Raw genomic sequence first — 140411 nt, forward strand, 5'->3', positions numbered from 1 at the left:
GTGGGCTCTGGAGCCAGACAGCTTCCAATGCCGGATCTACCTGGGTGGTCTGGAGCAAGTGGCTGAGTTCTTCTGAGCCTCCGTCTCGTCATCCGTCAAGCGGGCAGAGTGAAACGGCGCCCACCTCATGGGGTTGTTGGGGAGGCTGGATGTGACGATGCGTGCACGGGGCCCAGCACGTGGTGAGCTCTCAATAAACCCATCAAGGCAGCGTCAGCACGAGGGGTAGATCCTGGGATCCCGGCCTCCCCTGGAGTGTCAGGGAGGCAGAGGGATCAGGGCCACCATTTCTCAGTGCCCACGGTCCTGCTGGGGACCCAGGGGGCCCTGGAGGAGGCTGAGTTCGAGACTGCTCCCAAGCCCAGCCACCAGCCCACGGGTCACAGGGGGGCCATCCTCGTCATTGCACCGTCTGTGTTGGCACTGCTTTGGCATCTGCCTTCTCTCAGGGGACGCTTGCTGGTCCACTTACCTCCTGTTTTTCTCTTTAAGTGCATAGTTTCTGCAAGTTATAAAAATGACCATCCCAGCAGAGTGAGGAGAGAGAAATCCAAACAGGGGGCTCAGGAAACCTGGTTCCTGCCCCACCTGGGTCGTGTGACCTTGGGCGGGTCACCTCTCCTCGTTGGTCTGAGAGACCCTTTCTGTAAAAAGTCGAGCCTGGCCCGGAGGATGAGGAGGTCCCTCTGGCTGGAAAAAAAATCTCTTCTGAGGATCTGGAAAAAAAATAATAAACCCAAGTTCTAGTGCCAACGTTAAAAGCCCCTCATCTGTGAAACGAGGGCTTAAATCACGCCATGTGTAAAAAAGAAGAGAGGGGAAAAATTAATGGGTTTAGAATGGAAAGTCCAGGGGAGACCCTGCTCTGCAGGTAGAGAGGACGAAGGAGGGTGGGACTGTCACCTCAGCATCTGGGCACCTTGAGTCTGCCATCTCTAAGGTAAAAGGTTTGCAGAGAGTTTCAGATGGGGTCTCAGGAAGGGGAGGGGGTGGGCCCCACCATGGGAAACTGGGGAAGACGGTGGGGGCGGGGAGGCCGCTGGGGGACTCTGGCAAGTCTGTCTGAGGGTGGGGTCAGCTTGGAGGCTGGGCTGGCAAGGAGACATCTCCTCAGTCTAGAGAGCGGTTCAGCTTTGCTGCGGAAAAGCCTGGAAGATGGTTTTTCCAGATGAGGTGGCCTCCCAGGCCCGATTGGGTCCTCAGAATTTGCATTAGCTTTTCCCCTCTGCGATGTGTTTGAGCATCAGGGCTGGGCACTGGGGCCGGGCTGGGGTGAGGGATGCTGTGCCCAGTGCAAACTGGGGCCAGACAGGACCAAATCAGAGTGTGGGGCGGGAGGGCCTGGACAAGGCGGGAGCGGATCCCTGGAGAGGCCACGGTGCAGGAGGTGGGGTAGGGGCCGTCTCCAGGTGTTGGGGGATGGGATGGTCGCCCAAGAGGAGGACTAGAGAAATCAAATAACTGGGGCTGGACCACAAAGAACAGAGATTTGTGGGCAGGGTGCTCCCGGTGGAGGGGACAGCGGGAGTAAAGGCTGGCAAGTGTTGATCTGTTTGAGGAACAGGAAGTGGCCCAAGGTCGACCATTGCTCTAGGCCCACTGCCCATTCACAGCGACTCAGGGCCCTTAGATGGGACAGTCCTATGTCCAAAGAACTCCATCCGTTGTGGGCACAGCCGACTGGACCAGGGGCGGACCCCTGAACTGTGCTGAGCCCATCAGAGCCCCGCTCCTGGGGATCTGGAATCTGAACCCAGAGAACTAGTCAGACGGAGGGTGGTGAGCTGACAGGAAGCGTGTCCTGGGCGTGGGAATTGGCTCCAGACAAGGCGAAGCCGCCCGCCAGCCTGGGCTATGGGGCTGTGGGTAAGCAGGGAAAGCTGGCATGCAGATGGGGGCAGAAGGGAGCAGGGAGCAGAGGGAAGCCAGACAAAGGCCCCGGGGACCCCATAGGTGTCTTGTGGTGCTTCCATTAAATTCCCTTGGGTATGAGTGGGTCTATGTTCCTGGCCACCAATGCCCTGTGCATTAAGACCTCTGGCTTGTTACAGGATGGAGCACGCGTGCTGGGGAGGTGCCAGGTGTTAGAAACGAGCCTGAGGAGTGCAGGGCCAGGCTGGGCCAGGCTGCGAGATCACAGGTAGAGCGTGTGTGTGTGTGAGTGTGTGTGTGTGTGTGTGTGTGTGTGTGTGTGTGTGTGTGTGTGTGTAGGGGGTCACTCATGTTTCTGGGCAGCCCTGGAAGCCCAAATGTAGTGGAAAAGAAGGGGACTGACCCTCAAGTTTAGGCCCGAGTGTCCTCAGAGAGACACCCTCAGGGCCGGGGGCGCGGCTCAGAGAGTTGCTGGGCGCCTCCTGCAAGGCCTGGGCCCAGAGCGCCGTGCACGACAGAGGCCCCTTCTGTCAGATTCCCTGGCACACCGCCTCCTCCCCTCCCCCCAACCAACACCCAGTGGTCATCAGTCATCCACGGGGTCATCCCTGCCCAGCCCAGCCCACGGAAACAAGACCCCCCAGTGTGGGGGCATCCAAAGAGCCCAGGATTTGGACTCTGACAAATCTGGGTTCAAATCCTGACTCACACTGACAGCTGAGTGACTTTGAGCAAACCCCTCTCTGAGCCCCAGCGTCCTCCAGTACAGATCACGCTGGATGACCCTTGGTCCTAGAGTTGTCAGGAGGATAAAGGACGTGGCGAATGAGAGAGGCTGGTACACGCCTGGCGCAGGGGACCAGCCCGGAGAGCTGCCTTCCCTTCCTCCCCTCCTCCCCCAAGGTGTGGGTCCAATCAAGTCTACGCGGCTCCGACCGCTGGGCTGGAGGGCCAGGAGCAGGATCTTGGTTGTCACGTCCACTCTCCCATCTTCAGTGACAAGAGGGCAGCTGGCACTGTGGGTGTTAAAACACGCCCACTGGATAAACGAATGCACATAGAAGTGATTCCTAGGGACCCAGTTCCTAGAAGCCAGAGGCTGCCATCTCTTCGCGGGACTTCCCTCCCCCACCCCGAGCGTCCAGTCTGCAGAGCTGGCCCTCTGCTCGCAGCCCGGGAGCCCAGCTCCTTGTCTGCCCTAACCTGGCAGGTCCCCTGGGGCTAGACAGGCTCCCAGTTCCTTCTCACCTCCCTGTCCAGTGGCCTCTCCCACTGGCGTCTGGATACCACTTCCCCTGTCCCCACCTCAGACCTCTGGCTGAAGGTTCCAGCTTCAAGCCTGACCCCTATAACTTGACATCAGTCTTGCTGTCTCTGATACCCCATCCTTTCCTCTTTCACCCCTCGACCCTCTCTCCTCAGTGTCAACCACCATTCAGAGCACAACAGATGTCCTTCCAGACTTTCTTCTATAAATAGCTTAAAATCCTTCCAGAGCATCCCGTTAACAGAAAATCCAAACTCCACACCACAGCCGACAGAGCCTTTTCTGACCTGGCCCTGGCTCTCCTCTCTGACCTCATCCTCTCCCCACCCCCCGCCCTCCCACCAGCATTCACACACCAGGCTTCTGTCTGGTCTTCAAGCACGGCAAGCTCATTCCCACCTCAGGGCCTTTGCACAGGCCGTTGCCTGGAACAGTCTCTCCCTGACTGTCAAATGACTAGCCCTCATCACTGAGGTTCCAACAAAACACCTCCTTCTTGGAGAGGTTTTCCCTGGCCACGACATTTGTTATTGCTCCCTACTTCTTCCCAGCACGTATGAGTACTGGAAATGACCGATTGCTGACTTACTCATTTGTGAGCCATCTCTCTCTCTGGAATGTGAGTGGCACGAGGGCACGGACTTATCTTTTCACTACTCTGTGTCCCCAGTAACCAGACGAGGGACAGGACACAAAGCCCCCTATAAATATCTGTTCAAAGAATGAATCTGTCTGTCTATGTGGATGGACAGTGTTTGTTTAACCCAAAAGGGAGCACACTGTAGGGTTTCAGTATTTTTTTAAAACAAGCTTTTTTCCCAAGCTGTGCGGCAGGGCCGCGGTCTACCCTGGGCGTCCACTCTTGGCTGACGGGTCTGTCCCCCTCTAATCTGAGATCCCAGGGGGCAGGGCTCAGTGGGGGAAACGGGGACGGCTCTGCCTTCTGCATCGGACACAGCTGGCTTCCCGTCCCGCACGTGCGGGCTCCGTGGCCCCTGGCGAGCCCCCCGGGAGCTTCTGCCACCTTGGCTGGGATCTTACAGGCTGGGAGTGAGCGACAGCGTGCGTCCAGGCCTGGTTCAGCTTCCTCCGATGCGGACCAGGGGTTGAACTGGATCCGCCCCACCAGACCCTGGGCGTGAACACCGAGGGTGGTCCTGCCCTTGGGCCCCAGAGCCCGGGCCTGCCGTGCAGAGCAGAGCGGGGGGCAGCCACGGCCTCCCTCCTCCGGCCCCTGTCAGGTGACAGGCAGGAAGGGCACCTGAGGCCCAGGTAGAGAGGAAAGGCGGCCCTAGGGGGAGAGCAGAAGCGCTGAGCCACCAGCCCAGCCCACTCTCCAGCTCCTGCCCCTCTTCTGGGAAAGAAAAGAACAAAAATAAGCCTTGCTGTCATCAAGCAATTAAGTGGAAATCAAATAATCCCAAGGACAGAAAAGCTAATTAATAAAGGAGCAGCGAAAACTAACAGAACCGTGGGGGCTGCAGGGAAATGCGACACAAACAGGGCTGCTGAGCCCGGGAGGTGCGGGGAGAGGCGGGCGCCGGGCTGTGCTGACTGAGCACGGAGGGGGCCCTGCAGGCCCCGCCCAGTCGGAAGATGTTCCGCCGTGGGGGGTCCCCTCATCTGATGGGGGAGACAGACCAGCCCGAGGAGCTCCCAGGCTCACTGAGGAGACCTGGGGTCTGCCTTGGAGGGTGGGGATTTCTGTTTATAAAGTCACTGTTATATGTCAGACTCTGCGCTGGGTGTGTTCACACAACATTAATTCCTCAAAAGTTATCACTCCCAATTTGACCATGGGTCTCACTGTCAGTTGTGTTGTAGGTGCACCCCTTCACCCTGTGTGCCTATCCCCCAACCCCCCTTTCCCCTGGTAGCCACTGATCTGTTCTCTTTGTCCACATGTTTAAATTCCACATATGAGTGGAGTCATACAGAGATTGTCCTTCTCTATCTGGCTTATTTCACTTAACATAATTCCCTCAAGGTCCATCCATGTTGTTGCAAATGAGACGATTTTGTTCTTTTTTATGGCTGAGTAGTATTCCATTGTATATATGTAACACATCTTCTTTATCCATTCATCTGTTGATGGGCACTTAGGTTGCTTCCACATCTTGGCTATTGTAAATGCTGCTGCAATGAACATTGGGGTACATGGGACTTTCGGAATTGCTGACTTCAAGCTCTTAGGATAGATACCCAGTAGTGGGATGGCTGGATCGTATGGTAGTTCTATTTTTAATTTTTTGAGAAATCTCCATACTGTTTTCCATAGTGGCTGCATCAGTTTGCATTCCCACCAGCAGTGTATGAGGGTTCCTTTTTCACCACAACCTCTCCAACCAGAGGGGCTTTTCTTGATCCCTTTTCCTAACACAGCACCCCACTCACCCTCAGTCCTCATACCCTTCCCCTGCTTCTTTTCCTCCATAACAATTACTCCACTGCCTGACATTTCGGACGTTGATTTGGCTCTTTTCCGTCTCCGTCCCACTAGGTCCTAACGTCTGTGAGAAGAAATCTTTGCTTTATCCTAGGGCATAGTAGGTATTCCCCGCATGGTTGTGGAATGAATGAGTCAAGTGAAGCACAGAGAGGTTAAGTCACTTGCCTAGGGGCACCCCAGCATTAAGTAGCAGAACAAGATGGGAGCTCAGACCTCCTTACCCAGCTCATACCCTTCCACCCTCATTACACTGCTTCCCTGGCTTCTGTGGCTCCTGGCATAATGTGGTAGACAGACCATGGCCTCCCAAAGATGCCCAAGTCCTAATGCCCAGGACCTGTGAATATGTTAGGTGACATGGCAAAGGGGAATTAAGGGAGCAGATGGAATGCAGTTCATTAATCAGCTTCCCTTAAGAAGGGCAGAATCTCCTGTAGGTTCCAGGGGGGCCCAAAGTAATCACAAGGGTCCTTAAACACGGAAGTGGGAGGCAGAAGAGGCAGATGTGAGGGCAAAAGCCAGGTTGGAACGATGTAACACGAGGAAGCCACCGCCCTTGCTGGCTTTGAAGATGGAGGGGCCACGAGCCAAGGCATGCAGGCAGCTTCTGGAAACTGGACAGGGCAAGGGAACAGAGTATCCCCTGGAGCCTCGGGAAGGAGCACAGCCCCGCTGACCCCTTGGTTTTCGCCCAGTGAGACCCATTTCAGACTGCCGACCTCCAGAACTGCAGGTGATACAGACGCACTGTTTAAGGCACCAGGTTCGCGGTGCTTTGTTACAGCCGCAATAGGAAGCGTGTGAGGTCGAGGGGCGGGCCGATCTCCGGGTGGGAGCCCTGCCAAGGGGCCAACACAGGGGGCGGGGCTGACCCAGGGGACAGCACAGCAGGAAAGGGGCTCAGGGAAGCAGCGGGTGGAAGGGCCGGCACTGTGGACCAGGCCGAGTGGAGCGGTGGGGGAGGGAGGGCAGGAGGGGGGTCTCAAGTCTGAACCCTCAGCAGTTTCCCCTCCCACGGCTGGGCGGGGCCTGGTGGCTGTGGGTCGAGGGCTGGGGTCGAGGGATTTCCACGTCCCCCCAAGCCTGGTGAAGCCACGCCCCCACCGCACACCCACTCTGTCCCCGCAGGGCATTCCGCCTCCCCCGTGTGTGCCTGCCGTTGGCTCACAGTGGAGCACACACAGACCCCCGTGGGTACCAAGCTGCGGGGCACCTTCGACCCTGGCCCGAGGGAGGCGTGAGGGGTGGGCACTGTCTGCGGCTCAGGCCTCGGCTGGAAAGAGAGGCCGGCGAGGAGGGGCGGCGGGAGGCAGCGAGGACAAACCCCTGTACCCCGGCTCAAGTATCTCGGCAGCTGGGACTCCGTGCCTTGGTCATAGAGATGAACCCCTCCCAGCTTGCCCGTCAGAGGTGACTGGCATGGAAAGAGAGAACTGAGAAGGAAGCACCGGTAGGAGGCGAGAGCGAAAATCCTGAGCGGATCCCTCCAAAGGTGAGTTGGCCGCCGAGGGGCTGCGGCCTTGAGCACAGAGGGACAGACAGACAGACAGACCTCGGCCCCGCCTCTGGCCCCGCTTCCGCTTGCTCGGCATCCTTGGGCATGGCGCTGGGGGCCCCCTGGGCTTCCGTTTCCCACCATAAAATGGGGACAGTGACTCAGGTCCACAGTCCTTACCTGCAGTTCACGAAGCCAACGATCCCCGAGACCCGAACTATTTTTCAGAACTCGTTTGGTGACGACCCTTGCCTTGAACTCATAGGAAGCTGTGGACGCACAGAGCGTACCTCCTTTGCCTTACGTGAATTGTCGCATGTGTTGCTGCCGAGGCATTAATGTGTTTGATTCCGGGGGGCAGCCCTCGAGGCTGTAGGAAATAAACTTTTTATGCACTGAATTACTTTTCAAAAATCTGGTTCCAAGACTGTTTGAAAATGGATTTGGACCTATAGCATCGACTCTATGGGGCTGAAATGAAGCAGTCCTCTGGTGGCTCCGTGGACATTGTGGGCACCCCATAAATGCCCAGATGACCCCTGTAAGGAGGTGGTAGTGTTCTCATTTTACATATTGGAAAACAGAAGCTCAGAGAGGTTGAGTGAGTTTCCCAGGGTCACCCAGCAGCTAAGTGGCAGAGCTGCATTCAAACACAAAATTCTCAATCTTAGTCACTATACAAGTCATGACATTAGAATGTCCAGTGTCAGCTGATTCGTTCTTCCCAGAGTCCATCCAGGATGAGTTCCAGCCAGTGACTTGTGCCTGCCTACCCCTGCCTTGGCCCTCACCCCTGCTGGACCCAGGACTCAGGGGAAAGCTGGCTGGAGACGTAGGCTGCTCCTCTCTCCAGTTTGATGCAGGTGGATTCTGGGGAACCACGACTACTCCATCCTTGGGTGACCTGTGGCCTGGGGCAGAGAGCTGTTAAATACCAGCACGGGGAAACTGAGCTGTTGTCCATTACCCGGCTCTCCCGCCACTGTTCTCACCAAGGCCTCTGGGCTTTGGAGGGGTGGGCTCTTGGTCGTCACAGCTGCAGCTGGCGGGTTCAGCCCCTCTTCACCATCTGGAGCCTGTGTGGGTTCTAAGTCCATAAAGTCAGGGAATTCGGGGGTCAGGAGGGCTGGCTGGAGGGGCTGGGCACCACCGGACCACCTTGGGCCATGAGGGGGCGTGTCCGCAAAGCCAGGGTCGTGGGCCCTCTGGCAGGCTAGGCAACTGCGTGCAGCATGGATCGGGGCTCATGGCAGAGGGAGGTTCCCAGAGCCGGAGCTGCCCACACGTGGATCAGCCCTGGGGAGCAAGGGGCAACACGGTGCCTTGTGCCCAGCACCCCCCAGTGCCCTGGAGCCTGGTCCCCAGAGGCTGAATAGAAGCCGGAAGGGACCGTGGATAAGCCGGATGATAGACTCAGGATCCAGGAGGATCCCAGTTGATCGCTGTGAAGACCAGAATCTGACAAGATGAAGCTTAACAAGCACGAAGGGGACATCCTGCTTCGTGGATCCCAAGAGCCAAGGCTGGGCCGTGTGATGGAGACCTGGGGGCTCTAGAAAATAGTCAGACAGCCGAGCGCAGGCAGCGGGGTCCTTTGTGGGGTGGGTGTGGATACCCAGGCAGCTGACGTTCTCCTGGGCTCCGTAAGAACGAGAACAGCAGCCAAAACAAGGGGAAAGATGATGTCTCTCTGGGCAAGTCCATTCCCAGTGTAAGATTTCGGAGGGATGTTGACAAAGTGGGCCATGTTCAAGGGTGGGCCAGGAGGGGCCTTGACACCTCCTTGGAACCAGGGCCTGGGGCCGAGGACACTAAGCATTGGGGTTCAGAGTCAGGGATCAGACACTCCTTATCTGAGAGGCCGCCCCGTCTGTTTTTAGACGCCTGTGACCAAGAAAACCTCAGGTTTAAAGGCTGGAGGGCCTGGAGAAGCATGAGGAACTTAGGCTAGAGATAAAGAACTTTCTCAATGCTTAGGAACACCATTGGCAGGTCTCGCCCTCCCTTAGGCTTCTGTAAAGAATAAGATGCCCTCGGGGGTGGGGGGGTGGGCTGACTCAACGCGGGGCATCAGACGAGGCGCCCACGGGGCGTCCCTCGCAGCCCCAGGGCATGGCTTTGAGGGGCCACTGAGCCAGGAAGAAAGGAGCACGGTGGGGAGTGGGGTGTAGAGCCAGGGGGCCTGCTCTGCCCAGACAGACGGGCAGCCTCAGCGGGCTCGGAGGCCCCGAGAGGGACGGCGGTGGGCAGGGGCCAGGCTGCACACACTCTTCCTTTCAATTACCCCGCGGGGCCTAATTGGGCCCCCAGACTCCCCACCTGCTGCCAGGGAGAGGCCTGTGATTGCTGCCTGCCCGTTTACCAAGCAATGGGTTTTTAAAGGCCTTCACAGACACAGATAACCCATTTAGGAGGCTGAGTGGATAAAATTATTTATCGAGATTAATGGTTATCATTTTCTGCCTTTAGGAAATCAGGAGCCATATGCCCAAGCGTTGGGGGCGGGGGGCGGCCTGGGCGGGGTGCCCCCTCTGTTCCCTTCTTCCTCTCTGCTGGCCATCCTCCTGCTTCTGTCCTCACTTCTCTCCCGCTGCTGCCTCTGTTTCCCTTCTGGAGTTTGCTTCCCTTTAGCTCTCTCCGTCTCTCCCCTCCCGCTTCCCTTCTTTCTCTCCTTCTGTACCCATGAGAGTCCCTGTTTTCTCCCTGCCTGTCGTCCCCAAGGTCTGTATTTGGATTTGTCCACGTCCCTGTGCCTCTCTGTGTGTTCTCTTTCCTGGTGACTCTCTCTGCATCGTCTTCTTTCTCTGCTTCTGTCTTTGTCAGTCTCCATCTCTCTCTTTCTCTATCTGTCCTCTCTCTCTGGCTCCGCCTTGCTGTTTCTCTGTCGCCTCTCTCCCCCATCTCCTGGTCTCTGATCTTCTCTACCTTTTCCCTCCTCCCCTGCTCCCTCCCACTGTATCCCGTGCACTTTGTCCAGACCATCGCGCTGGGCTCCCGGCAGCAGCGGGCGGCCCCTCTCCGCCGAGGCCTTTCACATGTGTCCCCTGCGCGGCCACACGAGTGGCGAGTGGCGAGTGGCTGGGCTCCTGAGTGTCCTGGGCCTGGCTGCCTCCGCGCACTCAGGTGCTCTCGTGGCTCCTTTCACGTGGACCATCTGCTTCCCCTGCAGAAACAAGGCCCACAGGGGGAGCCTGCCGCCCAAGGTCACCCAGAGGTGGAGGGGAGCGGAGAGGCGAGACTGGGAGCCAGTGCTCCCCTCAGACTCGCTTGTCCTCAGGCTGAGACCTGCCGGGACAGAAGGTGGGTCCTAAGGGGGGCGGGTGGGGCTCCCAAGGGTCAGGGATTCCCGAGGAAGCTCTTGAGAGCTGGGTGGAGCTTGAAGTTTCTCTGAGATCAGATCCACCCAGGCCCTCCCCAGATGGGCCCCACCCCCCAGTCAGCCTGCCACCTCCAAGCAGTGCCCTCTGGTCTCTGAGGCAGACTGTCGGGGTCAGAAACTCCTTACTGTGAGCCCACCACGGCTGTGCTCACACAGTGTGCCCGCGGCAGCATCGTCTCCACAATGAGCCAACTCCCAGCTAGGGACTCGGGGTAAAGGAGGTCTGGGAGCCCCTAATTCTGGGGGTTCCCGGCCTGATGGGGAAGATGACACAGCCTCCACACGTGCAGCTGTGTGTGGCATCCTGGAAAATGGTGGTCTCTGGAGCGTGTGGACAGACGGGTTGGGCTCCGGTCTTGATTAATGCACAGTCATGCCACAGAACGACGTTTTGGTCAACGACGGACCGCATACCCGACGGTGGTCCCATAAGATTCATACCGTGTAGCCTAGGTGTGTAGGCTGGACCCTCAGGTCTGTGAAAGTACGCTCTATGATGTGCGCACAACGACAAAATCGCCTAACGAAATCGCCTAATGACGTGTTTCTCAGAACGTATGCCCGTCGCTAAGTGATGCATGACTGTCTTAATAGCACGTGCCCTGGGCTGCCCACTTTGCCCCTGGGAGCCTGGTTTCTTCCTCTGGAAAATGGGGTTGGTGATAACGCACCTACCTCTCAGGGTTGGTGGCAATCTGACATGGTGATCGAGAGCCCATGCTTGGGATGAAGGTGGCTAAAAAACCCTTGTGTCCTAATTCATCTTCCCTTACTTCTTAGCTGTGTGTTCTTGCACAAGGTACTTAACCTCTCTGAGCCACAGTATCTTTCTCTATAAAATGGTGATAAAAGTAGTCCCTTACACCACAGAGGTTTGTGAGAATAACTCAGTGAGGTCTGGCATGCATGGTGCTTAGCTTAGACAAGTTACTTAACCTTCCTGTGCCTCAGTTTCCTCATCTGTAAAAGGGGGTAACAATAGGACTCACCTCCAAAGGCTGCCAGGACTAAATGAAACAGCGCAGGTAAAGAATGTACTGCCTGGTACAGAGGGTCACCTCTTGTTATTAGCACAATGCCTGGCCCACAGTAGGATGTGACCTCATCTAAGCCCCAACTCCCATGGACTCTCAGTCCCCTCCCCTTCTCCCCTCCTCTGGGAGTCCTTCACCTTGACCCCTGCCTCGTCCACCAAGCCTGAAAGGAAAGAGTGTCTTGGTTATAATCAGAGATGCCTTCCTGCTCCCCGTCTTCCAGAACAGCCCAGGGAAAGGTGAGTGTAGAGCCAGGATGTGGTAGGGGGTCTGCTGGGAAGATCTCTCTCCACTCTCCCATCCATTCATCCATCCATCCACCTGCAGGCTTGCAGTTGAGCCTCCAGAAGCTCTTTAAGGAGCCTCCATGGGGCTTTCAGATCACTTGCTGCCCAGGAGATCTGCTTGCTGCTCCCTGAGGGCTGGTGCGGCTCGGGAGGGCTGTGGTGGGATGAGGAGAGTGTCCAGAGGGGACCCCCAGGTGAGGGGCCTCTCCTCCCTGTGCTCCCTGGCAGGGCTGCCTGGAGCTCCAAGCCTCAGGGCCGGGAGTGGTGTGCTGCCCACGTGACCCCTTAATCACGATGAGGCAGATGCAGAGAACTGGGCACAGGAGTCCTGGGATCTTGGTGGCCAAGACTTCGCAGCAACCTCATCCTTCTGCCCCATCTGCTCTTTAAATGGTCCCATCCTCTTTCCTTCCTTGGGAATTGGTGAGGGTAATTCAAATTGGGGGTGGGGCCCCCGGTTCTTGTGTTCTGGCTTTGTACTTGAACTTACATTTAGAGACATTTTCAGTCTCCTTATCATCTGGACCTCAGGTTGCCAGCTTATAGGATGGAATTAAGAATGCTGACCCCACTTAGCCTTTTGGGGGGGGGATTAATAATTAATAACCAGGGTGATAGCAGCCAGCATTTACTCAGAGCCTCCTGGGTGCTGGGTGCTAAGACTCGTTAGCGTGGTCCTATTTAATGTGGGGAGAGGGACAGGGGAAGCCCCGGCACAAGGCCACACAGCGGGGAGTTAGCGGAGGAGCTGGGACCCCAACCTCACGGTCTGACACGCTGCCCAGTGCGTTTTCCACGGAGCCGCCTGGGGGTCTGAGGACCCAGGAGCTTTGTGGCGGAAAGGTGACGCTTTCCTCCCCAGGGAAGGAGGACCCTGGAGGACTGGGGACGGGAGGGGGTGGCCGGGGAGGCAGGGCAGCCGCCCAGCAGTCTGGAGAGGCTTGCTTCCCGCAGACAGATTTTTGGAAAGCTTGCTGGGAGAGGCAGGGTGGGAGCATAGGGCCTCTCTGATTCCTTAAGGCCCTACCTGAAGCCAGGGCCAGTTGAGACATGAGTGACAGCAGGGCCTCTGCCTAGGGAAGGTGAGAGAGACCAGAACGGGGAGTCCTCCTGGTTGGCTCTACAATCAGAGCACTTGACACATAGTAGGTACTCAGTTAATGCTGGTTGACTGACTGACTGAGGAACCCAGAAAAAGATCCTGAGCTCCCCGTTTTCCAGAGCCCTCCTCTGTGATGCTCACGGACAGGGCATGACTGGGAAGAAGACCTCTTTCTGCCCAGACTGTGGGACTGGGACCTCCTTTCAGGAGGGAACACGCTTCTGTCAACACAGCCTTCGTGGAGCAGCTGTTGGCAAGAAGCAATAGGAGCCCCTCCCATTGCTTGGCTGTGCTCTGAGTGGGGACAGCAGTACTGGGGCCAGTCAGACACTTGGGGTGCATGCTACCACCACCAGGAGCGCCCTGCCTCTCACCCCCCCATCCTAGTTTCCAGATGAGGAACTAGCCACCATCTTGGGAATGTTCAAGGATAATTTATTTTGAAAAACTACCATCGTGACTCTCACAGCGAAATCAAATGAACATGTGTCAAAGATTGTATTTAACTCATTAATTAGTGAGGGGCCCCATGAGATGTTACAACCTGTTCAAAGGAAAATTCAAAGTCACTCACATATGTCGTCAAATAAGGTAGCTGAAGTGAATTTACAAATAGATGCCAAAACTGGCAAGTCTGGTCAGTGTCCACGGAGCAACAGTCAATTGCATTCCTCTGAAAACCATTTGCATTTCTGTGCATTATTTGCGTGATTATCAGTTGGGATGTGAATGACAGCAGGACCAGGATCAGGGAAAGAGGACAGAAGGGCCCCCGCATTTTCATGTTTGCACTGGGCAGCTTCCATCGAGCCTTGGCCGCCTGCTCCCAGGGACAGAGTGTCGCCTACAGGTGCCCTGGCCTTCCCACCTGTGCACAACCTGCAGGCAGGCTGAGTGGAGCGGCTGGCCTGACACCTGCGTTTTTCCTGTTGATGAGCAGTGTGTGGCCTGAGCAGTCTTCGCTGAAAACAGAAATGATTGCCGAGACCTGGCCGGGAAAGGTGCCCTCTGCGTCACAGACAGAGCACAGTAGAGGTGAAAGGGCAGATCTGGGAGAAGGTGGAGAGAGAAGGAGTGGGAGCCCTGGGGATGGCAGAAGGTTGGGAGCTTCCTTAAGAGGTGAGTGGTGGCAGGGAAGTGGGGGGGAAGGTTTGCAGGAGTGAGGGAGAAGGGGAGAGAAAGGGAGGGAAGATGAGAGAAACAGGTAGCTGATAAGGGAGCAAAAGTCGCAGCCCGGAACCCTAAGGCTGGGGTCCCAGAGCCAGCTCTGGCTGCCTGGCCTTGGTGGGTGGAGCCCTTCTGCGCCTCAGCCTCTCACTGGCTGGGAGGGGATGACACAACAGGACCTGCAGGGCCCCATGAATTCTGACTTCCCTGTGGGTCTGGCCATACTTAAAGGCTTGATGTTCTCCGCCCCCCCGTCATTCCCTTGCATACTTCCATGCCTTCAGCCATGCTATTCTCTTTGCTTGAAATGCCTTGCCTTCCTTGTCTTCCTGGCAAAGCCCTATTCATCTACCGAGGCCCGTCCTTGTTGGAAAGTTGCCTCCCTTTAGCATTCGCAGGCCCTCCCCAGGCATAACTGACAGCTCCTCGTCACTCAGCTGGCGTTGTGTTATAATGGAGTCAGTGAAGAGCAAGCGACTTATAAGTCAGACAACGGGATCTAAACTCTGCCTCTGCCCCTCTTAGACAAGCCGCCTGGAGCAAGGATAGCCTCTCTGAGCCCCAGGGTTCATGTCTCCAAAAGGGCAATGGGACCTTTCCATTTAGTGATGGCACCCACCCGATAGTGCTGTGAGGTTTCCTGGGAGAATGCTTGTAAATCCTTCAGCCTCAGCCCTGGAACCTGGTGCACCCTCCGTCAACGTCAGCTGCTATCACATACCTGTAAGTTAGCACATCGCCCTCGGACCACTGGAATCAGTTCTGTCCATACACCCCACGGAGCCGGTCTGGGCCTCGCTTACGGGCACGCCTCAGGGATCTTGCAGGTTCCGTTCCAGAACACCACAGCGAAGGGAATATCGCAATAAGGCTAGTCAGTCACACAAAGCTTTTGGTTTCCCAGGGCATGTGAAAGTTATGTTTACACCATACTGTAGTCTGTTAAGTGTGCAATAGCATTATGTCTAAAAAATGTACATACTTTGATTAAAAAAATACTTTATTGGGGCCGGCCCCGTGGCCAAGTGGTTAAGTTCGCGCGCTCTGCTTCAGCGGCCCAGAGTTTCGCCGGTTTGGATCCTGGGCGCAGACATGGCACCGTTCATCAAGCCATGCTGAGGCGGCATCCCACATGCCACAACTAGAAGGACCCACAACTAAAAATACACAACTATGTACCGGGGGGCTTTGAGGAGAAAAAGGAAAAATAAAAAAAATCTTAAAAAAAATACTTTATTGCTAAAAAATGCCAACCATCATCTGAGCCTTCAGCGAGTTGTAATCTTTTTGCTGGTGGAGGGTCTTGCCTTGATGTTGATGGCTGCTGACGGATCAGGGTGGTGGCTGCTGAAGGCTGGGGTGGCTGTGGCAATTTCCTAAAATAAGACAACAATGAAGCTTGCTGCCTTGATTGACACTTCCTTTCACGAACACTTTCGCTACAGCACGCGATGCTGTTTGAGAGCATTTTACCCGCAGTAGAACTTCTTTCAGAATTGGAGTCAGCCCTCTCAAACCCTGCCGCTGCTTTATCAACTAAGTTTATGAAATATTCTAAATCCTTTATTGTCATTTCAACAGTCTTCACAGCCTCTTCACCAGGAGTAGGTTCCATCTCAAGAGACCACTTCCTTTGCTCGTCCATAAGAAGCAACTCCTCATCTGTTAAAGTCTTATCATGAGATCGCAGCCATTCAGCCACCTCTTCAGGCTCCACTTCCAATTCTGGTTCTCTCGCTGTTTCCACCACATTGCAGTTACCTCCTCCACTGAAGCCTTGAACCCCTCAAGGTCATCCACTAGGGTTGGAATCGACTTCTTCTAAACTCCTGTTCATGTTGATATTTTGACCTCTTCCCATGAATCGTGAATGTTCTTAATGGCATCTAGAAGGGTGAGTCCTTTCCAGAAGGTTTTCAGTTGACTTTGCCCAGATCTATCAAGGGAACCACTATCTATGGCAGCTATAGCCTCATGAAATGCATTTCTTAAATAATAAGACTTGAAAGTTCACGTCTCTCCTTGAGCCACGGGCTGCAGAATCGATGCTGTGTTAGCAGGCGTGAGAACAACGTTGATCTCATTGCACACCTCCATCAGGGCTCTTGGTTGACCAGGTGCATTGTTAACGAGCAGTCATATTTTGAAAGGATTTTTTTTTTTCTGAGCAGTAGGTCTCAACAGTTGGCTTAAAATATTCAGCAAACCATGCTGTAAACAGATGTGCTGTCATCCAGGCTTGGTTGTTGCATGGGTAGCGCACAGGCAGAGTGGATTTAGTATAATTCTTAAGGACCCTGGGATTTCTGGAATGGTAAACGACCATTGGCTTCAACTTAAAGTCACCAGCTGCATGAGCCCCTAGCAAGAGAGTCAGCCTGTCCTTTGAAGCCTTGAAGCCAGGCATTGACTCCTCCCCTCTAGCTGTGAAAGCCCTCGATGGCGTCTTCTTCCGATACAAGGCTGTTTCATTTACACTGAAAATCTGCTGTTTAGCGTAGCCCCTTCATCAATTATCTTTGCTAGATCTTCTGGATAACGTGCTGCAGCTTCCGAATCAGCACTTGCTGCTTCCCCTGGCACTTTCATGTGATGGAGGTGGCTTCTTTCCCTAAACCTCAGGAACCAACCTCTGCCAGCTTCAGACTTCTCTGCAGCTTCCTCCCCTCTCTCAGCCTTCACAGAATTGGAGAGAGTGAGGGGCTTGCTCTGGATTAGGCTTTGGCTTCAGGAAATGTTGAGTCTGGTTTGTTCTTCTATCCAGACCAATGAAACTTTCTCCGTAGCAGCAAGAAGGCTGTTTCACTTTCTTATCGTTTGTGTGTTCAATGGAGTAGCACTTTTAATTTCATTCAAGAACTTTTCCTTCGCATTCACAACTTGGCTGACTGGTACGAGAGGCCCAGCTTGACTTTCAACATGCCTCCCTCACTAAACTTAACCATTTCTGGCTTTTGATTTAAAGTGAGAGACGTGTGACCCTTCCTTTCATTTGAACACCTAGAGGCTGTTGTAGGGTTATTCATGGGCCTAATGTCAATACCGTGGTGTCTCAGGGAAGAGGGAGGGCCGAGGAGAGGGGGAGAGATGGAGGACCGGCCAGTTCGTGGAGCAGTCAGAACACACGTTTATCAGTTAAGTTTGTCGTCTTATATGGACACAGTTCACGGTGCCCCAAAACAAGCACGATGGTAACATCGAAGATGACTGAGCACAGATCACCGTAACAACTATAACAATGGTGAAAAAGTTTGGAATATTACGAGAATTACCAAAATGTGACACAGAGACACAAAGTGAGTAAATACTGTTGGAAAAACGGTGCCGATACGCAGGGTTGCCCCAAACCTTCAATTTGGAAAAAAACGCAATTTCTGCAAAGCACAACAAAGCGAAGTGCAATGACACGAGGTGTGCACGTGCGTGTGCGTCCCCGTGCCTGGTCCGGTGCCTGGACCTTAGCAGGCACACAGTGAATCCCTGTGGATGCAGTGATTTTGGAAAAAAGACGACCGAGTGGAAGGACAGGGAAAGAGCGATGGAGAAGGGGGACCCGGCTGGGAGAGGTGTGAGCTGCCCAGTGGAGCTGCCAGGGACGTGGTTATTAGCTTGGGACGGAGGAGGAAAGCCCAGCGAAGGCTGGCTGCTGCGAGGACAGCTGGAATCTGGTTGGGGACTTATCTCTCAGGACAGGAGCCCCCTGGACTTCCTCCAGGACACGAACTCCCCCTGGGCCTCTCTGAGGATGGATGGAGATGTGGGGAGGGTGTGAGAATCAAGCCTCAGCTTTCTTTAAGGGAGAAAAAAAACCTTGATGCTCATTCCACAGCTCCAGCTAGGAGACGTTCTGTCCTTTCTCCCTGAGAGCGGGGTGTGGGCGGGGAGAGGCGGCACTATACTAGCTTTTGCCCTAGGGCTGCCTCATCCTAAGTGAGGCACAGAGAAGGGCAGCAACTTGGTTAAGGTCACACAGCAAGTGGACCCATATGTAACATACATTCTCTTGCATGGTCTCCTTTCACAGTCACACGGTTGTGGGAGGCAGGAAGACAGAGCTTATTCTTTTCATGTTATAGATGAGAAAATGGACACTCAGAGAAAGGAAGCCCAAGCCCAGGTCAAAGAATGAGTCAGCCATGGAGCAGGGAGTTCAAGATCCAGACTCGGATCTGCCTGGGGTGGGGGTTGCCCCTGGGCCGGGGTGGGGCTTTGTTCTAGGATAGGTCATAATCAAGTTTCAGACCCGGAGCTTGGTGATGGGATGGATAGGGGCTGTCTCTCAGGGCTCAGGCAGGGGCATCTTGGCCTGACTGTGGCCAGCTTGGCAAGGCCCCAGCCTCCCAGGCTGCTCTGGAAACGGCGGCCCAGGGGCTGCCAGGCTCGTTGGCAGTGTGGCGGCCACACTCTGGGAATGGAGAGAAGAGGGGAGTCGGGAAGCGGGGTTGGGCAGTGCTCCAGCATCCTGGGCCTGCTCCTGGCAGCGCCCACCGGGATCCCAGCTGCTCTGGGCCTGTCCTACCACCACACAGGTCCACCCTGGCAGCTGACTCCGAGCCTGGATGCTGCCTAGAGAATCCACTTCTTCCGTCCCCTTAGCCATGTGGATGGGAACCAATCCGCCCAGCCTCTCTGTGGGCCTGAGCCCCCAGCCTGGCTCTGTCCCCTCACTCTGCCAGGCCTGCATGCAGACGCTGTGAGCCCAGGTGAGGTGGTCGACTCCTCCTTCAAGGGGGTCCTGGGCCTCCCAAACAAAGGCGGAAGGCATGGGAGGGATGCGGAGACCAACCTTTATCTAGTGTCTGTCTGTGCCGCAGGCATCATTAATCCTCGTAAAAACTATGTAAAGTAACTGTCATTATTCCCATCGTACAGTCCAGGAAAAAGAGACTCAGAGACAATAATTCACCTGGGCAACATCACAGAGCTTCCAGGTGGTGGAACGAGGACTCAGATGTGGCCCTCCAGCACGTCACCCTGCCCCTCCCGCCCCCCCCGCACACACCAGAGAACTCTCCGTGATGAGAGGTACAGATGCAGAGACAGACGACCCCCACCCGGCATGACGCATGTGATAACAGAAGTGAGAGGAAGGTGCCCTGGGAACCCAGGGGAAGCGGCCGGAAATTCCGATGGAAGACACCAGGGGCTTCTCCAAGGGTAGGCATGGGGAGCCAGGCCTTGCCAAACGAGCAGGGGCTTCTGTAGGTGGACGAAAGAGCGAGAAAGTCTTCTCTGGCAGAGGGGGCAGCAGGAACCAGGGCTGGAACATCTGTCTAGAAAGTCTGGGCTGGATCCTGTAGGTTTTATCCCGTGTGGATGTGACTATTTGAAATCTCCTACCGGTTTGTAAGCTCCATGAGGGCAGAGAGGACATCTTTTATTTCCATTTTCCCAATTATAACCCTAAAACTTAGCACACTGTGGGCACACAGTAGATGCCCAATAAATCTTTGTCGGTCGAACACGTGGTGTCTGTTTTAGCGGGCACCCAGGGCCCCTGCCTCTGCCGCTCCCTACGCTGGTCTCCGGCCCTTCCTGAGCTTTCCCGCCTGTGCCTCCTTTGAGAAGGACTTCTCCTCGGGCTCTCGGACAGCTGGAGGATCCTTCCCGAGGCAGCCCTGAGCTGAGTCCCACCCAGCCTGCTGAGCTGGACGGTGGGGGTTCTGCTGCAGCCCTGGCCTCGTTCTCTCTCCCTCTGTGGTCGGCAGACGCCTACCATCTGCAGGGCCCAGGGCAAGAGGGCAAAGGGGGCCCCCAGACCACATGTCTACACACTGAAATGTTTGTTCAGCTATCGGACTGGCAAATAAACCATGTTTTACCCTCCTCCCTCGGCAAATACAGCTTCATAATGACAAAACTGAAAAGAATGTATGAAGCTATGGTGGCAAATATCACAGAATTTGATGATTGCCGTGCACGTCCTGGTGTGCTGTTGGCCGGCTGCTGATGTCTAGATGAGTAATAAAATAAAGACCAGTAAAAGAAGCAGACACGAAAGAGACAACGCATGATTCTGTCTAGGCGAGATTCAAGAACAGGCAAAATGAAGCTACGGTGATAGAAATCGGAAAAACAGTTGTCTCTGGGGGTGGGTTTCACGGCCGAGGGGGACCAAAGACCTCGCTGGGGGTGATGGAGTTGTCTTATATCCAGATTGGGGTGTTGGGAGAACGGATGTGTACACTGATCCCGCTCATCCAACTGTATACTTCAAATGAGGGCATTTCCCTGGATGAAAATTGTACCTCAGCTACACCCACAAAAGACGTTCACATCAGAATCGTGAGAAAGTTAGAACAAATTCATGTGAACATCACGCAAAAATAAATGTGCCTACTGCTTAAATTATCACATATTTACCGCATAAAATGTATTTTTCTTGCCACCATGTCCGAAAACCCACCAATTTTGTTGTTACAATTAGGATTTGTGTATCATTTGTGTTCCATTGACAGGAATGATCTAAAGCAGCCCTGTTCGATAGAAACACGTGAGCCACAAACAGGAGGCACATCTATAATCTTCTAGGAGCCACATTTTACAAAGTAAAAAAGGTGAAATTAAGTTGAATGATATATTTGATTCAATCCAAGATGTCTGAACGGTTGTTTTAATAGGTAACCAATATAAAAAATTATTTTATTATGCTTTTTCTCCCCAAATCCCCCAAGTACATAGTTGTATGTTTTTAGTTGTGGGTCCTTCTAGTTGTGGCATGTGGGATGCCACCTCAGCGTGGCCTGCCAAGCGGTGCCATGTCCGCGCCCAGGATCCGAACCTGTGAAACCCTGGGCCACTGAAGTGGAGCGCTCGAACTTAACCACTTGGCTACAGGGCCGGCCCCAATATAAAAAATTATTAGTGACATATTTTTTGTTCCTTTTTTCATACTAGGTCTCCGGAATTCATGTGTATTTTACACTCATGGTACATCTCAATTCAAACTGGCCTCATTTCAAGTGCTCAATGGTCGTATAGAGAGAGTGGCTACTCTATTGAGAGCTCAGCTAAAGGATTAAAAAATAAAGTGCAGCTTTATTCAAAGTGTGAAATCTGAATATATTTTCATTAAACGTTTAGTTCAAGAGTTAGCAAACAAATTTTGAAAATTAACTGTTTTTCATAGATGTTTTCAAAAAAGTATTCAAAATGATCTATTAAAACTAAAAGCTGTTGGGGGCTGGTCTGGTGGGGTAATGGTTAAGTTTGTGCACTTCTCTTCAGTGGCCCCGGGGTTCGCCGGTTCGGATCCCGGGTGCGGACCTACGCACCACTTCTGAAGCCGTGCTGTGGCAGGCGTCCCACATATAAAGTAAAGGAAGATGGGCATGGGTGTTAGCTCAGGGCCAATCTCCCTCAGCAAAAAGAGGAGGATTGGCAGCAAATGTTGACTCAGGGCTAATCTTCCTCAAAAAAAAAAAAAAAATTAAAAGGTGTAATTCACATAATAATGCATGAATATCAAAAATTTAAATCAAAAAATTGCTTAAAGCTGAAATTTTATTTTAATTTTTGAAAAGATATTTAAGTATTATTAAATATTTTTATGAAAAATAAAACTGTTCACAACTCTAGCATTAAATGTCCCATTTTTTGTTAATGTAATGAATCAGCGTCATGCTTTTACATCTGGATCTACATACACACCGTATGATTAATATGAATTGTTTATTGTGGCAAGATGTTCCTTAGCTGCGTGTCAACTGGAGCAAATACCACAGATAATAACTTGATAATTGCGGGTGCTTCCCAACCGTGAATTGGAACAGACAGCTAGAGAGCGACGACGCTTGCCATTACTTAGAAACGAGGCTTTGTGTTTCAAGAATCTATTGCATTCATGCTCTCTAAGAGCAAGGATTTGAAAAGTCAATTAATTCACCTTCTTTCTGACTGAAGGCCTTCTGCTGCTCGTACGCTTTCCACGTTCTCCGTTCCGTCGAGCGGAACCTGATGTCAGCGGAAGCAGATCCCAGAAACCTACTCGGCATTCTGCCTCTGTCGGCTTGTTTTGCAAACCTAGAGCAAACGACGTGGAGATGCATTTCCCTGGGGCCTGAACAGTGTTCATCATGAGAGTACAGGTTAAGGATTAGGGGCTGTATTGTGCCGGTGCTGGGCACAATGACCCTGAGTGACGAGAGGTGCCCGCGTGATCTTTAAGGGGGGGGTGTGTGTGTTCGCATGATATTTGAGTTCCGGCAGACAGCTACCTGCTTTTGTAAATAAAGTTTTACTGCAAGACAGCCACCCTCAGTTGCTTAGGTATGGTCTAAGGCTGCTTTTGAGCTGCAAAAACAGAGTAGTCTTAAGAGAGACCGGATCGTATTGGCACATATAAGTCTGAAATATCTGCTATCTGGGGATTTAGGAATATTACTGACGGAGGGCAGGGTCTTGCCTGGGTCCGAGTGGCTCTCCTCCTTGGGGCCCCTTGAAGAGACGCCTCATTTGCAGTGGGGATTTGGTTCAGACTTCTGCTGTAGTTGCAAGCCCCTCAAAGGAAGAGTTCTAGGAGGCTAGGACAGTCCCTGAAAGCAGGTCCTCCACGTTCAATCCTGGGGGCTTCGCTTGCTTTCTGCAGTGAGTTTGCTGTCCCCATGGGCTTTGGGATAATATTCTCTCATCAGGGACGCAAAGTAAGCAAGTGGTTGGGGCAGACCCAGAGAGAAGTCCTCTTCCCTTCCTCCCTCCCATCAGCCCCTCCCCATCCTTCATAAGAACAGCCATGAAGGAATTTCCCACAACCCTCCACTCTCCTCTCCAGAAGCAGAGCTGGGACTAAGCTCTCTGGACAATGGTGGTAAAGCCCAAGGGATTTGGCCAGCTAGGCACCTTATCTGCCTGGCGAAGCCCGATTGAGCCCCAGAGGGTGTGCCAGTGTGGCCAAAGATGTGGGGTATGTGGATAAAGGGCACAGTGTTGGGGCGGGGGCTGCTCGCCCCTATTGCGGCACTGGGCACAGCAGCATTTTGTGTGATTTGCACCTGTCTCCTCTGCTGGATGCAGCATTCTCAGTCAGCCTCTTTGGGCTGACATAGTGCTTGGAACACGGTGGATCCACAATCGGTAGATGTGGACAGCCGTGCTGGCACGTGTGCTATGCCAGGCACAATAGGCGTTACAAAGATGATTCCAAAAGGTCCGTGCCCTCAAGCGGCTCACTGCCCAGTGGGAGAGGCAGAGAGGCTGGCAGCTGGAGCCTTCACTCTGAGGACAGAAGCCTCAAGAGAGTGCTGCCTCTGAGCGTTCCAAGCAGGGCACCATAATTCAGCTTGGAGGGATCAGAGGGCCTCTGCAGAGAGGCGACAAATTGAACTACTTGTTGAACGAAAGCGGGAACAAATGAGAGACGAGGGCCTGCTGCTGGGCTGTGAACTTTACAAATGTGGAAGGGATGGCTGCTGGAGGTTTAAATGGAATCCATTAAAAAAAGTTCCTTGGCTGAAAGGGAGTCAGGAGGAGGAGAGGCTGAGCAGGGAGGGGGCTGCTGAGAGTGGAGGATGGAGGATGAAGGCCAGGGACAAGGTCTCTCAGGCCTCCTCCCAGGCTGTCACCTGCCAGTCCCCTCCGGAGCGCAGCCTCCAGCCCAGGAAAGTTGTCGCTGCTGGAGAGAGAGATGAGCTGTCGTGGCAGCTCGAGGATAAATCTCTTTTAATTTTGTTCTTCAGAGGAAGGGGTGGGGTCGGGCCGGCACTGGAGTGAGAGATTGGCTCCGTGAGTAATGGCCATGCCGGCTCCACTAACACCCCAGGTGAGGGATGAGGGGAGAGAGGCCCCCGCCCCTTGCCTTTCCTGGGACCAGCCGCCAGGGGACAGAGAGGGACTGCTCTCTCCACCTGGTCTCTGCCTGGGTGAGCAGAAGCAGAGCGTCTCAGAGAGCGGAAGCTGGGAAGGGCCTTTGGAACCATCTTACAAGGGCTTCTGAAGTGGCCTCCATGGGGCTTTAAGGGGAAGTCCATGGGGTCCTCAGGGGTCCACCACCCCCACGGAGTAGCAGGTGAAATATTGTATAAGTAGGAATTTTCTAGCAAGGTGATGGGGAGAGCCTTCATGGTTTCCATCAGCTTCTCTAAAGAGAAGCTCACCCCAAGTGAGGATCTCCTGGATTCTGCCCTCTTGCTTAACAAATGGAGAAGGGAAGGGGTTTGCCCAGCGTCACATGGTGGGTGTGCCATCCTGGGGGCTGGGCAGGGTTGTGACGCCTTCACCTCCCCATGATCTCTGCAATCAAAAGCCCGGCTAAAGAGAGGCACTGGATGGGGGAAACTTGACCCCAGACTCCCCAGCCTCCCCTGCGTGCTCCTTCTCCTGAGCCGGGGCAGAGGGCTGGGGATGAGAGGTGGGGCGAGGCCGGGGGTTCAAGCACAGTCTGGGGTGTGCTGCCCTGTGGGTCACAGCCTTCCCACCTCCCAGAGGCTCCTAGGAGTGGGAAGGAGGCGCTGGAGCTCAAGCATCCCTCACCTGGGGCAGCATCAACCTTATCTTTGCTCTCCCCAAAAGGGCATCTGCATGGGGGACAGGGCACCTCACTGAGGGGTGACACGACTAGATATAGATTAGAAAGGGGATTCCAAGGCCAAGGCTGCAGGGGGGAGAGCTGGGCAGGGGGGCCTGGCAGGAGGGGTTGTCGTGTTCCTGGTGAGAACCAGGGGGTGGGAGGACAGAGCGAAAGGACATTGGAGTGGGCCCTGTCCCGGCTGGTGACAAAGGAGCCAGCAGGGGCCTCGTGCTGGTGCTGGGCACGTAAAGAATGTGGAAAGGGATTGCTTCTGAAGGCTCAGAGTGAGTCTAGCCCTAGGCCCTGCTTTGACTTTGTGTCTCTTTGGGCAAGACTTGTCCCTGTGTTGGCCTCATTTTCCCGTCTGTTAAATGGGGAATAATCATAGAAGGCACTGTTTTTTGCAATGAGACCCGGAGACAGGAGGGTGGGCATGGAAGCACTTCGATGCTTGTAGAGAACAGAGGTAGGGAGTGTCGTTGATGAGGACGCGGGAAAGGCTGAACGGGAAGAAATGATGGGGGAGGGGGGCAGGGATGAGGAGGGCCAGGAGAAGGAAGAGCCAGCCCCCACTGGAGGTGTCCAGTGGCCTTCTGGAAGCACGAGGTACTTGACAAGAGCATTGACAGCATGCCGGGAGGCGGCCTCTGAGCTGGGAGGGAGATGTGAATTTGAGTTTTACGCATGTTCTAGCCTGGTCCTTGATTGCCCTGGAAGGTAGGTAACTCGCTACGGGGGAAGCTGAGAGGAATGCGCTTCAGAAATGACACGGCTTTGGGGGCAGAGGTGCGATAGAAGTTATTCAGCTACCTAAAGCTGAATTTGATGGTAAGATACCTACTAAGAGTGCTGGAGATAAGGCCAGGAGGATCTGGGAAGGCTCCTTGGAGGAGGTGACTCATGTGCTGGCCCTGGATAGGATCCTGAGAGTGACATGGAGAGAGGAAGAGCCCTGGTGGACAGGACAGCACCGTGGGCAAAGACAGGCCTTCAGGAACATGGGGGAGCCCACCCATTTTTCTCTCGGATCCATCTCAGGAGTGAGAAAGATTATGAAATGGAATCGTGGTCCATCTGACTTCCTGTCTTTTGGTTCTTGAACGTGTGTGTGACTCCACCGAGGGGCCCACCCAGTGGGTCCACACCCAGGAGTCCTCCCAGCCGTGGGCACCCAAGGAAATGAATCCCAGTGCTTTCTTCCAGCCCCCGCGGGAAGCTGGCTGAGCCGGGCTCTGCTCCAGGCGGTCCTCCATGAAGCTCGCTTTACCACTTTGCTGCAGAGCAGATGGATGGCATGGAGGCCACATTTTTCTCCCCTAGCAGTGGGAAAATGAATCTCACCAAGTGCTGCCGACACCATTTTACCAGGTTCCACATCCATCGTGAACCGGGGCGGCTGACAGAGCCAGGCCCATCCCTCAGCCCCGCTCTAGGGCCCAGGGGAGAGAGTGCAGACAAGACGAACGGTGAGCATCCTTCCTTCCTCCCTCCATGCAGCTCCTTCTCTCCCCCTAGATCCACCCACTGCACTGGGCCCCTCTGTGTTGCATCTCCAGGCCTGGGCCTTGATGGCATTTGGAAGCAGATGCTCCAAGACAGAGAGAAGATGAGGCTGTGACCAGGGGACAGGCAAAGAGAAGGCACTGGATATGGACCTGACAACCTTGCACAATCTTAAAGCATGATGAAGGGCATCATTTTAGTGAAACGCCCCAAAGCCAAGTCTGAATGGGAGTGAGGTAGCTGGGAAGATGGCATCACGGTCGGGAGACCCAGATTTGAATCCCAGCTCCTTTATCAACGAAACGCTAGGACTTTGGGCAAATCTTTCCACTGTTCTGGGCCTTTTTTCTTCCAAAATTGGAATGGACTCCTTCCAGTGCTGGGGATTTAGAGACACGATGCCGTCATGGACTCCCTGAAACCCTTCTGCAAACCCCAGAGCAGAAGCCTTGCTCTTGGGCCTGAATTCAGACCCCACACCTGGCCCACCTCCCCTGAGCCATGTCCTCCCTTCCCAGCACTTCTTCCCTGTGAGTCCCCCACCCTGCACGCCCCAGCCCTGCCATGGCTGAGCCAGTTAGGACCCTGGGCCCTTGCTGGTGGTGATGGGTCCTCTTCACCTGGAAGCGCCCTCAGCGGCCTCTGACACCCAGGGCCACCCTAGAGTAAAGCTGCCCTGGATGAAGCCAGGATGCTGGATTGGAGGCTGTGTGCATCCCTGGAGATTGCTACGTTTCCACTCTGCAAGGGAGATGCTCCCTGGTGGTGGACACCAGCCTGTGACAGGGCCTCCTCGGACTGTCTCCCTCCCTCTGCGTCAGTGGGAGAAGATGGGCCCTGTGCCTGCTCACACCACAGCATATGCAGCGTGGGTCTCACTCACTTAAAATCCCCATGAAGTCCCTCCTGCGGGCCAGGCCCTGCTCCAGGGGTGGGGGATGCAGTGTGGAATACAACGAGGTCCCTGTCATCGTGCAGCCTTCACTCAGTGGGGGGACAGACAGAACTGTGACAATATAAGGTCAGCTGTGGTGGTGGCGTGAAGGACACTCAAGCCAGCTAGAGGGACAGAGAGTGATCGAAGGTCGTTATTTTGGGTAGAGGGGTCAGAGAAGGCCTCTCCGAGGAGGGAACAGCTGGGCAGAGGTCAGATTAGTGGCCTTTTCCCCTGGGCAGGAGGTCTTGGAGCAACTTTTCAGGAGGTGAGTTTTCAGAAGCTGACCTCAGGGCCAACAGAGTTGTCTGGGTCTGGGAGGGCACGAGCAGAAGACAGCTTCCTGGACCTGCCTGGCAGAATCTGGGGGTCTGGGCTAATATCTGAGAATCTCCCTGGACATGTGGATGGACATCTCCAAGACCAGAGGCCACAGCCCAGCCAGGAGGCTCATCCCCAGGAAAGAGTGTTTGTGGATGTGGCATGTCACTGCTGGGCCACGTCCTGCCCGGAAAGAAAGGCAGATGCTGCCGTCAGAGGTACTGGAGGACCCTGGGGTTTCCTAGCTCCCACCTTCAGCTCCTTTCTCCTCCCTCCTCCCCGACCCTGGCCGCCCCAACTGCAGACACTCCTCCCTCCAGAAAGGGCCCAGGCTGGTGTACCTGGGACGCCCCTATTCAGGTGCACAGCCCCATCAGGGGACTGAGATTCAGGCCTTGGAAGAGGAGAGGAATGAGAGGATGGAGTGAGGAGCAGCGGCAGCCGGTCAGCCAGCTCTGTCCTCGCCAGCCTGTGAACACAGCCCAGAGAACGGCCAGCGTGGGACAAGCTCTGCGCTGTCAGGCTGGGCCTTATCTCCCCGCTGCAGATACATATCTCCGCCTAGCTGGATGCTCACGGCCCACAGTGGTCCTTTGGGCTCTGGGCCAGCTTGAGGAGTGGGAGCGGGGCTCTCTGTGGCCTGGCAAATGCTCCCTGGCCTGCCTGAGCTGAGGGCCTGCTTCTGTGGCTCAGTGTCCCTGGCCTCAGCTCCAGGGGCCTACCCTCTCAAAGCATTCTTCTCCCCTACGACGTCTCCTGAACCAAGAAGATCAGTGTACTGTCCCCTCCCCACCTAACGCGCACACACACACGCGATTCGGTCCAGTCCTCGTGATTTTAGAATAATTCCAAGGAGCATCAGGGGAGTCTGTCATGCAGCTTGTTTTCAATGTTGGTATCTTGACAGCAGCTCGGAGCTGGGTCTCTTTTGGGTTGTCAAACTAATTACTCCAACATCTCCTACCCTCAATTAGCAAAACAACAAAATGTTTCTTCTGGGGACTCCCAGCCTCTCCCCAAACTCCTGAAGTAGCCCAGAGAGACGACTCAGTCCCAGTGGGAAGTCTTGCATCTAAACACCAAGCTGACACCCCCCCGACGTGTCCGATGGAGAATCAGATCAGCTCCACGTCACATCGCCTTGGGAAATTCATCTTTCCCTGGAAAACGAGAAAATAACAGGTAGCATTTACTGCGGCGAGCTGTGGGCCCAGTGTTTTCTGTTATTCACTTGCAGTAACTCATTTAACCCTCGCAAGAACCCCATGCACGAGGCAGGTGCCATTTCTCCCCATTCCACAGACAGGAACTGAGCTCAGGGAGAAGCAGTTTGGCTGCCTTCCACGGCTGGGCCAGGTTGGCTAGGGGGACCCCCGAGTCCCCCGGGGGTGCCCTTTCCTTCCAGCGAGCCTCAGCGGGGCTCTCTCCATCCGTAGGAGAGGTTCCAGTCTCTCCAGGATCCCTGTCTTTCCTCCCAGGAGTCATCTTGGCTTCCACACAAAGATCCTCAGCCCAGAGAACCAGGACGCACTCCCAGAGGAACGCAGGCTCCCACTCCAGGTCCCACCTCACCAGGCACCGTCCCCAAATAAATCATTTCATTAGAGCTAATAACATAGTCCCTTTAGCTCAAAGTGTTTCCGAACAGAGGACCCTCCAGTGGGCTTTAATGAACAGATAAGAATCTTTGTAATTAACTCAGTGAGGCTTGCATGCAAAGTGTTCTTCTGAGTGCTGGGAGACTGGGTATTTATTATTGTAAGTATAGGGTGAATTTGCTCCCCACCCCCTCCTCTAACAAGCTCCTATACAAACAACCACCCCTGCAGGTTACTTATGCCCCCTGCAGAGACCCCCTGGGTCCACCAGAGCCACAGGGCCCGTCTTTACTCCCTCCCTGTCTCCATTAGACCCAACCCTCCCTTACTTGCAACTCTGGACCTGGCCACCACTCCCCACCCATGACCTCTGCCTTCCCTCCTGGTGGGCGGGGGGGCTGTGAGGGCTCTGTCCCCTTGTGTGGTCAAGCATTAGCTGCCTCTAGTTGTGACTGCACTGGAACTGCAGGCCTCCAGCTGCCGTGCGCACGCGTGGTGTGTGTGCGTGCATGTGTGTACACGTAGGGAGTGTGTGTGTGCTCGCAGCTTGTGTGTGCATGCATATATGTGTGTGTAAGAGGACCGTGTGCCCGTTCGTGCCTGCCTGTGAGTTCGGCAGGTGTGTGGTGAGTTGGGGAGCTCAGAGAGTGTGCATTTATGATGTGTGTCCTGTGCGTGTGTGGGGAGTGTGTACACACCAGAGCCCAGTTCCTCATCTTCTGACAAAGGCAGCACTTTAATCACTGGCTGCCGTGTGTGGCATTGCCGTGTCTGTTCCTGGAGCTGGGTTTGCTGGGGTGGAGGGTCAGCCCGGGGCGCTGGCATCTTTGCAGAGCTCCTCGAGTTGTTGCAGCTGCTAGAGGGTCCTATCCTCCTCCTCCTCCTCCCCTCTCCCCGCCCTGGGAGATGTGGCCCCTGCCTGGAGGGCTAACCACAGTCCAGCACCCCTCCCTTGGACCCGCCCCTTCCCTTGACAGAGAGCCCCCCACAGGCGGTCTGGAATCAGGAAGGGAGCCCAGAGGGGGAGGGGAAGAGGGGCAAGTGTCCGTCAGAGGGGAACTGTGGTGTCCCAGCTCCATCAGTGCTGATAAATTTCCTCCCACGGGGGAGGGTGTGCTCCCCGCTCCCTGCCTCTTGTGGGGGTGGAGTGTGTGTGTCCAGGTGGGGGCAGAGAGTAAATAAGGAGGGGCAGAGAGGGAGGAAGCAAGAGGGACCCTTCTTTGCCCCCTCTCACCATCTGCAACCCTCTACCCCCCTCCTGTCTGACGGGTCTGGATGGGGGCTGCGGGTGGAGCCCACATTCAGGGCAAGAGCTGGGCTGCGCAGCTACGCTGCAGATGGGCACAGAGACGCCCTCCCAGGACCCTGCTCACTTTCCCTTTGCTCCCTGTCGACTCTCCTACCTGGCAGGACCCCTCCTGGTGGCAGAAGCTACAGGGAGCAGCCCCAGCATCCCTGCCCTGGGAGGAGTCACAGGAGGCTGAGTGGGAACTGCTGTCATGGAGGAGAAAGTCATTTAGGATTGCAGAAGGTCAGGAGAGAAAGGGCACTTCCAGCCCCACAGTGGGGCCCAAAGAGGGCGGGGGGGGGGGCGGGCAGTGCCTGAGGTTGCACAGGAGGGCAGTGGCAACATGGGGCTCAAGCCCTACTGGTCTTGCTTCCCAGGGGGTCCTGCTTCCCAGGGGGTCCTGCAGCTGCCTGCCCAGGGGGCTGGGAGCTCCCCCAGGGGCTGAGCCCCACTCTGCACTCCAGCCCCATCTGCACCCGGGGAAGGTTGTCAGGCCCCACGGCTCCTACACTTGAGTCCATGTTGCAGATGCGTCGCGGCTGGGCTCCCAACCGGGGCACAGAGGGTCAATCTGGAAGCATCCTGAGACAACATCTAGCCTGGAGCCCTTGTCTCACAGAGGAGGTCCAGAGACTCAAGCCGGTCCCACTGCGAGGCAGGTGCCCAGGGGACTGGGAGCCAAGCCTCTTGGGCCTGATCCATGCTTCCTCCCTGTGCACCCGGCTCCCCTCCTCCCTGAGAGCTGAGAAGGGTTGGGTCCCTCTGAGCCTCCTGGTTTGTTTCTGACTTCCCAGCCATCTGGTAGACCCTTCCTCAAGCGTCTCCTCAGTGCTACCTGCTCCAGGCTGCCCTTCTGGATTAACTGCCCGGCGTCCACATTGGCTTGATTTCCTCTGCTCTGTGGGCTAAGGGCATGCCTAGATTATTTGTACTTATTTGCGCATGTTTGTATCTTTCTCTGAATGGATGATGTCCTTTCTTCATGGTGTGGTCAGCCTCCCCCATCAGACTGGGTATTAGTCCCAGGCAGGTGGCTTGTTTCCCGCCTCAGACTGGGAGCTGCTGTAGGACAGGGCCTGTTCCTCCTCCATCAGACTGGGGGCCCCCTGTGCACAGGGGGATCGACAACTTGAACTTGAAGTTCTCTCATAGCCCCAGTCCCCCCTGCCTCTCTGGCACACGTGCGGTAGTTACCAGCTCCATCCCTCCCTTCCTCCTTCGCTGTGCTCTCCCCACCCCACAACACAACAAATCCCGAAATCGTGGGAGCAGCTGCCAGTGGGGACATCAGGTAAAGGATGGCAGAGCTGGCAAAGCTTGGAGGACAGCCGAGGACCATGCAGCCCGTTGCCCTCCTCCCACCCCGTAGCAGTCACCTCTCTCAGAGGGGGGAGTGTAGGAGGTGTGGACTGGCCAGGCTGGGTGGTGCCCGGGACTTCACACCTTGAGACCTGAATACCATCAAGACTGAGGCACCAGAGGGACCATCTGGCCTCTGGATTCTAGTTAAAGGCCCTGGCTTGTTCCAGGCACAGGCCGTGGCAGGGTCATGGCCATGTGACTGATCAATGGTAGAGTGAGGCCTCTTACCAAGCCCCTGGACTCCCAGTCCAGTGCTCTTGCCACTGCATCAGAATAATTCTCCAAACTCCAGGTCCTCACTGAGGAGGGCAGTGTTGGGCAGTGGGAAGACGTGCCACCTGGGGTTGAATCCTGGCTTGGTTACTTATTGGCTGTGTGGCAAGAGGCAAGCCATATAACTTCCCTGAGCCTCAGCTTTGTCATCTGTAAAATGGATATGATAATAGTACCTACCTCACCTGGCGATGGTGAAGAGTCAATGACACGAGGGATAGGAAGTAGTTAGCAGGCTGTGAGCTCTCAGGAAATGTCAGTGAGATATATGTCACACGCCTGCCCCCTCTGTGCTCGGCACTGTCAGATCTATGACCAGGATGCTACCGTGGCAGGGGTGGGGGCACGGGGCATGGCCCCAGCTTCCCAGTTTCTCTTCCTTAGGCCCCAGAGGCTGAAGGGACAGCCAGGATCCCCAGGGAAAGGGCAGTTGCAGGTTCCCCCCGCCCCGCCCTGTGCTGGGCATCTCTGCCGGTGCTGCCAGCTCCCCAAACAAGGCCTGCTCAGCACCTGGCCCAGGAAAGCCCTGCTGAGTCGCTGCTTGAAGGGGTGACCAAGAGACGGCTCGATGGCTGTCTGTGGTGACATCAGCCAGGGATGGGGTTCCCAGGGGGGAAGGAGCCTGGTTCTTGAGCAGCTGTGGAGAGGCCAAGCATCGATGGCACACTCGTGGTCTTCCACCTGCCCCAGACACTGTCTGTGATCCACGCCTTCAGTGGGGCCCCACGGCCTGCCCCCATCGCTGGGCACACCGAATCCTCAGAGACCCCTCCCCGTCCCTCCCTGCTCCAGTCTCTCCAACCTCATTCCCCTTCACTTGCCAATGTCATCAGTTGCTTCAGGAAGCAACAGAAAGTGGGTACAGAGGTTTGTAGCTGCCCGCCAGGTCACTACTAAGCTGGAGGCCATAGGCAATTCCTTACCCTCTCTGTGTGCCTGTCTCCTGATCCGTGAAACAGGAGAAGTAATTCCTGTCTCCTTAGACTCTTGTGAGCAATACAGGTGTTGAAACAGCAGGGCCTCTTCAGGGAGGTCGGTGGACACTGCCTAGTGGGGACGACTTCCATGTTTGTACGAACAGGAAAACAAGGGCCAGAACTGGTGATGGACTCGCTGAAGGTCACACAGCAAATGCACTGTCAGACCCCAGGAGTCCCGACCAACATGTCTTAGGAAGTTTGATCCCTTCAAGTGACAATTTCCCTCTCTGGCCCATTTATTATATTTTCAGTTTTCACAATTTGACTCCAAGGCCTCTCCCCCTCCCCCTAAGCCTTCTCTTAAAGTGCAGGGGCCGGGGGCCACAGTGCCTGGCACGTAGTAGGTGCTTGTCAGTACTCGGTGAAGCTGGGCTTGGAGGCGCGTGCAGGGCTGGTGTGGCAGTGTTGGGTCGGGGCGGGAGCTGAGCGCTGGGGTCGGGACAGGCTCGAGGGGGCTTCTGCGCATCTCCGGCTCCGCCTTCGGCAGCCGTGGCTGTCTGAGGAGCCTCATTTTGCTCACAAGCTGATTCATGGGCCTGGTTCCCCGGTGCTCCCTGAGCAGCTCTGTGTCAATAACCATTCTTTACAAGGTCCCTTGATTTGTTTTGGGCTCGAAGACAAATCTTTAAAGAGGAGCTCCGTGCCAGGGCCATTCCAGAGGGCTCTTAACTTAATGTTCCAGCTCGCTCCCTCCCAGCCTGCTCCCTCTTGAACTGCACGAGGGTCGGGAGGACGTGCCATTTCCAGCAATTGCTTCTGAGTTCTCGCATTTGGACAGAGGGTGAGGAATGAAGAGAGAGGGACACAAATTAAAGGGCAGGGTGGCAGGCAGGGCTCCAGCTCTGTCACTAGGTTTGCTGTGTGACATTCTGCCAAATGCTCCCCGTCTCTGGGTCCTCGTTGGTGAAAGCATGGATGCTGACGAATATCACTATGATAGCAGCCACTGTCTTCTCTGGAGTGGCCTGGTCTCCGAGTTCATCTGGGAAGGAGATCTTGGCCTCGAGCAGCAGCTCATGTCCCCTCCGGTCATCCCCACATGGGATGACACAGCTGGCAAATTCTGCAGCTGAATACCACTGCATCCACCCAGCTCTCTGTCCCCACTGCCCTGGCCCTCCTCCTTTCAGCCTCAGCATCCTCCTAATGGAAGGAACCAGTCCTTCCTTCCTTCACCCGGGGAGAGGCTCATGATCCGACCCTCCAGTCTGAGCCTGGCTCCCGAGTCCATGCCGGACCCATCACACTCCCGCCGGCCTCCACCCTTTGCATCTGTGTGTTTGTTTCCTCTATCACTGGGACGCCTATTCCAGGCACAGGGAGACCACGTGCAGAGACACATGGCAGCAAAAGCAAGCACAGGGGGTGGAGCATGCGCCTCTGGGCCTTCACCCCACTGTCCTCCATTCCCAGAACATCCCAGGCCCTTTCTGCAGCAAACTCAGTGTGGGTATCTCTCCACCTTCCTCCTTTGTGCCCCACCAACTAGGGCAAAGCTACCACGACAGCATCCATCACCCCAGATGACCATGGTCAGCTGACCTGTCCATCTTCCCTGGGGGTTGGGGACTCCTTGAGGACAGGCCCATGGTTTTGCCTCGACACTCCCCGGCAGGGCCCGATGCATAGTAGGAGCTTAATGTGTTGAATAAACAAATGGATCTATGTTCTAACGTTATCACCAGCACCGCCTCCTGTGCACACACCCCTAAGCTGGGACAGGCTTCCTTGACTCACACCTGTGTCCTCCTCATCTCTCTGGAACTTGAGATTTTCTGCATGGATAAGGTGGGAAGGCGACAGAGTACAGAAAATCCCCAATGTGGGATAATACGAAAGCCATTCAGAGTTTGCATCTGGATTTCATCAGCAAACATTTCTTGAGCACTGGCCAATTCCAGGCACTGCGGGGTAAGGGAAATGACTGAGACCCCCTGCCCCCCGCCATCCACGAGGCCAATGGGAGGGCTTATTTGAAGAGCAGGTAGCTGGTGTTCTGGGAACTCAAGGGGAGCCCTGACGTAGGGCCAGCCTGCGGTTCTGCCCTGGGCACGGCTCTCCAGCAGCTTCCCCTTGCCCTGAGCTGCGCCCGTTCAGTGTTGCCAAACACGTCATGGGCAGAGCTGGCTGATCTCTAGTCTTCCTTTCAGGCCCACATCTTACCTGAAAATTAAGACCTGGGTGTAGCAAGCTCTGCTGGTTCAGAATCTCTACGTGCCATGGTCTGTGCTAGGAGCCTAGTCTACTGTCGGGCACCGTGCAGAGCGCTTTACACACACCATCTCATTCAATCCTCTCAACCAGGGGCTGCCATCGTCAGTTGAGCAGATGATTGTGGCTTCCTTCCATGGTGGGAATCCACCACCATGTTGGGGCTGGTGCCAAGGAAGCCCCAGTCCTGCCCTTGGTCCCTTCTGGGACAGATGCTGGTTGCTGTAGCCACCTGTCCAGGGCACTGGAGGTTGTCCAGGCAGTCTTGGCTAAGCTCCTGGTCCCCTCAGGCCTCCTGTGCCCACTGGGGCTGCTGCCTGTGGTGGGGAGTGGTCCTGCAGGGCCATGGGAGGCCGCGTGTGCACACACACAGGCCAGGGCGCCCGCTACGGAGGAGGGGCAACCCCAACAGCCTTTGCGCTCTCCTGCCTGCTTCTCTGACGTGGTGACCCCCAGGTTCCACATCAACCCATGGAGAAGAGAAGGGAGGTTCTCCTGAGAGGTGGTGACGGTGATGAGGAGGGACCTCCTCTGAGAGGTGGGCTGAAGGCCGTGGAGGAACCTGGACTCAGCTCAGGCGTGCCCACCGACCATCTCTCACCTGTCTCCTTACTTTCTGTGCAATTCTCTGGAGGCCTGAGGCTTGGTCCTGCCTCTGGGGAGCCCATGAAGGCCGACTCCTACAGGAGGCTCCTCTGCGTAAGGGCACATCTCTGGGTCAGCGAACCCTTTGTCCCCTGACATGGGCGTCCCCTCAGCACCAGAGGGTCTAAAGGGACTCGAATATTGCAGGAGGAAGAGCAGGACCACAGCTGGTTCAGCCATGTCTCCATCCATGTCATTTAGTGTGCTCACAGCGTGCACGTATGCACACGTTCTTGTGCGTGTAGGTGCATGCGCACAGGAAGAGACTCAGAGCCAGCCACCACGTCCTGTCTGTTCTCTGGGAGCTGCTGCCCCCACCCCCAGTCTGGTCGCCTCCATTTATTTAAGAAAAATCTGACACAGTGGTGGGTACAACCCGAGAGAAAAGTGGCTGTGGGATGGGGGAGGGGAGACCCCCACTCCCTCGGCCTCTGCCCATCCCGAGGTCCCTCACAGCATCCTCTGGTGCCCTCTCTCCCCCTCCCACCGGATTCTGTTTTGTCGGGGGATGGGCGGCTGCCCCTGCAGAGAGGAAGGAGCGACAGTCAGCAGAGCGGGAGGGGCAGCTAAGGCGTAGCTTGGACCTTGCTATGGGGTGGGCCGGAGACACCCAGACCTCCCCGTGCCGGCCCAGACCACGGCGCTCTGGGGTGTGGCTTGGCTGGGGGCGGACTGAGGACTTCTCCCCCTTTAGGCCCCTGCCCACAGCCCTTGGGACAGAAGGAGTCCTGAGATCTCAGGAAAGTGCCTGGCTTGGCCCCAGATCCCTTCGTAAAGTCAGCTCCTAGGTCCTGGGAAGGGACTGGGGGGCACCCAGAAGCCAGCAGATGCTACAAGTGTCCCCCCCAACGCCCCCAGTGTTTTGTCCACAGCAAGATCCTTGGCAGGGTAGGCAGCCGCCGCCTCCCCACCCTGCAGGACAGAAATCCCTGAATAGTGGTTTGAGAGAAGTCTCTGTGCAACTTGAGACACAAGACCCCCCCAGAGACCCCCACACGCGGGGAAGACGGGGGACATGGGAGGTGGGGGCGGGGCACAGTGTGGGCCCACCTCGCCCCAGCTTGGCCTCCTGGGGCAGGAGGGTTGTCTGAGATGGGAGGAGGTTCGGAAAGGGAAGAGTGAGGAGCAAGGCGCCCTCCACCTGCGGGGGCAGAGGAGGGTGACAAAAGGCAGCAGGAAGGACCAGACAGGGGAGGCGGCCCGCCCGGCACAGAGCAAAGCCGCAGGGGCAAGGACTGTAAAATCCGCTCAGCCGACCCGCGTCAAGTGCGAGCAGGGTCCCAGCTGCGTCCACGCAGAGCCCACCCCACGGAGGGACGGGGCCTCTATGCAATCTCTTTGATTCTCCGCATGTAATTGTGCAGGTCTGGGGGTGGCGTGGGCCGCGTGGTGCCCGCCACATCCGGGCAGCCCCAACCCAGGTCCTCTTCGTCCTCCTCGTCCTCTTCGCCAGCCGGCACTGAGTCATAGGCCAGCTCCTCCGTGGGCAGCGTGGTGAAGGTGGTGAACTTGACCCGCTTGCGCTTGGAGGTGGGCGAGCTGGCAGGGTCCTCGGCCTGGTCCCGGGCCGAGCCACCCGAGGAGCCGTCGCCGCGCCCGTGCACCTGGCTCTGGACGCTGGTCTGAGAGCTGCCGCTGCTGTGGTGGTCGCCGCCGTGGCAGCAGGGGGGCACGGTCTCCAGCGGGTTGCCGGTGGGCGGCGACAGCTCCCCCTGCACCCGCAGCGGCTGCCCGTTGCCCAGGAACACCCAGTGGTGAGAGTGGTCCATGCTGGTCTGGCCCTCGGGTGGGATGCGCTTGTGCCGGTAACGCAGCACGAAGACGATGCAGTTGATGAGGAAGACGAGGATGGCGAGGCAGAAGACGCCCAGCAACGCGTACATGCCGATCTCCAGGTCCGTGAGCCCACGGGGCATCTGCAGGAAGCCGGTGGGCAGCGGCAGGAAATCCTCGGTGGGCGGGATGGCGGGGCTGGTGGTGCTGGGGGCCTCGGCCGGGGGCACCGCTGTGCCCGGCGGGCCAGCTCCCCGGGCCTCGTCCTCACCCCCGCCGGGTCCTGGCTGGCTGGGGCCCGGGTAGTCGTAAGTGGGGTCCTCCTCGTCCCCACCAAAGTGCACCCGCAGGCCCACAGGGGTCGTGGCCAGCACGCTCTTGCGCTTGGTTTTCTGGCAGCTCTCGGCGATGCTTAGCTCTGCCCGGAGCAGCTCCCCTGCCCCCTCGGCCTCGGCCACCACCAGCGGGAAGGCCCGGTCTTGGGTCACCGTGGCCACCCGCTCATCCAGGCTGCTTACCAGCAGCCCGTAGTCCCGGGGGCTGTAGAGGGAGAGGGGGGCCGTGGTGCCATCACTGTAGGAGAGCCAGAGGCTCAGGAGGGCTTCCTGGAGGAGGAGGAGAAGGGTACAGAAGTCAGAGAGCTAGTCCTGGCTGGCGCCCATCTAGATGATGAGCACTGTGAGGGCAGGGCCCCGGGGGCACTGTATTCCCAGTGCTGGAACTGTGCCGGCTAAGTGGCAGCTGCTCAGGAACGACTGTTTGAGCCAAAGTCCTCCTCCGGAGGCTGTGGGGAGGGTATGGGGCACGGTATGGCCTCATACTGCCTGGAGGATTTCCTTGCCCACGTCACCCCTCTCCCCTTGATGAAGTGAAGGTTAGTTCTGCCTATGGTCTGCCTCAAGTCCCTTTTGCTGCATGAGTCACCCCATGTCCCCATGTCTGACCGTGGGGTCACCCCATCAGACATGTGGACAGATCGAGAACACACACCCAACCTCAGCCTTCTCCTCTGTCTGTTAAAACCCTGTGAGAATTGCCTGCCCCGCAGATAAGGAAGCAGGGCCTGCAGAGGAGGAACCAGCCTGAGGTCACTGGTTAGGGGCGGAGGACTCCTGGCTCAGTGCTCAGTGCCCACCTTCTCACTCCCTGTGCTCCCACCTGTCACCTTTCCACCTCTGTCCTGTAGCAGTGCCCTGGTGTGTCTGTGGGGGACTGTAGTTGGGGCTCCAGAGGTGGGGAAGGGTGATTCCTGGGGGGGGGGGAGGCAGAGGTGAGGGGCCCCCTGAGAATCTGGGAGGGGGACCCCTCAGCAGGAACGTCTCAGGTGGCTGGTGCAGGGGGCGAGACCTTGGCCAGACTCCTGTGCAGAAGGCAGCGGACGGGGTGGGGTAGGGTGCAGGCACAAAGGGCAGATAGATCTCTCATTACCTACAGCCCTGATTTGGGGACTCATGGCACGAGGGCAGGCCAGTCCCCCTTCCACACCCCAAGCCCTGGGCTGGAGGCTGGGCTGCTGGTTACCTGCTTGAGGAAGCTCAGGGTCTGCTGGGCAGCCGTGGTGGCCAGGATGGTGTGGCTGCTCCCGGGGCTGGGCCGCAGGGAGAGGGCGAGGCTGGCCACCACCTGGGCCTGCAGCTGCGTGATGCTGACCTTCTCCTCTGTCACCGTCAGCAGTGTCTCCCCGAGCACGGACTCCGTCAGCGGGGACACCACCTGAGGCACAGGGGGGCAGGGGTGGGGGAGGGCCAGCAAAGCTGCACCCCGAGGATCCCCAACCCAGGATGACTCCCAGCACTGCTGGAAGAGAGGCTCTGGGGGCGGGGTGGGCTACAAGGCAGGACTCAGGGCTCTGCCTTATGTCTGCAACCCGGAACCAGGGTCTGGAGATCACACGAGGATCAGAGGCTAACGGGAGCCAGGCAGGAACACAGAAGAGAGGGGTGGGCAGATGTTAAGAAAAACAACAGCCCACCACAGTGACAATTAGCAATCGATGTTCAGCCTCAAAGTCAGGGAGACAAAAGGGAGTAGTGGGGACTGCGGCACACGGGAAAACTCATGCTCATGTAAAGGGGGCGTCAGTATTGGCTCCAGACAATTATTGCCAGGTAGGAATGCAGACCCAGTGTTGCCAGATTCACATTTTGTAAAACCAGAAATCTAGATTTAAAAAACCACGGCTCCCCATTTTTAAATGTTGGGTGAATTGTTTGAAAAACAAACATATCTGCAGGCAGAATCCAGCCCATAGATGACTATCTGCAATCTCTTAGGTGGATGATCTCTCCCCAGGCACCCCTTGTCAGGGAGGACGGTGGAAGTTGAGTTTCTAGACCCGGGAACTCCCTTCCTGGCCTCTAGGCTGGCTGACCTCTCACCCACTCCCCTCCTCCTCCACACCTGCTCTCAGAGACCATGCTGAGCCATGCGAGGCCGGGAAAGAGGACAAGGCTGGGAGGGAGAACCTCCAGCCACGTAGCTGAAGAAGCCTGACTGCTTATGGTGGACTTTCAGGCAGAGAGGCAGGTGGGGAAGACAGCGTGTTTGGGGGGCCTGCTGGGGCTGCTCCCAGAAGCCGGGGCCCTGGAAATCCTGTCCGCGGAACGACTGCATCCTCCACCCACAGGTGAACAAGGCTCTGCCCCGACCCCGTGCCCACCTTGAAGGGGGTGGTGCCCGGCTCCAGGCCGGCCAGCGTGCTGCTGTCCACCATGCGTGCCACTCGGGGATCGCCCACCCGCATGAAGTCGCTGACCAGGTCGGTGACCTCCACCAGCCAGTCCGGGCCCAGCATGGTGACCACCTGGTCGGTGCCCTCGGACGAGGTCGTGTGGAACTGGGTGAAGACCTGCAGCGTGGCGTGCTGGTACTGCAGGGTGCAGCCCCGGCTGGTGCTCTGCCGCCGCTCCTCCTCGTCCTCGTCCTCGTCCTCGCTCTCCCGGGCCGACCTGTGCGGGAGGCTGGGGGTCAGGGCCGCTAGCCCTGGCTCTGGCCTACACACGTGCCTCCCGCGCGTGCCTGCCTGCCTCCTGCAGGTGGAGGCCGTGTGCACGGCAAGGCTTTCTTTCCCTGGCTCGCTCCTTCTCCCCGACAGGCTGGGAGCCGGGAGCCCCAGGCCTCCTCTCCTGGAAAGGACCCTCCTGACCCTCCCTGCCCCTGCCCCCTCCGCCTGGCCTCACCCGCGCCTGCCAACAGCTGGCGCCAGCTCCTAACCAGGGCTGCCTCCTTCTCTGCACTGAGCATGCACCAGGCCTGTTCTCAGCTCCAGGCTGGAGCAAAGGCGGCCCCCATCCCACAGGCTAGAGAGCGCAGCTGAACTGCGTCCCACGGCTGTGTGGCCATGAGCTTGAGAGTCAGCAGAAGAGATGGCCAAGCCCAGCGTGCAGGGCACAGCCGGCTTCCTCTTGCTACTTATAGCACCATGGGGGAGGAGAGAGAAACTGAGGGAGGAGCCAGGACTTGACTCGGGAACCCTCAGCCTATGCAGACTGCCCCCTAAGATCGGGAGACTCGCTGCCAGAAGAGCCTGCCCTGGAGAGAGAGTGAAGAATGTGGCTAGCGCTTCAAAGGATCAAACAACCCGGAACAGTCCTCATCCAGAGGGCCCTTTTACCCATGTTAACAAATTTAAGCCTCACAGCAATCCTATGAGGGAAGTGTTAACGTGCCCATTTTACAGATGAGGAAACTGAGGCACAGAGAGGTTGTGTAGGTAGCCCAAGGTAACCCAGCTAGTGCACAGCAGAGTCAAGATTTAAACCCAGCTGCCTGGCTCCAGAGTTCACCATATCCTCACTACTCCAAGGAGCATCCGTATCACCCGGGAGCTGGTCCAAAATGCAGCGTCTCAGGCCGCACTCCAGATTCACCGAATCAGAATCTGCCTTTCAACCGGATCCTCAGGAGATTCCTGCGCACGTGAAGGCCGGTGAGGCTCCGGTCTACACTGCCTTGCTTTTCTGAATCTCTGCAGAGCTGAACTGAGTCCCACTTGGCCGCCTGCTTCTCTCCCGGTCCCGCCCCTCCCGCTGTGGCGCCCGCCACTCCTCCTCTCTTCTCCCGCTGGCTTTCTTTCCAGCAGCCATGAGGGCTGAGTAGAGTGTGCTGAGGACACGCGTACATGCCCCACAGATGGGCATTCGAGTGTGTGAGTCACTGTGTGCCTGGGCTCACGCACTCACAAGTGAGCCCCTGGTGTGCCCAGGCTGGGGCACTCGTGTGCAGGTGGGCGTGCACCTGGGTTGGTGTGTCCGCTCCATTTTGTCTGCTGCTTCACTGCTCTCTTACCCTGTCTCCCTGGCCAACTCCTTTCCACTCATTCTTTAAGACTTAGCTCAAGAGTCACCTCTTCCAGGAAGCCCGCCTTGACTCCTCCTGGAGGAAGGGGTGGTTCTCTCCTTTGTGCCACTCCATTCCCTGCACACAGGGCTTCCCTCGTCCACCAGGCTCTGTGGCATATACGTGACAGCTTCCCTGATGGACCCAGAGCTTGGCTGGGGCAGGCACTGGCCACACTTGCCCCATGTCTTAAGCACCCGTCAGTACCTGACACACAGTAGCTACTCAATAAAAGTTTGTTGACTGTATAACCGACCTGCAGACTGTCCCTAGGACCTTATACCCACACGCGGAGCAGACTGCGTGCGGGGCTGTCGCCTGTGCGCGCCCCAAGGATCCGCCACGTGGAGGGGCTGTACCTCCTGTCGGGGAGGATGGGTACCCTCCAGCCCTTCACTTGGCTCAGGCGGGTGTCAGAGAGCTCGATGTGCAGGGGCAGCTTGGGGACCCAGACTGTCATTTCCAGGGGGGCACTGAGGACATCGTAGTGGAAGGTGACCCTGGCGTTCATGGACCCGCGAGACTCCTTTCCGCTGACGAACACGTAGTCGCAGCTGCTGGACACCTGGGGAGGGGAGGGAGGCTGGTTGGCCGTCTCGCCCTGCAGGTCATCCTGGGGGGTGGTGCAGGGGCTTCAGTCTGACAAGCAGGGCCAGAAGGCTGCTGGAGAGAGAGAGTGCCCGTCACGGGAGGCCCGAGGGGACAGCCAGGCGCCTCATCTGATTCCTCGGGGCAGCGTCAGCCTGGGGCGGCCCTGCTTCCACCCCGTTTTTAAGGGATCATCTTGTAGTGGCCACTGTGGGAGGTTTTGGCTCCTAGGCAAGGAGGCGACATGCAGGTGTTTTTGCGAGGAGCTGCTTCTGAGGGGCCAGGCGACACCTCGGAGGAGCCTTGAGGCTGAGGGCCCCCAGGGCTAGCTGCCTGGGCTCTGGAGCAGGTGTCTCACGGGTGGAGCCCTCCAAAGGACAGAGGAGCAGCCCGTCCCGGGCAGGTCACTGGTGCTCAGCTGGCCACCAGGAAGGTTACGCGGAGGGGGTGCAGGGTGAGAGGCAGGCCCACAGCCCTCCAGGCCCCTGTGGCCCAGCGGCCCCAGGAGAACGGGCAGCTGGTTCATTTCAGGCCAGGGGGCTGCTCAGGCCAGGGGCGGAGATGAGAGAAGGGGGGAGAAAATCAGGACCAGGGCACGCCGGGCACAGACAGCTGGATGGCTGCCGCCAGGGGTGCGGCTTTGCAAACGCACGCCACCTGGATCCCGACTCGCCTTCTCAGAGGTTCCCGGCTGGGCATGTGCCCACGGAACACATCTTGGAGGATGCCCGTGCCCACTCACAGAGGCAGCACTGCCAGCGCTTCCGGGCAGATGCAGATGGGCGTATGTGTCAAATGTGCCCACGGGCACACCTGGGACACCCTGGAGGGAAACCTGCATGCGATGCGTTTAGGTGCTCCTGCCGGTCCGTGCCCGTGGGGACACAGCCTCGTCGTGGGAGGAGGGTCGATCACGCAGCCTGTGGGCTGATGACACCCTGAGGGCTCCAGTGGGAGGTGGGGAGGGTGCTGGGACCGTGGCTTGTCTGTGGAGCTGGGCCCGTGGACCATCCCGAACTCCTGCTAGCTCTCTTCATCGTCCGGGGGTGGGGATGGACAGAAGTGGGATAGCGGCCCTACCAGAAATGCCCATTTCCCACTGTGGAAGGCAGAGAATTCCATCTGAAGGCTGGCAAGTTCCGTTTAGAATGTTGGCAAACTCCATAAAGAACCTGAGCGTATTTCCTGAGAAGGGAAACTGATTCCATGCGGAATCGTCGCTAATTCCCTTTGTCCCAAAGCCATCACAAGACTTTGTTCTGGTCTGCTCTGGGGCTGGGGTGGGGGGTCTGGGAGCAGGCTGCTTCCTGCCTGTCCCCGCCTGCCAGCAATGGAAAGGCCCCGGGCCCGGCCAGGCGTCCCCTCTGCAGGAGGTGACAGGCTGGGGACCAGGTCATCTGCCCTGGCTCACCTGGAGGGCCTTCTTCCTGGAAGGGGGATGAGCCTCGGGCTCCCAGGCCTGGAGGGATCCAGGGGCTGGAGAGAGCACACTCTGGGTCAGCCCCAGAGAGCCACAGGGGGAGGGACGCCCACCTCCCCCTCCTCCCGCGCTCTTTCAAGCTGTATTGACAGGAACAGAAGAGAGATTTGGCTGTCTCATCATTTGATTTTGGCACCTGCTGGAGGCTGGCATTGCAAACAGCTCACCCACCCCACAGGTTCCAGGGCGTCCGGACACCCTCCCGCATTACTGCCCGCTCCACTGCCTCTGACGGCTGTCCTAAGCGGGGGGAAGGGGCAAATCTGGAGGCCCTCCTGGAGGAGGTGGCGAGCAGGGCCACTGGAGTCAGATCAATGCCTTGTTTGCTGGGCCGTGGAGGCCCCGGGGCCCAGAGTGGGCCTCTGGGGAGGAGCTGAGGGAGAGGCCTTCAGGCGTTGGAGGGGTGTGGGGGTTGGGCCTTCAGTCCCAGCCTAACTCATGTGCTTCTGGGGGCTTCCTCCCCATGCTGGGTCTCCTCCACTCAGTCCCCAGCACCCAGGGGCAGGGCGTGTCTCCGAGGGGTCCACCCCCACCCTCGGCCACCTGACCCGGTGTCTGTTGCACAGCAGGGCTCAGTGACGACTTGCTGGATTAGACTGAGTTCAGGCTGTCAGTGCCCCCTTCTCCCCTCAGCCTGCCCAACAGTCTCAAGCATGTTCCTGCAGGAAGCCCTCCAGGACTGGCAGAGCGGTACCCAGGGCTCTCCCTCACCCCATCAGACACAGGTGCCTGCAGCTCTTCCCCACACCTGCACCCCATTCCCTCCCTCCCATGTCCCTCCTCAGGGGACATGCCTGGGATGTGAATTCCCCACTGGCTTGGGGTTCCGCTCCGCCCTGCAGCTCAGGGCTTCTTCTCAGGGGCCCCACCTTCAGGAAGCCCACCTTGATGATGTCCTCATTGTCAGACTCGCATTCCACCAGGGCAGACACATCAAGGACAAGGCCGGTCACTTCAATGGCAATGACCTTGACAGGGATGGCCACCGTCCGGCCAGTCAGGATGGCCGTGTTGATGATCTCTGTGTCCTGTGGGGAGGAGAGGAGGGTGGGGCTCTGCTGAGCCGGGGTGCTTGCGGTCCCCTGTTCTCCCAGGACACAGCAGCCAGGGCCCCGGGTTCTAGCTGTCCCCATTCCTCAGATGTGCGTCCTTCCCGTGGGGACACCTGCACACACGGGCAGAGACGTGAATCCATTCAGCCTCCCTTGCCTTCTCAGATGCGCTGCCACTCGGACTTGTGCAGTAGCCTTCAGGGTCCGCCCTGCGCTGCCACCAGAACACAACTCTTCCCCAGTCCCCTGCCATCTTCTGTCAACATCTTCCCTGCTCCTCAGGACTCACAGGTGACGTCCCACGCAGTTGCCTGGTTCTTCCAGGCACCCCTGGGCTGGCCCCAGACCATCATCGCAGCCTTCCCACCCCACTGTACTATTCCTAAGTCCACTGCCCCTTTGAACAAAGGACTCATATTCCCATCACTGCACCTCCGCCCACGTGATCGCTGACCTGGAGCACCGGCTCGCCATCTTCCATTGCATGAGCCCTTCCTCCCATGGGACCTTCAAGGTTCAACTGCATGCCACCTCCTCCAGGAAGCTGCCCTGAGTGGTCCCTCCATGGGGACTTCTCGCCCCTCTGTCCCCCTTGGCAGCTGCCGTCCCACTGCAGCACCAGGCAGGGAGCACCGCCCGCCTCCTGTGAGTGCACACACACTCACAATGCCTTTACACACGGGCACATCTGGGCTCGGGAGGTGGCCACACACTCAGGCGCTGGCTCCCGTGCACACGTGCACCGACCTACATGCACCCTCGGCCGTGCGCGTTCCCATCACACACGCGCCCGTGATCCCCACGGGCACCCACGGGCCTGGTCGGCCGCCCCGCTCACCATGGCCAGGGGCAGGATGGCCTGCACGTCCCGCTGGATGACCGTCAGCTCGGTGACGGCGCGCTCCAGGTCGGGCAGGGCGCCGTGGCCGCGGTAGTCGATGTGCCACATGATCCTGCGCTTCACCGACTGGCTGGTGAAGTTCTCCATCTCGAAGTCCAGCTGCAGGATCTCCAGGGGCCCCTGGCCCTCCCTGCGGGGCAAGGCGAGGCGAGCAGAGCTGAGGGGGGAGGGCTGGGAGCTGCTCAGGAGCCCTGAGACCCCAGGGGGGGACCCTGGCCCTCCGCTGCAGCCTGCCGGCTGGGGCCCTCTGAGCCTTCTGCAGACCCCTGGGGTGCCCCAGCCTGGACTCTGAGTCCCCACAAACTAAGCCCCAGCCCCCCACAAGCCTGGCCCCCTCCACCGAGAACTCCCCAGCCCCCCAAGGCGCCTGTCCTGCAAAGAGGCGGGCAGAGGCGCCACCTCGGCTCACCAGGGGGGCAGGGGTGTGCCCTGGGCCCAGGTCACATCCACGGTGGCTGTGGAGTGCTTGGCCCCAGTCAGCAGCTCCGAGGTCACGTGCCACTGGCCGCTCCGTGACTTGGTGCCTAGAAGGGTCACACCCTTCTTGGCCTTCACCCTGGACAAAGGAGGAGGAAGAAGAGGGAGAGGGTCAGCCTAGGGCCCAGTGGCTGCCCACCTGGCCACCACCCCTTCTGGGGCTGGGAGTGGGGGAGCAGGTGAGTGAGGGACCCTGAGCCCGAGACTCAAAGCTTGAGACTAACTTGGGGAGTCTGGTGTCCCACAGCTGCAACCTCTGACCCTTGGTGGCAGCTGCAGTCACTTCTCCCATCTCTCTGCCAAGTCGTTACCTCACCTCTACTTGCATACCTTAGTGACGGGGTACTCACTACTTCTGCACACATCCCATTCCATTTTCAGAAAGCCTCTACGGACCAGAAACTTCTTCCTTATGTTTAGCTGAAATATAATACCCATGGTTTCTGCTCGGGCAAGAGAGAACGATTCTCCTCTATCTTAAGTGTAACAGCTCTTCAGAAAGCTGGGAACGAGCAGGTGTTCTCTGAGTCTTCATTCTCTAGGCCTCAAATCTCCAGCTCCTCCAATAGTTGCTTTTTTGCCATAGTTTCAAGTCACTCATATCCTCGTCACCCACCTCTGGACACTGAACACATAAGGTGTAGCGTCCTCTACTAAATACAACACTTCAGCTGTGCTCTAATTAATGGTGACTCAAGCAGGGTGATTATCATCTTCCTAATTCTACACACTCTACTCCTATTAATGCAGCCCAAAATCTCTGACGACTGATTTAACCCAAATTCACCTTCAGGTATCAATCATTGAATCAGGCATGATCCTTTCCAGAAATATTTAAACTTTAAGGTAGTACACTCAGGAGAGAGGGCCATACTTAACTCAAAGAAATTGGAGGCTAATGGTGATGTTTCAGGTTCTACACATACTGCTTGGGGAGGAGGTGGGGCATTTGGGTGGAGCCTTTCCTATAAATCACCCAACAAGGCTCAGACCACGGATTCCCACTGTGAGACATCACTCTGCTTTGTGGGGATGCCTCACGATTTAATGATCTGTGAGATATGGAGGTAGGGGCAGCAATATTGTTGCCATTAGATGGATGCCAACACGGAGGCTCCAATGAGCCAGGTGTCCTCCTGCGGTCAGTCAAGTGATAAATGGAAGAGCTGGGATCCGGACGCGGCACGAGCCCCTGCAAGGCGTCAGGTATGTGCTTGAGCTCGGAAGGGATGCCAGCCCCCCAGCCCCTGACCCCGTACCTGAGTGTGAAGTGCTCCAGGCTGGGGCTGGAGGGGGCGGAGGAGTTGGGGGCCAGGTAGAGCAGGATGCTGAGCACCTCCCCGGGCTTGAGGGGCCGGTCGGGCAGGCGGATCATCAGGTTGCTGTCCAGCCTGTGCTCCTGCAGGGCCCTCTTGGGGGGCGGCCGGAAGAGGCTGATGCTCCCGATGCGCAGCAGGGGGTGCTGCGTAGGGCTCTCCGCCCGGGCCCCCGTGCCGTGCCCCGCCCCCCGCCGGGCGCCCCCGCAGCCCCCCGCCGCATCCGGGGCGTGCAGGGTGTAGTAGAGCTCGGCCTGCTGGCTCTCCCCGGCCGTCTCGGCCTCCAGCCCATCCTGGGACTTGCGGCGGGCGGCGGGCGGTGCGGCGGGGGCCGGGGGCCCGAACCAGGCCAGGGGCAGCTCGGCACGCACGAGGCAGGTGGCCAGGACCCCGCTGAGGCGGCAGGAGCTCTTGACCTCCCGGGCGTCCCGGAAGGCGTGCAGGCGGACGCAGGGCAGCCGCTCGGTGACGCCAAAGTCGTCCCAGTCCCGGCCGGCCACGTAGAACAGCACCTGAGCCACGGGCTGCGAGGCAGGCACGCGGGCGCGCACGATGAAGGCCCGCACCTTCCAGTTGACCGTCAGGCGCTCGGGGATGTCCAGGGTGCTGGACGGCTGCAGGAGCTCCCGGGCCACCGCCTGGCTGGTGCTGAAGGGCCCCAGGGAGACGTTGAGGACGGGCAGCTCCTTGGTCTGGAACACCACGAAGGGCTCGGAGCGCTGCAGGGAGCCATTGGTGACCGTGGGCGGCGGGGGCCGTGTCTCCCGCAGGAAGAAGGCCAGCCGAGTGTGCGACAGGCGGTAGCTGACCGGCAGCACTGGGCTGGCCTGTGGCCCCGGAGGGCTGGGACTGGCCGGGTGGGAGCGGCTGGAAGCTGGGGACAGAATAAAGAGGCCCAGAGCCGTGAGGAGAGGCTGCACTCGGACCCCAGGGCACCCCCACTTCCCACCCTCGCAGACAGCCGTCCACTCCAGGCAGCCTCGACATCCCCAGGTGGCTCCGGGGCCAAGCTGCCCAGGTGAAGCTGTTTTCTGTGAGGAAAATTGGCCCTGAGCTAACCTCTGTGCCATTCTTCCTCTATTTTATGTGGCATGGCACCCACATAAATAGCTTGAGGAGCGGTGCTAAGTCCGTGCCCGGGATCTGAACCCGTGGACCCTGGGCCTCCCCGAGTAGAGCTCGCCAACTTAACCACTACACACCTCGGCCGGCCCCTGCTTCATTTCTTTATCTGCAACATGGGGGTAAAGCTAATTCCAACGCAAAGCATCATGGAGCTTTCAAGAGGTGTTTTCCCCAGGTATCCGCAACGTAAGACAGGTATAACAAATCTTCCTGCCTCCACGTGCCATGGTGAGGACTCACCGAGCAGTGTGCATAGAGGGCTGAGAGCCCAGGGTGGCCCCCAGGAAGCGCTGACTCCTACCACTGTCCCCGTGCTCAGCAGGCGACAGGCATTAGCTCCTCTGATGCTCAGATCGATCCCTCGAGCCAGGTGTGATTACTGTCTCCATCCATTCAACCAGGTTCCTATCAATTAACTTCTCTTTTCGAGAACCTATTCTTACCCCTTACGGATCAAGGCACAAGATGCTTAAGCAAATTACCCAAGTGACAGAAGCCTAAGGGGCCAGCGGCAGGATTTGAATCTGGGGCCACCTGACTTTCAAACCCAAGCCCTTTACTGCCCCAGCTGCCTCAGATGGGGCCGGGTCCCAGGGAGCCCATCACCCTTAGTCCCTCTAGACACTACCGCACTATATTCACGGGGGATTTGATCCTCGTCTCACAAACCCCGATGTGGCCCCAGGTTGGACTTCTCCTTCCTCTCAGCCCGCCCCCAACCTCCCAGAATCCTGCTAAGTTTGAGCGATCCCACCTCTCCATGCGCTGGTATGTCCCGGGCTGCCCCCTGTCCTGCGTCCCCAGCCCCAGCCCGGGTCTGGCCTCACTCCTGTTGCTATGGCAACGTAACACCACCTGACTGAGTCTCCTGCTCCTCAGCCCGCCCCTCCCTGGCACCCCCTCCCCCACACGGCGGCGGCCAGAGAGATTTGTTTCTCCAGGACGCAAATGGGACCTTGTTGGTCCCTCGCTCCCGGCTCAACCCCTGTCGGTCACTGTCAAGGAACAGGAAGGAACAAGACGTGGAGGTTTGAGATTTGAAAACCAGGTCTGGACTGTCCCGTGGACCCCTCCCTGAGTGGCCATCCTCTTCTTGAAATCAAAGTGATCAGAATATCGCTGGTCTCGTGGGAGGTTGTGTGGTCATTTGTTTCCTGTTTGAGACTCGAATGAGAAAGCGCTCTTTAAACCACGCGACACCGTGCGAACGTGTGGAAGTTTATTGAAGGATTTCTCCCTTCTGCTTGCAAAATAAAGTCCAAACTCACCTTGCGCCTGAGTGTGGCATTCAAGGCCTCTGCAAGGGGTTCCAGGCCCCGTTTCCCTAGGACTCCTTGTCCCAGGTCCCCACTGCCAGCGCACCTGGACAATCCGGCTTCAGTGCTGGCTGAAACCACCTCATCTCCCCTCCTTTGCTCATGCTGCGCCCTCAGTGTCCAGTTCCCCCTTTCCTATCTGCACACACCCAAATCTGAATCTTCTTCTGAGGGCCAGGTCGAATGCCACCTCCTCCACGGAGCCCTCCATGATGTGACCTCTACTCCTGGGAATGTCCTCAGAGCTCTGCCCTTCTCTGACGGCACCTTTCATCCTGCCTTGCATGGGAGTTAGTTATCTCTGGGGCCTGGCACTGAGCAGGCACAACCAATCACGGTTGATCTGTACTGAGTCATTCTCAGAGACCTGTGTCCAAGGAGGGGACCCCTAACCGACGCTATGGGGGCTGCTTGCAGGTTACGCACGTTTATCATTTTAGTACTGTTGACGAAACCTCGACAGCTCCACAAACGCTCACACCCCACTCCTCATAAATGCAAGGAGCTAAAATTCCCTGCTCTTGAGGCTCTGGTGTCTTGTCCTGTTTTTTAAATCTGTAGTTTAATTTCCTCATTTAAAAAATGAGGCAATGGGCTTGGGGCATGCAAAGGCCCTGGGGTCAGGTGTTCTAAGAGGAGTGGCACCTGGTCTCAGTGCGCCTCCTCAGGCTCCTCCTGAGCAGCCCTAAGGACCAGCTGGGGAAACCACTGGCCCTTAGTCCTCTGGGCAGCCCATGCTTTAACCTCCACTTCCAGGAGCACTCTGTCCCCAGGCGCCCTTCCCCACTAGCCGCTCTGCAGCCCTGCAAGGTATGCTGGCCTCTGATGGTGCGGTGGAGGTGGGCAGCCGCGTCCCAGATGACAGGAAGATGTTCAGAGAAAGCCTTCCCGGCTGGTGCCTGGAGTCACCCCAAGAGTCTCTGGGAACATGTCCCCACCACCTGAAGGCATGCATGCGGGAGCTGGGTGATGACCTGAGCCGGGATTAGCAGTCAATGAGCTGCTTTGGAAGCAGCAGATGCAGACAGACAGACAGAGGGACTCACGGCCCAGGCTTCTCCCAGCCACATTCACTGGGCAAGCTGCTTTCCATTTCGAGCCTCGGTTTCCACCTCTAAGATGGAAGTGGTGACATCAGCCCTGTCACTGGGACGTTGAGAGCGGCTACAAGACCCAGGGGCGGAGGGGGCATGGCTGCCCGTGCTGGGATGTCTGGGGCCTGTGGGGACCAGCCGAGATGCAAGGGGAGGGGCCGAGGTGCTCATCCCTCTGGGGTTGGAGGAGGGCAGCTGGTGCTGGTGAGCTGTGAGTGTGCACTCTCCAGGCCGGGTGGACAGGGTGGCGACATGGAGTCAGACCACTGGTCCTGCCCCGCTCACCATCCCCAGGAGAGGCTGCTAAGTGGCACTTAGTCCCCTTTGACCTCTCACCGTCCCAACCTCACAGCTGGCCATCTGGATCCCCTGGAGGCACGGTGGGTGGGGGCAGGGGCCACCAGATGGGCAGCAGGCTCAGAGGGGCGTGGAGGCGGTGACTGGAGAACCCTGTTTGCATGCACCCTCCGCCCTCAGTAGACTTTTGTTGAATGAATGGAATTCTCTGAATGAGCTGCCCAACACAGGCTGGGATGCTGTAAGGTCAATGAGGCATCCGAGAGGAGCGTGGATGTATGGGGGCGAGCGGGAGGCAGCCCGAGGGCTCCCGGCTTGGGGTGGGGGGCTCTTGAGCCCTCTCAGCAGCCTTGCAGATCAGGAGACTAAGCTTCTAAAAGGAGAAGCAACTAGTAGCAAGGAAGCAGCTTGCTTTCAGAAACGGCTGCCGGAAAAGATGATACTGGCTGCTCTGGTCTTTGTACGTATGTCACCATCACACGCAGCACCCCCTCCCATCACCGCTGTGCATCGCTCTCTCCTCTGGGGCCCCGAGGCCTCCTCTGTGGCGGAGCAGGGGGTCGCTGAGACCCCAGCCCCAATCTCTGCTCTCCGTTCACTTGCTCTGGAGCCTGAAGGAAGTCGCTTGACCTCTCTGGGCCTGGGGAGGTAGGGGAGGCCCTGGAAGGATTCCGGGGTGGTAGGGGCTGCGGGGCAGGAAGGCGAGACTGGTGGAGCTGACAGCAGAGCATTTGGTCAACTTTTCAGAGACACCGGGTGTGCATGTGCTTGTGCACACGTGTGTGTGTGTGTGTGTGCATGTGCTGGCCTGCATCCCACACGGAGCTCTAACCTCCGGACATCACGGAGCAGGGCACGGGCTTGGGAAGCAAAGGTTGCTGCAAGGTTCCTTAAGGAAGGGAGACGGGAGGGGAGGATCAACACAGAGCGAGGTCTGGCCAGGTCCGGAGGCCGGGGAGGAGCTTCAGGGCTGTGACCAGGTGGACGCGACAGCCTGGACCGCCCTGCCTCGGACCCTCAGCACCTCCAGCCTGACTGGGGAGAGCGTTACACACACACGCACACACACTTGTGCTCACACGCAAGCTGGCACAGGCCTGCCCTTTAGCCCCCACACCCTGCACCCCTACTGCTCTGCGGGCCTGGTTCTGGAGCCCGGCCGCCCCGCCTTTCACTCTACTCCCCTCTGCTCCCCAGACTCGAGCTCCACTGGCCACGTTTGTACTCTGGCCCCACTGGCCCTCTGGACTAGACCCAGTACTGCCTCTGTCCATGGCCTCAGCTCTCCCAGGAACACTGGTCAGACTCGTCCCCCACCCCATCCCTGTCTACACAGCCTGGGGCTGCAGGAATCGTGTGGGTCCAGCCCTGGCATCCTGCCCCTGCTGCGTCTCCCTATTGAAGGGGCTTCTCCATGTCTTCTCGGGCTGCTGAGGGGTGTTATGGGCGAGGCTGTGCCCCCCACCCCTGAATCCACGTGTGGAAGTCCTAACCTGTAACTCAGGAGGTGACAGTGTTTGGAGGCAGGGTCTTTGAGGAGGTGATTAAGTTAAAACGAGGTCATTAGAGTGGGCCCTGATCCCATAGAGCTGGTGTCCTTAGAAGAAGAGGAGATCAGGACACAGACACAGAGAAGAAAGACCACGTGAGGACACAGCGAGAAGACGGCCAGCTACTAGCCGAGCAGGGAGGCCCTGGAGAAACCCGCTCCGCGGGTGCCCTGGTTTTGGACTTGCAGCCGCCAGAAGGTGAGAAAATAGGTTTCCGTTGTTTCAGCCACCGGGCTCCGGCACTGTGTTAGGGCAGCCCGGGCGAACTCACACAGGGGCCTGGCTATTCTGCCCTGCACAGCGGCCTATCCCCCGTAGGACGTGGAGACACTGCCTGGGGATGAAGGCAGGCTGGGACCACGCGGCTTCTGTACAGGGGATGATGACGGGCATTCCCACACTGCACCTAGCACGGGGCCCTCCACAGCCAAGCTGAGCCGGCTGCTTCCTGCCACGGTCCCGGGAGGGCACGGCTGGGTCTTTAGGGCTCCGTAACTTAGGATGGGGTGTCTGTGCGTTTGACTGGCCTTCTGTCCCAACCCCGCTCCTCCATCCCCTCTCCTACCAGCTTCTCTGGGCACTGAAGCTGCTCGGTCCCAGGGGCCCTTGGGAGCGCCGGCCCGGGGGTACTTCGGGGCTAAGCTCTGCTGAGAGGCCGCAGCCTTCATTCTCCCTCTCTTGTTCCAGAAGGAGACTAAGGTGTGAACAGAGGCATCACTGGTCCTGTAGAAGGTATCAGACCCCCCCAGCACTCAAGAGAAGACTTGCACAGGGGGCGGGGGGTGGGGGTCCCCTCACCCTTTCATGCCCAGCTCAGGCGTCACCTCCTCCCTGAAGCCTTCCCTGATACCTCTCCCTGCCAGCGCCTAGGTGGGGCTTTGTGGCTGCCTGGCTCTGTGCAGCTCTGACTCTGACTGATCGGGAGCTTGGCACTGGGGTGAGAATGAGATTCAAATGATCAACGAGCTGTCTCATTAGTCACTTCTATGAATGTTCCCCGGGGGGCAGGACGCTGGCCCACGTGCCCCTTCGCCCGTGCGGAGGTCTCTCAAGCCACCTCCAACACCAGAAGGCACGTCTTGTTTACGCTGTGGCCTTTCCAGCCGGATCGGGATGTGGGTGGACACTGGGTCTGGGCCAGCTTTGCGCAGTGCAAGGCGTGGCACACAGTAGGTGCTTAGCAAATGTTAATTCTACCCTCTGATGGGGATGGGGCACCGGCTCAGGGCCAGCGGCTGGACAGAGGCCCTCCGTTTCCATCTCAGGCTGGCCCTGGTGTTGGGGAGCACAGCGGGGGTCTCTGGTCTCGCCCAGACTACCTTTGCACCTCCTCCCCAGGCAGAGAGGCCAGCTCCCCTCCCCAGTGAATACATACCTGAATCTGCACTGAGCCGAGGGCCAGGCAGGCCGGGGGCGTCTGTGGCCATCTCCCTGCTTCTAATCAAATCAGATGCCTCCTGCTTCTACGTCTAATTGTCCCCAAATTAAAACTAATCGCTTCCAAATCAGAAAAAAAACATTGCCATTAGCTTTGGTGAGTTTGAGGCTGAGGAGCCCAGCAGGGCATGCCAGCAGGGCCCGAGGGCGCTGGGCTGTGCTGGGAGGGGGCACAGCCTGCTCACCTGTGCACGCACATGCATAAGTGTGTGTGTGTGTGTGTGTGTAAGTGCCACACTAGATGCCAGTGCTTGGGGACCCTCCACAGTTGCTCCTGAACTTGCCTGAATGTAAGAATCAGCCGGAGCTATCAAAACATCGGCAAACGGATTCCAGGGCGGGATACAGGCTTACAGGACCAGAATTTCTAGGGGAGAGACCTGGCAATCTGTAGGTTTATGCAGCATCCCCGCGGAAGTGTGGAAACACGGCCCCAAGCAGGAAGGGTTGGGGGATGCTGAAGGGGTTGTGACCCCCCCGACATAATGTGGTGACGATGCTGATGATGAAAAAGGCCCCAGAGGCTAGAGCAGTGCGGAGCACCGACAGGCGCCAAGTGTACGAGTGGCTGAACGAAAGAACCAGAGGGAGCAAGAGCATGGGATGCAGGGGGCCATGTGGTCCCTGATCAAGAAGCCACGGAGGGGCTATGCCCAGTGACGACCCCCAACCCAGACCTCCAAGCCCACAGGAGGGGTGTCACCTCCAGGGGACACGACCCTGCTCGGGGAGCTGAGTGGCAGAAGCTCTCCACCGTGGGTGCACGGAACAGGGCTGGGACCTGGCGGGGGGCTGCTGGGGTCCAGTCCCGCTCCTCCTTGCTAAGGCCGGACCTGACCTAGGGCAGTGGGGCCTTCACATGCGCTCCTCTTGGAGGGGAGACGGGGCAAGTTCTCCAGCAAGCAACTTCAAAACATGTTTTAAAGGCCTTGAAATCGTTTGTTCTTCTTGCCCCAGTAACTCCCGCTTTGGGAATCTAATAAGCAGACATCGGCTCAGAGATTTATGGAAAAAGTTGTTCACCACAATGTTATGTTTATGATAAAAAATTAGAAACACCCTTTCAAAAGCAGAGTTTGGTTATAGAAAACACATGCCTAAGAATGGATGCCAGCAGCCACCGTGGATCAAGTTTTCAAAAAAATATTTACTCAGATGGGAAAATGCTCACAAAATAGTTTGAACTAAACAAAGTGGGGTGCAGACCCAGCTATTCACACGATACCAATTTTATATGAAAATGTGTAGACACGGGGAGGAAATGCATCAAAATGCTAATGGTGGTTATCTCTGGGGGGTGAGGATTATGAGTGATTGTTATTTTTTACTTTATGCTTTTATATATTTCCAGTTGTCTGCAATAAACATGTATTGCTTATAAAATTAGAAAGAAAACAATAAATGTCATTAAAAATGAAGGAAAGTGTTTGAGGCTGTTCCCAGAATTCTTTTTTAAAAAAAGGAAATAAAAAAAAAAGAAAAGAAGAAAGAACCTGTGTGGTTTGGGAGCCACAGAAACTCACATTCAAATCCCAGCTCTGACACTTCCTAGCTGGGTGACCTGGGGCAAGTTACTTAACCTCTCTGAGCCTCAATGTCCACATCCGTAAAATGAGGCTAACAGAACCTATTTCATAGTGTCGTCAGGACTAAATAAGCAAATTACTTGGTGGAGTTTCTGGAACAGTCAGTCATGAGGATTCATTCATTAATTCATTCAACACTCATTGGTTATTTAGTTCTGAGAGGAGGGAAGTGCTGGCCTGCTTTTCTCCAGCACTTGGTGCATGGTTTAGCTCACAGCAGGTCCTCTGTCAACGTCTGTTAAGTGAAACAGGACAAGTACAGAGATGACAGGCACACAAAGCAGAGCATCCCAGGGACCTCGAAAGTGGCCCAGAGGCTGGAAGGACTGCTCTTGTTGGGACCCTAGAATCCAGCCCCGGAAGCTCTGCCACCAACCCACTGTGTGACGTTGGGCGGTCTCCTCCCTTCTCTGGGCCTCAGTTTCCTCACCTGGGATAGGCGGATAGTCCCTGCCCTGCCTGCCACATGGATGACCTAGGAGTGAGCAGGGCTCTGTGCACAAGGAGTCCTGGGGGGTTCTGGACGAGGCAGGGGTCAGCTGGAGAGAGGGGAGGTGACCGCTGGGCCTGGCAGGCCCGTACGCTGCCCTCCCCTCCCCACAGGACAGGGCCTCTCCATACTGAGCAGTTTGGATCTTGCACAAAGACGCCCCCGGCGGGCCCAGGGGATGCAACCCAGTCCCGCTGTGCTCCCCAAGCCCGGCGCCTAGCTTGGTTGTCCATCTAGACAGGTCCCCGCCCAAGGCTGGAGCCGCCATGAACCACCCTGTGGAACAGAGGCCCTGTGGAGGAAAGGGTGCCTCCTGGGGTCTGGGGCCTGAGAGGGATGCACTGCCCCCTGGCACCACTGCGCCTCACTCCTCCACCTGGCCACGCCCCTGCCTGAAGCAGCTCCCCGAGGCAGGGCTGTGTTCCCTCAGCCTGGAGACTCCCGTTTCCTCTGGGCCCCTGCGTGCCTGCAGCCTGGGCTGGGCTGGGAGCAGCAGGAGCTCCAGGGCTCGGCCTGCAGCCAGTGTTTATGGAATAACTAAGCACTCCAGGGGTGGCCCGGGTGGGGGCAGGGGGTACTGAAGCCTCCAGCAGCCCATAGACACCAGGTGTCACTTGCCGCCTCCTTGGAGGCTGTAAATCCTGGAAAGGAAGCTTCCCAATACTGTCACCGCCCCCCAACCTCCCCCCCCCCCCAAGCAGCAGGATGTTGGAATAAGCTGGTGCCCCTCCCCCACTTTGCCCTGAATCCCCTCCCAGGAGACCCCCTGCCTGCTCACTCACCAGCAGTGCTGGCAACTGACCGTCACTTCCTGCCATCAGCCTGGGAACTCCGCATCTCCTAGCTGAAGGGATGGCAGGTCCCTTGCCCACATTTTACAGACGAGGAAACTGAGGGTCAGGAGGGCTCCCGTCAGACCGGCTCTGCCATTTATGAGCTGTGTGATCTTGGGCAAATGGCTTAGCATCCTTCTGCCTTGGTTTCCTAAATGGTAAAATGGGGTGATGGCCGCCCCTCTTTCCCTGCGTATGAACCCCAACCCTAACCCCCTCCTGGGCGACTTGCTGCTTAACTAATGGCTGGCACTCTGCTGCTTTCCTTGTCCCTGGCACCCAGCCCTGAGCCTCATGAATGAATGAATGATTGGGGTGGCTCTGGGAGGTTGTGCCTGCGTGCACGTGCACACACACACACACACACACATGCGGTCTGTCCCAGTCTTCCTCTTGCACACACCCCCGCCCTACCTGATCCTGAGACATCCATCCTAACCCTGCCACTCCTTTGGCTCCCACGGCCTAAAATCCTTCCCTCCACCAGAGCAGAGGCTGCCGCTCAGCTCAGCTGTGACCCTTAGAGGAGGGAAGGAGTTAATACTGCTGAGTGAAAGAAGGACGCAGGCTCAGCCAAGCTGGGGGCCAGGAACGCTCCCCCAGGGCCCAAAGGAGGGCTGGGCACCGGAAGGTCAGGCGGCCATGGGACCCCTGGGAGCTGCTGCTGGGACAGCCCTGCGTGCTGGAACTGGCCATCCAGTCCTGCTCACGGCACCTGGTAGGGCACCTGAGGCCAAGGGACACAGAGCTGCTCAATCCAGAGCAGGGTAGATGGGAGACCCACTGGAACCAGGGCTCCTGGCTCCTGGCTCCCGCCTAGTCCCAGGGGCACCTTCTTGCCAGCCCGGGAGCCTCATCCCTAGAGGGAAGCAAGCCCAAAGGGAGACACAGAAGGGGTTTCCAGGTCCCAAGAGATCTTCTGGGTCAGGAACGCTCCCTTCCTCTCCAGCCACTGCTCTCCTAGGATCCTGTAACTGCATGTGCACTGGGGTGCAGGGCCTCAGACTCACGACAGAGGGACAGTGAGAAGGGGGAGCCTGGCAGGGGGTGGTGTAGGCCTCTGTGGGACAAGGACCTCCAGAGGTACAGCTTGGGAAGGTGTCCCTGGCGGGGAGGTGTCCCTGGGGAGGAGGTGTCTCTAGGGGGGAGGTGTTCCTAGGGGGGGAGGTGACCCTGGGGAGGAGGTGACCCTGGGGAGGAGGTGTCCCTGGGGAGGAGGTGACCCTGGGGGACAGGTGTCCCTGGGTGGGAGGAGCCTGGGGCAGGAAGGCAGGGTCACTCTGGGAGAGCTCCAGGAGAGCAGGGTACCAGCTGTGGGCAGGAGCTCTGTCTCTTCCAAGGGCACCGTGACCCGGCCCCCTCCAGTGCCTGCTCCACGAGCCTGCCCTTGTGAGTGGTGAGCGTGTGTCTGTTAGTCTGTCTGCATCTGTGATCTCAGGATCAGGACGAGAGGCTCAAACAGGCTGCGAGGACAAGGAGGCCTTATATTTCCAGGCAAGCATCCCTCACGGCCGGGAACAACTCTTTTCTTTATTTCCGAAAATCTGAAGGGGACCCCATCCTCACCCCTGGCCCCAGCAACGACCGTCAGGGCAAGCCCTTGGCCCTGGACCTCAGGCCGCCCAGCTGTGAGGGGCCTGATGTGAGGGCCCTTTTGTGATGGAAGGGGCCGGGGGAGGGCCCAGCGATGGAGGAAGAGGGCTCAGGGGGCTCATCGGTCGCCAGGTCTGGAGCCTGCCAGTGGCTGTGGGACTACGGACAAGGGAAACTGTTAGAAGAGCCCCTTGTTTCTGGTGGACTATTGGGCACTGCCCACCACCCCACCGCCCCCTGCCCAACTCAGGCCCTGGGAGGGCCCTGCTCCTGCCCGTCCTGGGGGAGCCCCACCTTCACCCCAACACACCAGCCTCCTGTGGGGCCGGTTTCTTGGATTTCAGGAAGACCATGAGCAGATCGGGGGATGGGGCCGCGGAGCCACACCCATGTGCTCACTGGCAGGCAGGGCCATTTGGACACAAAGGCCTGCCTTTGCCTGGCTAGTGCCCCGCAAATACATGCCAGGGGTCTGGGGCAGGGAGGAACGGAGGGCAGTAGCCAGGAGGGCACCCGCCAAGGGGGCAGGCTGAGGGAGGTGGGTCACACCATACACCTGGACTGCACCCCGTCTCGCCCACCCAGGGCCTGGAACCCCAGGCCTGACCTCCCTGAAGAGACCTGTGGTTCAGGCTACCGGGGAGGGGCTGGGGAGGGAGAGAGAGGGAGAGAGGAAAGAGGCAAGGATGGGGACCTTGGAGGAGGAGAAAGAGACTGCAAAAAGGAGCGAGAGAATGAGAGAACGCTGGAGTCAGGAAAGAAGAAGGGAGGGGAAGGTACAGAAAGAGGGGACAGAGAGAAGGAAACCACAGGGGAGAGTGGAGAGAGCCAGAGAGGGGAGAGGAGGGAGAAGCCCACCCTGGTGGGGTGGCCAGGGGGATGGGGGAGTGAGATGGAGGAGGTGAGCAGAGGGCAGGGGGGTGGAGTAGGAGGGAAGCTGGGGGTGGGGGCAGCCCAGGTCCAGCTCCCCAGCCCCTCAACCTGTGCAAACCTGCACAGCTTGGCATGGGAGCCAGAGCTTCGGGGGGGGCGGGGGGGGGGGGTCGCGGGAGGGGGCACGGGGGAGGGGAGCTTTCTGAGTTACACTAAATGACTAATGTGCATTATCCTAATTATAGCGGAGCAAGCTGAGCCTTCCCACTGGCGCAGCCGCCTGCATCTCCTAATAAACAATTAGCCGCAAACAACGGAAAAAAAAAGTGGTGTGTGTGTGTCAGAGCGCGAGCCTGCTCAGTGTGCACATGCGGTGGGGGGTGGGGGGGCGGGGGTTTGGAGCTGGGCTCTGGGAGGGGAGGCTCAGGGGCAGGGCTGGGCAACCACATCACCCCTCCAGCCCATCCCCCCGGGGGGCTGGGGTCAGGGCTGCAGCGTCGGGGCCAAGCTCCTATTTAGAGGCTGCTTATGGAGTGCCAGACACTGGGCTAAGTGGGTCACACCATCCTCACAATAACCCCCAGGAAACAGCACCCCTGTTTTTGCCAATGAAGGAACCAAAGCTCAGAGAGGCTGAGAGGCTTGCCCAAGGATACACAGCTCAGGTTAGACCCATGTGTGCTCCTGATTTCCCTGGCCCTGGGCTTGTTTCCTGGGAGCACTGGAGCCTCGAAGTTGGACCAGGTGTGTTGATGGACTGAACTAGGTTCCTAGACCTGCCCTGGAGGTGGGCCTGATCATGAGGGTGGGACTTTCTCAGTTTCATGTGAACCGCCTGCAATGGTTTGACAACAGCCCTGAGAGGCGAGCCTTCTTCCGTTCTCCAGATCCCCATTTTAGCTGAGGCCTCGAGACCAGGAGATCTTTGTTCGAGGTCCCCGAGGCTTAGTGGCAGAACAGGGTTTGGAATGCAGACTCCAGACCCCTGGCGGGGGTGTGGGACACTGCCAGGTGTGCACAGCTGGGTCACGTGAGCCAAGGCCCCACTGGAAGGAGCAGAGCACATGCCAAGCTGGTCTGGGCCTGCTTCCGTCAGCCCGGCGGTGTCCTCTGGCTGCACTTTCAGCCGTGGCTTGTTTCCATGACTCAGTTGCAAGCTCTCTAGCATCTTCACTAGAGACTCTTCAGGGCCCCCAGCTTGGGGCCAGGCTGCAGGGGGCCTTGAGAACTGGGTGGATGGGAAGAGGAGGCCCCCTTCCTGAGCTGGCCCCCTGACTGGAACGTGTGTACGCACTGGGGGTGGGGCAAACTTGGGGACTGAGCATTGCCACCTGTAAGGAGTAACTTGGGCCTTGGTTTACCACCTGGAGAATGAATGGGGTGACCAACTTGTCTCGGTTTGCTCAGGACTCTCGTGGGTTTAACACTTGACAGTCCCTCAGTCCCAGGCAAACTGGGACAGTTGGTCACCCTGAGAAGGAGGCCAACCATCCCTTCTCTCTCTGCCCCACAGAGGGTGACACAGCCTTAAAGAGGGAACTGCGACGTGCAGGGGTGGGCCTGGGCCAGCTTCCCACGCAGGGGATGGGGGATGGGAGCCCCCGGAGGATGAGATCCGCCTGCCAGGTTGAGGGAAACATGGCGGATCAAAATCACTTAATCTCAGAGCCTCAACTTCCTCCTCTACAGATGGGCTGACAAAAGCTACCAGGCAGAGTACTTCTCACAGACCCTGGTCACAGGTGGGGCCCCTCCTGCCTCATCTCCCCATGGAGCTGGCCCTGCCCAGCTCTGCCCCCGTATAAACCGCCCCTCAAGACCCTCCTGTACCTGGTTTCTCTTGGCGCCACATGGACTGACTGGCAGTTGTCCGGCTAAATGCTTCAGGGCCCTTCCTAACTCAGTGCCGGAAAGGGGTCTTCCAGACTCTCTGGTTCAAACCACCCACTTTACAGATGAGAAGACTGAGGTTCAGAGAGGAGAAAAACACTGCCCCAAGGCTCACAGCTCCCTCCTGCCCCATGCACCCCTCCCCTCACTGCAGCCTATTCCTCTTCCCTGTGGGACACTCCACAAGTGGTCCCTTCTTCCCACAGTGCTCTGCGTTCTCTGCCCCGATCTGCTCTTGAGTCATCTCCTCCCACTCCCCAACCCACACTCCTGGCTCTGGGCACCTCCAGCCGTGCTCTTTCTGTCTTCTGTACCTTTGTATATGCTGTTCCCTCTGCTGTGCTGTTCCCCACATGTTCCATCCACCTGGTGGGTGTTGCTTGCTCTTTAACTTCTCCAAGGTGTCACCTCCTCTCGGAAGCCTTCCTGGACTGCCCCCCAAGGCTGGGTGAGACACTGACTTCTGAACTGCTCACATCCCTCCTTCCGCACTTTTTTTTTCTGTACTGCCACCGTCATTAACAGGTCTGCTTTCTTTTAGACGGGAGCCTCGCTGAGGGCAGGTACAGGGCCTCTCACCATGCAGCCTGCTGCCTGGTACAACGTAGGGCTCATGGCCAACATGCAATAAAGATATTGAACAAATAGATATTTATTCAGCCCCTTCTCTGCTCCAGAGCCTGCTGGGAGCTGCCAGGGAGACAGAGAGAAAGAGGAGAGTCTCGGCCCTTAAGGAACTTGCCAGCTCATGGGAGACGGGACAAACACAGGAACGAGCACACTGGAAGCAGGAAGGGCCTCGGGGATGGGGGAAGTGCAGAGCTCCCCGTGTTCTCAGAAGAGCTGGGTGCCTACGTGGAAACCTGGGGGCAGGAGTATCTGAGCAGCAGGCTTTCCAGAATGGGTGGGAATTCAGCAACTGGGTGCGACAGGACAGGTGGGCGTCAGGGACCTTCCAGGTGGAGGGAACAGGTGGCAAATGGGGCCGGGATTAAAGGCAGGTAGGCAGGGCGGCACGGCTGGGGGAGGGCTGAGAGCTGAGGGTGGATGGGTGGCGAGGCATCGGGGGTGAGAGCCACGAACGCAAGGGAAGGAGGCCGTGGATTTTATCCCTGGGGGTTTTCAGCCTATTTCTGGGAGCCCTGGGGCTCTATGGAGAGGTCTCCGGTCTACAGGGGGAGAGCTGTAAGGATCCCGAGCAGCTTCTGTAGTGACGGATTTTCATACAGGCTTTTCCATGAATAATGGCTCCTATGCCTTTAAAAGTCTGCCCATCGTGCCACGGGTGATGGGGAGCCATGAGGGTTCCTGAGCAGGGGAGTGATGCCGTGAAGTGGGGCCTGGCCTCGTCTCTCTGCCCCCTGCCCATTCAAACACACCCCCCCCCCCATACACACAGACAGCAGGGCAAAAGCAGGAGAGATGGACAGAAGCAGCCGCTCGCTCAGAGGGGCTGACACACAGTGCCAGGAGGAGCAAGCGCTGTAATTAATTTCCTGCGCTGGTGTTATCTCAACAAGCTGGCAGGTCGGCCTGGGCTCCCGGCATCCTGCGAGAAGGCAGGACCCAGCTGCAGCTCCCTCCCAGGCCCCACCTCACCGGATGGCCCTGTCTGCTCCCTGTTGCACTGGTCCTCCTCCGTCCCTGAGCCCATTCCACTCCACTTCAGTCCATGTCGCTCTCTTTCTCATTCCTTTCCTTACCTGGGCACCTACTGTGGGGGTGCCGAGAGCAGGGCACATGGGGAGGCGTCTCCTCCTGCCCACGTGCAGAACTGAGCACAGGCCGCTCCCCAGACAACCCCCAAACTGCACGCCTAGAACACGCTTCCCTCACTTCTGCTCACTGGAAAGATCCTGCAATCCTGCCTCCTCCAGGAAGCCTGTCTGGGCTGCTGTAAAGCAAGGCTGGTCAGGAAATTCTTCTCTCTCACGCCAAGGAGTCTGAGATGAGGATGCTTCAGGGGAAGAAGAGAGCCACGATTGATTAATGAAGTCTGCTGCGAGTGCTGGATGGGGTAACAGTGGCTTCTGTGTCACATCTTTATCGTCCTCACACTCCTGACTCCAAGCATCAGTTGGGGTGTCCAACCAGACATTTTCAAGGTTCCCTTCAGTCTTCAGATTCTGGAAGAGGCCACACAGGAGCAGAGGATGATACCCTCTTCCATGCTAAGGCCACCTGCTCCTCCGTCTCTGCTAAAAAGACAGGCTCTGACTCTTCTGTGATCTGAACGCCCACAGCTGGGTCTCGTTGCTGAGCGACTCAGGCCTCGTTTCTGAGAAGCGATGAGACGGCAGATAACAGAGTCACATTCCCAGTCGTTCTTTGCTCACTCCAACCTGGGGAAAGTGTGAAGTCTGCTCTGAGGGTCAGAGTTTTAACTTCACGACTACGGATGTGCTGACTGCTAATTCCATCTTGGGGCACGCAATTAACGACGACGACGACAGGACCATTCAGGGAGCTCTTCCGTTCTCCCACCAGAGTCTGTATCCCTGATCCCAGTTCCACACAGAAGGATGCTGCAGCCTAACCAAGTCCCAGGTCATAGCTCACAGACGACAGATCTGGAATTCGAACCCAGGTCTCACTAGCGTCAAAGCATCTGCAAGGCATGCTGGGAAAGAGAGCTGCCCCAGGAAGGCTAGGCGTCCTCCCCAGGACAACCACGGTTCCCCTACCTGAGCACTGTCACCTTGCACCCTCGTCTGCCTCCCCTGTGGTCTGTGGCCCCTCAAGGATGTGGGCGGTGACTCTCATCTCTGTATCTCCAGTCCCCAGCTGACGCATAGTAAGTTTTTCCTAAATATTGAACTAAGATCAGCGAACAGAATTTTGTGGGAGGCAGACCTGGAACTAAAAATAAATTGGTAATTTCTTGGGGTCAGAGCTGTTCAGCAATAGAAGGGGCTGCCTCGTGGGGTAATAAGCTCCCTGTCTCTGGAAGGATCCCAGCCACCCGATGCTGACTGGGGCTTCTGCACAGGCAAAGGCTTGGCTTGCATGACCTCCAACCATAAAATTCTGCGAAGAACGGCCTGCTGTGTGGAAGGTGGAGGAGGAAAGGAAGGAGACGAGGAGAGAAGAAGAAAGCAAGGGGTCGGGGGAGCTGCTGAGGGCTGTCCTTTGGGCAGGGGAGGTACAGCCGGGGGATGGGGTGGGGCCGATGGGATTCAGCTCGAGCAACTCAAACAGCCATGTCAGCTCATGAGGGGAGCACATGGGTGCAGGCAATCCTGGTGCTGAAGGGTTGTCTCCGCCCTTCTTCTGCCTACAGACAAGGCCACAGCTCACTGGAGGCACAGAGCAGTTCCCTGTCTGCAGCCCAAGTCGGGCAGCAGGACGGGGTCAGGCTGCTCCGATGTTGGGGGTGCATCTGGGGGAGGCTGGCTCAGTGGGGTCTGCTCTGGATGGCGGGGGAAGGATCTCCACAGGAGGGATGCTGAGGTGAGGGTGCTGAGGGTACCTTATTCCAAAAGATGACACCTGTGCTGGGCCCAGCTTTGAAGAGCCACGTGGTTCTGAAGGTGGGCTGAGCCTCAGTCACTATCCGGTTCATGCTCTGAGGGCCCCAACCACCCGTGTGACAGTCAGGGACGAGGGACCTGCGTCTGCTCACTTAGGACTTCACGGCTGATTGACTAACAAAATACCAGCGCTCTTTAGGCAGCAGAGGATGGACACAGCCCTCAGTGCTGCCCAGCATCCCAGGCCCCTCCAGGCTCACCCCGTGATCCCAGACAGCTCTGGGCAGCTGGGTCAGGGGCCCGGAGAGGCCTGCAGCTTAGGTTCTGGACTCAGAGAAACCTGGCTTTGAAGCCAGTCCTGCTTCTCTCCAGCTGTGTGATCTTGAGCCAGCCGCTCAACCTCGCAGACACTCCTCGGCTTGGCCGTGAGGATGAGACGCCGGTGCTGAGCCAGTGCCCGGCACAGAAGTGCTCAGTAATCGGTGTTGGAAATTGCTATTACAACAGGTCATTTTCATTAGACTTAGGACCTTAGCTTCCTCGAAGTGGCTTCATTCCTTTCTTTGGTCCTTCAAGAGCTTTCCATGGGCCGGGTGGGGTATGGAGAGGTCACAATTGGCCTCCCAGGGGGACAGATCCACAGGCAGCTAACTATGATGCTGCGGGCACAGAGCGAGGACTGATGGAGCCCACATGAGAGGCTCTGCAGACCCCTCAGTGGGGAGAGTGAGAAGGGGTTTGCTAGGAAGAGTGAGGGGCGGGTGGGTCAGCAGGACAATCAAGGGACCCAGGGTCTCAGCACTGATGGTCCCCTGGATGGAGGAGCACAATGAGTGTGTGTGTCTGCGGGGAGAGGGCAGAGAGGTGGGTGAGGACACAGGAGAATGGGCCGGCCAGATCCCGGGGGCCCTGGATGCCACGATGGGGATCCGGCAGGATTCAGTCCTGTACACAGGGAGTGGGACATGGAGGTGAGTGACAGTGGAAGGGTCGTAGTGACATGGCCAGATTTTCATTCTGAAAGGAGCTCTCCTGGAGGTCACTGCAGGGGAGAGCCTGGGGCCAGGCAGAGCACTCAGGATGCTGTCTCAGTGGTCCAGGGGAGAGATGCGGGGGTCCGAGCGAGGCACTGGCAGCTGGGAAGGAGAGGACCCTTCCTGAGAAGCCGCTCGGAAGAGCAGACTCCAGGACCCGTCTGCATGCACCTGGTCCTGGCTCCACATGCACCAGCTGCTGTGTGGCCTTGGGCAAGTTACCACCCTCTCTGGGCCTGCTTCCTAGTCCTCAAAGTGGAGACTGTACTTGTACCCACCTCAGAGGGTTGTTGCGAGGACTGAAAGAGTTAATGCATGCAAAGCCCTTAGAAAAATGCCCGGCACTGGGTAAGCACCAGTGACAGCTGCGGTTGCTGTTGCTTTAAAAAGCAGCTCAGCCAAGCAGACCCAGGGCCAGGTGGGAGGGAGAGGTCGGGGCGATGGGCCTCTGGGTGGAAGGAGGGCAGGTCCACTGAGTGAAGCAGGGGGACCAGGCCCAGACATAGAGAGGGAGCTGTGGGATATCCAAGAGACAGTGAATGGTGGCCTGGTCTGGCGCTCAGGGCTCTGAGCGTAGCTGAGGTGGCCTCGGGGAGGGCTCCCCACAGGGGCACAGGCTGAGGGTGGTGGGCCTTGAAGAGGAGCCGCAGCAAGACTAAGAAGACAGGCTCGGGGGCACGGGGACACCGAGGGGAAAGAGCTGGCCAGGGGAGGACCATGCCACAGACCACACCCCAGGAAGGAATGGCCCCTGGGGCTCCCTCCAGGGTCCAGGCCGCTCAGCATCACCACCTGCCATCACGGTGTCCCCCGTCCTCTGGATGCCTGTGCAGGAGCGCCCACAGCACATGGCCCCTCTTCCTGGGGTGCCTGGCGTGGCGTGGTGGTTTATTAAATACGACCCAGAAAGCAACGCTCTGCCCAGCCTCCACAGAGCATATCTACAGTGTGCAGAGGGGAGCCATGTCCTCCCTGTGTGACCGCAGACAGGCCCTGCCCTCTCTGGGCCTCAGTCTGCCCAGCAGTAATAATAGAAAGGGGCTCCTCCCTGGGTCCCTTTAGCCCTGACAGCCAATGCCCCAGGGCTCCAGGTGGTCATCGAGTCTGTCACCCTTCACCTCCAGCCCTGGAGGCAGCAACACCCCCAGGCTGGGGGATCTGAGATCACACACATGAGATGCAGTGTGGCTTATCCTCAAAGGGAAGGACCCAGGAGAAGATGACTGGGAGATAAGGGTCTCCTCCATTTGTCACTGTCCCACACTCTGACCCTGTCTGTCCCACTTTCTGCCAGCCTAGATGCATCCACAAAGATGACAACGCGGGAGCTCAACACCAGGAAACTACCTCTGGGCCCTGCACAGGCCATTTGGTTCACTCCTATCCCATGGGAGCTGGGCTTGGCCAGGGGGACGTGTCTTATGGGAAGACCTTCCTGGGGGGCAACGCCCCCCTCCAGCCCCGGGGAGGTCTCCAGCCAGCTCCGGTGTGGTGTTCTGCATCAGCACCTCCCGGCAGATCTGAGAGGCGACTCACTCTCCCTGCACAGTCCACCTACCTCCTTCCCACTCGGACCTGCGCCCCATCTTCTGCCCTTGGTGGACAGGATTCTGGTCTCCCCACGGGTTACCGAAGCCATCGGGTGAGGTCTGAAAGAGCAGCTTGACTAATTCCACGATGGACGCTGGCCCTGCTGGCGCACTGCTCCCAGATTCTCTTCTCCCACCGACCGCCCTCAGAACCCGCGCCCTGGTGACGCCCTCCCTGTGCTCAGAGGGTTAGGCCCGGACTGGCGCCACGGGGATGACGTCTGAGCTGCAGCCTCCTGAAGGGGCCACTCTGAAGCCCTGCCAGTCTCCCACTGCGGCGAAGGGTCCCGCCTGCCCTCACTGTTCAGAATGGAGGTGCAGAGGGAGCCCTCGGTTCCCCAGGTGTGGAAGAGAGAAAAGCCCCCCGCGCCCCTCCAGGATGACTTGTCGAATGTGAGGGCTGTCGGGTCCTAGCCCAGCTTCCTCTGCAGGCCCTGCAGTGCCAGAGATGGGGAAACCAAGGCCTGGAGGAGGGAAGGGGCCTGTCGGGGCTCACACAGCTCAGGGTGGACAGGGCTGCGTGTCAGGCCGGCGATGGGGCCTCTGACCGGTGCTCGCCTAAAATGCAGCTCCCGCTCCATTTGTGGGTGAGGCGGGCCAGGCACAGCCCTGCCATGCCTGCTCCAGAGACAGACAGGCCCTGTCTCGCAGGGCCCAGCTTCCAGGCAGCACTACTGTCCCTTCTAGAAGACGGTGTCCTCCGTGTCTGGGAGGCCGAGCAGAGGCACCCAGCTTTTCTCCGGAGACACCAATCTCTGTCCTTGCCTCCCTTTTCTTACGAAAGGTGAAGTCCAGTTGGGGGGGAGGGGAAGTGGCTTCCAGACTGTTCCTTGGAACCCCTTGGGGGCCCTGGCTGCAGACCCAGTGCCTCAAGGGAACTGTGGCCCAAAAGGTACAGTGAGAGAGCCCTGGAGCTGGGCTCCGATGCCCGGCTCACAGCCCTCCTCTTCCCTAACTTGGAGCCAATTCCTCCGGGAGGTCCCCCGATTGCTCCTCTGTGGAATGGGGATTAACCCAGCCTGACCTACCTAACAGGGCAGCCCCATGGAGGACCGCCGTGGAGGCCCTCGGGCAGTGCAGCGGGAGGGGTCACAAGGTTCAGGAATGCCCCTGAGCCGGAGGCTTTGGGATGGGGGTGGGAGAGAGACAGCCGTGTGGCCAGGGCACTGCCTGCCCGCTCCATCCTTCCTCAGAGGCCCCAGAGGGGCCGGAGCCATTACAGAGAAGGGACTTCAAGTCGACAAAGACAAATTGGCTTAATTGACCCAAATTAGCAGCCAGGAGGGCCCCGATGGCCCAGCTGCTGGTCCATTTAATCACTGTCATTCTGTGTGGTCAGGGACTGCCCCCTCCCCCAAGGCCATCAGGGTTCTCTCCCCTGTGAATGGCCGCCTCTCTGGAGTCCTCGGTCAGCAGGAAGTAGGGCTGGGACTCTGGGGACAAAGACAGCCTCTGGCCACAGGTCAGAGCTCCCTGCAGGGCTGAGCCCGCTTCAGGAGAGACAGCCCGACCGGGCCAGGGCAGCTCAGGGAGCTGGGGGTTGCTCCCAAGCCCCTCATTCTGAGTTCAGTGTCCGCTCTTGGAGAGGGAGGGGTCCAGGGGGGCGACTGGATGGCAGGCTGATGGTCATACCTCCTCCGAGATGCTGCCCAACCCCTGCACTTAGAGAGGCTCAGGGAAGGGATGGTGCTGTCCAGCCTCGACCCGCTTCTGCTTCCCTCTCTTTCCAGCTTCCCCCCTGCGCTCCTTTATAATGCCGGGGTGACGGTCACCTCAGCGTCCCCTGAAAACCTTTGGAAGGTGCGAGCCAGAGTCCTCCTTGGTCTCTGGTGACACTCTTCCCAGAGTTCCTATTGCTGTTACTGCCGAAACCCAGCATCGCGAAAAGGCAGGAGGACACCTCCCCACCCCGACACCTCCTGGAGTCTGCCTGCTCCCTGTGGGGGATGGTCCAGCTCCCTTCCCACAGCAAACACTGAGGGAGCGCCACTGTGAGCTGGGCCTGGGCCAGGGCTCTGGGTCAGGTGGTCCTGTGACCTCCGGCCTCCCCCTCATGGTTCCCTTTCTCCAAGTACATCCCTCTTTTTCCTGATCGGAAGCTTTGATCAGCCAGGGCTGTCCTGGCCGCCTGGCCGAGGCTGTGTGAAAGGTACCCTGACGCTCTGTGTACATCACAGCTCCTTCCTGGGCCCCCAGCTCTGCCGGGGTCACACCTAACTCTGCCCCTCTGACCCGGGGCTCTGCCTGTCCTCAACAAATCAGCCTTCTCTGGCTCTTCCCTGTTGCTTCTCTCTCAGCTACCGCTTGGGCCTCCTCCCGCTGACCCTTCTCTGCTCTGCCCTCTCCATCAGCACCCCTGTGCTGGTGTCACGCCTCAGTGCAGACTCCCAGGGTGGATCCATGCTGGGTTCATTGAGACAGTACATCTCTCTCTCTCTCACACGCACACACACAGACTCCAACTTACAAATGGGCTCTTATCAAAAGCTCATTGGACATTGGCTATTAGAACTTGGAAACATGTTTCAACCCCTTTCTCTTTAGAGACAATATCATCAATAGCAGCTGCATGCCTAGGCCAGCCCACCAAACAGCGTTTACCTATCATTCATTCCATAAGTATTTACTGAGCCCCTACTATGTGTATAATGAGAGTGAACAGTGGTCCTAAGAGAATAACCCTGAGTTCTGGGTCCTGGAACAGAGGACTAAGTGAGACAGAGAAAGAGAAGGAGAGGAAACGAAAAGATTTCCCTCCAAACCATTTACAAATAGGACAGGTCCGTCATCAACACCTTTCCCAAACTCCTCCTCCTTCCCAGGGCCGCTCCCCCCAACCCCCCCCCCGGGCCCCAGGGCCTCCAAGTCTCCCCTCCCCACTGGGGCCCCAGCCTTGGGGCATCCCCTCCAGGAAGCCTGATAAAATGCTGGTCCCCAGGTCCCACCCAGCCATCCTAATTCAGAAGGTCCCAGCGGGTCCTGGGAAGGTGATTCTTGCCCCACCCCCACGTTTAGGAAACCTTGCTCTAGTCGCCAGTCTCAGTCAGGGTTTTCCTTTAGCATGCCTGGGAGCCCAGGCCGCACCCAATTAGTGAATTCAGAATCTCTAGGGCTGGGACCCTGGGCTGCAGCATTTTAAACAAACTCCTGGATGTGCAGCCGAGATGCAGAGCCACTGCCTGAGCGTCCACTGCCTCCCTTTCCCCACCCCTGAATCCACGGATTCCCCAAACCCAGACCCGCCCTCTCCACGCCTCCCTCCCTCCCGTGTTGCCTGGTGGAGGCAGCAGCCTCGGACATTCACTTTGCAGGTGTCACCAATGAGGTTTTCATGCCCTAAAAGCCCCAGTGCAGAGGCCACCATCAGACACACCGGTCCTGAAGTCACGAGAGGACAGGACACACTCCGTGCTCATGCAGCTGACCACTGACCCCCGGACGGCACGAGCTTGAGCGTCATCAGCAGGCGCCCGGGGTGGGGTGTCCCCTCTGCAGGTTCTCAGGATGCTCCTTAGTGTAAGGGAATCATCATCCCTGTTGTGACTCTCCCTATACCCTCTTATTGTGGAGAGACCGCCACATGTGTTCCTTCTGAAGTGACCCACCCTGGGTGGCCCCAGGAACCCCATGCCCACCCTCTCTTAAAAGGCTTGCAATGTTCCGTTTGGCTCCCCCGCCCCCGTCTCTGTTTCTCCTTGGGCCCCATGTCTGTGCTTCCACTGTGACCCTTATTTCCATCCGCGTGGACTCGGACCCAGTGAGTGTCTGTGGGATCCGGGATGGCAAGTCCACATCTCGGGTCACTGAAGTTTGGCTGAATGGGAACCCTTGAGGCTGGAGGCCAGAGGCTGTGCTCCGGCTGGACTGGATCGCCCTGCGTGTCTTCCAGCTGGGGCGTCGGGAGGGCTGTAGGTCACCACTTCCCCTCCCCGTGGAAACCCTAAACGGCTGGGCCGGGGCCGGATCTAGCCCGGGTCCCGCAGGCTCCCGCTCAGCGCAGGCTCACAGCCCCAAGTTGGTGGAAGGTGATTCACATTTGTAACAATTATTCACTTAATTGGGTTCTAATTAAGAGGAAGCGGAGGGCTGCGTCTGTGTTCGTTCTCCTTCCTTCTGCACATCAGAGGGAGGATGACAAAGCGGCTTTATCTCACCCGGAACAATCCTGCTTGTGTCGGGCGGGCAGGGCTGTCCTGGGGTTGACCGATTTGCCTCCTTCTGAGTGTCTCTCACGCCTGCATTTCCACTCTGGGGCTGGGCTCCTTCAGGGGTCCTAGGGGTGCTGGGGTGCCCAGACGAGACCCAGTTCTTTTCATGGGCTTCACCCCCACCGGGAAACTGAGGGGGCTCCTAGGGAATTGGGGTAGAGAGGAGAAGGGACTGCCCCCATCAGTCAGTATTACCCAGACCCCCCAGTGGCAGAGTGGAAGGGGCCTCGGGGTGGACGAGGGGGATCCAGGGCTTGCCAGCTTGGGGTGTCCCCAGGGCTGCCACGGGGTGACAAGGAAAGGTGGGGCCTCGGGAAGACACTTCTACCTTCCATGCGACCAGCAGCTCTGTATTATTTAGAACTTATGTCTTCCACAGAATGTATATTATACTGTATTTTATATTATATATATATTATGTATTTCCCTGGCCAAAAAAAAAAAGTCACTGATTGAGTCCCATCCTGTCACATCTTAGAAAGGGAAACTGAGGCACAGAAGGCGGAAAGCACCACTCCATTCCCTGGGGGAAGGCTCAAGGCCACCCCACCGTTTAGGGCCTAGGTTGGTAGGATCAGGTCTCCTGGCCCTGCTCTCAGTCCCCGTGGCCAGGAGACGTGGAGCCCCCCGGGTAGGAAGTGAGGAGGGGGCTGTGGGTGGAGACTGTGGATGGAAGGGTGAGCCAGGCCAGGGTCTCACAGAGCTGGCGGGCCCTCCCACCTTTGGCCTCTGCTCCCCCACACTGGAACGAGGCCAGGGGGTCATGATGGTGGCCAGTGGCTGAGGCTGGCTCACATCTGGTGGGGGTGCTGCCCCAGCTGGCCCTTTGGAAGGATGCCTAGGCCAAGGAGAACCAGGCCCTAGTGCCCCGGTGTGCGGGCCCTGGTCAGAGGAGCACCTCAAAGGGGCCAAATCTGCAGAAGGACACATGTCCAGTCAGTGTCTGGCACACAGTAGGTATTCGGAAAGCTTTGTAGAATGAATGAATGAATGCTGGATTGAATCAATGAAACAGAGCCCAGTCTAGGAATCAGGACCCAGATTTCTTTTTTTTTTTTTAAGGCAGATCAATTTAAGATTCTTCTTCTTCTTCTTTTTTTTTTGAGGAAGATTGGCCCTGAGCTAACATCTGTTGCCAATCTTCCTCTTTTTTTTTTTTTTTCTCCAAAGCCCCAGTACATAGGTGTAAGTCACTCTAGTTCTTCTATGTGGGATGCTACCTCGGTATGGCCTGATGAGTGGTGCTAGGTCTGCGCCCAGGATCCGAACTGGTGAACCCTGGGCCACTGAAGTGGAGCGTGTGAACTTAACTACTACACCACGGGGCAGCCCCAGGACCCGGATTTCTAACATGGGTGGAAGAAATGAGGCTCTGTAAGGAAGTGGTTGCAGGAGAGGGAAAGTTAGAATCAGAGGGGCTTCCGAGTGACCCCTGCAGCCCCGCCACAAGAGAATGCCTTGTCTGATGCGGCAGGCACTGTCCCTCCTGGGGAGGCCCCAAGTCTGATAAGAGAGGCACTGTCTTCTCTGGAGGAGCCCCAGACTGACAAGGGAGGCACAGCTCTCCCGGGGAGAGCCCTGGTCTGGCGGGGGCCGGGGGCTCAGCGGCAGTGCTCCCCTCCCTGGGTCTGGAGCCGGGGGAACACGTGTCTGCGTGCCGGGAAGAAGGAGGTAGGAGCCGGGCAGGCAGCAGGAGAGCCATCGACATTCTGGTCAGGCAGCCGGTCGCTGAGTTATTATTATTTCTTTTTTTTGAGCTACTTAGAGCAATTTACAGAAATCATTTAGGGGTCGTTTAGGGAGAAGGAAAAAGATGAAGACTTGTAAAGGCAGGGCCTGGGAAAGGTTTTGTGCAGATCAGCTTATAGGGGTCTGGAGAAGGAGGATCTGTGCTCTGAGGGGCGTGGGGAGGGCCAGGAGGACCCGCAGGGCTCTGCTCGGACAAACCTGACTGGGAGACCCCGAGGCAGCAGCCAGGGACCGAGGGAAAGGGATGGGCAGGGAGCGTATGCTGGGCAGAGACCCAGCAGGAGGAGGGAAGCCAGCACCAGTGGATGAGCCAGCCACTCCATGCCTCAGTTTCCCTTTTTGTAGCTGGGGCGCCTGCATGGGTGAGTTGACGGCCCCAGGACCAAGCTGAACGGGTGTGAGGCTTCCTCTATGATATTGGGTGCTGGAGGAGGGGCTTTGGGACCTAGAGTCACAGAGTCAGGGGGTTAGGGCCCAGGGAGAGTTCAAGACACAGTGTCTGGAGCCAGGGTCCCATCCACCTCTTCCTGTCTGCGACCTGGGCCAGTCCCTTCCCCTGGCTGAGGCTCCGTTTCCTCATCCACACAATGGGGATCGTGATTACCAATTGCACAGGTGAGCTTACCTGTGACAAAATGATAAAGGGTGAGGTGGCCATTTTGGACTTCCAAGGGCCCCATACTCCCTGGTCACGGTGGGGAACTTCGGGGGTGAGAACCTGACCCTCAGATACCCACTGTCCCCACCCATCCCCCAGACAGGAGGAATCGAGCTTCTGAGGCACGACTGGCCTTCACTGGGCTCTGATCAGAGGCCGGAACCAGATGCCTGGGGAATGCAGGTCCCATGTGTGTGTACACACGTGTGCGGTGTGGGAGAGGGAGCAGTGGGGGGTCCTAGGGAGGAAAACGAGGGGAAAATAAAAGCGGTGGCACATTTAGCAAAGCCATCCCCGCAGTTCACATTTCACACAGTTTGTGATGTGATCACTGGAGACGGAATCCGGTGACTCTGTGTGAACATCGTGTCCGTCAGGCCACGTCCCCGAGATACGGCCCCCGGGGATGCCAGAGGTGGGGGGCGTCCTGATCTGTGACCAGCCAGTTTCCTCCTGCGATTGTTGGCGAAGCTGCCCCCCTCCCCTGCCCCCGCCACGCACACCTCCAACACCTACAGGCAACACCTCTGAAGAGATGGCAACGAGCGCAGGGGCCCGACGGCTGTGTGAGCTGGGCTGAGAGCCTTCCCCTCTCTGGACTTAGTCTTCACATCTTTCAAACAGGGATGCTGAAGGATGAGAGGAGCTCCCCTGACCCAACTTCCTTTGACTTTAAGTATCTCAGCTCGCTGAGTGGCCCTCTGTGCCACGGTCCACAGAGGATGTCAGAGTGCAAATCAGCTTTCAGAGCATTCAGCCAGCACTGACGGCGTGCCTGTCGCATGTAAGGACACTCACACCTGTCCCCCTTCCCTTGGGCAGCACCTCAACGGTGAGAGGAATTGCAGTCTGTCCCGTCAACTGGCATCCGGGCAACGCTGGGTACAGTACACACATGAGCTCATTGAATCTCCATCATCTAAGACATAGGCACTGTTTGTTATTAGCCCATCTGCAGACAAGGAGACTGAGGCTTACGAAACCGAGGGGACGCCCCCCAGGTTGGTGGTAGAGCTCAGGTGCCCTCCCTGCGGGGCTGTACTCTCTCCAGCACCCCACAGTAGCTGGGCAGGCAGGACTCAGGACCAAACGGTCACCCTGTGATGCTGCCGGAGCTCAACTTGCCAGTGCACACAGACTCTGGCAGCGGCTGCTGGAAACCACAAAAGCCACACCGGCCCCTCTGCAAAGTCCAGGGGAGGCCAGTCACTTGCACCTCTGCCACCCGGGCATCGACTGCCCTGCACTGCCATTGTCTGCACCCTTACCCACATCGGCCCATAACGGCCTCTCCCTGCTGCATGACCAGTGTCCGTCACAGTGCTTGGCATGGGATGGGCATTCAAAACCACGACTGAATAAGACCAGAGCTCCTCTTTATTGGGCACTCACTACGAGCCGGGCACTGCCCCAGCTCATTAATGTGTCAACTTGTTTACCCACTACGACGCCCCTATGAGGAAGGCACTCTTATCTCCCCATCTTACAGGAGTGGAAACTGAGCCACAGAGCAGTGAGGCAGTCTTCCCAAGACCACAAAGCTAGGATCTGGCAGATGAATGTGTAAATGAATGAATGAGTGAAGGAAGGAATACATTTGCCCCCTCTGGTCCCTGTCACCCGTTTAGCTCCCAGATGTCTCTTCCTAGTGGCTCCCTGGGTGGAAAGGATGAGAGGATGGGAAGGAGCGACCTGGTCATTCATTCATTCCACAAATCTGTACTGAGCATTGCCTCTGTGCCAGACACTGGTCCAGGTGCTGAGAACACAGCAGTGAATGAAACAGTGTGGCCCCTGCTCTCAGGGGCTCCATTCTGACGGGGGGTGGGGGTGTCAGTCTATGACAAGCAGATACATAACTATGCAGTACGTCAGGTGGAGGGAAGCTGAGCAGGCTGAGGGACGGGGGAGGGGGAGGGGCTATTTTGGATGGGGTGGCCAGGGAGGGCCACTCTGGTGAGACGCATTGGAGTGGAGACCTGAAGGAGTTAGGGGGGACGAGTCATGCTTATTTGGGGGAAAGGCCAGGCAGAGAGGCAGTGATTGCCGAGTCCCCGAGGCTCAGTGCCTGGCACGTGTGAGGACAGCAAAGAGGACAGAGCCTCGCAAGCCGGGCAGGTGAGAAGGAAGATACGGTCACAGAGGTGTTGTCGGGAGAAGGACAGACCTTGCCGGCCTCGTCAGCCGTGTAAGGACTCCAGCTTTGGCTCTCGGTGAGGCCGAGGGTTCTGAGCAGAGGGTGACTTGATCTGACCTCTGTTTCCAGGCTCTCCGGGCAGAGGGGGAAGGAAAGTGGCCTCCGGGAGGCAGCTGGGAGCTGCTGCCTCTGCACGAATGGAGTCATCATGGCCAGCCTGAATGATGCCAGCGCTGGGCAGGCGCTGAGCAGGCTCCATGCCGGGCAGGCAATCTCCAAGGAGGACAGCAGAGAGGACAGTGGCCCCGATCCCCAGTCCCCAGAGCACTGACTCCAGGGCCCCAGAAACAGCTGAGGGAGAACTCGGCAGGGGAGCGCCCAGCCCTGCAGCATCCAGGATGGCAGCCCCTCGCCCCACGCGGCTGCAGAGCAACTGGAATTGAGAGGTGCCCCTATCAGCGTAAAATGCACAAGGAATTTTGAGGACTTAATACAAAATTTTAAAAAGAATGTAAAATATCTCAATAATAATTCTTATACTAGTAATATGTGGAGGTGATCATCTTTTGGATATATTGATTAAGATCTATTATTAAAATTCATTTCACTTGTTCCTTTTTATTTTTTTGTATGTGACAACTAGAAAAAAATCAAATGACGTGGCTCATGGTATATTTCCATCGGACAGCATGGATCCAGCTCAGCACCCTGATTTCAAAGACAGGGAAACTAAACTCCAGCCGGAGGAGACGATTTGTCCGACGGCATGCCGTTGGCTGAGAGGCCAGCGAGGGAGCACGGAACACCCCAGGGAGAGGAGGAACAAATGAGGTGGGAGGGTGGGGACACGAGGGGCCCCTGGGTGGATCGGCTTGTTCAAGGTGACTCCTAAGGGTTCCCGATGAATAATAAGTGCTTACAGTGCCCATGGCCTGCATTGTACTGTGCTTCACCTCAGTTAGCCTGCCCCCCACCTCGTGGGATGGGTATGCTTCTCTTCCTATTGTCTGCAGATGCGGAATCTGGGAAGGAAGTATGAGAGGAGTCAGCTCAGGGACCAGTCGCCACACGTCTTCAGGCTACAGGACAGATCACAGCAGTGGTTCAGGGACGCCTGGCCTCCGTGTCCGAAACTCCCCATCACCCTCGACTTATTCTGGCAAAGGTTTGGGCTGCCTGCCTTGTCGGTCTCTAAGCAGCCCTTATGCCCACCTTTGTGCCTGCTGTGGAGGAGATGCAAATTTTAGGAAGCCCTGGTCTCCCCAGCTGGGTGCCACCCCGGCATTGCGGTGGGACCCAGGAATGCTTCCTCCTCCACCCCGGGGTGGGAGAGGCACCGAGAACGGCGGGGGGTGGGGGGCGATGCCTGTGGCTGCTTCCCCGGGAAGGCAAGGAGGGAGGAGGGGAGCGAGGGAGAGGGGCCGGCAGCTGGCCACTGCTGTTTTTAAAATAAGCAGCATGTTGCTAGGAGGCATCAAGGGTAAGAAAAATAAGACCCCAAACAAACAAAACAAAACAGAAAAGCCCCACCACTAGAAAGTGGCTCTCCGGGAAGTGGCTGGCACTTCTCAGAGGGACTTCCCAGCAGAGAGGCCTGGCTCCAGGGAAGAAAGGAGGGGAACGCTCAGGACCCACCACGTCCGCCAAGCCCCCCAGCGGGCATGCAGCTCTGGGCATTTCCACACACATGGTGCCATCTCCTCTCCGTGGGGCAACATGGCCCTCAAGGGATGATGCTGTCACTCCCATCCTGCAGACGGGGAAGATGAGGCTGAGGGAGACAAGGCAGGCAGGTGCTCCCGGGTCAGCCAGCCACATGCTGCCGGGCTGAGATTCAAACCTACATTTGTGTGACCTGGACACCCACCCCCATTTGCTGACACACAGCTGGCTGCTTCTGAGGCTTTTCGGGAGCCCAAATGCTGACGCCACCCCCGGGGCAGATCTCACCCCTCAGTGGGGAGGAACGAGGTGGGAGGCTGGGTCTCCATTACAAAGAGTGAGGCACACCCTGTCTCTCTCAGTTCTTCCACTCGCCCGCTTTCCCCAGGACTCCCGACTGGACAATCAAGCAGACACTCCCGTACCCCAGGGGGGTCAGGATGGCTGTGAGCCCCAGGCAAGTCCCTTTCCCTCTGGGCCTTAGCTGCTAAAGAAAGAAAGACAGCTCCAAACCCTGAGCCGCATACTGCAGACTCTGCGCCTCACCTTCCATCTCACAGCAAACCAAGGAGCAGAAAGAGAAGTCAGGCCGCTGGCAAGAGGCAGAGCCGGCACTCACACCTGCCTCCTGGTGCCAAGAGTGGGCTCTTGGCCATGTGGTGGGACCGCCAATGACTTCCAGCAGTCATTTCCCACCCTAAGAGCCCTCACTCCCAGATCAGCTGCTGAACAGCTTCCTTCAGCATTGCTCCACTCTGCAAATGGCCCCCAACCAAGGCATTCTGAGAAGTGCTTTGATCACGTCACTCCCTCACTCCATAACACTCAATAGCTCCCCAATGCTGCATGGAGCACAGGGTCAAAGTTCTGTGAGGTCTTAAGAAAACATCCAGGTAAAGAATTTCCAGCACGTACCCTGCATTTAGCCCTCTACCCTGCAAGTCCTTCACAGGCAGCCCTGGCTCTCCCCGCACTGGCCTCAGAGCTGGGAGGCCAGCGACCGCTCTTGCCCGGCGTTTCTGTCTTCCCCACGGTCTCAGATGCACAGTAGATGCCGACTGATGAGTCTTCAGGAGCAGAATTCTCGTAGCTGGTTAAGGCCTCCTGAAGTGGCGCTTCCTCCATGAAGCCCCCCCGGTCCCCCCAACAGGTATAAGACCTCTCCCTCCAGATACGTGGTAGCTCTTCCAACACGTCTATGGCTGCATTTCATCACAATCTGTGCAGACATGGCTCATCTCCCCAGGACACTGCCTTAGAAGCTCCTCGTGGGTCAGGCGCCGTATTTTCTTCATTTTTACACTTACTGCAGTGCCTGGCACGCACTAAAAATATTAATAACAATAATAATGACAACTATCCTTTGTGGACACTTAGCATGTGCCGGGCAACTACTCTAGATATTTGACATGGAATAACGACTCATTTAATCACAACCACTCTAGCAGTGGAGTGCCTTTATAATCATTTGTAGGTGAGGACACTGAGACACAGAGTGGTTAAGTAACTTGCCCCAAATGACACAGGAAGAGACAGGCAGTTTGGTTTTAGGGTCAAGGGCAGGGAAAGGGGAAGGGTGGAGGGGAGCCGTGAGCATGAGGACCAAGCAGAAACAGAACAGAGTCTCCTGCGGGCTCCAAGGGAGAGATTCCTGGTGCCCAGCACAGGGCCTGGCACCCAGTAGGTACTTAGTTAACGGAAGTGACTAGGAAGATAATTAGATACTTCAATAGCTGCTCAGAGAGAGGTGTGGAGTCAGCGGGGCTGGGGCGGGGGCCGGGGATTCCCAGACAGGAGGGCTACAGTGGGAGCGGGGAGCCCAGCCCTCTGCAGTGGCCAGTGCCCCCTGCTTCTCGCCGCTCCCCCGCTCCAGCCTCCCTCCCCAGCATGTCAGACCTCTCATGCACGGTGGCACTGGCGGCTGGCAGTTTTTCTCCGGCCGAGATCAGCCACAGAAGATTGAGATCGTTTCTTTGCTGCGTTGGCAGCTGAGAAAAATGGCAGTTTTTCCTATTTCCAATCCAAGAGTTCCTTCCTGTTGGACAAAGGCCCCATACACCTGTCTCTCCCCATGAGGAACAGGACAGGGGGGAGCGTGGGTCACTCCTGGGGCAGGTCCCCTCCTTGGCTAAGAGGCGTGGGCTACAGTGGTCATGTGGTGGCAGGGGGCTGGCGGTGAGAGGAGGGGCCAGCAACTGAGCTATTGCAGACACAAAACAGGCACAAGCAGAGGGGTCAAAGCAACAGGTGAGCCAGAGTCACTGCGGCCGCTCGGACCTGGGGAAGACAGTCACCCTGGCTGTCACATCCCCAGATCAGAGCGCTATAAGCTCCCTGTCAAACAAGCACGTGTAACCCCCTCACCCCTAGAGCGAGCTTTTTGTAAAGGTAGATAGTTAGAAAATCAGAATCTGGGAAAGAAACCCAAGATTGCTCAGTGTCCCACACGCCCCGGCAGAGATGAGGACACAGGCCCTTGGCCTCCATCACGGAGGCGATGGCGGGGGTCTGAGCCAGAAGAGGCCATGGGAGCACCTGCTGCTACAGCCCCGTGTTACAGACAGGAGGCCAGGCCCACAGGAGAGAGGTGGGTGGCCACCAGCCTTGCCAGTCCTTGGGTGGGCTCTGCCTCAGTCTGCCCCCTGCACACCCTGGTCCTGCCCCAGATCGGGCGGCTGTGGGGCGGCAGGAAAGGCAGCCCCAGCCAGGACTGTGGGGGCAAGGGGGTGAACGAGAGCAGACAGAGGTCCCTCCTTGTGGCAGTGGGAGGCCAGTCCCCATTCCTGCAGGCTCTGCCATTGCCAGTCAGCTCAGGTCACTCCTGCCCCAAACCCTGCTATGGCTCCCTGCGTCGCTCAGGCTGCAAGTCAGTGTTCTTCCAAGGGCCTCCCCCTCCCACCCCAGCTCCCCTCCCCCACCCCATCTCCCCCCCAGCATCCCTCACTCTGCTCCAGCCCCTCTGACCTCCTGGCTGGACCTTGAATGGTCAAGCCCGCTCCGGCCCTGGGGCTGGTCCCTCTGTAATGTCCAGATATTCTCTCAGTTTCCTCCCCTCACCTCCTTCAAGCTGCTTAATGACACTTTATCAAAGGCGCATTCGCTTTGATACCGCACAACCCCTCCCAACACCCACACTCACCCACGCTCACCCACGCTCACACTGGAATTCCAATTCCCCTTACCCTACTTTCTTATTTTCCTTAGCCCTTGTTGCCTTCTAACATATTATATAATTCCTTGTTTAATCTATTTATTATTTGCTGTCTACCTTCCCCCTGCCCTCACAGGAATGCAGGGGTTTTTGCTGTGTTCATGGATTACGACCAGTGCCTAGAAGAGTGTCTGGTCCACAGTGAGCACCAACTGCACACTTGTCGAGTGACAGGGAAGGTGTCCACGTGGACATGTGCACAAGTGTCATTGACTCATCTGATGAATCCTGAAATACCTCCTTACTCCAGAGACCCCAGGAGACCCCAAGAACACAGGGCAGGAAGTGGTCACACCCCTGCCAGGTTCAAACTAAGCAGTGGTCTTTGTTCATCTAAGAATCAAGGTGGGCTTCCGGGAGGAAGCGTGGATATACTCTGGCCTGAAGGCTGAGTAGGAGATAGGGGTGGAAGAGCGTTCTGGTCAGAGGGAACAGCATGTATGGAGGTTCTGACACAGAAAAGAAGGTGACTCATTCAAGGGGCTGGAGATCAGCGGGGTCAGACGGCGTGGGCCTCACTCAGGTGTATGGGCCCTTGCCTCTGTTGGTCCGCGTCTGTGCTATTCCCCAGATGCGCATGCGAGAGAGGTACGGCAAGAAGACCTTGGCAGGCAGGTCAGAAAACCTGACCCCAAGAGGCGGTGTGGCCAGGACTCGCCTGAGCCTCAGCTTTGCCCTCTAAAATGGGACCACAGTGGCCGCCTGCCCCCAGCGGCCACTGAGAGTCAAATGGGGTCACGGCTCTGGACTCCCAAGAACTGCCAGGACTCTCAGGCGTCACGAGCATGCACCTGTGGCTGTGCGGGTGCACGGGCGAGCGTCTGCCAGTGCAGCTGGCCCCCACCGACACCCTTCTCCTGCCATGACAAGTCTGTGCTAGGCTACCAAAAACACACTGGTTTTGGCCCTGAGCCAGGCTCCCCACAGCCCTGGGGGCTGCCAAGTGGGAGCCTGCAGCCTCTGGGCAAAGTGGTCATCTCATCTCTCCCCGTCAGACCCTCACTGTGAAAGAGGACAAAGGCCAGCTCTGAGGGCTGGGGCTGCACCTCCCTCGCCAGATCGGGGCCTCTCTGAAGATGAGACTGTGTCTGCCTGTCATCCTGGGCGCTCCCCCAGGGAAGGAACCATTTCCCTTTCTCCCCTTTTCTCTCTCAGAAAAGCAGAAAGGTTGTCCCTCAATGCGACTGTGGCTGATTCCGTTTAAGGGTTGGCCAGCCCTGGGGCCATGCCCCTGGGGAAGGGGTCAGGGTCAAGGGCGTGCTGGCTGCCTGTTCTCTCAGGGCCAGGGGTCTGCGCTGTAGGGTCTGACGTTGTTCAGACCCGGATTCTTGCATGGAGATGCCACTGAGAACCAGGACCATTTTGAGTGTCACCCGCTTATCCAGGTGACCCTGGACACATCAGTCTCCCGGCTCTGAGGATGCTGAGAGATGGGCCCAGGAAACAGAGAGGGGCTGAGAAATCCCTCCAGCGAACACACCTCCTGCCCTCTCCCTCCAGATTGACCTGAACGCAGAGTCATTCAAGAGAAGAGAGGAACCAGCTGCCCAACCGCACAGGCCCAAAAGGTGTGGCAAAGAATGAAGCGGGAAGGATCTGAGTTCGATAAAAAGCAGAACTTTCCAAACGCAGATAATTACCTAGATAATTTAGACAAAAAAGGATTTTCTTCAATTACCTTTTCTACTCTTTTTTATTTTTTTTGCACTGAATTATTCATTCCTGCATTCATTCATTTGTGAAACAAGCACTGAATAATCCAGGTAATTGCTTGCATTTTCCACTTCATCCTGCTGGGTTGTCTGCCAGCCAGCAGGGCTTGGGGTGGAGGGGTGGGAGGGGGTGGAGGGGTGTGAGGGGTGTGGGCTGGGGGGAAGGAAGAGGAGCTGAAAGGGGTACTCACAATAGAAAAAAGATAATGACTTCTGGACTCTCAGCCTGTATCCCCCCCAGGGGCTCGTTCCCTCTGTTACCCCGTGGGCCTCACCTGTCTCCGTGCCTCCCTCCCCCCCGGGCCGTCCGTTGGTCCTCCAGAGACAGATACAGTAGCCAGCATGGTGTTGGCCCTTCCTGATACACTGCCCCATCCTTGGGGACCGCTGGAGCATGGCACAGCCAGCTGAATTAATAATAAGGAGGCCCACTTTTCATTTAAAAAGACAGAGCAGAAAAATAGAAAAGAAATTTATTTTCAAAAAAAAAAAAAAAAAAAACCCTGCCACTGGTTCATTAATCTCTTATTAAAATTCTGTGCGGAGCGCTGGCAAGGAAGAAGGAAGGAGGACCCTGGGGAGGGAGTCGGGAGGGCGAATCGCAGCCACTCGTTAGCATCTGCTGGCCGGGCGGGTGGAGACCTAAGGGAGGTGACAAGAGGTGGTTCCATCATAGAACAAGCCAGTTGGCAGGGGCCTCAGTGGGCATCGTCCCCTTGCTCTGGGCAGAGGCAAAAACCAAGACTCCAAGAGAGGGAGTTGGCTGTCCCGTGGCTGCGCAGCAAGCTGATGACAACGTCAGGATTTGAACCCCCGTCTGCTGCATCCTGGGGACTCTGATTTCAAACTGCCTTGAATTTCAGAGTCTGGGCCTTTTTCTCATCTCCCCAACTGGACGCCAAGCTCATGAAAAGGACTTGAAGCTCAGGGTTTGAACCCCTCCACGAGCCCCCCCGGAGTGCTGGGCAAGGTTCGTTAACGTCCCTGGTGACTGACTATCTTGACGGCTTGGGACCCGAGGCTAGAGGAGGCCAGAAGCTCATCTTTGGAAGAAGCCACAGAGAGAGCAGGTAACAGAGGTGGTGGAATCTCTGCCGAGGGGCCCAGGGCAGACCGCCAGTCCAGGAACGCCCCCTTGGGCTCTGGGGCTAGTCCCGGTTCCAGAATGGATGGGCAGGATGCCCTTGGGCACCCCCTTGTCCTCTCGGAGTGCCTCTCCACATCCACAGGAAGGGTGGATGCAGTGGTCCTGTGATCTCTTTCAGCTTCAGTGCCGTGGATGGACACTGCTACCTGTAGGGCTACAAAGCGACACCCTCCCCCAGCTCACGGCCCACTGCCCTAGGTGGGCAGGCAGAGCCTGGCGGGTGGAGCTGGTGCCTCTCAGTGTTTCAGTTTCTGCAGCATCACCAGCACTTTCTACTGCCTCAGGCCTGGGGGTCTGTCAGTTCCAGACAGGCCCCCAGCGAGGGCCTGGGCCCTCCCCTGGTGTTGCAAAGTGGCCTTACCTCCCGCAGCCAAGCACTGTGCCATGCTCAGAATGGATTGCAGTAAAGCTCATTTTCTACCACCAAGTTTATAGCACATCCCCACCTACTGGTCTTAAACATTAACAAGGCTGTGTCGTGGCACAGGGCTCCATGTGGCCAAGAAGAAGACGGGTGTGTGTGTGGGGGGGCAGGCCTCATCGCTCGCTCTCAGCAGTGAGGGGCCCTCCCAGGCTGGCCCTGTCCTCCTGCTGCCTCCCTCCTGCATTCCAAAGGAGCCCAGAGCTTGGGGAATCAAGGGGACCCGGAGAACTTTGAGAAACTCTCGAGGTTGTCGGGCTGGGGGCCCAGAGGGAGGACACACGCATCTGAGGTCACGTATTCAGAGCCCAAGGGACAGTGCATTCACATTCCACGGGACTGTTGCAACATGTCACTCAGACATGTGGATCCTGTATGTGCCACTCAAGGGGCCTGCACGGCCCTGCCCTGTCCCCTTGTCCTCTACCTGCCTCCCGACCTTCCCCTCTTCTGCCTCACACTCCAGAGCCCCCTTTTCAGTTGACACTGGGAGAGCCCCCAATATAGAGTTGTCTTCCCGCCCCTTCATTTCTTCTGAGCACCTACTCTGAGTCAAGCACTAGACAGTGGAGCAGAAATGAAGAAGCTATGGCTCCTGCCCTAAATGCAAGTCTGGGGGGATCAGGAGGGGTGTACACATAAGTATGCCCACGTCACCCTTCACACACACACCCTGCAGCCATGAGGAGTGCTGCAAAGGGAAGAGAGCAATGCTGACAAGCCAAGGGACAATCTAGGCAGACGCCCTGGAGGAGGTGATGTTTGAGCTGGGCTTTGAAGGCTAAGTAAGGCTTTCTGGAGGCAGGGTATTCCAGATGGAAAGGCTGGTGGCTGCAAAAGAAGAAAGGCAGGTAGGTGAGGAGAGTGGTACCTCATAAGGAGCATGGAGGATGGAGGGCAGGCAGTACCCAGAAGTGAAGATGTAGATTGAGACAAGATCATAAAGGGCTTTGGATGCCAGAGGGGCAAAGAGTGTATCCTTGATCCTATAGGCAGTGGGGAGCCAGTGAAGGTTACTGAGGAAGGGGTGGCATAGTCGGCTCTCCAAAATATTTACTCACCCCCTGCCCCATAAACTCTTCTTTGAACTAAAAATGGAGCAGAGAGCTTGCCCAAGGAGGCAGGGGAATGGCCTTCACGGATGTTCTCTGGCACAAGCCTTGAGACCGGAAGTACTGTAGGAGACTGGGCCATCACCCCACAGGCTGAGCTGGGCTCTGAAAAGCAGTGGGGCTCCGCCCACACAGGGTATCTGCCCAGCAATCCTGGCAGAAAGTGAGAAGGGGAGGGACGGGCCAGAGGCCACACTGCTTGTGGAAGATGGGGAACACGAGGCAAGCAGCCCAAGGTCACCCCGCCGGACGGCGCCAGAGTCAGACAGAAACCCAGGCTATTTGGCTCCCAGTCTGGCTGTGCGGTCAGAGCCCTGCGGCCTCAGTAGCCTGCCAGGCACAAAAATGAGCAAATGCTCGCCCACCCAAGCACCTTCGAAGAGCCCAGAAATCCCAACCAAGAGTCGGCTTGAAGTGAGGCTAAATCCAAGAACCCTTTTCCTGAGAGAGAGGCTGTTTGGGTGGGTGGGTGTTAGGCAGCCCTGAAGGAGAAAGGCCTAGGGGAGATGGGTTTTTTTGGGGAAGAAACTTCTGTGATTCTGGCCTTATGTATCTGGGGAGGGGTCCCCAAGCTTTGAGCATCTTTTAGCACCCTCCCCTGAGGAAGGGGAGACTGAGGCATGGGATGCGGACTTACGGAAGGAGCTGGGAAGGGAACCGGATAGACAATGTGGGAGAAGGGGGAGAATGCCGGCTGGGTGGGAGACCGTCACCCCACTCCTCAAACAGCTTCTTTCTGATCACCAGCCAACCCTGGGCCCTGCGTGTGCCGGGCATGGTGCTGAGCACTGGCTGTGTGGAGGGACAGAGAAGAAAAGTCCACGGTTCTGCCTCCACTACTCCAGGAGTAATGGGAACAGAGAAGATGCTGACATCTAACGAGACGTTAGGCAGACTGCTAACACTCCACGAGAAGCAGCGGCCGGACAGCAAGGCCGGACTGGAGCGCTAGCACGGTGCCAGGAAGCAGGCAGGATTCTGGCAGGCAGGGGAGGGAAAAGCATCTTTAATACCAGGCTGCGGGGTCAGGAAGGCAGACGTGGGAGCCAGAGCATCTGAGCAGCCGGCGGTGGGGCCATGGCTGGCCTTTCGGCAGGGGACTCTGGCAGCAGGATGCAGAAGGCGGGCAGGACCACGCCTAGACCCAGGCCTGAGCTGCATTTCCTCCTGCTGGCCGCCCCAACTCCCTGCTCACTAGGACTGGGTGGCCAGCACAGCACTCCAGTGCTAGAGTGCAGAGCCCACCTCCCCACCCCCTCCCCGCCGCCCTCAGTCTTGCACATGGGGCCCAGATTTCTGGTTCCCAGCTGCGCTCCCCCTGCGCGCCCCAACCCCCCATCGTTGCCCTGCCCATTCTTTTGATAAAGAACTGAGGTTGGCTGTGTCTGGAGAACTGAACGCAAAATAGCGCCCCCCCCCACCCCCGCAGTCACTCCCCAGCCGGGAAGAACCAATCCGCCCGTGGAGGGAGGTCAGCCCGTTCCCCAGCCCCTCCTAGCCTCCGGACCCTGGATTCCCAGAGCCAGTCCCTTTCCTTATTCTTTCAACCTTGAGAGCGCGCCTTGGTCGGGGCGAGAGACGCCGCTGGTTAGAGACCTTGGGCGCGCGCACGGCGGGCTTGGGCAGGCTCCTGAGGACTGGTTAGATGCGGGCAAAAGCTGAGCACGACACACCGAGGGTCTTCCACCAACGCGGAGAGCCCACTGCCCCCTCCATCTAAGCCCCTCTCCAACCTGTCCTGCCTCACCGCTCAGCGTGGGGAAACGACTCCCCCCCAACGCTGGTCGGGGAAATGTGCCCCGGGTCTGCTGGTTTCATGTTGGGCGGGAGCAGAGGGACTCTCTTCTCCATTCTCCTTCCCCACCAGCCCCGTCCCTCGCCCCTCGGTCAGCGCCCCTCGCCTCCTGGAGCGCCTGCAGCTCCGGAAGGCCCGCTGCAGCCTCCTCCCGTCGGATCTGAGTTCCCACTCTGGGGGCTGTTCAGACACCCTCTGTCCCCCACGCGTATCCCTGCTGTCCCACTGTCTTGGAGCGCCCCAACCTCGGCCCCTCCCTCTCCCACCTCCTTTACCGCGGAGCCCGAGGCGAGCCTGGGGAGCAGACGCAACAGATTGCAGAGCGCGCGAGCGCGGAGCCCGCTCCCTCCGCGCGCCGCCCGCCGCCCGGCCTGCGCTGGCCGCCCAGAACCCCGCCCTCCGGGCTCGGCTAAGCCGGCCATTTAGATGCAGCTCACAGGACGGCGCGCGGGAGGGCGAGCCGCCGCGGCTCCCCGGGCCGCTGTCAGTCCACTTCCCTTCTCGAGCACCGCCGCAGGAAGCGCGGCGGCGGGCGGCACGGCCCCGCACCGGCCTGCGCGCCAGGGGCCGGCGAAGACACGATCCCCGCGGACCCCAACAGCCCCCAGCCCCGCCGGCTGCGGGGGAGGGAGTGGCAGGAGCGGCGGCCCGGACCAGACCTAGCGGATCCTCAGATCCCTATAGATTTCCGTGGGCGGACACGCCCCCAGACGTTCTGGTTTGGACCCTTCTTTCTAACCAGGAAAGGACTGGAAGGACCCCCGCCCCTCCCCGCCCTTTCCCTGGGCCGGGCTCGGTCCCCAGGGCTGGGCTCGCAGTCTCCGCTCCCGCCAAAGGGCTTGTGGGCTGGAGGTAACTCGAGCTACTGCCTGAGATGCCAAGCTGGGAGCAGCGGCTGCGAGTCCGGGGGGTGGGGGTTCGCCTTTTTCCAGTCTCCCCCGTGCCCCCTCCAGCGGCGCTCGCCGCATCTTCACTTCCTAGTCCGCGCCGCGGCACTTACCGTGGGCGAACAGGGCCGAGAGACAGAGCAGGGCGGCGCCGCCGCGGCCCAGTATCCCTGGGGCCATGGCCGAGGCGGCAGCGGGAGGGGGCCGAGGGGGCAACAGTCGACGACGAGTTGGCCCCAGACTGGGCTTGGTCACATCCAACTCAGGGTGGCCGTGGCGCCAGGCTGTCTCTGCGGAGGCTCTGGGGACCAAGGAGTGCAATTCGGGGACACTTTGAGGGGAGGGGGCGTCCCAGGCGGCGCCGGCTACACCCGCGGAGCTGGTGTGGGCGCAGCTCCGGGCGGAAGGAGCCTCCACCTTCCCCGGCTGGTGCCCCCTGCAGGATCTGCGCGGCGAGGGGGGAGCCGCACGTGCGGTCCCGGGGCCGGTGGCCACCAGCGTCTCGGGGTCTGCCTAGAGTCGAGTGCAAGATCCCCCAGCTCCGCGGCCCCGCTCGAATCCGAACCCGCTCGAGGGTGCAGATTTCCAACGCAAGCCCCAGTTTCTCTGGTTTCGGTAGTAACCCCACATAGATAGCGAGGCTTCCTTCCTCCAAGCGCTCTGCAGCAGTTCCAGCATAAAAATCCCAGGTTAGGTGCAAATAAATGATTTCTTTCGCAAAGAAAGAGAAAATCCAGGCAACTTTAATCCATCTAGAGAAGAAAAAGTTTCCGTGCAGTGATGAGACCGCCGACGCGGGTTGCCACCATCCTAGGCGACGCCGGGAGGGAATGCCTGAGGCGGATGGCCAGCGGCTTGTCCCCTCGCTGAGCTCGCTGCTGGGCCAGCGCGCTCTCTCCAGCCTCGACCAGGGCCCGGGCTCCTCACAGGCCGGCTCAGCGCCGCCTGCCCGGGGAACGGCTCCGCGGCTGGGGTGAGGGTCGCGCGGCCGGAACGGGCTGCCCCATGGAGATGAGGCTTGGAGAAACGAGGGAGCAGGAAAGCCGGCTAATGCGCCTGATCCGAGCCCTTCCTGTCCGGGGCGCCGACTCCAGCCTCCCGGCCGTAAGCGCAGGAGGATAGAGAGGGGCTCGGCCAGCCCGCAGCAGCTCTGGGCAGCCCCCCTCTCCTCCCAGGTCTCGCTGTCCCAGCAGAGGGGCGCGCTGCTCCGCCTCGCTCCTCGCCTTCCCCGGGGGTACCTGCACAAACCTTGAACTTTTCCGGGGTTCAGAGTCTCCGACGCCGCCTTCTCTCTACCGCCCCCGCCCTGCCCCTGGACGCCCGCAGGCCCGCCGTGTCGATGCAGCCGGGCATCGGCTCTCGCTCGCTCGGAGTCAGTTTGTGCGAGCGGAGCGCCGCGCCAGCCTGGGCTGCGGCCGGCGAGACCCGGGCGCCACGCCAAGGGCCGGGGCACCCGGCGCCCGCGCAGCCCACGGCCGAGGAGGCGGCAGCTGGTGCCTACGGGACCGAGCGGAGAGGAGGTGCCGGCAGGGGGGCCGGCTCCCCATGGACGTGAGTGGAGGGAGAAGAATCAAGGAGCAAAAAGGAAGAGGAGGTGGGGGGAGCCACAGTTGCACGAAGCAGCCGCCGCCGCCACCGCCTCCTCGGCGCTCGCGCCGGCTGCTCCGCCGTAAATGACTCGAGAGAGAGACACACACACTCGCGCTCGCCCGCCCTCCTCCCCCGTCCGGGATTCAGCGCCCACCCCGGCAGTAGCGGGCGCCGAGCCTGGCGCGCTCGCTCCCTTCCCCTCCTCTCCCCTCCCCGATTCCCCGTGGTCACGTGGGCCCGGAGCGCGCAGCCCACGACTCGCGCGCCACGGAGGACACCCCCCTCCCAGCTTCCCCTCCCCTGTCCACGTGTCCATTCCGCATTCCCAGCCTGGGGGCGCGCGCGGCTCCTCAATGAGACTCCGGCAAGGGCCGACCTCGCGGCTCTGCTCGCCCCTGTTTTGTGTTTTATTTTTCCTCCCCAGTGCAGGCTAGCGCTGGGGCCAGAGTGGGGCCGGCCGGCTGCGGCGGCTGCATTTCCCCCGGGTAGACGCCACCGCAGCCACCGATGTCCCTTTTCAAAGAATGCACACTCCCCGCCGGGCGCCGGAGATGTTTTACAGCCGCTCTACCAGAAGCGCGGGTAGGGGGCACCCTCCCCCCAGCCCCAAGTCTGCGTAGGACTCTCGGGGGCACTGGGTGGGAATCAGCTGAGCTTTGGCGCCCAGCCCCTCTCGGGCCGCGCCGAGCTCGCCGGCTCAGCTTCGTTTGGGGATGGGCCCGGGCGCAGCTCGGGGAAAACCCCTCCGCTGCTGTTGGGCAGGGGGAGCGGGCGGAGAGGAGGGGACGTGCCTTCCTACAGGTTGTTTTGCAAGCCTTTAAACTGGCAAGGGGTGGGGGTGGGGAACTGCCCTTCCGGCACACTCACCCAGGCACCTGCTGGCGAGGAGGGGGAGGGGTAGCTGGGTGGTGTTCCTTCCCACCATCAGGCCCCTTCTGTTAGAGCTCAACCCAGATCAGACCCGACAAGTCAACCGTCAACCGTCAGCCAGGCATTGGATCCTTGGCAATGATTTTATAGCATCATTGGGTATCATGTCCCAACCTCCAGGGGCCGGCTCTCAATTCCACTCTACTCTGGAGGGAGAGGGTCTTCCATCCCACGGACATAGCTCTTAGGGAGGGGCCTATGGGTTTTGAGGGTCACGGCCTCCTATACCTCAGCACTCAACCAGACTGAGTGTAGGGTGAGGTAGGTCAGAGCAAGGCCAGCTGGGGTGCTCAGTCTCCCCATCTCTCTGACTGCGTCCTAGACCCGTACTTGACCGTGTGTTTCCTTTTCATCCAGGAAAGTGACAATTTCTTTTTGGAAAATGGGCTTGGACCATGCCTGGAAGCTTCCCTCCTCCCTGGCTCCTGGCTGTTGCTGCCTCAGCTCGGTGATGGGGCCTGCGGAGAACGGCTCTCACCCTTCCCCCACCCCCACATCTGTCTGGACCTCAGAGGTGCAGGGAGGTGGAGCAGCGAGGGCTGGCCGGGCTCCTGGAGGCCCCGGGGATGGAAGGTGCCGGAGTCATCAAGCAAGATGATTCTCATTAGGCTACTAATGCCTGATGGCAATTAATGTCACCCAAGGGCTTATTAACCATCCGACTGAGAGGCAAGCCAGCAATCAGGCTGTGTGTGGCAGAGAAAGGGGGAAAGAAGCCACCTCCTGATACAGGAGGGCTCGGGAAAGAGGAGGAAGGAAGCGGGGAGCTCTTGCACCCCTCCCCACCCCAACAGAATGGGCCCAGGGCCTGCGAGGATTAAGTCCAGAGGAGAGACAGGTGTCCCACAACAGTGCAGTGAAGATCTCCAGCATCACTGGCGCTGCTCACAGCAGACCTAGCCTGGCCTCATGGAACTTACAGTCTAGAGCGGGAGGCAGACTAAGCTAGTCGATTCCAGCTGGGACAAGTGGCGTGACATCATGCAGTTTTGCTCACCTTATGGAGGAGCCTCTGACCTGGGGCAGGCTGCTCTCCTTAGAGAATGTAACGTCAGCCCAGGTTCTTCCGGTATCTCCTACATGGATCTACCCTCCGTGGACCGGGAGCCTTCTGCCCGGCCAGCGTGTCTGACCATCCTCTGAGCCTCCAAGTGGGACATCTCCCTCCCTGCCCCAAGGGGCAAAGAGCTACCGATGGCCCCCTGGGGAATAAAATGTGCAAATTTCTCCAACTCAGGTGCCCTGAAGGCATGTTCCTCTCAGGCAGTGCCAGTTCCAGGGCTCAGGGAGAAAGCAGTTGGCATGGAGTAGACCCAGCCAGCTGCCCTAGCTGTTCCAATCCCACATGTCATTTACCTGGAAAGGGACTCACCCCTAGGGCATTCCCTACCACGCCCACAGTCTGCCCTTCTGGCACCTGCACAGCCTCCTCATGGATTCCCAGCTGGCAGTGCTGGCTGGAACCTGGGGTGGGGGAGGTCAGAGAAGCGAGCCCAGGTGGAACCCCGGGCTGGAGAGAGGACCTGCCATGTGTGCGCTCTTCTGCCCCAAATGGGCACCTTATTCATTAAGGTGGTGGCATTCCCTTTCTGCTGTTTCTGTTTTCTCCGGGGCCAAGTATCTTTCTGACTAGCGGACTGGCAATGATGGGGTTTTCTTGATCCCCAGCCGCTGCGTAGTGTCTGGAAGAGCCCCAGACTCTTGCCAGGCAGCCAGGCAGCAAGATGGGCTCTGTGTCAGGCCCCTGTGCCCTGCAAGGTTACCCATGAGGGACCACCCCAAGAACCTGGCACCCACTTGCTCTGCTTGACCTGCCACCACGGTGGACCCAGGGATGTCTGCCCTGTCGGCGTGCCTCTTTTTCAGGATGCCCGTCAACAGGAGAAGATAGGACGGGCCAATGAGGGGCTTCACTATGGGGAGCCCACCGTTTGGAGGGGCTCCTGGGGTTATCCTGGAATCCTGGTCTGGCTCAGCTGGAGAAAAGCTCAGAGATTTCCCAAGCTAGTCCTCTCATTGTATAGCTGCAAAAGCTCAGCCCTGTTAATTCAGTCATTTTATTAAATACGTTGACTTTTTTATTGAGCTGCAATTATGTGTGAAGCATTGTGGTGAACACTAGAATTCACAGGTTGAATAAGACAGACAAAACCCCAATGGGAAACTTCGAGAGCTTGGTTCCACAAACCCACACTGAGGAACAGCCATATTCATAGTGGATGTTTACTCAGTGCTTTTCAGGTTCAGGCACTGTGCTGGGCATTTTGCATCCATCATCTGGGTCCTCACTGCAACTCTTTTAAAAGTTTGCTATTATTATAGCTGTTTTCCAGATGAGAAAACTGAGGTTCAGAGAAGGTAAGTTTCTTGCCTAGGGTCACGCAGCTAGACAGTAGCAGAGCCATAACTGAGTTCTGTAACTCACTTAACTACTTTTACTATGAGATGTAAGGGCCCAGGATTAGATAGATGACATAGCTACCGTCTTTGGCTGAAGAAGCTCATGGTCAAGTGGGGCACCAGGCCAGAGCAGGCCATTCAGTGCAGGGGTGGGCAGTGTTATGAAGGAGGCCAGCACAGGAGCCTCTGACGAGAGGCTAGCGTTCTCTCTGCGCCCCCATACTGAGCTGTTCGGCTTCTCGCTTCCTCCTCTCCAGCACCCAGACTTGCCCCTCGGTGCTGTTAGACGTACACCCGGTTTACTACACTGTTACGCATACGTGCGGCCCTTAGAGCCACCACTGGGCCCCTAACCTGTCGCTGGACCACTTTGCAGGCTGAGCTCCCAGCTCAGATCCCAAGACCCGTACTGAGCCCTAAGCCAGGAGAACATCAGCGGCTAAGGGCGGGTGCTCGGGGCCTCGGCATGCAAGCTGCCAGCCCTGCCGTGCCCTGGGTCCCCCTCTCCCTCTACGCAGCGTGGCATGCTGGGCGTCACACGGGTTTGCTGAGCAGAGACAAGGGCTCCGGTTCCATAAAGCTACTGTGTGAGTCTGCTGGGGCTGCCGTGACAAAATATGGCAGACTGGGTGACTTAAACAACAGAAATGTATTTTCTTACAGTTCCAGAGGCTGGGGGTCCAAGGTCAAGGTGCGGCAGAGTCAGTCTCCTCCAACGCCTCTCTCCTCGGCTGGCAGATGGCCACCCTCTTGCTGTGTCTTTGCATGGTCTTTTCTCCGTGCATGGACATCCCTGGTGTCTCTTCCTCTTCTTGTAAGGACATCAGTCATGTTGGACTCAGGCTCCACCCGATTGGCCTCATTTTATCTTCGTCACCTCGTCAAAGCCCTTCTCTCCAAATGCGGTTGCATCCTGAGTTGGCTGGGGTTGGGACTTCAACGTGCAAATTTTAGGGGGACCAATTCAGCTCATAACAGTGACTGCACAATTTATCATCCAACCCGGAATATTTCTGAGAGTGAAAGGGGGCTGCTCCTCAAAATTGATTTGGAAGAGCAGCGTTAAGCAGGCCATCCAGGGCAGACTGATTGGCCCCTGATGTTCTGGCGCCATCACTCAGTCTGAAGCCTTGCTTTAAAACACCTCACCTCTTTGACCCTCAGTCTCTTCATCTATTGAATGTGAATAATCACACCAACTCTTTCCAGTCACTTTTAAAATATTAGTGAATGTTTGCTGATTGCCCAATAGTGCAGGGCACAAATGTGTGCTCTGTGATGTCCACTGTTAGTTACAACTGTTGAAACCAAGCTGCTTACTGTGGCCTGCTAGGTCCTAGATGATGTGGCCCCTAGCTGCTTTCCCAAAGTTGTTTTTTGCCACTCTCCTATTTTTCTAGACTGGGGCCACAGAGGCCTCCCTGCATGTCAAGGATGTTCCTGCCCCAGGGCCTTTGCACTTGCTGTTCCCGCCACCTGGAATGCTTTTCCCCTAGGCTTCGCCTCTTGCTCCTTTACTTCGTTCAGGTCAGTACTCGGCTCCCACCAGTTCTGGGACACCTTCCTTGACCACCCGATTGGAAATAGCACAGCCGTCGCTCTGCCCCATCGCTCCATCCTCTGGCCCTGCTTTAATTGACTTCACAGTAGTTGACATTTTCTTCTATAATTGTCTGTTTAATCTGTCTCCCTTGATGGAGTGTGAGCTCCGCAGAGGCCAAGATTCTCCTGTATGAAGCGTTCACCAGTGTATCCGCAGTGTGCAGACTGGTGCCGGCACAGGTGCTCAACGAAATAGGCCGACTGGATTGTTTGCCCATATGCATCTATGGCAGTAATTGGGCCTTCGACTCGCTCAGTGCTTATTATCAGGTCTTGGGTCTGAATTCACAGGAGGGCCCTGCCTGGCACCTCCCTCCCCTGACCTTCCAGAGCTGAGGGGGCCACCTTCGCCCCTGATGCTCCTCTTGGTTGTTCCGGCTCTGGCTGTGCCATCTCTCCAGTTCCTCCAGCTGCCGTGCCAACCTCGCCTGACTGGTGGGGCCTGGGCTGGGACCTGAGAGCCTTCAAATGGAGCCATCTGTGGCTCCTACTATTCCTTAGTGCGAGTCCTGTGCCCCAGCCAGGCCAGGCCGGCCCCCGCCGTGGTCAGGGGCGTCCCTCTTCATTACGGTCCCATCCCTCTTTCTGCTTCATTAGCGCTCTTCTCCACCAGTGAAAGTCCTGCCCACCTTAGCTGCTTGGCTCCGGGGTCCCCCTGACTCCCTGCAGCTTTCCCCAACTCACCGCGATGTGGTTACCCGGACTGACTCACGGAAAACAGGGAACGAACAGCAGCTTCGGAATCAGCCAGGCTTCAAGTCCCGATCACATTGCCCTTTGCTCAATTCTCCCTGTATCGTGAACACCCAGTCATCACAACACAGTAAATCCGCCCTGGGAGGGGGGCATGCTCTCAGCTTAGGATGATAGATCAGAATCTACCCCCTTCCTATTTTATAGATAAGAGACCCAAGGCCCAGAGAGAGCTAGTGACTGGCCCAAGGACACACAGCCAGTTAGTGACACAGGCAGGACTATAACCCTGAGTAGGATGAGCCTGGTTCCCTGCCCCACAGTGTGCCCCTCCCGGCTCAGCCTTGCTGTGGACCTGCGGGCGAATCTTCTGTTTGATAGAGTGAGTGTGGCTCCTTGGGTCATTATTTCGGGGTTCGGTCCTGACATGGACTCCAGTTTTAGTAACTTCGTTTACGTGCTCATTCGCTCGTTCTGTCTCATCTGGGCGTTTCTTCCTCTCTGAAGCCTTCCCCGCCCCCGCCCGCTCCCACTGCTGTTCTGTGCACTCGTGAGGCCCTGTCTCCTGCATCGGAGCATCCCTCGGAGTGCGCAGGTTTGTCCGTCTCCTCCTGTAGAGGGGGAACCTTGGCAGGCAGGCGCGGTGTCTGTGCTGTCCCCATTGGACGCCACTCGCCTGACGTCTGTTGGGCACTCAGTTACTGGTCACCAAATAAATGAATGATTAGTCACCTACTCTGTGTCTGGAGTTACACTAGCTGAATAAAGTGGTCTCTGCCCACAAGGAGCTCACCACGGTATGGAAGAGGTCAGTGGGCAGGCGCATGGGATTACAACGTAGGGCAGCTGTGAGCGCTGCCATGGACGGAAGCACAGGGGTCCTGGGGGCTGGAGCAAGGGGCACGGAGTTCAGCCTAGGTCATAGGTGTTACAGGAAAAGGGAGGGCTTCCTGGAGGAGGCGAGCTTTGACTTGTGCTGAGGGAAAGACAAGTTGGTGTGGTCCAGGGAGTGGGAAGAAGAGAGGAGAGGAGGCTGCGGTGGGCAGAGGGAGCCGCTGCTGTTATCAGGGCCTGGAGCCTGGGGGGAGGCAGTGTGGTCAGCAGAGCTAGGGCGGCCCTGGGGAGGGAGGCTGGAGCGGCGAGCAGGCACACGGCCCTACACACACAGGGGTACGCTTGTGACGACACGCACTCCCGGGTTATTAGACTCAGTTACACGCAACCTCACAGGTACATGGTGAAAGACACTGAGATGCTTATGAAGCATGAGTGCACGTGTGTGCATGGTCACACACACACACACACACACACACACAACACGTCCCAACTTTCTGCAAAATGAGCTGCCCCCTGAACGGTCTGCTTGCTGGCTTTCGGGTCTCATTTCCTAGAGCCCCCACCTTTGCTTGCTGTCGGGCAGCACACTCCCTCCAGCCCCCAGGCCCAGCCAAACCCTGGCTCTGGCGTCCCCTCCGCCCGCCCTCCCTCCCTCGGGCACACACACTGACAGGAGGCCGGGACCACCCTTGGGCACCCAGCCAAGGGAGGGTTTGGACTCAGGCCATGCAGGCTGCACTCTGCTCTCCATCTTTTCCTCCCCACCCCCTCCGCTTCCCTGAATTCCAGGGCAAAGCTCTGATAGATGGGAAGCAGAGAAATAGAGAGCCCGAGCCAGAGAGAGACTCACACAGAGCCAGCCACCGCGCTCTCTTTGCCACAGCCCCGCAGCTAAATGGCAGTAGTCTTCTGATGTTCCTACGACTTACTCCACTTCCCTTTTGTTAGCTGGTTTGGCTGCTGGGTGCAGGTGGAAGACGAAGACCCCGGGGCCAGCATCTCCCAGAGCCTCCCCAGCCACTGCCTGTGACCCCACAGAGTTGTCCAGCCAGCTCCGCCTGGCTCCTGGGGTTGGCAGTGCCAGGATTCCTGCTTTGGGTGGAGGATGCCAGGCTAGGCTGCTGGGGAGGATGAGAGCAGAGCCAGGTGTGCTGAGGACCAGGGAGGAAGCCCTTACCCCATAGACTTGTGTGGCTGTTAGGGGCCATCTGGGCCACTCATGGGTGTTGCTGGTGGGACCGTGAGACCTGGAACAGTGGGCAACGTGCCTGACTTCCCACTGGGAGCTCATTTGAGAGTTGAGATCAAAACCCAGATGGGAACCGGCTCCCTTAAGATGGGAACCCTTGCTTTAATCTCCCACCCCACCTCCCAAATCTGATTCTCAGCTTCCTTATGTCTCATTCTTGCTATAAAACCATCTGCGGCTCCCCGCTGCCTGCAGGATTAATTCCAAATTTCCCAATTTGCATTTAGTGCTTGACACACACCTTCCCCCCCACCAGAGCCACTCTCCCCCCAACAGGCTGCACACTTCTCTGCCTTGGTGCCTTCTGCCTGCCATCCTCTCCTCTTGGAACGCTAGTTCCTCCTTCTGCACCTCCCCATGTGGAGCCTTTTCTGCGAAGCCTTATTCATCACTCCTGCGGGACTCCGTCACTGTCTGCCTCATAGTTGGAATTCACCAGTTCTCTTCACTTCCTTATTTACTTGCAAAATCCTTAAGGACAAAGATTATATCTTGTTCACCCTTAAATCTCCCACAACACTGAACACAGTGCCATTCATGCATTAAGTGTTCAACAAATGTTTACTGAAAAAAGGGAATGAATGAATGACTGAATGAATGAAGGATGGAAGAGGCCATAGTTTGGACTCCAGTGCCCTGCAATGTCTCAGGTACTTCCTAGCCATTCCCTTTTTGAATCTGCACAGTAATCCTGAGCAATATGTAAATATTATCTCCATTTAGTGATGAGGAAGCTGAGGCTCAGAGAGGCAAAGGAACTTGCTCAAAGTTGCACAGCTAGAAAGTGGCGGAGCTGAGATTCCAAGTCTGTGTGCCCCTCAAGCCTGCGCTCATCTCACCTGCTCAGAGCACCTCCGAGTACGCACGCACTCTGAGACTGATCTGCCGGGACTTCCCATGCCTACCTCCACATCCGTCAGCAGGGGACGCCCCAAGAGAGTCTGGGGCGACTGCAGTGTTCTCCTCACTTGGGGGTCCCCCTCCCCTCCTCAGGCTAAATGAGAGCATCCTTGTTTCTGCTTCACCACCTCTCTCTTGGATCCTCATAGGCAGTTGCCAGGGGCTGTCTAGTGGGTGGTTTGGAGCCTAATTCCTGGAGCCAGACTACCTGGGTCAGATCCCAGCTCTGCTATCTACCAGCTGTGTGACCTTGGGCAACTTACTTAACCTCTCTGTGCCCAGATTCTCATCTTTAAAATGAAGATATTGACAGTACCTACCTTACCGTGTTGCAAAGCCCTTTGGAGCAGTGACTGGCTCACGGTAAACACTCTGAGTGTGTTTGCCACTGTTATTATCCACATCAGCTTCCTCCGCTGAGATGCAAGCCTTGAGGGTCTGCCTTCTCCCTTTTCTTTCGGAGAAGAGCAGTCTCTGATTTTTTCTGAGTGTCCTTGTCAGAACGCCCCCCCCCCCCCACCCTCTCTAGGCCTCCTGTGGAAGATAAGGAAGCCAAATTGGGCAGGGAGAATAGCTCCAAGGAAAGCCAAATCAAAGAGACTTTTGTGGTGACAAATGCTTAATAATAACTTTACAAATCCAGCTGAATTACTATGAATACCAATCCTCTTTTTTTTTTTTTTTTTTTTGTATGGATACTGCTCCTGTCTCCCAGAGAACACCCAACTACAACCCTGAAATCCACCCCAAAGAACCATTACTGGGAAAACAAGCTAAAAATAGCCGCCAAGGGAGCAGCGCGAGCTCAGAAGCCGTTCTTCGGAGCTGGGGGTGCCCAAGGAGCCTCTTGGTGATGGATTCCAATTTTCAAATCTGGAGCTGCTTTGGGAGGTGGTCCCGGCCCCCTGCCCCACAGTCTAGTCCCCTAGGTCGTCTTTGGGATGCCCCCTGGGCGTCCGGCCTTGGCTTGGGCTGTCTTCCGGTGGCCCGAGGAGCGCTGTGGCAGGTTGGGGCCTCACTCCTGGTCCCACTGCCCTGTGGGACCTGGGATCCCTCTCCCACCTCAAGGGCCAGGACCCCTGAGCTGGCCAGGCTGCCTCGCTGCCCCACCCTGAGAGTCGACCTGGCCCGGAGGCCCCCGCCCTCCGCTGAGGATCTCTGTGTGCCGGACACTCTGCAGCGTGCTTCACATCCGTAGCCTCGCCACTTTCTCCTCAAGGCAGGTCCCATGTTCCAGGTAAAGAAAGGAAGCTCAGAGAGGCTGAGTCACTGGTTCAAGGACACGTGGGAAGGAAAGCATAAAATTGGAATTTGAACTCAGGTCAGGTCTTCCTGATGCCAAAGATCACAGATGTTCCTTCGGGAAGCCCTGGACGGAGGGGTTCTCCTTGCCCAGGACCCCAAGGTGGGGATGCAAGGGGATGCTCCATAGGTGGCAGAGACCATGTTTGCCCTTTAGGTGGAGTTTTCGAGGCAGGCTCTTTGTCTCCACCATCAGGCGGGCGCTGTGTCTCCCCTTTAAGCCGGAGGGGTTGCCCAAGCAGGGCCTGTGTCTCTCACACTGGGCTTTGCACAAGATGGGGTACGTCTCCCCCACCAGAAAGGGGGATCCAGGGGAGGACTCCCCGCTCAGTCTGGGACTTCCCTAGAGCAAGACTGTCTCCCTTTAGTCTGCAAGATGCCCCGTGGCAAGGGCCCTCTCTCCCCTCTCAGACTGCGGGCTGCCTCATGGAAGGGCCGAAGCTGCCCCATTAGGCCAGGGTCCCCCACCAGGGGCCTGCCTTCCTCAAACCGAGTCCCGTCAGCCCCTGTCCTCGGTCTCCCTTTCTGCCTGCTCGCCTCTTCCCTGGGACTCCAGAGTTCCCAGCTGGCCAGTGACAGCCCGACTGATGGGAAGGGCAGAGACATAAACAGGAGGCTCCCCTCTGCGGGGACATGGCTTTTTTCCTCCTCCTGTGGAGATGAATGCTCGTCCCTGGGCAGGCTGATGGCTTTTCTTCCTGAGAGGGCTGCAGTTCCTCTTGATGGAAACGTGTCCCTGTGGTGATGAGGCCGGCTCCGGGGATGGGGGGCTTCTGGTCCCCCCTGCCTGGCCTCTAGGCTCCGTCCGTCTGGGGAAGATAGATGACGTTATTCCAAGCCGAGATGATGCAACCAAGGTCAGAGTGAAGTGTTTAATTGGAATGTCAGGGGCCGGGGCCTGGCTCTCCTGGGAAGATTGATTCGTGAGCGGGGCTTGTCACAGGCACGGCCACGGTGGGAGGAGGGGGTGCGGGAGAGTCTGTGAGTGACCCTGGGGAGGCCGGGGAGGGGGGTGAGGCTGCCAGCCCTGTCCACTTCTGCACTGAGGGCACTCAATGGGCTTCTGCATCTGTCAGTGGCAATACCTCCTATAAAGGGGAAACTGAGGCACAAGGAGAGAGAATGACATGATGGGAGGCATTATTGGGATGAGGATGCTAGAGTTCCAAACCTCAGCCTTCGATTCTGGTTGACAGTTCCGTTTCCCACCTGCTCTGATCTCTTCTGGTCCCCTGACTGGTACTGACCCCTCCGTGTGCTGCCAGGAGGGGTGTGGAAGAGGGCATAGTGGTCCCATGACACAGAGAGGACATGGCCCATCCTACAGCCTCCCCTCACCCCTCTGCCTTCAGCCTGCTGAGGACTGGCAGGGTGGCAACAGAGTATAGAAGCCACTGTCCATCATCTGTGCTGGACAGGAAACTCTGCTCCGTCTCCAGAGACGAGGAGGTCACTCGCACGTGGAGGACACTGAGGCGGAGAGCTGGGTTTGGTGCCACCCCATGAGCAACACTCTTACATCCCACAGGGGTCCTGTCCCAGGAGTCCAGGAGGAGCTGAGGGTGGGCAGCAGGCAGGGCCCTGTCCATCCTGCCCCCCGTCTTAGAAAGCTGACTGCAGGCAGTGCTGAATGGAAGGAAGCCAAGGCAGGGAACGTGAGGTGTTCCTGGGTATAAATAGCTACGGTGAATGCGCTCACTCTCCTTGCCTGGGCGTAGGAGTGAGTCAGGCAAAGAACAGGCTGGGGAGGTGGCTGGGGAAGGGGAGCTGAGGCTGCAGAGGGAGAGGTGACACACTGGCTCGGGATAGAGTGGCATTTGCAGGGGAAGTGCTGGAGGAGATGGGAAGGCTGAAGGCCTGGAGCCTTGATCTGTGGTTTGGGGTATCTTGAAGGGGAAGGTGGGATTGGAGGCCTAGGCTGGCAGGGGACAGGGAGAAGTCCTGGGGTACGAGGTGGAGGGGGGTTTCTGTCTCCAAAGCATAGCCACTGTTTTACATCTTAGCCTCAGAAGCGTGGGCCCTGGGCATTAGATTCTGTTACTATGAACATGATCACCATCATCACCATTGTGATCACCATGGTCACATTCATCACAACTCTCATCACCACCAACATCATCATCACCATCATCACTATCATCACCATCACCACCATCACCGTCATCACCATCAGCGCCACCATCATCACTTTCATTACCATCATCATCACCACCATCACCATCATCACCACCATGACCATCATCATTATCATTTTCATTACCATCATCATCATCACTACTCACCACCACCACCATCAGCAGCAGCGCCACCACCGTCATCATCAGGGTCATCATTATCATCAGTCCTCAGTCATTGTCCTTGTCCTACCCTCCATTCCTGCCAGATACTGTATAATTTATTGCAAAACACTTCCATATCCTTCCTCTAATAAGAAATTAATCGGAGGCTTGTGAAGCAGGCAGGGTTGCTCTGATTACCTTCATTTCACAGCAGAGAAAGCTGAGGCTCAGCGATGGTAAGTGACACGCCCAAGGTTAAGCAACATGCTCATGGACAAGCTGTTGCTAAAGCTGAGTTCTCATCCACTGGCCCAAAGCTCCTCCTGTTCCCCTTGCTGCTGTGGGATCAGCGTTGCCCTCTCTCTGGCTCCTCCTCCTCCTCCTTGGCATCGGCATGAACTGGGGAGCCAGCCTCTAGCTTGATAAAACAAGGGACACTTTTGCTCTAGTAATATGAGACAGGTGCATGCCTAGGGTCTCCCCCCTTCCCCTTGTTGGGCTCCAACCTCATTTCCACAACTCCATTTTGGGCCTGATGAATTCTAAGGGCTCTTTCTACCCTGCTAGTCTGTGGTGGTGCCACAGAAAAAGTCATAGAAAGAGAGAAAGAGATAGAAAAAGACAGTGTGATGGAGACATGGACACATGTAGATCAAGACAGAGACTCAAAGAGACCTCGGAAGACCTAGCTGAAAGACTCATTAAGATCCAGGAAGATAGAGAAACAGAGACAGGCAGGAAGAAGGGGCGGGACCAAGAACATGTCAGAGGAGATCGAGGAGGCCAAAGCTCAGGAGGAGAAGTGGGATGAAGCGGCTGCTGCTCCGTGTGGTGGTCTCTACGCAGGGCCCCTGCCCTGTTTCAGAATGAGGTCCGCCTCCAGAGGGCACAGCCAGCGCAGCCTCGAGGTGCCGCTGAAGGGGTGCGGCTGTGTCGGCAGCTCCCAGGTGTCCATGTGTGTGTGCGCGTCTCCGTGGGTTGAGTTACGGATTTCTGGATGCTCTTGCTTGGACATCAGGAAGGAGGCTGGGACTCCCCTCTTGGCTCGCTAGCTTCTTAGAGCCCAGCCCCCGTGGCGGCAAGCTTGCTGATCTGGCTTCCTCTGGCCTTGTCCCAGGAAGTCCAGAGAAATGGGATGTGGCAGCAATGGGGTTACAGCTTTAGGCTGTGTTCATAGGGGAATGGGGGGGAGCCTGTGGGGCTCCCCCGTCCCCTGCAGAGAATTGGGGGTGGCTGCTTCCATCCTGCAAGGCTCCCTTGTCAGCCACAGAGGCTCTGCAACACTGGAGTGGAGGTTGGGCTCAAACTCAGCTTGGGGACCACTCAGCTCAACTGACCTTGAGCAAGACTCGTGCTCCTTATGTACGTAAAGAGGTGGGAATGGTGAGCTCTGCCTTCTGACAGTCTGGGAAACAGACCTCTTTTGGGACTAGCTCCTATCAGTGCACTCCATGCCCCAAATCCCCTGCTTTCTGGGCAGACAGGCCAGGACTGCCCCCCGCTGGGTGTTCCAGCAGGCCCTAGCCAGCCAAGCACTCGGGGTGGGGGGGCCATCACTCATATCTTCCCATCATCTGTTTGGTTCACAAATCCAGCATCGTCACTTCCCTCTTTAGAACCCGTCTGTGGTTTCCCGTTGCCCTCAGAACCAAGTCCAATTGCTCCCACCAAGACCCCGTGGAACAGCTGCAGTGCTAGACCTGAGCATGGCCGGGCTGCTCACAAACCCCTCCTGCAGCCCACATCAACCTCGACCCTGCAAAGCTCCCACTGAAGGGGCAGCTGTAGGCCCTCCTAGGTTTCAGCTGCCTGGACCTGGAGTGGACCTAACTGAAGGGCAAGCAACCCAAGGCTGCAGGGGGCTGGAGTGCATGAGAGAACCCAGGAAGATGAGGTCAGGGCCTTAAGGGGTCATGGCGAGCACAAGCGAAGAGGCGGCATGTACCAGGAGGAGGCGGGAGACAGGGTGGGAGGCGTGGCTGGACCTGGGCTCTGCTGGGGGGTCCCCAGAGATCTCTAGCTCCCAGGGGAGATGACCTGTCTCACGTGTCTCCTCCCAGTACCACCCCCATGGGTGGAGGGAGGACCCGGGAAGGCAACACCGAAACACGCGTCTCCTGCTTACCCCCATCTGCCCTGCCCCGCCTTTCCTCCAGTTTTGCACAGAGGACGGTGCCCTCTGAAAGCCTCAGGCTGCTTAACTGCTTTGTAAGCCGTGTGCTTTGCCTGGAATGCCCCCTCAGCTGTTCCCGGGACACACATCCCTCAGGTGCCTCCTCTGAGCAGCTTTCCTCACCACGCCCTTCCTCACTTGCAGGGCCCATCACTCTCTCCTCTGCCCAACGTGCCCCGGCGACTACCCTGTGGTACTCTGTCACTGTCAGTCTCCCCCTCCATTCTGTGAACTCCTCCGGGGCTGAGACTGTGTCTTGTGTCTCATTTCTCAGCATCCTCAGCTCCTGGCTCAGGGCCTGGCATGCAGGCAGCATTAGAGTTGTGTTGAACAAATGAATGACTTCGAAAGTTCCTGCCTTAACGTCGGGAATGTGGGAGGAAGACAAGGTTGGGGTGGGCTGGGGAGAGGTGAATGAGGTTTGGCAGGCTGAATTGCGGCTGTCTGGATTTGGACATGGAAGTGCCCAGGACAAAAGGCGCATATGGGCCTGGAGGTGGGGGGCAGGTCTGGACGGGAGAGACTCAGGACCTGCACATTGATGGGTGGTACCTGGCGCTATGGGGCACATGCAGGTGCTCTCGAAGAAAGAATAGTCAGAGAAGATAAGGAAGGTGAGCAAGGACGGGCTTGAGGAGGACAGACTTCCCCCTCCCCCAGCTACCTGAGCCGGGGGCTGCCCACCAGTCCTCCTGGGCCAGAGGCAGCCGTATTTTGTGAAGGAGGAGATGCTCAGGATGAGGCATCCACAGCTCTTGGAACATCTCTTTCTCACCCTCCCGTCCCTAGGTGTCAGCGGATGACTGCTTTCCTCGTTAATCAGCACACAGATGAGCCACTGAGATTTTCTTTGGATCATCCTCTGCCAGATAGACAGCATCCGCCTCTCCTTCCATGGGGCAGCACCACTGCCGGGGGACGGGTCAGTCCCGCTACAAGGCCTGACGGGGCTGCGAAAACCCAATGACAGCAGGAGACAGACAGAGCAGGATGGACTGAGAAGGAGGCAAGGCCAGGCTCGGAGGCTGGGGCCCGGGTGGGGGATGGGTCTCTTAAGTGCCTTAGCCCTTGGCAGAAACAGCTGCAGTGCCGTCTCTGTGCCAGGTGTGGTGGCAGGAATGACCCGGGTGCTATCCCCACGACATCCTTTCTGGCAGGGAGTTTGCCCTGTTTTACAGGTGAGGAAACTGAGGCACAGAGAGGATATGACTGTCCCACAGTCACACAGTGTTAAGTTGCGGAGCCAGTGATCAAATCCAGGCCTCTGGGACTCTCCAGTCCATATCCTTCCAGAAAGCCACACGAGGAGGGACTGGGTGTGCTTGCCACAGAGTCTGGATCTGAGGAGCTGGGGCTGCGGGGCGTGGTCCCTGATGCCATCACGGCTGCCGTGTTTTTCCTCCTTGTGGTCGTCATTAGTACTGCTTTCCGGTTATTTCCAGCTGGCCCCGCCTATCCTTTCCTAAGTGATAGGATTGTACTGCTTGGTCCCCTCAAGTGGGGACGTGTGAGCAGACACCTATCTCTTCCAGGCCAAGCACTTAATTGTCAATATGAGTCCCTCTAGGGTCAGGCGTCTGGTAACACGTCAGCCACTCCATCCATCTGGAGCCTCATGAGGACTGGGAGCAGAGCCCCCTGCTGACCGGGGACGGACAGCAGTGCAGCAAGAAATAACATGGTTTCCAGCCATTGAGATTTGGGGCTTATTTGTTACCACAGTGTAAAGTAGCCGATCCCAACTAGGACGTCCCTGTTCCTCATTGCTGGGAAAAGGCACGGAGGCCAGTTTGCTTCAAGGCTCTGCTCCTGCTGACCCCCGGACCTTCAGTCTCTGAGCACTTCCTCGGAAGGATCCCAGGGTGGCTTTTGGTCACCACCAAAGCTAAGCTGAGATCCCGATGCTGCGCTGAGTGCAGAATCTGACAGCCAAGGTTCCAGAACTTCCCAGCTCCCTGACGCTGCCATCGACGTCTGTAGATAGCTCCATGGTTTACAAAGACTGCTCACGCTCATGAATATGCCTGAGCTCTCTGAGGCACAGTCATTCCTGTTTCACAGATGGGCAGACTCGGGGCCAGAGAGGTTAAGGAACCTGGCCAGGCCATGGGCTATCTGAGTCACAGACCTAGGAGCGGAATCCAGGTTCTCGGCTCCAGTACCCCAGGGGTTTCCCACACCTTGGACCAAGAAGAAAGCCTAGATTCCTAGGAAAGAATGCAAACCAGAGAAGAGGCCTTGAGAGTCAGTGGGAACAACCCCTGCTGATGGGGAGAAGCTCCAACATCACTCCAGGTCCTGGAGTTGGTGAGGGGGACGCTGGGGAGTAAGCGGACCAAGATACCAAGATGGCGGGCACGGCCTACGCAACTCTGCGATGACCCTGGAGCTGACCTCCTGCTTTACCCTTACTCTGTAACTTTTTGTGTCTCAAAAAGGCAGAATGAAAGCGCTCAGAACAATGCCTGTCTCTTGTAAGCACAAAATAAGTATCTGCTCTTCTATCATCGTGGTCGTCGTCACCACCGTCATCATCGTCCCCACCACCACCATCCTTACCATCGCCCTTAGGACTTTGGACGAGTTACTTCCACGCTCTGGGCCTTAAACTCCTTACTCAGGAGATGGGGACCGTGACCCTATGAAGCTCTGTGATAATTATAGATGCAGCTTACTTACTAGGTGTTTACCATGTGCTGGGTACTGTTCTAAGTTCACAATCTCATTTCCTCTTACGCACCCCTCTCCAATCAGCTTGTGAACAGCAGAGCTGACGTTCGGACTGAGTCTGACTCCAGGCAGAGTCTTTAATCACAAACCTATGAACTTTGTGCTGAGGGTATGGAGCCTCCGGTGCCAGGAGCGTGTGTGCCAGGAGCGTGTGGTGCTGCCGGTGTGTCCAGGCCTCGGATAAATAAACTGTGTTCGTGATGACGTGTGAGCTATGTGAGTCCATGAGTGTGAAATGCCTGTGTGTGTGCATGCGCTTGAGTGTGTAAGTGACAAGCTATTTAAAGTATGGCCTGGTCCCTGTGAGAGATCCTGTCAGTGTTCTGTGTATGTGGTCCCCTGTGAGATTGTTTAACCTGTGATTGTTGGTCTCTGTGTGTCTAAGTGTGAGTCGTATGTACATTTGTGGGTGTGATGCCTTGTGAACCCCGTGTGTGTATGTGTTATTGTGTGAGCCATATGGGCCACTGTGGATGTATTTGTAATGATATGTGAGCTATGTGATGTGGCATATGTGATACAGTGTGGCTGGTGTGTGTGTACATGTGTGTGTGTGTCTGTATGCATATGTGTGTGTGTAAGCTGGCATGCAGGGCACTATCTGTATTTGTCTGGATGTGAGTGGATGGTGTGTATCTGGGAGCCACGGGTGTGTGTTCACACGTGCATCTGTGTGAGAACAAATAAGCTCGGTGTGTATGTGTATGTCTAATTCTGTCCCCTTATGTAGGGTGTTGCTGCAAGTGGGCGTGTGTGCCAGTGGGCTGAGTGCCCTGTGTATGTCTCTGAGAGCCAGAAGGCCGGTGCCGCGTGGGCTGGGGAGCTGTGAGTTAGAGGGTTTAAACAGGGTTCCTGGCTGGCCTGGGTCCAGCTCTCCCCTCCCAGCCTCTGCAAACACTGCCTAGCAGACGGGCTGAGTTTTTATACAAGTGGAAACAGCCCTCTAAATATTTACCCACCAGCCTGGTGGAATGGCCTGCTTCCCTTTCCTGCCTTCCCTCCGCAAGCAGAGCCCCAAGTGGGAGCTCAGCTCTCCTGCCACTCCACCCCTCCCTTAGCCCAAGGCCTCTGCGGCCTCTCAGGGGACAAAGAGGAGGGAAACAGGGAGCCTGAAAGCCTCTCAGTTCTAATCCGGGGTTGCACTATTTGCATATCCCTCATACCTGCCTTCACACCCACTCAAAATAACAGCCATACTCTTACATACTCGTGGCACTCACATTCCTGCTCACCTCACTCTTATGCTCAGGCCCCTCTGAGCTCAGAGTCTCGCCCCTTGGCACTCACTCCCACCTCCCTTCATACATCTGCCCTTCGTCCTCATTCTGCTTTTATCCTCACTCTGCTCTCAGCCTCGCCCATTCCCAGCTGTTCAGGCTCCTCCTCTTCCACCCTATGCAGTTCCAGAAGTTTTCTCCCTTGCTGCCTATCCTCCTCCCGCCCTGCTCACCTGGATGGAGGACCCTGTGGACAGTCCCACTTCCTCAGGGCCAGGACGTCCCGGCAGGGCCAATGCAAAACTCTGTCCATGGTCCTGAACCATCGTCCTTCCAGGGCACTTTCCCCCTCCATCTTGACACATTGATGGGAACTCTCACCCAAAAGTTTTCAGGAATTCTGAACTGGCTGAAGCAGTCAGTAGTAGGAGAGATATGATTGCATACGTATTTGTCTGAGAGAGACAAAGAGATAAAGGGAGACAAAGACGGACATAGAAGAAAAGGATGGAGGAATGGAGAGGGACGCAGATACACACAGAGGGAGGGAGGGAGAGGGAGAGAGAGAGAGAGAGAGGGAGAGAAAGGCAGCTAGGAGAAGCCACTGGAAAGTCAGAAATGCTTAAGGCAGAGAGATTTCGAGAGAGGAAAAGAACGACTTTTGTTTTGACACCACTTTCAAATAATCCTACTTACTGAGGAGGCATATTATTTTCCTCCGGGAAGCTGGGGGAGTACATACCCCCTGGTCCTGTCTGCTGGAACAACAACCAATTAAGGACAGCCCTCAGATGGTGCAACTCCCTACCGGGGCTGAGAGTCATCTAAAAGGAGAGGCTGGTGTGATCTTGTGCCTGGATTTAGCCTCTGGGATGGGGAACCCGGTGCCCTCCTTAACCCAGGGCTGGCATCCTGGCAGGTCACTGTCTTCACGTGCCATCCAGATCAACTAATCCCTCACCTCCCCCACCTGCGCTGGCTGAACAGGATTTTCAAGGTCAGACACCATCTGGAGGAAACAGCTGGAAAGAGGTAGACCCTCTGCTTCCTGCCTGACCATGCTGGACATCAAGGTGTGTCACCTGGACCATGTTCCTCCCTGATTCCAACTGTGCTGGTTTCTCCCACACTTGCAGGTGGTTCCCACGCATCACTTTCCTCCTGCCTGGATTCTTGGGCATCTTCCGTGTGCTGGGCACTCTGCAAGGCATGGTGGTCACATGTAAGCCTCACAGTCACTTTGGAAGGTGGTTACCCTCCTTTTACAGAGGAGACAGAGAGGTTAAGCAACTTGCCCAACGTCCCACAGCTAGTAAATGGCTGAGCTAAGAGTCTGGCATTCTCTTTGAATAGGGTCTCTTCGAGGGCTGGATGTGTCACATCTTCCACTGGCAGCTCTCCAAGGGCGGCACTGTGTGGTTGTGAGACAGACTTAGATGTCCTGGAGGTGACTCTCGGGTTTCCACGTATTCTGGCGGCATTCAGCTGGGGCCCCCTCAGCCTGGCAGCCCCTTCTTGAGTCCTTGGCAGGAGTATCAGGGCAGGTCAGGGGAGGGAGGTGGCAGCCGCAGCCCAGTCTGGGCAGCCTGAGTGGGTTCAGCCAACCTCGAAATGCCATAGCCTCTGGCTGCAGGCGCGGGTGCCCCTGCCTACAGCGGCAGAGCCCGCCTGGCAGGGCGGGAGCCCAGCTAATGGCCGTGTTTATAGCTCAAAGCATTATTAGCTCTTAGGAGCTCTCAGCCCACGTTTGTTGTCAACAGCTGGGCTTATTGATTGAGTGACTTGATGTTTTTGCTTATTAAGTGCCCAGAGTGTCGGCAGATTTGGGCCAGCCCTGGCTGGGGGAGGACACCGAGAGCAGGGGGGAGGCAGTCTGTCTGTGGGCACGCTCCCGCCTCGCTCATTTGTCCCGGCACATGTGATGGGTGGCAGGCGCGTGTGCGTGCTCCTGCCTGCTGGTGTTTCTGAGTGCAGCTTGAGGAGAAGGAGCCTTGGTCTCCGTGCCTGGCAATCACAGAGCTGCCCCAGGGGACGCTGGCGTTTGGATTCTGAAGGCTTTGAATCCTGGCCTTATCTTCCTGAGCTGTGAGCTTGGGCAAATCCCTTACCGTCGCTGAGCCTTGGCTTCCTTATCTGGAAAATGGGGATTAAAATAATACCAGCTCTGCCTGCCTCTGAGATGGAGAGGTAATGAGGAATGGCAGTTTGTAAACTGTAAAGTGCCTCACATATGCGAATGAGTGTAACTCTTATGACTATTGTGAGCCGAGCAGTGATGCCATAATTAGGTTTATGCTTAGGAGACAGGTTGGTGGAATGGAAAATGAACAAGAAGGGGCGCCCTAGGGAGGCTGTTGGGAACCCCAGCTCCGAGGGACCTGAATCAGCCTTTGCTGCTCATATTTTAGGAGACCACTGAAACTGGGCGCCAGGAAACCTGGGTTCCAGGTCTGACGCCGGCATCAAGGTGCTGTGCAGCCTCAGGAAAGTTGCTTTCCTTCTCTGGGCTTTTCCTTTTACTTATCAAAAGAGAGGCTCTAAGCTCAATGGTCTCTAAGGCCCTTTTTAGCTCTGCCTTTCTGTGCAAATAGGAGCCATTGAGTCTTTTCCATCCAAGTGTGTGGCCACTGGTAGGATTCATGGCTCTCCTGTGTTCAAAATCTCCTGTAGAGGTTTCACTGTGCATGTCTACAGGGTTCAAACGCCCCCGAGCCAGCAAGTAAACAGGCCTCGGCTCGCCCCAAGGCCTGCATGTGTATGTGCCAGCCCATTCGCTCTTTGTTAAGGCAGAGGGGCTGGGCAATCAGCTGTCTCCCTGGACTCCGGCAGCTAATGGGGAAAGCCCACTTTAATAGCTGATAACAAGATGGGTCCATTAAAAGCACAAATTAACTGCAAACCCAAAGATGACTCTGCTCTGCTGGTGGAGGGCTGTGGAATGCTGGCTCCGTTTGTTGAGTGAGTGCGTGCTCCCCGCCTCCTGCTTCTGCAGGCGTGGACGCCATCAGGGCCAGCCTGCCCACCTCACCGCCCCCTCTCCTCCTAGGAAAGTGCTTCCGGTCGCTGCTTGAAGCTGGCACACAACTCCCCCCAGAAAACCTCCTGTCCTTCCATCCCCCGCTGCAGGAAGCCCAGCCCCGCTTCCTCCTTGCTCTGAGCACCCTGAGGCTGGCCTCCACGGACTCTCATTCCAGCTCTGTGTGTTCTCCCCCTCAGAGAGATTCTGCTCTGTGAGCGCACCCCCTTTCCGTTGATCACTTGGTTGTTCATCTGTCCATTCCCTCACACATTTAACCAACATGTCTTGAAGACCTACTGTGTGCCAGATGGTGCGCCAGCCCAGTCTCCGCCCTGGAAGAAGGGGAAGCTGAGAGGTGCGCCCCTCGCCCCTTGTGCTGTGCAGAGGCCCTGCATGGGGGGAGGGCAACAGAGCGGGCAATGACAGGTCCTCCTCGGGGAAGCGGCATATGAGCAGCATCTGGAAGCACCTGGAGTTTTGCCAGTGGTGAAGGCGGCCTCTGTGCAGAGGGACCAGCATAAGTGTGACAAGTACAGCTATTCACGGATAGGACCTGGCGGGAGGGCCTTGCACACAGTAGATGCTCAATTAATGTTTATGGGAAAATGAAATGTTTACAAAGTGTCCATGATGGGCCAGCATTTGTAGGGGCTGGAATGGCAGCCTCAGTTTGTTCATCTGTGAAATGGGAAGAATACTGTTGCTCACCTCACCAGGAGAGAGGATAACAGGCTCGCGATGTGCGTGGCACAGTGCCTGGCATGTGGCGTTGTTAGGAGGGAGCCTGGACCGCTACCTTCTCCCACCTGCGGAAGGCTGGTCCTTCCTCCCAGAGTAGGAGGGAAATCAATCTGTCTGAGGCAAGAAGGCCATGCTGGGTGGGCAGAGGACGGGATTTTGCTGTCATGCCCTAGGCTTGCTAGGATGCCAGAGGGAATACTGGGCACCACGGGCTCTGCCTTTGAAGGCCAAATGGAAGCAAATAGTAGCAAATAACCTGGGTAACTGAGAAAAAGGAGGGCAAAAATCCGTTTTGTTGATGCTTGGGTTTAGGACTCATCCTATCCTCCTAAATCCATAAGGACATTTTCTATGTGGTTTGATACAGGGGCAACGTGAGGCAGGAGAGTGAGGGGCTCAGACACCTCCACGGCTCCCATCTGCCCCCAGAACAGAGTCCACATCCTTAGGGGAGCATTTGAGGCCCTTCATAACTGGCCCCCTACTCTCATCTTTAGTCTCTGCCCCCAACAACTTCCACCCCAGGCACACCAGGCTTTGAGTCTCTTCTTGCAATGAAGAAGATGGTTCCAGACCTCTGTGCCTTTGCACGCGCTGTTTCCCCTGCCTGGAATGCCCTTTCTAGAATCTCATTGCAGAAAATACTCTCTCATTCCTCAGACCTCTGCCAAATGTGCTCTGCCTGGGGAAGTTTCCACCACGTCTCCTTGGGGAGGATTAAGCCCTGCCTCCCCGGTTCTTGTGCATTTCCTCAGTTGTAAGATGCCATCGATTGCAAGAGGCATCATCGATTCGATAATAGCTTTGGGGGGAAAGAAACCCTGCTTTAAATGTACATATCCACAGTTCAGAAATGTGCAAAAGTTTCTGAGACGTGCCTTCTAGAAACAGGGCAATGCAATAGATTCTTCTATCCTGGCACAAGGGCCACAAGGATTGACTTCATTCATTCATTCATTCATTCAATCAATCAATCAATTGATGTTTATGGAGTTCTGTTCTGGGCACTGAGATGGGACAGTGAGCAAAACCAAGCTTCATACCTCATGGAGCTTGTATTCCACTGGGAGAAACAAATAGTAAACAAGTAAATAGCTCATCTAAATAAATTGAAAGGAAGGTCATGGCAAGAGCTCTGAAGAAATATGAGGCAGGGCGGGAGGACGGAGAGGGACCGGCGACTGTTCTCTTAGCTAGGGTGACAGGGCAGTGCTGTGAGGAGGGACGTCTGTGCAGAGACTTGAATGAAGGGGGGGGCGGACCCCGCAGGTACCTGGGGAGGAGCATCAGGGCAGAGGTGAGCAGGTGCGGAGGCCTGGCTGTGGGGCTGTTCTTGCACTTTTGCAGAAAAGGTGGGGCGCGTGGGGAGGGAGGCACGAGCGAGGGGCCGTGCTGCACATGTGGTCATTGTGGTGGCACGGCCTGAGCCAGGCGAGGTTTGGGCTTTTTATTCTAAGCATGGTGGGAAACACAATCTGTTTGCTGGTAGGACCCTTGTTCAGCTCAGGCCCATCGGATTGTAAATTCTCTGAGGGCACAGAGCCCAGCCCTTAGCCTAGTGCCCAGCACATGATAGAGGATTGTTGAGTGAATATTGGATGGCCTGAGAACAGTCTCTTCCCTGGGGTGATAGGCCTGGGTGGGATCTCAGGGTCCTGGAGGGAGTGTGGGTGAGGCCTGAGGCACCAAGGGGGCCCTGGCAGGAAGGATCCACCTGCTCCCAGAGCCAGTGAAGAGGTGGTCAGTTCCCCCCCAGCGGCCTCTGTCTCAGTCATCACTGCATCCCCATGGTGTGTAGAGGCACATCTGGGATGGGGCGGGCACACATCCAATGTTTGTTAAAGCAGTAACAGCGAAAATACTGAACTGTGACCTGGCTGTGCTTTACAGCTCAAAAAAGCCTTTCACATGTGTGCTCTTATTCAATTCATACCTCCAACCCATCTGGTTCTCTCTCTCTCTCTCTTTTTTGCTGAAGAAGATTGGCCCTGAGCTACCACCTGTACCAATATTCCTCTATTTTGTATGTGGGTCACTGCCACAGCATGGCCACTGATGAGTGGTGCAGGTCCGTGCCACGGAACTGAACCCGAGCTGCCGAAGTGGAGTGTACCGAACTTCAGGGGGCCACAGGGCTGGCCTCTGCTTCTCTTTTTATGATTGAGGAAATTGAGGCTCGGAGGGTGTCTCAAAGTTATACAGCAATTGGAACAGTCACTGTAAAATGTCTTTGACTCTGTTCCCAGGTCCACCACCAACTTGCTGGGTGACCCTGGGCAAGTCACCACCTTCCCCAGTCATTTTTCAAGGCCATCAAATGAAGGGGTTGATCTGGATGTTTCTCGAAGGCCTGCTCCAGCTTGGACACGATAGGATTCACGACTTTGCCTTCTACGGGAGGCACGTGGGCAAGTCACTGCGGTCGGCTGGCCCTAAGGCAGACATGTGGAAGTACGTCCTCCTTGAGAAGTTGCAGGCACTGGGGCAAGGGGCCCCGAGGTTCTGGAATTTGCCTCTGCTTCAGCCACAGAGGCCAGTGTGACGTGTCCCCCAGGGCGGCGGCCTTGTGTTGTGGGCTCTCTTGCTCTGAGCAGCTCAGAGGTGCCCACCCTTCTTCCTGTCAGAGGCTGCAGGTGCCGGGGCAGGTGGCTACTTCATCCCAGAGGGGCTTTTGCGGCAGACCCCGTGTCTCTGCCAGGTGTGCCGTGGCTTCCGTCCTCAGCACGGCCGTCTGTCCACTGCCCAAGACTCCCGGGGGTCAGCCCTCAGCCCCACTCCCACATTCAGTTGCCAAGGCCTTCTGCTCACCCTCCTTGACCCTTCTCAGCGGATGTGCCCGGGTCCCTCCATCTCCCCACTCCTGACTGGTCCAGGCCCTCGCTCTCCCCAGCCGGGATCGCTACGGCAGCCTCTAACGGCTTGCTGGCCCCAGGCTCCCTCCCTCTGATCCATTCTCCACGCTGCAGCCAGAGTCATCTCTCAAGGCCACAATTCTGGTCATGGCACCCCCGGGCTCGAAACCCTGCGGTAACTTCCCTTTGCCCTCAGGGTCAAGCCCAGACTCTTGAGCACGCTCTCACTGCTTCACCATCTGGCCCCTCAACCCTCTTCCCAGCTCCTCGCCTTCCAGCCCTGACTCTGTTCTCCCATCTCCCTGAGCCTTCCTCAGCTCTCTGAACAGGCTGTGTCCTCTCTTGCTTCCTCGCCTTTGCACATGCTGTTCCTTTTGTCCGGAGCACTGTTCTCAGGTCAGTATCACACCCAACCCCACCCCCCGACCCCTAACACTTAATCATCATTCAGGACTCAGCTTCAGGAAACCTCCTCCTGGAAGCCCTTGTTAATCCTGCCCTTCACCCCGTCTCTCTCCGTACGCATCGTGCAGACTGGAATCATCCGTCAGCTTCTCTGTCCCCTTGGCGGTGAGCTCCTAGACACCAGGGGTCTCCTCATCTCTATCCCCAGGGGTGGCAGTGCTCGGCAGGTATTTGAGGGCGAAAACCCCGAGTGAATGAATAAATGGATGTGGGCACGTTCATTCGTATTCATTCCTCTATCTGTTTATTCAACAAATATTTGCCGATGACCTATTAGATGCCAGAGGCTGGGGATAAAGAACAGGACAGGGCGAGTGAGGTCCCGCCCCGTGGACCGGGTGCCCGCAGGCAGGGGAAGGACAGCTCCCTGTTCACGGATCTGAGGTTGGGAACTTAGATACATCCCTGCTGGGACCATCACTGAAATCCTTTTGTAAGAAAATAGGACATGTGCCAGGGCTGGGGAGGATGCTGGGGCCAGGCCAGGCCCTGCGCCGCCTCTCGGCCCTCCCGAGGGCACCCTAGCCTCCAGGAATGCTTGTTCCCCCTCTCCTGGCTCCACCCTTCCTCTGTCCCCCTCCTCCGGCCCCCCACCCCCACCCCTCAGCCCTCCCGTTTCCAACCAGGCCGTTTAACTTAGGCCTCCCGGTTGGGCTTTTAATTTGGATTTATTGTCGGCCGTGATTGTATGTTAAACAAACTCCAGGCGATTATTAAAAACACGATTATCACGGTTTATTGTCTCGCTGGGTCCTCGGTGGGTGTTCTGGTGCTGAGAGCCAGCCAAGCCTCTCTGATGAGGTGTTCGAGCCACTCTGGGGGGTCCCCCCTCAATTCTGCCCTTGTCACACCTTGGAGGGGAGGGGGTGGCAGTGGAGGCCGAGAGACACTTGTGAAGGAGGACAGAGGCCCTGGGAGTGCAGCGATGAGGCACAGGCAGCACTAACCCGGGCCCTGGAGGCCTAGGGCCGATTTGACCCATGACCCCTTTGGGCTTCGATCTCCCCTTCTGAAGACTGGAGAGCTGGACCAGACGACCCAGTGCTCTGAGGGCTGAGACCCAAGTACCACTGGGGCTGAAGGGACTTTGTTCCACAGAAAGACTCAAGCCAGGGGCATTTACAAGGCACACACAATCCAGAACGTTCCATCATGGGCGTCAGATAAAGATCCAACCAGCCTAGATGTGCTGACCTGGATGCTATCCTCCCACGGTCAGGCAAGCTGCCTGCTGGCTGCAAGTTCGCCTCTGCTTTGGGAGAACAGGGACACACCCAGACAAGGCCATTGTCAAGGTCAGGCCAGTGGAGAAGAAGCGAGGGTCCTGGCCTGCGAGCCAGGACCCTGGGTTCTAGTCCCAGCTCTGCCACTGACGGGCCCAATGGCCTTGGGCCAGTCACTTGTCCACTCGTGGCCTCAGTTTCCTCTTCTGTAAAATGAAGAAGTAGAGGGTCAATGACTTGCAAACTTTAAAGAATGAACGGTGCTCTTTTTTATTCTAAACAGAATCTCCTGCAGAAGCCAAAGATGCAAGGCAGAGGGAAGGAGCTGCTCGGAAGCCGGGGGCTGCGTCTGCCCCTTGTGGACCCCTGGACTGTCCCGCGGCTCTCAAATGCCTTCCTTTAAAGTCAGCTGGGATGTCACCCGATCCCTTCTCATAGAGAGCGGGGCCCCGCCCAGCGCTCCGTCCATCCTCCCCACCTCCCGTGAAATGGGGGCGCAGACAGGCTGTGCTCCACTTTGGGGAAGGGGCAGCCCAGACTGCTGAAGGGGGTCTCCCAGAGATGGGGTCAAGCTTCCTAGGGCAGGGCGCCTCCTTGGTCCCCAGCCCGTCTCCACCGAGCGGAGAGGCTGGCAGAGCCCCCAGCGCAGCTCCCGACGCTCATGTGCCTGCACAGCCTGCCGGCGGCCTCCTGGTTTCCTCCCTCATTTCACCTCCACTTGCCTCCTCAGGCAAAAGCTTGGGCCAATCCCAAGCCTGATGCATTTTTGATGAGTTCTGAGTGAAGGCACTTTAAAAAATTCAGAAAGGTAGGGAGGTGTTGGGACCCAGAGAGGCAAGACGATTCTCCCCCCGCTCCCCCTCCACCCCGTCCCTTCCTCCCCGCATCGGCTTATGAGGCCTGAGCCTTGGAACGGGAGGCTAGGGGAGAAGGGCAGGAGACGGCGGAGCCACCTGGACCAGGAGAGCCTGCAAAACGAGGCCACCACCCCAGAGAAGGCTGCCCGCTAGCCCTTCTGACTGAAGCAGAGGCAAATTCTAGAACCAGAGGATGTTAGAGATGGAAAAAGCTCGGCAATACCGTCTGAATCCACCTCCCTGCGCTGTGTGGAAGTGAGGAAACTGAGTCTCAGAGAGGGGAGGTCGTGCCCCCAGGCAGGCCCGCAGTGACCAAGGCAGGGCCGGAACGCAGAGCCCCGCTCCCTGCACTGAGCTGGGCTCACAGGCTGCCCCGGGCCCCAAGTGCCCCACAGGCTCCCTGGGCCACATTCAGAGCCTTGCGTTTCAGTCCCCCAGTGTCCCAGCAGAGCCCCCAGGTTGTGCAGGCCCCTGGGGACAGCTTGGTCATCCCTCAGTGAGAGCTGGAGGGGTGGAGACTCTGGGAAGAGGGGGCAAAACGAGGCAGCTCCATCCCTGTTGCTGGTTCTCACTGATGCTGATAAAGAGTCACCCCAACTCTTGTCGCCCCGGGCCCAAGGCTTAGAGGACTGGGTCCCTTCCCCCATTCTGTTGATTCCCAAACCCTTCCGATTGCCTTTCTGTGGCTTAATTTTCTCTTTGCATCAGCCCCCAGTGGCTCTTCCAGCCCAGTTCTGCCTGGATAAATCCATGCCCAGACTGGTTCAGTCTTCCCAGCTGGCAGCTGGACAGAGACAGACATGGAGTCATGGTTCTGGGGTCCAATTCTGGCTCTACCACTCGCTAGCTGTGTGACCATGGGCAAGTTACTGACCCTCTCTGAGCATCTCTCCTTATCATTAAAATGGGGGATGCTGAGGATTAAATGAGACAAAAATGGGTGAAAGCCTAGCATGGTGGCGGCACACAGTGGGCTCCATAAATGATGGTGATATTCCTTTCATCTTCTAAAATCTGGTCTCCAAGTTCTAAGAAAGTAAGGACATTTGCCACTTCTTTCTTCACCACCGTGCATGAATCCCCACCCCCCATTGAGTTTGATGTCCTTAGAAATCCTCCTAACTCGGAGGCAGAGAGGGGTGCACACGGCACAACTTAGGGGGTGCCATTTGTGTTACTGAACACACAAACGGTGCCCTTGGACTGGTGCACAGTGTCTCCGGCTCCGCGTGTCGGTGCCCTGGGCGGGAGGCAGGCCTGGACCCGCTGAACCCTTTAGCTCTCAGCCAGAGAACTCGACAGGGTTTGTTTTCCTCCTGCTGTAATTCCACCAACTTCTCCTGGCGGCGACCCCTGTTATCTCATCTGGTTCTCCGGCTATTTTGAACTTTACTCTCAGAACTGAGATTTCGGCTCCATTCCCATAATTCAGACTTCAGCTTTCGGAACAACCTCTCCCTTCGCCAACGTGCCCTGCTTTGATTTCCGAGCACGTAAGATTCTAGAGACACATCTTTTGGTCTATTTCAATCGCACATTCACAGGACTTGTAAATATAAGAGACCCATAAACCGAGAGAGGCTGGATAATGGCTTGAAAACAATGCATTTTGTATCAGAACCCGAAGAGCGGGCCCTAAATCGGGCATCTGGGTTTGTAGGCTCCAAGTCTTCGAATCCGAGGGGAGATCCTGCGTGGGCTTCACGGGCTGTCTGAGGCTCACAGGGCCAGGGACGCAGAGCCCAGTTTTATCCTCGCATTTATATCTGCATTTGGAAGGCTACCACTTCCACCCCAGCTGGGTGACCTTGGACACATCACACAACCTCTCTGAGTCTCAACTCCTCTTCGGCAAAATGAGGCTAATAATACCCACCCACCTCCCAGGGCTGTGGGACAGTGACTTGAGATGATGTCTGTGAAATAACTGCCATCATAAGCCCCTCAAGATGCTTCTTGCCCCCTCTTCCTCGTGTCACAGAAGAGACAGTGGAAGCTCAGCAAGATCAAGTGGTATTTGGCAAAGATCGCTCAGACAGCTGGGATTCCTGCACAGACCTGCCTGACTCTGAAGGCCACAGTCCATCTCCAGCCTGGCTTGATTGCAAGCATGGATTTCTTTTTTATTGTGCTAAAATCTACATAACATAAAAGATACCATTTTAACTATTTTAAAAGTACAATTCAGTGGCATCAAGTACATTTACATTGTCGTGCAACCACGACCACCATCCATCTCCAGAACTTTCTCGTCTTCCCAGACTGAAACTCCATTTGCCTTAAAGACTAACTCTCCATTCCCCCTCCCCCAGCCCCTGGCCACCGCCGTTCTACCTCCTGTCTCTGTGAATTGTACTCTGGGACCCTCAGATGAGGGGAGTCCTACAGGATTTGTCCTTTTGTGTCTGGCTTATTTCACTTTGCATGAGATCTTCAGGCTTCCTCCACGTGGTAGCAGGTGTCAGCAGGCTGAACACTGTCAAGACAGACTGTTGTCTCACCGTGTGTACACACCACGCTCTGTTTACCTAAGGACGTGTTTTAACGCATCTAATGAACCAGGTCCATGGTAGGTACAAGTCCTGTGACATTATCATGGTTGGTACTTACTACTATTCAATTACTGGACGGCCATAAGCACTTGCAGTAAAATCCAATTCTTCAATAGTGTAATAAGAGTAATGACAATAATAAATACCCCCCAACTAGAGCCGTCCTTTCTTTTATACCCTCTCAAGATTTCCCTAGTCCAGGGGCTCCCACTCGGCTGTGCCTCAGAGCCACCAGGGGGTCTTGTTAACCACCTCAGTGTCTATACTGTCAACAAGCTCCCTGAGGTCTGATGTGCATGGAAGTTGAGTGCTGTTCTCCTAGTCTTTGCATCTTTCCCTGGCTGTATCTGGAAAGACACCCCAAGACCAAGGTCAGGGGGACGTGAGGGCAGAGGGGTGAGAGCGCTGGTGTTTCTGAGCAGCTTCTCTGAGACCATGGGCTCTGGCTTTGTGACTGACTCTGTTCTGACTTTCCTGTGTTGGACAAGCCCTTTCTTCTAGCCCTTTCTGGGGAAATGCCTGACACAAGAAATGACCTATTTGGACATGCAATTGGAACTCAGACAGACAGCTATGTCCCTGTCACCTCCACCCCACCCCCGGGGGGGCCAGGATGGCATTTTTGGCTCGAGGCTGCCATTGTTAAGAGCTTTGGTGAACAGGCTGGATGGGGCTCTTTGTTTATAACTCACTGCGATGCCCTGAATTTTTGTCTTCCCCCCGCAATTCAGATGTTGAAGCTCCAATTCCCAATGTGATGGCATGAGGAGGCGGGCTTGAGAGAAGTAATTAGGTCACGAGGGTGGAGCCCTTATGATGGAATTAGTGCCCTTAAAAGGAGAGACACGAGACAGATGGTCTCTCCCTCGGCCATGCGTGGATACCTTAACGTTCAGGCAGGAAGTTGATCCTGGCTGAGACAGGAAACACACTCGCCTCTTCAGCATGCCCTCGGCCAAACTCTCCAGCCAGGGGACGCCGAGCAGAATAAAGAGAGAACATTTAAGGGGCTGATGGAAGGTGTCTGGTGCATTGGCTTCTGTCTCTCCATCTGCGTGGAAGTCCTTCTACTCACTCTCCTTTGTCAGACTGGCAACCTCCTACTGATCCTTGAGGCCTCAGCCCAAAGTCACCTCCTCTGGGAAGGCTTCCGTGATCTCTGCAGGCAGAGCTGGATACTCTCGCCCCGGGAAGCATACCGTTGTGTCATGGTGTCAACGGCACAGTTGTGATGGAGAACTTTGCTCATTTACCCCATTCCCCAGAGTCTTTTTTTGGGTGGAGGAGGAGGCTGGAAATCTCAAGTCGATTTATTCATACTGTAAAGATCTAGCTGCACGGCACACAGCAGCATTTTTACAAAATGATTGCCTTTTCGTTCTGAGACTCGTGCTCTGATTAAGGATCCCGTCATTTACTGTGAGCGCAGTCCCGGATTGAGGCCGTAGGTTGTTGGGTAGGTCTAGAGGCCAAGTAGAGATTTGGCACGCCGTACGAAGATCCAGAGTGACTAAAATAAGGCAATGGGTATGTTAAAAAATTCAGAATTCAGCGTCATCACATCTTTCCTTCCATAATTTCCTTCCCATTAGCTTGTTTTCCTTGTAGCCTTAAGGTCAGGGGTCCTGGATAATGTTCTGGCCATGAGCATCTATATTCTTACGAAAAAAATTATGATATCACTTTAAAGTTAATAGTTTTGAAAAAGAAGAAAAAAAGAGCCACTTAAGTCCACTTGTTTATTCAAAACGGTGGTTCTCCAAAACCTTGTCATGTTCTGCAAGTCCTACTCTAAATCCTATTCTGTGACTTTGTCACTGCCCAGGGACATGACATCGACAGAAACCAATGAACATAGGCAAAAATGTCAAATTATGGGGACCGGCTGATGTACCTTGAAACGCCTGTAAAACACCCGGGATTATGTGTCGGGTTCTCTCTCATTACTGAGTCCGCATCTGGTATACATTATGGACAATCTAGATGCTCAACCTTCCCTGTCCCCCCCCCCCCCCACCATGTCCATTTGACCCCTGGAGTTGTTTCAGCAATCGTTTACTGTAGAGAACTCACCGTGTCAGGTATCGGGTAGATGTGAGCGACACCCTCTGGAGTTACAAACAGAGATAGCACCAGCCCACGTCTGGGTGGCCTGCAGTGTGGGGAGAATACCTGCAGCCATAGTTGAGCTCTGCCTGTGGACTTTAAAAAAATAATAATAACATTAATTTTGGAATATGTTTAGATTTATGGGAAAGTTGCAAATCTAGGGCAGAGAGTTTCCATATACGCCTCACCTAGTTGTAGGGGCTCTGCTTGAGAAATTCTCTCAGGTCGTTGCATTGGGATTGCTCCAGACTTATTCCCATGCTTTATTTTAAGGAACACTGTGAATTGTACAACTTTGAGGGTTTCTCCTTTTGCATTGGCTGTTAGGAAGCTCAGAGGCAAATTTGTGGGTCAGTTCTAGCAGGATCACGGGACTCTTGGCAGATATTTTGGGTGTTAACTCTATCCTTGTTTACCCTGTGTTCTTCCTACATTATTTTTCTCTTCTTGTTTATTTAATATTCACTTTGTTTTGCCGTATGGAGCTTTACTGGCCTCTTCTAATTATTTTTGGAACGAGGTGGAGGCATGCGTAACTGGATAAACAGATAGACCATTCCTCTGTGTTCCCAAGGTGGTTGTTGCAGCCTTCTATTCTAGCATTTATCACGTTTTGTCATAAGTGTTTGTTTACGTGTTTGCCTCCCCCACCGGGTGAGCCTGTCACCTGGTTTCCCTGCAGCTGGACCCTCGGCGTGATTGAGTACCCGAGGGGGCTGGTGCCTGAGTCACGCTTTTCACACCCTGAGCCTACCCCTGTCATCCCAGCCCTGCCTGCACTGACCCCCCACCCCACACCTGCACGCAGGCTCAGGGGCAGCCTCAGCATCTCCCAGCATCTCTCCTGCCCTAGGGGACGCCCTGTATGTGCCACTTTGAGGTGAGAGCAGACAGAACCTGGTGGTACCCACAGGGAAAGAGAATCAAGAACCAGCGTGCACCCACACTCCGAAGACGGGGCCTGCGAAGACGGAGAGGGAGAGTCGGGGTGTGGACTGTTTCGTGCTCCTGCTCCTCAGAGTGGTACCTCTCTCCTCCCCTCCCCCTTGACGGTCCTGGTGATGAGGAGGAGAGGCCACGTATGACCAATAGAACCACAGGATCACAAGGCTGTCAGCTGGAGATTATTCGTGTCTCACTCAGGAACTCAACGTGGACTGTTTTCTAACCCAACATCCCCTCCGCGCATTAACCCTCTCCTTGTATGGAAGGGGCAACTGAGGCCCAGAAAGGGAGAGTGATTTCTTCAAGGTCACACAGCGAATTCAAGGCAGGCCTATTCTCCACCTGGGGAGTGAGCTCTGTGCTCTGTGAGCATCAGGCAAAAGCTGAGCCAGAGGGGAGCATTTCAGGGGACTGGGGGGGCCTTTCCTAGTGCCCTGAAGGCAGACACTGGAGGGGCTAGAGGGCTGGCCAGTCACTCGGGGTAGACCCCTCCTCTCTGCCCCACCCCCACGACACGATTCCTCCTGGAATTGGGTAGACTCTGGAGACTTGCTTTGAAAGAGGAAAAAGGATGATGAAGGGGCACTTTGGGGGAGACTTCCTGTGTGAGTGGGAGAGAGAGACGAGAAAGTCCAGGGGTGGCATCGCAGACTCGTATGCCCGTGGGGATCCTGCTGTGGGGTGACAGCATGGGGGTGGGAGGGACCGGGGCCGCGGGTCTTCATCCCGCGTGCGCTGGCTGCTCAGTGCGACGGCCGCCACGGGGGTGAGGCTGCCAAGTAGCAAATATTTCACTTTTTTTTTTTCTAAGAGAAGTTGAAAATCCGAGGTTTATGTGAAATCCAGATTTTCACGAGTTGACAACCAATTCAAAAATTTAAAAGCTCTGTGTGAATACGACGTGTAGCTCCTGATTCAAACAGATCACCTATAAAAAGACATTTTTGAGACAATTAGGGAAATGTAAATACCACATGCGGCACTAGATGCTAATAAGGAATTATTCACTTTGTTAGGCTGATAATGGCTGTGTGGTTATGTTTTTAAAAAGTCTTCATCAGCTAGGGAGATGTACTGAAGGATTTATGGGGGAAATAATGTGATTTGCTTTAAATATTTCAGAAAAATATGTGTGTTGGAGGGACAGATGACAAGGGATTGGCAAAGTGGTGACAGCTGCTGAAGCTGGCGATGGGTTCATGCAGGTTCATTGTACTAGTCTCTGCTTTTGGGGTCTGTTTAAGATGTCCTTAAAAAATAAACTCTCTGTCTGGGCTCAGCAAAACCTGTCAGGGAGCTGGGTGTGGCTTTACCACCAGTTTTCAATCTCTAGTCTGGGACTTTCTCTCCCTCATAAGCCACAGAGCACCAGGGCGTGGAGAAACCCTGGAGATCACAGAGGTCAGGGGTGGGCAAATGTCAGCCTGGGGGCCAAACCTGGCTTGCCACCCATTTTGGTGCCAATAAAGTTTTATTGGAACACAGCTGCGTCCATCTGCTTTCATGTTGTCTATGACTTGCATTGGTGCCGTGATGGCAGAGTCAAGTAAATGCGATTGAAACCATGTATCTCGGAGAGTCTAAAATATTTACTCTTTTATCCTTTACAGAAGAAGGCTGTCCTCCCCTGGGCCAGGTCAACAGGCATCCATCTTCAGCACCGACACCCCTGTGCCACATCTTCCAAGCCCAGGGACAACTTGGGGCTTGAGGGGAAGTGGGCCCTGCTGATGGAGGGGAGAGGGAGATAGGGATGGAATGAGGGCAGTCTGGCAAAACGAGAACTTTGAGCGCCTCTGCTGGAGCCGGCGGGCGTGCCAGGGTGAACCAGGGGCCGTTCCAACCAAGAGGCAGTGTGGGGCAGGCAGGTCTCATCTACAACCCTGACCCCATCACTAGTCTATGCCTTAGCTGCTTCTTCTGAAAAATAGGAATAAGGAATAAGCTTGTGTGGCGGATTACAGGCCCTGATATAAAGCACATCGCAAACAGCAGGTGGTTAATAAATGGTGGATATTATTCTTCTTATGTCCCTGTGCTGCAATCATTGGGCTCTTGGACCTTAAAAACTCAATGTTACTACATTTTATTGTTAATCTGAGATGTATCCTCTTAATAAAAGGAAATAAATGTGTATTATAGAGAATTCACGGAACTTTTGTTGAAGGCAAAACAAGATGTTTATTGATCCTTTAAGAGAAAACAAAGGAAAAAACTGCATTCTTTGCACGTGTAAAAATGATGTGTCCCTACTTGAGTGAGAAACTAGAAGTTAACATCAGGCGCCAGCTGTGAATAAGGTTTCCATGCAGGCGTAGGTATGGCACTATGTTCTATATAATCCAGCTTAGACGGCAGCAGGAAGATTCTGGAAAGCTTCGAGATGTGTGATAGGGAGGCGTGGTCTCTCCAGATGTTGCCCCGGGGGGGCAGCAGGAACCTCCCACCTGGGATTGCTCTGGAGGTAAATGAGAATCTAGGTAAAGTGTCTGGTGAGGCGCCTGGCGTATCTGAGATGTTGGACAACAATCCTAATTCCAGCAATCCATCCGTCCTTCCACATCCCCTGTTATCTTCTTCCGTTTTTCCCAACCCCCAATGCCCTGCGTCTGTCTTACGTGGTTAATAATTTGGTTTGCTGCTCTGTATTCCCTATGCACGTTTTATTTTTATTTATTTTTTTTTTATTTATTTTTTTTATTAATGTTATGATAGATTACAACCTTGTGAGATTTCAGTTGTACATTTTTGTTAGTCATGTTGTGGGTACACCACTTCCCCCTCCGTACCCTCCCCCCACCCCCCCTTTTCCCTGGTAACCACCGATCAGATCTCCTTATCAATATGCTAATTTCCACCTATGAGTGGAGTCATATAGAGTTCGTCTTTCTCTGACTGACTTATTTCGCTTAACATAATGCCCTCGAGGTCCATCCACATTGTTGTGAATGGGCCAATTTCGTCTTTTTTTATGGCTGAGTAGTATTCCATTGTGTATATATACCACATCTTCTTTATCCAATCATCAGTTTCTGGGCATGTAGGCTGGTTCCACGTCTTGGCTATTGTAAATAATGCTGCGATGAACATAGGGGTGCAACGGACTCTTGAGATATCTGATATCAGGTTCTTAGGATAGATACCCAGTAATGGGATGGCTGGGTCATAGGGTATTTCTATTTTTAACTTTTTGAGAAATCTCCATACTGTTTTCCATAGTGGCTGTACCAGTTTGCATTCCCACCAACAGTGTATGAGGGTTCCTCTTTCTCCACAACCTCTCCAACATTTGTCGTTCTTGGTTTTGGATGTTTTTGCCAATCTAACGGGGGTAAGGTGATATCTTAGTGTAGTTTTGATTTGCATTTCCCTGATGATTAGCGATGATGAACATCTTTTCATGTGTCTATTGGCCATATTCATATCTTCTTTTGAGAAATGTCTGTTCATGTCCTCTGCCCATTTTTTGATCGGGTTGTTTGTTTTTTTGTTGTTAAGCAGTGTGAGTTCTTTGTATATTATGGAGATTAACCCTTTGTCGGATAAGTGGCTTGTAAATATTTTTTCCCAATTAGTGAGCTGTTTTTTTGTTTCAATCCTGTTTTCCCTTGCCTTGAAGAAGCTCTTTAGTCTGATGAAGTCCCATTTGTTTATTCTTTCTATTGTTTCCCTCAACTGAGGAGTTACAGTGTCCGAAAAGATTCTTTTGAAACTGATGTCAAAGAGTGTACTGCCTATATTCTCTTCCAAAAGACTTATTGTCTCAGGCCTAATCTTTAGGTCTTTGATCCATTTTGAGTTTATTTTGGTGTGTGGTGAAAAAGAATGGTCAATTTTCAATCTTTTGCATGTGGCTGTCCAGTTTTCCCAGCACCATTTGTTGAAGAGACTTTCTTTTCTCCATTGTAGGCCCTCTGCTCCTTTGTCGAAGATTAGCTGTCCATAGATGTGTGGTTTTATCTCTGGGCTTTCAATTCTGTTCCATTGATCTGTGGACCTGTTTTTGTACCAGTACCATGCTGTTTTGATCACTGTAGCTTTGTAGTATGTTTTGAAATCGGGGATTGTGATTCCGCCGGCTTTGTTTTTCTTGCTCAGGATTGCTTTAGCAATTCGCGGTCTTTTGTTGCCCCATATGAATTTTAGGATTGTTTGTTCAATTTCTGTGAAGAATGTTCTTGGGATTCTGATTGGGATAGCATTGAACCTGTATATTGCTTTAGGTAGTATGGACATTTTAACTATGTTTATTCTTCCAATCCATGTGCAAGGAATGTTTTTCCATCTCTTTATGTCATCGCCTATTTCTTTCAAGAAAGTCTTGTAGTTTTCATTGTATAGATCCTTCACTTCCTTGGTTAAGTTTATCCCAAGGTATTTTATTCTTTTCGTTGCGATTGTGAATGGGATAGAGTTCTTGAGTTCTTTTTCTGTTAGTTTATTGTTAGTGTATAGAAATGCTACTGATTTATGCACGTTAATTTTATACCCTGCTACTTTGCTGTAGTTGTTGATTATTTCTAATAGTTTTTCTGTGGATTCTTTGGGGTTTTCTATGTATAAGATCATGTCGTCTGCAAACAACGAGAGTTTTACTTCTTCGTTACCTATTTGGATTCCTTTTATTTCTTTTTCCTGCCGAATTGCTCTGGCCAGCACCTCCAGAACTATGTTGAATAGGAGTGGTGAAAGTGGGCACCCTTGTCTTGTTCCTGTCCTCAGAGGGATGGCTTTCAGCTTTTGTCCATTGAGTATGATGTTGGCTGTGGGTCTATCATATATGGCCTTTATTATGTTGAGGTACTTTCCTTCTATACCCATTTTACTGAGGGTTTTTATCATAAATGGGTGTTGGATCTTGTCGAATGCTTTCTCTGCATCTATTGAGATGATCATGTGGTTTTTGGTTTTCATTTTGTTGATGTAGTGTATCACGTTGATTGACTTGCGGATGTTGAACCATCCCTGTGTCCCTGGTATAAATCCCACTTGATCATGGTGTATAATCTTTTTGATGTATTGCTGTAATCGGTTAGCCAAAATTTTGTTGAGGATTTTTGCATCTATGTTCATCAGTGATATCGGCCTGTAGTTCTCCTTCTTTGTGTTGTCCTTGTCAGGTTTGGGGATCAGAGTGATGTTGGCTTCATAGAATGTGTTAGGGAGTTCTCCATCTTTCTCAATTTTCTGGAACAGTTTGAGGAGAATAGGTATTAAGTCTTCTTTGAATGTTTGGTAGAATTCTCCAGAGAAGCCGTCTGGTCCTGGACTCTTATTTTTGGGGAGGTTTTTGATTACCGTTTCTATTTCCTTACTTGTGATTGGTCTATTCAGATTCTCCATTTCTTCCTGATTCAGTTTGGGGAGATTGTAGGAGTCTAGGAATTTGTCCATTTCTTCCAGGTTGTTCAATTTGTTGGCATATAGTTTTTCATAGTATTCTCTTATGATCTCTTGTATTTCATTGGTATCTGTTGTGATTTCTCCTCTGTCATTCCTGATTTTATTAATTTGCGACTTCTCTCTTCTTTTCTTGGTGAGTCTGGCTAGGGGTTTGTCAATTTTGTTAATTCTTTCGAAGAACCAACTCTTTGTTTCATTGATCCTTTCTATTGTCTTTTTTGTTTCAATATCGTTTATTTCTGCTCTTATTTTTATTATTTCCCTCCTTCTACTGACTCTGGGCCTTGTTTGTTCTTCTTTTTCTAGTTCTGTTAGGTGTCGTTTGAGGTTGCTTACGTGAGCTTTTTCTTGTTTAGTGAGGTGAGCCTGTATTGCGATGAATTTCCCTCTTAGGACTGCTTTTGCTGCATCCCAAATGATTTGGTATGTCGTGTTCTCATTTTCATTTGTCTCCAGATAATATTTGATTTCTTCTTTAATTTCTTCAATGATCCATTGTTTGTTGAGAAGCGTGTTGTTTAGTCTCCACATTTTTGCACCTTTCTCTGCTTTTTTCTTGTAGTTGATTTCTAGTTTAATAGCGTTATGATCAGAAAAGATGCTTGATATTATTTCAACTCTCTTGTATTTATTGATGTTTGCTTTGGTTCCCAAAATATGGTCAATCCTTGAGAATGTTCCATGTGCACTTGAGAAGAATGTGTAACCTGCTGTTTTTGGATGAAGTGTTCTATATATATCTATTAAGTCCATCTGGTCTAATTTTTCATTTAATTCTATTATTTCCTTGTTGATTTTCTGTCTGGATGTTCTGTCCATTGGTGTTAATGGTGTGTTGAGGTCCCCTACTATTATTGTATTGTTGTTGATGTCTTCTTTTAGTTCTATTAAGAGTTGCTTTACAAATTTTGGTGCTCCTGTGTTGGGTGCGTATATATTTATAAGTGTTATGTCTTCTTGGTGGAGAGTCCCTTTTATCATTATATACTGTCCCTCTTTGTCTTTCTTTATCTGTTTTGCTTTGAAATCTACCTTGTCTGATATTAGTATAGCGACACCTGCTTTCTTTTGTTCATTATTAGCTTGGAGTATTGTTCTCCATCCCTTCACTCTGAGTCTGTGTTTGTCTTTGGGGCTGAGGTGTGTTTCCTGGAGGCAGCATATTGTTGGATCTTGTTCTTTGATCCATCCTGCCACTCTGTGTCTTTTGATTGGGGAGTTCAATCCATTTACATTTAGAGTGATTATTGAGACGTGGGGACCTACCACTACCATTTTGTGTCTTGTTTTCCGGTTTTCTTCAGTTTCCTTTGTTTCTCGTCCCATGGTTTAATCTGTTCTGATGTAGAGCTGCTACTCTCTGTTGTTGTCCTTCTACTTATCTCCTCTGCTCTTGGTTTTGTAGCCCCTTTCCTTTTTTGGATTTTTCAGGAATGAGGGTTTTCCTGAGGATTTCCTGAAGAGGAGGTTTTGTGGCAATGAACTCCCTTAATTTTTGTTTATCTGGGAAAGTTTTTATTTCTCCATCGTATTTGAAGGATATTTTCGCTGGGTAGAGAATTCTCGGCTGTAGGTTTTTGTCCTTCAGATTTTTGAATATATCATTCCACTCTCTTCTAGCCTGTAAAGTTTCTGCTGAGAGATCTGCTGATAGCCTGATGGGGGTTCCTTTGTAGGTTAGTTCCTTTTGCCTGGCTGTCCTTAATATTTTCTCCTTGTCGTTGACTTTTGCTAGCTTCACTACTATATGCCGTGGAGTTGGTCTTCTTGCATTGATAAAGTTTGGAGATCTATTGGCTTCTGTCACCTGAAGATCCATCTCCCTCACCAGATTTGGGAAGTTCTCAGCCATTATTTCTTTGAATAGGTTTTCTGCCCCTTTCTCCTTCTCTTCTCCCTCTGGTATACCTATAATCCTTACGTTGCATCTCCTAATTGTGTCTGATAATTCTCGGAGAGTTTCTTCACTTCTTTTAAGTCTTGCTTCTCTCTCCTCCTCTGCCTGCAACAATTCTATATTGCCATCTTCCAAATTGCTAATTCTTTCCTCCATATTATCGGCCCTACTGTTCAGAGCATCTAGATTTTTCTTAATCTCCTCTATTGTGTTCTTCATTTCCAATATTTCTGTTTGGTTCTTCTTTATCGTATCAAACTCTTTTGTGACATAGCTCCTGAACTCGTTGAGTTGTCGGTCAGAATTCTCTCTTAACTCAGTGAGTATTTTAATGATGGCTGTTTTGAAGTCATCATCATTTAGGTTATATATCTCATTTTCTTTGGGATTGTTTTCTGTGTATTTGTTACTTTCTTTCTGTTCTGGAGATTTAATGTATTTTTTCATATTGCTTGATGATGTTGATTTGTGCCTCCGCATGGAGATAGAGTTTAGTTGCTCCTTTCACTTGTTTCAGCTGCTGCGGTGGGGGGAGCAGCTGTTTATACTTCACCAACCAGGAACCCTGTCCGTAGTTGCTAACTGGGCCTGGGCCCCTCTTCGTAGCCACAGTGGCCCTTTGGATTCCCTCCTCTGCCGTGGGGGCCGTCACGGGGGGCTTCAGGCTGCAGGGGCCTACTGTTGTTGCCCACCTAGATGCGCTCTCTCCTTGGGGTCTGCAACGGTGTTATGGGCTTTTCCAGCGGCCAGGGGTGGGATCACTTATATTTGTCGCTCCGTTGCTGTCGGCACCCACCAAATCTCACTTGTCCTCTATGGGTCGCAGGAGAGCTATTGGCATCTTCTACAGTCTGTGGTTAGTACACCTAGCTATGCTGCTTTTGCCCTGGGGTCTTCCAGCCTTGTGGCTGGCGGCTGGGTGCCTTCTACTGGTGCTGTGCAGAGGCTTTCCCTAAGGCTTCTGTGAGCCTGTAGGGTTTCCCCCTAGGCTACTAAGCTGGGTCTCTGGAACTCTCTCCAGCCCCAGTCCTCTCCGAGATCTCCGGCAATCCCTAGCCTCACCGGGTGGGCAACGGCAGCTGGGGGTCGCCCCGTCCTCTGGGCTTCTCTCCGGGCCTCTGCCGGGAGCTCTGAATGCTCAGCGTGGCCCCTCTGCTACCGGCAGACAGAGAGTTTTGTCTGCTGCCTGGCGGAGCTCCGGCGCTTCCCCTCCGGGTCGCCGGATGCGCCTTTGAAAGTTCCCCTGCCCCGGTCCTCTCCGAGATCTCCGGCAATCCCTAGTCCCACGGGGCGGGCAACGGCAGCTGGGGGTCGCCCCGCCCTCTGGGCTTCTCTCCGGGCCTCTGCCGGGAGCCCTGAGTGCTCAGCGTGGCCCCTCTGCTACCGGCAGACAGAGAGTTTTGTCTGCTGCCTGGCGGAGCTCCGGCGCTTCTCCACCGGGTCGCCGGACCCGCCTTTGAAAGTTCCCCCGCCCCGGTCCTCTCCGAGATCTCCGGCAATCCCTAGTCCCACGGGGCGGGCAACGGCAGCTGGGGGTCGCCCCGCCCTCTGGGCTTCTCTCCGGGCCTCTGCCGGGAGCCCTGAGTGCTCAGCGTGGCCCCTCTGCTACCGGCAGACAGAGAGTTTTGTCTGCTGCCTGGCGGAGCTCCGGCGCTTCCCCACCGGGTCGCCGGATGCGCCTTTGAAAGTTCCCCCGCCCCGGTCCTCTCCGAGATCTCCGGCAATCCCTAGTCCCCCGGGGCGGGCAATGGCAGCTGGGGGTCGCCCCGCCCTCTGGGCTTCTCTCCGGGCCTCTGCCGGGAGCCCTGAGTGCTCAGCGTGGCCCCTCTGCTACTGGCAGACAGAGAGTTTTGTCTGCTGCCTGGCGGAGCTCCGGCGCTTCCCCACCGGGTCGCCGGATGCGCCTTTGAAAGTTCCCCCGCCCCGGTCCTCTCCGAGATCTCCGGCAATCCCTAGTCCCCTGGGGCGGGCGTCTCTCTGGGACCCTCCGGGCGCCCCGAGCACCAGGCTGGGTCTCCCCGCCAATGGCGGAGAGAGACTCTCCCCGCGGTCTCAGGTGTGCAACTCCAAAGTTTCCCTCTGCGTTTAGGAGTAATTGCAGGGGGTTTAAGTAGGGTTCTGGTCACCTGTTTCCACCGTCGCTCCTCTGTTGTGTTCTCGCTCCTGCCCTAGATGTGTGTGGATCCTCTGGGGGCGTCCGTTGGAAGAAAGCCGCTTGCGGGTACTAGGCTGCCCGTCGGGGTCGGAGAGTTTTCACCTATTTCCACATCCTCCCGGAGGAAAGTCCGTCCGCCTTCCGATGTATAGTCGCGTGGGTGTCTCAGACGTCCTGAGATGCTGTCTGGATATCCTTTGTCAAGCGATAAGTGTCCAAATAATTGTAGACTCGAAGGGCGAGAGACAAAGAGGACTACTCACGGCGCCATCTTGGAATCCCCCTCGCACGTTTTATTTTTAGACTACGTTTTTCAAACTTTAATATGTACACAGATTCTTATTCAGCAGGCCCGAGGAACGAGCTCCCAGGTGATGTTGAATCTTAATCACACTTTCGATAACAAGGGCGAAGATATTGCGCAGGGTCTTGGCCTCGCACTAGTGACATTTTGAGCCAGATAACTCTTTGTTACGGGGGGTCCTGTGCAGTGTAGGACGTTTAACAGCATCCCTGGTCTCTACTCACTAGTTAGGACAATCCCCCAGGTTGCGACAACCAAAAGTGTCTCTGGACATTGCCAAATGTTCCTTGGGGGGCAAAATCACACCCAGTTGAGAGCCATTGGTGTAGAGAATAATTTATCCACAGGCAAGTGCAGGGGTCATGTAATTTTCTACGAATAGCCCCATCAATTGCCACATGCGATCAGGCGTTTAGTACCAATGTTCCAAGGACGGTGCTGATGCTGACGATGATGATGCTGATGCTGACGATGATGGTGATGATGCTGATGCTGCTGCTGATGATGTTGATGCTGATGCTGACGATGATGATGTTGATGCTGATGCTGACGATGATGGTGATGATGATGATAATGATGGTGATGACGATGATGATGACGAGAGCCCCCACAGATCCCCACGCCCAGAGCCTGGTCTTAGCTTTCCCACCTCCTCAGGGCCCCTAAGGTCCTGCTGACCTTCCTCATGCTTCCACTGTCCTGGGATTCCTGCCAGGGCATCTTTGTGAATGCCAACCATCATTTAGAGTCTTCTGGTTGCTGCCGCTGCTCTGACCCACGCAGAAGCGCAGGTGTTATTACCTTTGCTCTGCAGATAAGAAAACGGAAGCTCTTTGGGATGAAGTGAACTGTCTGAGGTCACAGGACAGCTTGGAGCCAGAGCTGGGGTGTGAGCTAAGATGTCACAGCCGCCCTGGGAGGAGTTAGGTCTACTCGTTCTCCCCTGGAGCGGGAGAGGTTGCCGTCCCTCCCCTCCCCCCTTGCCCCCTCGGTCAAGGGTCCCTCGAATAGTAACGGCTAGCATTTATTTTACAGAGCCCCCTTTAGAGCATTTTATAAATTTTACCTACTATTGCCTTGTGACAACAGCTTGATGGTGATCTTAAAGATGAGAAAACTGAGGCACAGAGAGAGTTCAACAATGTCCCGAAGGTCACAGAGCTCGTAATGGCGAGTCCGGATTCAAACGGAACCCGCACGCTGTATTTCCTGTTGAGATGGGAGCAGAACCTGAAGTCCCTGCCTCCCGGGCGGTCATTTTGTCAGCATGGAGTCCAAGGAGATGGTCGTCCGTTGCCAGAGTCCCCCAGGATGAGGCCCCTCTGACGCAGCGGCTGCTGCCGCCCCCAGACCTCGCCCACGCACGTGGGAGCACCTCCCGCCACTCTTGCTGGGCGGGAGACGGCCCCTCCGCGCCCGTCTTCAAAGCTTACGCAGGTGTCGGGACTGAATGACAGATGCACAGGCTTGTTAGCCTTGTAATGAATGTCCCAGCCTCCTCTGGTGGGAGCCAGCCTGCCCGGAGATGATGGGGAGCGGAGAGAGGCGGAGCAGCCTCCTTCAGAAGCCTTCAGTCATTGTCAGAAAGGGAAGAGAACGCACCTGTGCAGGCAGACAGCGCGCAGACAGCAGCTGGCTCGGGGCTTCCACTATGGAGAGGGAACAAGGCAAAAGAGCATACAGTTTTGACCCAGAGCTTGAACCCCAGCACCGCCGCTTTCTAGCTGTGTGACTTTGGGCAACTGACTTGACCTCTCTGAGCTACAGGTGCTTTGTCTGTAAAATGAGGGTGCTGACACCCAATAGAAGCGCTGATGTGCAGATTAGAGAACACACATGGGAGGCGCTTGGCAGGTCCTGGGTGTTCAGTAAGAGGAAGGCGTGATTACAAGCAGCCCGTAGGAGTCACAGGATCTGGGCACTGGCGGGCCGCAGTGCTTGCTGAGAAGGTTGAAGTCATCGCCTCACGCAGCCCCGCTGGGTTTGTCTATTCTAGATCACTTTCCTGGGAAGCAGCGCTCCATCTTCCTTTGGGGGTTGACCTCTCCCACTCCAGGGGTGTTGGTGGGACTGCCAATCCCAGGATTGTGACCCCATTTGAGCCTCAAGGGGGCATATGTCTGGCTGCAGAGAATGGCCAGGGTGGGCGTACGGCCCAAGCTGGGCCCATCAGGGTCCACCCCTGGGATTTTATATACAGACAGTATGGAGAGGACGCTTCCCCCTTCCTCTGAGGTTTCTAGGCTGGGTTGACTTAAGCCTAGAAATGTCTGAGGGGTGGCACCTACTTCTGCTGCTCTGTCCCACCTACGCAGCCCCACGGGGAAGCCTGTCTCCAGCAGGAAAGGCCGCAGACAGAGGCACACGCATTTATACAAGAGAGAATCCTGACTGGGTGACCTCATCTAAGATGCCCCCTCCCGCCATCCAGACTTCTCGGTCAAATGAGCCCATAAGGTCCCTTTTGAGCTTCAGCCATCTTGAGTTGGGTGTTTATAACTTTCAACCATAAGAAGCCCGGCTACCAAAAGGGAGGTGTTCAGGAGACTTGGGGTGGGCTGTAGAGGGCATCCAGCTAAAGGCACAGGGTCCAAAGTCGGGAGAGGCTGTCTTGGAGGAATTTCCCATCCCATTGTTCTCTCGCCTGCATGTCCTTTTATCTTAGAGCATTTTACAGCCTCCCATTGTGTTCGAGGGAGGCTTAGAGAGTCAGGGGTGGAATTCTATACCTGGACGGACCTTGTTCCGTGAGCCTCATCTACAGCTGCTGGGCGTCGGGCAGGACGCACGTGGTGGGAGGTGTAACCTCAGTGCCAAGAAGCCACCAGGTTCTGGACTTGGATGTGGGCTTCCACATGCTCCCAGCAATGCAGCTGCTCTAGATGCCAGGAGCGTGAACAACAGTCTCGAAGTGCGGCCGAGCCCAGAGCTGGCCCTCCCCATCATGGCCAGAGGACGAGCAGGTGAGGCGCTGTGTGGGGCTCCCAGAGAAGCCGCCGCTACGCAAACGTGGTGTAAACTGGAGAGAGGAACTCTGCCTCGCATGCAGAACAAGTCCAGTAGGGTGGGTTCAGGTTAAGCGTTAGGACAAGTTGGAGGTGATCAGGACACCGATGTGCCAGTAAAGAAAAGGGGAAGGGGAACTGCTCTTTTCTCCACCACTCGGCAGACGCCATACTACATTCTTCATAAACACCGTCTCGGTGCAGTAACCTCGGGCCTCGTGCAGCGCTGGTGCGATGGAGAATGCTACAGCCGCTCCCGAGAACAGCCCGGCAGCTCCTCAAACGGTTAAACAGAGAGTCACCCCACGACCCAGCAATTCCACTCCCAGGTACACACCCAAGAGAACTGAAAACATATGTCTGTGCAAAGACTTGTACACAAACGTCCCCACTGCATTATTCCTGACAGCCAGAAAGTGGGAGCAACCCAAATGTCCATCGACTGAGAAAGGGGTAAATAAAATGTAGTATATACACATGACGGAATATTATCAGGCAAGAAGAGAAATGAGACACTGGTACATGCTCCAACACGGTGAACCTTGAAGACATCATACTACATGAAAGAAGCCAGTCACAAAGGACCATATATTATATGAGTCTATCTATATGAAATGTCCAGAACAAGCAAGTTGATAGAGACAGAAAGTAGATCAGTGGTTGCCCAGGGCCGGGGGTGGGGAGGCAGGCTTGGTGGCTAAGGGGTGTGGGTTTTTTTTGGGGGGGCGTGGGTTGGTAATGAAAATGTTCTAAAATTAATGGTGGTGATGGATACACAACTCTGTGAATATACTAAAAGCTATTGAATTGTACACTTTCAGTGGGTAAATTGTATGGTATGTGGATTAGATCTCAATAAAGCTGTTGAAAAAGTTAAAAGTGTTTTCCTTAGGGAAGTGAGAAACGGGAGGTAGAAATGGGACAGGGGCTGCTGTTTTTCATAGAAGCCTTATATAATGATTTGGGGCATTCGGCCTGGACCACAGATGGAGGAGGTTGACCTCAGCCCCGCCTCACCAATCTAGGTGATGTAAGAAGTGCCACCCGTCTGGATGAAAGGCCCCATCCTCCCAAGGCTGGTGGAGGAAAGAGGGGCCAACAGGGAGCAGGCCAGACTGGGACTTACATGTCACCTCGTTTCAAAGGTCCCCCTTCTGATTTCTGCTGCTGCCGCCTTGCTGGCCCCAGGGGGATGCTCAGACTTCGGTGACACCCCGGCCCCACCCTGGACAAATGGCGCTTCCCTTTACACCCCATAGCAGAGCCCAGGAGAGAGCAGAGGATCTTTAGTAAAGGCTGCCGGTCACCTCGAGTCTAAGGGTGGAGAGCAGGGGTGAAGAGGAGGTGGACTCCGCTGCTTGAACTTGAGCAAGTCACTTCGCTGTTCTGAGTCTCGGTTTTCTCATCTGTGCAAGGGGGATAAGGATGCTCAGATCACAGGATCGCGAAGACTTCATCGAGAGCTCAGGTAAAGCACCATGTGGTTGCGGGCACCTGATGTCTTACGTCCTGATGCCTGCAGGGCTGGCTCCTGGGGGAGAAGAGATGGAGGTCAGGGCATTTCCATATTTCAGTCCCGAAGCTGGTCCTCTTCACATTCTAGGCTCACTTTTGGAGGAGTAGCTCCGTGTATCATTTCCCAGAAATGGCTTGGATACCTGGGTTGAGTGAAGGCCCTCACGAGCTGGCTCCTGCCTCTGAGTACCTACCAGCTGCTGCTTTTAAGGAGGCTACCGTGACTGGCTGCATCTTTCCCACCCCAAGGCTGAGGTCTCCAGGTGCAGGGCGAGCTTGCTCATCAGTGCAGCCCTTCTGGCCAGCACTGTGCGTACCTTGCAGTAGGCACTCAAGAAATAGATTCAAGGACGGGAAGTGGAATGTCAAACCTGAAAGAAACCTCAGAGGACACCCAATCCAGTAATTTGTAGTTTATTTTTAACCTCAAAACCCTTTCTTCAAAGGGAAAGTTTACGCAGAGGTCCGGTCTATATATAGATAGAAGCTGAGCTGTTCTGACCACAGTGGCGGTGGCACTGGGCCTCTGTCTGCTCCAGTCTCTCCTTTCCAGCCGGCTCTGTGGAACCTTTACAACTGCAGGGAGCGCAGTTAGAGACCCACTGATTGCATCTCAACGGCCCATGTCACAGATGGGAAAATCAAGACTCAGACAGGAGCAGTGGGCTGTGCTTTGTTTAGAGTCACAGAGGGCGCTGTGCTGGGTTTGCAGCTGGAATCTTCGCTCTTGGCCCCCCTCCCCCCCTTGCTACACAAATCTCCCAGCACCGCAGGCTTTGATTGGGGTTTCAGAGCAGCAGGTGTCTCTAAAAGCCTTTTTCTCTGGCGGTGCTGACTGCCCTGGCCTCGCAGGAGCAGTGTTGCTATCATGATCGTGTTAATCATTAACCACGGCCGGGAGGCCTGGGGTGGAGGAGAGAGGCAGAGGTTTGGGAACCTGCCAGAATAAATCAGGCTTTATTATCATCATAATAAACTGACACAATTCCCACCTCTTCAAAGGAGCAATTCCTCCCAGGAGGAAGGGATCTATTGCTCTTCCACTGTCTTTAACCTCTTCCTCCCTCCCTGCCTGCCTTCTCGACCTTCTCCCTCTATTCGGTCATTCACCAATGCAAAATGCAATGGGCCTTTGGTTATTTAGTTGTTTCTTGATTTAAGAAGCAGCCACTAGGTCCCAGACCCTAGGTGCAGAGCCTCCACTGCTTAAGGACCCAGGTCAAGCCTTCCAGGAGCATCCAGCCTAGACCCAGGGGGTCTGGTAAGCAGCTGGCTATGATACACTGTGCTCGGTGCTCCAGACTCAGGCAGCCGGGCTGCTGGACCATACCTGCTCATTATGGAGACCACATTTTCCCAGCCCCAAACCAGGACACCTGGTCGGGCAAGAACTCATGTACCCAAGGAGACAATAGCACATAGAACATTTGAAATTGTGATACTCACCAAAAATCTGGGCTATTTAAGTGCCTTCACTATTGCACAGATCTCCGTTCGCTGGGCATCAGAGTCGCACATGCGGTGCGTATGTTTCCGGGGGCATGCTCGGATGTCTTCGATGCCTCGGCCTTTCAATCAGATACCACTCAGAATCTGTTTTTGCTTTCTTCCTTAATAAAAATTTGGGAAGTTGTAATCCTTTTCTAAAGCAGACAGGATTGCGTCTGAGCCCTTACAACACCCACAGCCGATTCCACATGCCTGGGGCAGTTGCGTTGGCGTTTCTCTTGGCTGCCCTTGCCGCCTCTGGGGAGGAGGGCTCTGCACGGGTGTCTGGCTCCCTCACAGCCAAGACAGGAAGTTCCTTGCGAGCAGGGATGGCGTCTTATTTATCTTTATTCTTCTATCCCCTCCCGAGCCCAGTACAGCCCTGAGGACGAGGTAAGTCTTCCCCAGGGCTTGTTGAATTGAATTATTGAGTAGACAGGCTTGCGATGGGAAATAAACAAACAAAAGAACCCCCTATGATTCAGTGCTGTTCAACCTGTCACTTTCAGGCTCAACCCCATCTCCCTCATCCCTCCCCGCATCCCTCAGAGGGAAGATGAGGAAGCGGGCTTGGGGTGGTCCAGGCTCCCCAGCAAGGAGGTGGAGCTGGGTTGGGGGCCTGACTGTCCCGGAGCGTGCTGGTCCTACCAGGCTGCACTGTCTGGGTCAATGTTGCTATGACCCCTCCTCTCCCCTGGCTTCTCACATCTGGTTCCCGGAAACGGGCTGCAATCCCCTGACCTCTTGATCAGGTGAAAACAGTGGCTATGGAAACGGCAAGCGCTGTGACCTCTGTAGTGGCTTTTATCTCCTTATTGGTCCAGGTTTCTGAGCGATGGCAACGTAGAGATCTGACGCAGAGCCTTTCAGCCATCAAGATCTCTTTCACTGGAAAAATGCTTTCAGTTCCAGGAGGGGATTTTGTTTCTTTGGCCATCCCTCTGTGTGCAGCATCCGGCACATAGTGTGTCCTCAATTCCTGTTTGTTGAAAGATGAAGGAAGGAGGGCGGGAATGAATTAACTGAATTGTCTTGGCTTAGACTGGTTCTCCGTTTCCATCCTTTGCACAGTGGAGGCCCAGCCTGTGAAGGCCTGGTCTCAAAGCAATTCTGAAGGAGGAAAGAAAGAGAGAACGAAGGAAGGAAGGAAGGAAGGAAGGGAGAGATGGAGGGGAGAGAGAGTGAGGGAGGAAGGAAGAAGAGGCAAAAGACCAGCACCCCCCCACTGCCCTCCTCCCACCACGTGTATTTTCTAGGAATAAATGGTTACCCTATGGGCTACCCTTCGCTACTCAAAGTGTGGTCCATGGACCAGCAGTATCCGTATCACCTGGGAGCCTTTTTTGAAATGCAGAGTCTCAGGCCCCACCCCAGACCTACTGAAAACCAGAATTTTCACTCAGCAGGACCTTCAGGAGAGTTGTGTGCACACTGACTGCTGGAAAGTGCTGAGCCAGAGGCGAGGCTGTCGGAAATTATCCCTTCCTTTGACAGGGTGGTGGGGTTT

The 140411-nt window shown here is 56.1% G+C and overlaps 1 protein-coding gene and 1 long non-coding RNA gene across 2 annotated transcripts; both read right to left on the reverse strand.

Annotated features, from left to right (window-relative positions):
• Nucleotides 1-35956: 35956 nt before the first annotated feature.
• TMEM132E (transmembrane protein 132E) lies at nt 35957-88719 on the reverse strand. Its single transcript, XM_070560845.1, has 9 exons — nt 88586-88719; nt 47540-48470; nt 46213-46359; nt 45741-45933; nt 44735-44878; nt 42142-42347; nt 40104-40392; nt 38966-39157; nt 35957-38049 (listed from the first exon to the last, which is right to left on the reverse strand). The coding sequence occupies exons 1-9, from the start codon at nt 88650-88652 to the stop codon at nt 36997-36999; spliced, it is 3222 nt and encodes a 1073-aa protein (XP_070416946.1). The 5' UTR covers nt 88653-88719; the 3' UTR covers nt 35957-36996.
• Nucleotides 88720-119576: 30857 nt separating this feature from the next.
• Nucleotides 119577-134251, reverse strand: LOC139074096 (uncharacterized). Its single transcript, XR_011523487.1, has 3 exons — nt 133967-134251; nt 122157-122285; nt 119577-121593 (listed from the first exon to the last, which is right to left on the reverse strand). It is a non-coding gene; the product is annotated as an uncharacterized lncRNA (long non-coding RNA).
• Between the last annotated feature and the right edge of the window lie 6160 nt (nt 134252-140411).

The sequence above is a fragment of the Equus przewalskii genome, chromosome 10, assembly GCF_037783145.1.
Source record: "Equus przewalskii isolate Varuska chromosome 10, EquPr2, whole genome shotgun sequence".
In the NCBI taxonomy this organism is placed as follows: Eukaryota; Metazoa; Chordata; class Mammalia; order Perissodactyla; family Equidae; genus Equus; species Equus przewalskii.

What these genes read in the sequence shown, in the direction of transcription:
- TMEM132E (XM_070560845.1), bottom strand. Translation starts at nt 88,652, where the DNA reads ATGGCCCCAGGGATACTGGGCCGCGGCGGCGCCGCCCTGCTCTGTCTC. An exon ending in CCATCCTGCCCCTGGCCATG is followed by an intron (nt 44,879 to 45,740) that starts GTGAGCGGGGCG and finishes TCCTCCCCACAG; the next exon opens with GACACAGAGATCATCAACAC. An exon ending in ACAATGAGGACATCATCAAG is followed by an intron (nt 42,348 to 44,734) that starts GTGGGCTTCCTG and finishes TCCCCTCCCCAG; the next exon opens with GTGTCCAGCAGCTGCGACTA.